General features: G+C 45.8%; 1 protein-coding gene, 1 long non-coding RNA gene and 1 other non-coding gene across 6 annotated transcripts; 2 read left to right on the forward strand and 1 right to left on the reverse strand.

Annotated features, from left to right (window-relative positions):
- Window positions 1-7,155: 7,155 nt before the first annotated feature.
- On the forward strand, window positions 7,156-7,241 carry TRNAR-UCU (transfer RNA arginine (anticodon UCU)). Its single transcript is given in 2 exon segments — window positions 7,156-7,192; window positions 7,206-7,241. It is a non-coding gene; the product is annotated as a tRNA-Arg (tRNA).
- Window positions 7,242-13,190: 5,949 nt separating this feature from the next.
- On the reverse strand, window positions 13,191-96,709 carry LOC141053675 (probable serine carboxypeptidase CPVL). Of its 4 annotated transcripts, none has more exons than XM_073550702.1 (11): window positions 96,562-96,709; window positions 61,096-61,285; window positions 60,043-60,161; window positions 57,032-57,146; window positions 49,403-49,461; window positions 48,632-48,711; window positions 47,050-47,116; window positions 20,991-21,113; window positions 20,608-20,739; window positions 18,952-19,050; window positions 13,191-13,412 (listed from the first exon to the last, which is right to left on the reverse strand). In XM_073550702.1, the coding sequence occupies exons 2-11, from the start codon at window positions 61,274-61,276 to the stop codon at window positions 13,206-13,208; spliced, it is 1,182 nt and encodes a 393-aa protein (XP_073406803.1). In that variant the 5' UTR covers window positions 61,277-61,285; window positions 96,562-96,709; the 3' UTR covers window positions 13,191-13,205. The 4 variants fall into 4 exon arrangements, with proteins under 4 accessions (XP_073406803.1, XP_073406800.1, XP_073406801.1 ...); XM_073550699.1 differs by lacking the exon at window positions 96,562-96,709 and adding an exon at window positions 96,365-96,454; XM_073550700.1 differs by lacking the exon at window positions 96,562-96,709 and adding an exon at window positions 80,533-80,565.
- A 14,119-nt stretch (window positions 96,710-110,828) lies between these two features.
- Window positions 110,829-115,555, forward strand: LOC141053671 (uncharacterized). The gene is made up of 3 exons (XR_012221251.1): window positions 110,829-111,628; window positions 111,816-111,877; window positions 114,076-115,555. It is a non-coding gene; the product is annotated as an uncharacterized lncRNA (long non-coding RNA).
- The last annotated feature ends 28,624 nt before the right edge of the window (window positions 115,556-144,179 follow it).

Here is a 144,179-nt window from a genome sequence, read left to right on the forward strand (position 1 = left end):
GAAGCAGGAAAGAAGAAGAAGAAGAAGAAGAAGAAGAAGAAGAAGCAGGAAAGAAGAAGAAGAAGAAGAAGAAGAAGAAGAAGAAGAAGAAGAAGAAGAAGAAGAAGAAGAAGAAGAAGAAGAAGAAGAAGAAGAAGAAGAAGGAAGAAGAAGCAGGAAAGAAGAAGCAGGAAAGAAGAAGAAGAAGAAGAAGAAGGAAAGAAGAAGAAGAAGAAGAAGAAGAAGAAGAAGAAGAAGAAGAAGGAGAAAGAAGAAGAAGAAGAAGAAGGAAAGAAGAAGAAGAAGAAGAAGAAGAAGAAGAAGAAGAAGAAGAAGAAGAAGAAGAGAAGAAGAAGAAGAAGCAGGAAAGAAGAAGAAGAAGAAGAAGAGAAGAAGCAGGAAAGAAGAAGAAGAACGAAGAAGAAGAAGAAGAAGAAGAAGCAGGAAAGAAGAAGAAGAAGAAGAAGAAGAAGAAGAAGAAGCAGGAAGAAGAAGAAGCAGGAAGAAGAAGAAGAAGAAGAAGAAAAGAAGAAGAAGAAGAAGAAGAAGAAGAAGAAAAGAAGAAGCAGGAAAGAAGAAGAAGAAGAAGAAGAAGAAAGAAGAAGGAAAGAAGAAGCAGGAAAGAAGAAGAAGAAGAAGCAGGAAAGAAGAAGAAGAAGAAGAAGAAGAAGAAGAAGAAGAAGAAGAAGAAGAAGAAGAAGCAGAGAAGAAGAAGAAGAAGCAGGAAAGAAGAAGAAGAAGAAGAAGAAGAAGAAGAAGAAGAAGAAGAAGAAGAAGAAGAAGAGAAGAAGAAGAAGAAGAAGAAAAGAAGAAGAAGAAGGAAAGAAGAAGAAGAAGGAAAGAAGAAGAAGAAGAAGAAGGAAAGAAGAAGAAGAAGAAGAAGAAGAAGAAGAAGAAGCAGGAAAGAAGAAGAAGAAGAAGAAGAAGAAGAAGCAGGAAAGAAGAAGAAGAAGAAGAAGAAGAAGAAGAAGAAGAAGAAGAAGAAGAAGAAGAAGAAGAAGAAAAGAAGAAGAAGAAGAAGAAGAAGAAGAAGGAAAGAAGAAGAAGAAGAAGAAGGAAAGAAGAAGAAGAAGAAGAAGAAGAAGAAGAAGAAGAAGCAGGAAAGAAGAAGAGAAGAAAAGAAGAAGAGCAGGAAAGAAGAAGAAGAAGAAGAAGAAGAAGAAGAAGAAGAAGAAGAAGAAGAAGAAGAAGAAGAAGAAGAAGAAGAAGAAGAAGAAGAAAGAAGAAGAAGAAGAAGAAGAAGCAGGAAAGAAGAAGAAGAAGAAGAAGAAGCAGGAAAGAAGAAGAAGCAGGAAAGAAGAAGAAGCAGGAAAGAAGAAGAAGAAGAAGAAGCAGGAAAGAAGAAGAAGAAGAAGAAGCAGGAAAGAAGAAGAAGAAGAAGAAGCAGGAAAGAAGAAGAAGAAGAAGAAGCAGGAAAGAAGAAGAAGAAGAAGAAGAAGCAGGAAAGAAGAAGAAGAAGAAGAAAGCAGGAAAGAAGAAGAAGAAGAAGAAGAAAGAAGAAGAAGCAGGAAAGAAGAAGAAGAAGAAGAAGAAGCAGGAAAGAAGAAGAAGAAGAAGAAGGAAAGAAGAAGAAGAAGAAGCAGGAAAGAAGAAGAAGAAGAAGCAGGAAAGAAGAAGAAGAAGAAGCAGGAAAGAAGAAGAAGAAGAAGCAGGAAAGAAGAAGAAGAAGAAGCAGGAAAGAAGAAGAAGCAAGGAAAGAAGAAGAAGAAGCAGGAAAGAAGAAGAAGAAGAAGAAGAAGCAGGAAAGAAGAAGAAGAAGCAGGAAGAAGAAGAAGAAGAAGAAGAAGCAGGAAAGAAGAAGAAGAAGCAGGAAAGAGAAGAAGAAGAAGAAGAAGAAGAAGCAGGAAAGAAGAAGAAGAAGAAGAAGAAGCAGGAAAGAAGAAGAAGAAGAAGAAAGCAGGAAAGAAGAAGAAGAAGAAGAAGAAAAGCAGGAAAAGAAGAAGAAGAAAGAAGAAGCAGGAAAGAAGAAGAAGAGAAAGAAGAGAAAGAAGAAGAGGAAGAAGAAGAAGAAGAAGGAAGCAGGAAAGAAGAAGAAGAAGAAGAAGAAGCAGGAAAGAAGAAGAAGAAGAAGAAGAAGAAGAAGAAGAAGAAGAAGCAGGAAAGAAGAAGAAGAAGAAGAAGAAGCAGGAAAGAAGAAGAAGAAGAAGAAGAAGAAGAAGAAGCAGGAAAGAAGAAGAAGAAGCAGGAAAGAAGAAGAAGAAGAAGAAGAAGCAGGAAAGAAGAAGAAGAAGCAGGAAAGAAGAAGAAGAAGAAGAAGAAGCAGGAAAGAAGAAGAAGAAGAAGCAGGAAAGAAGAAGAAGAAGAAGCAGGAAAGAAGAAGAAGAAGAAGAAGAAGAAGAAGAAGAAGAAGAAGAAGAAGCAGGAAAGAAGAAGAAGAAGAAGAAGAAGCAGGAAAGAAGAAGAAGAAGAAGAAGAAGCAGGAAAGAAGAAGAAGAAGAAGAAGAAGCAGGAAAGAAGAAGAAGAAGAAGAAGAAGCAGGAAAGAAGAAGAAGAAGAAGAAGAAGCAGGAAAGAAGAAGAAGAAGAAGAAGAAGCAGGAAAGAAGAAGAAGAAGAAGAAGAAGAAGAAGAAGAAGAAGAAGCAGAAGAAGAAGAAGAAGAAGAAGAAGCAGAAGAAGAAGAAGAAGAAGAAGAAGAAGAAGAAGAAGAAGAAGAAGAAGAAGAAGAAGCAGGAAAGAAGAAGAAGAAGAAGAAGAAGAAGAAGAAGAAGAGAAGAAGAAGAAGAAGCAGGAAAGAAGAAGAAGAAGAAGAAGAAGCAGGAAAGAAGAAGAAGAAGAAGAAGAAGCAGGAAAGAAGAAGAAGAAGAAGAAGAAGAAGAAGAAGAAGAAGAAGAAGAAGAAGCAGAAGCAGAAGAAGAAGAAGAAGAAGAAGAAGAAGAAGAAGAAGAAGAAGAAGAAGAAGAAGAAGCAGGAAAGAAGAAGAAGAAGAAGAAGGAAAGAAGAAGAAGAAGAAGAAGAAGAAGCAGGAAAGAAGAAGAAGAAGAAGCAGGAAAGAAGAAGAAGAAGAAGCAGGAAAGAAGAAGAAGAAGAAGAAGAAGAAGAAGAAGAAGAAGAAGAAGAAGAAGAAGAAGAAGAAGAAGAAGGAAAGAAGAAGAAGAAGAAGGAAAGAAGAAGAAGAAGAAGCAGGAAAGAAGAAGAAGAAGAAGCAGGAAAGAAGAAGAAGAAGAAGCAGGAAAGAAGAAGAAGAAGAAGAAGAAGCAGGAAAGAAGAAGAAGAAGAAGAAGAAGAAGAAGAAGCAGGAAAGAAGAAGAAGAAGAAGAAGAAGAAGAAGAAGAAGAAGCAGGAAAGAAGAAGCAGGAAAGAAGAAGCAGGAAAGAAGAAGCAGGAAAGAAGAAGCAGGAAAGAAGAAGAGAAAGAAGAAGCAGGAAAGAAGAAGCAGGAAAGAAGAAGAAGAAGAAGAAGAAGAAGAAGAAGAAGAAGAAGAAGAAGAAGAAGAAGCAGGAAAGAAGAAGCAGGAAAGAAGAAGCAGGAAAGAAGAAGCAGGAAAGAAGAAGCAGGAAAGAAGAAGCAGGAAAGAAGAAGCAGGAAAGAAGAAGCAGGAAAGAAGAAGCAGGAAAGAAGAAGCAGGAAAGAAGAAGCAGGAAAGAAGAAGCAGGAAAGAAGAAGCAGGAAAGAAGAAGCAGGAAAGAAGAAGCAGAAGAAGAAGAAGAAGAAGAAGAAGAAGAAGAAGAAGAAGAAGAAGAAGAAGAAGAAGAAGAAGAAGAAGAAGAAGAAGAAGAAGAAGAAGAAGAAGAAGAAGAAGCAGGAAAGAAGAAGAAGAAGAAGAAGAAGCAGGAAAGAAGAAGAAGAAGAAGAAGAAGCAGGAAAGAAGAAGAAGAAGAAGAAGAAGAAGAAGAAGCAGGAAAGAAGAAGAAGAAGAAGCAGGAAAGAAGAAGAAGAAGAAGCAGGAAAGAAGAAGAAGAAGAAGCAGGAAAGAAGAAGAAGAAGAAGCAGGAAAGAAGAAGAAGAAGAAGCAGGAAAGAAGAAGAAGAAGAAGCAGGAAAGAAGAAGAAGCAGGAAAGAAGAAGAAGAAGAAGCAGGAAAGAAGAAGAAGAAGAAGAAGAAGAAGAAGAAGAAGAAGAAGAAGAAGAAGAAAAGAAGAAGAAGAAGAAGGAAAGAAGAAGAAGAAGAAGAAGAAGAAGAAGAAGAAGAAGAAGGAAAGAAGAAGAAGGAAAGAAGAAGAAGGAAAGAAGAAGAAGGAAAGAAGAAGAAGAAGAAGAAGAAGAAGAAGAAGAAGAAGAAGAAGAAGCAGGAAAGAAGAAGAAGAAGAAGAAGAAGCAGGAAAGAAGAAGAAGAAGAAGAAGAAGAAGAAGAAGCAGGAAAGAAGAAGAAGAAGAAGCAGGAAAGAAGAAGAAGAAGAAGCAGGAAAGAAGAAGAAGAAGAAGCAGGAAAGAAGAAGAAGAAGAAGCAGGAAAGAAGAAGAAGAAGAAGCAGGAAAGAAGAAGAAGAAGAAGCAGGAAAGAAGAAGAAGCAGGAAAGAAGAAGAAGAAGAAGCAGGAAAGAAGAAGAAGAAGAAGAAGAAGAAGAAGAAGAAGAAGAAGAAGAAGAAGAAAAGAAGAAGAAGAAGAAGGAAAGAAGAAGAAGAAGAAGAAGAAGAAGAAGAAGAAGAAGAAGGAAAGAAGAAGAAGGAAAGAAGAAGAAGGAAAGAAGAAGAAGGAAAGAAGAAGAAGAAGAAGAAGAAGAAGAAGAAGAAGAAGAAGAAGAAGAAGAAGAAGAAGAAGAAGAAGAATGTAAAAAAAGGAATAAGAAGAAGAATGTAAAAAAAGGAAGTAGTAGAAGAAGAAGAAGAATGTAAAAAAAGGAAGTAGAAGAAGAAGACATACATGTCTGGCAAAATATAAATGAGGCTAACATAGTCAATATCTTTGTAACTCCTAACATCTTTAAAAAAAAAAGTTTAATTCCTGCTATTCCATTTGATTGGGCTAAACCTCTATGGCTTTAATGTCTCCTCCACCTCCCACAATACATTCTACATTATTCTTAGTTGTTTTTCTTCATGTAGAATTAACCTACAAGGAAAGAAAGGGTTTTTTTTAATTCCGATATTTTGGCCCCATTGACTTGCATTGGTTCCCGGTATCGGAATCGGCGATACCGATACTTTTTTTTTTTTTTTTTTTTTTTTTAAGATCGGCCGATCCATTCCGATCCGATATTTTCAAGTATCGGCTGGTATCGCTCAACTCTAATCGGGACATGAGAATAGGCGTCTTTAAGGTCTAAGACTATCATAAAGCACTCACTGAATAGCAGTTTAATTGCCGATTTTACCGACTCCATTTTGAAAGTGAAGTTCAATGAATTTATAGAGGCTTCTGAGATTAATAATGGTGCGGAAGGAGCCGTCCGGCTTTTTAACTAGAAAGAGGGGGGAGTAGAACCCCTTACCTCCTTGTAGCTCAGGAACCTTCACCAAGACCCCTTTCTGGAGAAGATCCTGGATCTCCGCCTCCAATGCCTTCTGTTCTGTAGATGCAGAACGGATAGGGGTTAGAAGAAACTTTTCACACGGAGTCTGCAGGAATTCAAACCTCAGTCCTGTTCTAATGATGCTCCGTATTCACGGACTATTCGAAATACGAGACCAGGCTGGGTAGAAGGACAACAACCTCCCTCCCACCTGGTCCGGCAATCATTTGGGATCGCTGCGGTCCCGAGGTGTATTAAACATATACCCCCTACCTTTCCTCCTGGGGTCATATCTGGGTCTTTCCCTTGTTGTTCTCCTACAATCAAACCACCTTCTGAAGGAGTGTCTTCTGTAAGGCGGTCTTCCTAAATAGGGAAAGCATTTCTTGCTGTCGCCAGCCTTCTCTAAGAGCTCATCCAGCACTTTAACAAGTAAATCCCTTTCGCATGGGATACCGCATAACTTTGATCTGGCCTGCACGTCACCTGGCCAGCATTTGAGCCACAAGGTCCTAAGGGCGGCATTGGAGAGGGCTGCGGATCTGGCCGCTAACTGCACCGAGCCTGCCGATGCGTCTGAGAGGAAGGCCGCCGCTCCCTGGGCTGTAGAGAGGGAGAAAAGAATGTCCTGCCTTGAGACTATCTCTAATCTGCTCTTCCAACTGGTCCAACCATACCGTTAAGGACCTGGCGGTGCATGTGGCCGCCATTGCTGGCCGTAGGGCACCAGCTGATGTTTCCCAGGTTCCTTTAAGGAACCCGTCTGCCTTTCTGTCCAACGGGTCTTTTAAGGTACCAAGATCCTCCAAGGGTAGGGACGTCTTTTTGCATGCTTTGGCGATAGCCGCATCCAATCTTGGGCTTTGTCCCATGAGGATGAAGCAGTTTCTTCAAATGGATACCTTCTTTTGAAGGCAGGAGATAGGGAGCCTTTTCTCTTGGGCTTTCCACTCCTTGTAATAAGGGCACTAATCTTGTCTACCAATGGGAAGGACCTTCGATTTTTCCAGTCCAATCCCCAGAATATTGAATCTTGTACTGACCTTTCTACCAGGGTCTCCTCAATCTCCATTGTGGTGTTTACCACCTTTACTAGATGATTGACCTGTTCTAGTGGGAAACAGGAGTGGCCCGATCTGGATTCAGATGATGAATCTGATTTTTTTTTTTTCTTCTGGACCTTGTAACTGGAGATAGGGATCTAACCGAACCCCTAACCTCCTGAGTATCTCCCCTATACTGGAGATCAAGTCAGTGGTCTCTTCCGAGACCAGGTGATGTATGCAGGGTCTACACAGCATCCCTTCCCGACCGTCCGGGAGGAAAACCCCGCATTCAGCAGACTCTGTGCTTGCTCTTCCCAGAGCACTTCTTTCCCTGGCAGAATGGAGAGGGGGAACATAAGGGGGGGCAGAGAATCAGCAAGGTGAACTCTCGTAGCTCACTTACCCTGGCTGTTAACAGCACAGTACCGGGTTCTGTGGGGGGGTCCATCGGAGCCGCTGATCCTTTACGGCTTGTGGACTTTTCAGGTTTCGCCCTCTGAGTATCCCCACGTTTCTCAGAGCGGCTGCTGCTCGATCGCTGCTGGGGCCTCTCTGAAGCTTGAGGCAGTGTCTGTAGCTCGTCCAGATGCTATGGCTGCTCATGCGACGCCATCCTGAGATAACACAGGGCCAGAAGAGCCTCTCCACTGACCTGAGGCAGTTAATTAACCAGCCATTCCCAATACCGCCCCCTCTGGGGCTAGCAGGTGTCATTCATTCGGCCTGCTGAGTACCGGCTTGTGGCTCTGTGGCGCAATGGATAGCGCATTGTATTTCTAGGGAGCTGATGTGATTCAAAGGTTGTGGGTTCGAGTCCCACCAGAGTCGTATTTGGGGTGTCGCATTGTATGTTAGAAACGTGTATATCTGCACAGAGATTGAAGCTTCAGAGACTGGGAGTTCTGTGGAAACTGTTTGGGTAAGAATACAAGGACAGAACAATGGAAAGGACACCATTGTAGGCATTTACTACAGGCCGCCTGTGCAAGCTGCAGATATGGATGAACTCTTTATGCATCAAATGGCCAAGTTCTCCAAAAAACATGACAGTTGTCATGGGAGATTTCAGCTATCCAGACATTTGTTGGGAATCTCTCTCAGGCAAAACCAACAGGTCAAGGAAATTCTTATCCTCTCTTGCTGACAACTTTATCTTCCAAAAGGTAAGGGAGAAAACAAGGGGAACTGCTACCTTGGATCTAATCCTTATAAACAGGGAGGAAATGGTTGAGGAGGTAAAAGTGGCTGGGACCCTAGGAGGTAGCGACCATGCTATTTTAGAATTTTGGATAACTAGAGGCGGAAGACCTGTGAAGACTCAGACGTCAAGGTTAGACTTCAGAAAGGCAGATTTTAAGGGATTCAGAAAGAGAATTGGAGGGATCCAATGGCTGGATATCCTTACAGACAAAAATGTCCAGGAAGGATGGGAAATCTTGAAAAATGAAATTCTCAGAGCACAGTTGTTAACAATTCCGAAAAGAGGGAAGAATAGGAAGCATTTAAGGAAACCAGGATGGATGAACACAGAACTTAGGCACATGCTAAAAAGGAAGAAAAAAATGTTTATAAAATGGAAAGAGGGAGGCATATCTAAAGAAGAATATAATGCTGTCTGCAGAACCTGCAGGGCACATATCAGATTATCTAAAGCTGAAAATGAATTGAGGCTTGCAAGAGATGTCAAAAGGAATAATAAAGGATTTTGGGGATATGTCAAAAGTAAAAGAAAAGTCAAAGATGCTATAGGATTTTTACAGGATGAAAATGATGAAATGGTAAGACAGGATGTTGAGAAGGCTGAACTTTTAAATTCCTATTTTGCATCTGTTTTCTCTCAGAAAGGAAATGTAACATCAACTGTTATTCACTGTCCTATTAAGGGAATAGAAGAATCCAGGATATCTATAAACAGAAAGATAGTGAGGAAACACTTAGCTAACCTAAATGAATTCAAGTCTCCAGGTCCAGATGAATTACACCCCAGAGTACTGAAGGAGATAGCAGAAGAAATTTTTGAACCCCTCTCCATAATCTTTGAAAATTCTTGGAGAACAGGAGAAGTCCCAGAAGACTGGAGAAGAGCAAATGTTGTTCCCATCTTCAAAAAGGGGAAGAAGGTGGACCCAGGCAACTATAGGCCGGTGAGTCTGACTTCTATACCAGGAAAGATCTTTGAACAAATTATTAAACATGTATGTCAATACCTGGATAAGAATAAAGTGATTAAACATAGTCAGCATGGGTTTGTAACTAATAAGTCATGTCAGACTAACTTAATTTCCTTCTATGACGGAATCACTGATTGGGTGGATCAAGGAAATGCTGTAGATATAGTATATCTTGACTTCAGCAAAGCATTTGACAAAGTCTCTCATACAATCCTTATTGAAAAAATGACTAAGTATGGAATGGACAAGGCAACTGTTAGGTGGATTCATAACTGGCTTAGTGATCGGACCCAAAGAGTGGTCGTAAATGGCTGCACATCCAGTTGGAAGAATGTCTCAAGTGGGGTACCACAGGGCTCTGTCCTGGGCCCTGTATTGTTCAACATCTTTATCAACGATTTAGATGAAGGAATTGAGGGTAAACTGATTAAATTTGCTGATGACACAAAGCTAGGAGGGATAGCTAATACTAAAGAGCGAGAGTATTCAAAAAGATTTAAATAAACTGGAGAAGTGGGCAGCAACTAACAGAATGGTTTTTAACAGGGAGAAATGCAAAGTACTACATCTGGGCAATAAAAATGAAAAAAGCATATACAGAATGGGAGGAATAGGGCTAAGTGACAGCACATGTGAAAAAGACTTGGGTATACTAATAGATCACAGACTGAATATGAGTCAACAGTGTGATGCAGCAGCAAAAAAGGCAAATGCAATTCTAGGATGTATTAACAGAAGCATACAGTCTAGATCACGTGAAGTCATTATTTCCCTCTACTCCTCTTTGGTCAGACCTCATCTGGAATATTGTGTCCAGTTTTGGGCACCACATTTTAAAAAAGACAACAAACTGGAGCAAGTTCAGAAAAGAGCGACCAGAATGGTGACTGGTCTGCAAACCCTGTCTTATGAGGAAAGGTTGCAGGATTTGGGAATGTTTATTTTGCAAAAGAGAAGACTGAGAGGAGACTTAATAGCTGTCTACAAATATCTAAAGGGCTGTCACATTGTAGAAGGATCAACTTTATTCTCATTTGCACAAGGAAAGACTAGAAGCAATGGGATGAAACTGAATGGGAGGAGACAGATTAGATATTAGAAAAAACTTTTTGACAGTGAGTGATCAATGAGTGGAACAGGCTGCCACAAGAAGTGGTGAGTTCTCCTTCAATGGAAGTCTTCAAACAGAGGCTGGACAGACATCTGACTGGGATGATTTAGCGAATCCTGCTTTGAGCAGGGGGTTGGACCAGATGGCCCAGGAGGTCCCTTCCAACTCTACGATTCTATGATTCTATCCTGGCGTTCATTGGTGAAATATTACTATCGCTCTGATTGGCGGTTTCACTTTTAACAGCCAATCAAAGCGATCATAGGCATGTGTGGGCTAAGCCACGCCCCCTGGGGTTAACTATGAAGGGTCCTCTGTGCGGGTCGGGTGACCTTTCAGTGACCCCAGTCACCCGACCCGCAGGGGGGCAATCAATTCATGACGCCACATAGGAGTCATGGGTCGTATTTTCATGACGTCCATGTGGCGTCAAAGGTCGGGAAGGGGTTAAAGTCGCTCTTCTAAACCATTATTGCCTTTTTTGCGAGGGGGACAAGGAGATTGCCAAAAGGAATTTATGTAGGGATATCTGGAATCAGGCTTTGTAAGTAGCAATCTAGAGTAATTGCTGAGGCTCATCCTATACTAAACTTCAAACCTGTTTTTGTCATTTCTTTCAAACATGTAACAAATGGTACCTCAATTTAACTTTTGTGAATGAAGTGTGGCTCACTTTTGTGAATGAAGTGTGGCAAACTTTTGAAGAACGCCGAAATGCACATCAGGGGATACGTGGTGGGTCCTGACACATCATTACAGGTACTCTAACATATTTTGCATATAATGGTGGCTAATTTTTTTCAATAGGACAAACTTTGTATTATTTAGTTTCTGCTCTTACAGAGATACAAGTCCATCTTTTGTTTGCACAGACACTTTATTGCTAGCAGCGGTCAGGCGCCATGATATAATTTTTGTAATGCATTACATGTAATGATTTGCTGATCAAGCTGCTTTCAAATTATTTATAAACTTGTGCAACTTCATTAGGAGTATTCATGGATACATGAGTTATGTTCCACCTAGAATTTTATATATAATTCATTTTGTGACCTGGCTGTTTGTGTTTATTCCCACCTGTTTCTGATTGATCTATGAGCACCTATATTATGTAATCTTTGAAGTTAATTTTAAAAAATATAAATTTATTAATCAACATTCAAACATTCCTGGTATCTGTTAAGGTACGTTTTGATTTTTCAGACTAGCCTATAGCCTCAACGCATTAACCTAAATATCCCTGTGTGGCTCATTCAAGATTTACCATAACCAGGTTCCTTGCATCATGTTCTCACATGCTTTATGCATTTAATAGCCCTGTGTCTGTACTGTTACATATTTAGACTGGTAACTGGTTCATGCAGCATTACAAGAACACCCGATTCTTACACTATGGCTGGTCCGAACAATAGAAGCAATTGTTACCTTCCGTGTCTCCCTTTTTCCTTATAGATTGTAAGCTTGTTTTGATCTATGTGGTAATTGCTATGCTGTAATGTCTATTGTCTGTAGAAGTCCCCTCTATAATTTAAAGTGCTGCGGAATATGTTGGCGCTATAGAAATAAGTTATATTATTAAAAAAACATCCATTTGGTAACCCAGACTAATAATGTTAAGGCCTCGTTACATGCAACGATATTGTGAATGATGTTGAAACGACATCGTTGCGTGTGACACGTAGCAACAATCAGTTGGATGATAGTTTATTGTTGCCTAATGGTCTGAGCCATAAATCTATCGTTGGTCTCCCACTGGGCAACACACATCACTGCGTGTGACAGCGAGAGAGACCAACGATCAGCGAGCTCCTAGTGCCATACAGCAGACGCTGGGAACTGGTATCCAGGGTACACAGCGGGTAACTAAGGGTAATGTTACACCTAGAGATGCACCAGCGGTCCCGACTAGCGATATGACGCGGTCAGGATCGTTGGTGCATCGCTAGGTGGTCGCTAGTGAGCTGCCACACAGGCAGATCTCACCAGCGACATTGCTGGGGACGGGGATCGCTACTTACCTGTCATACGCGGCAATCCTGCGTCCTCCCGCCCGGCTCCACGCGTCGTTCGTCGGCGCCACAGGAAGCCCAGCAGGAAGTGGCTGACGAGGAATGGTCCAGGAGCTTCTCGCGCGATCAGCAATAACCAGCGGGGGAGCCGGTCGGAGGCAAGTATCACATGCGATATCGCTAGCAATATCGCTGCAATGTCACAAAAATCGCAGTGTGTAACGGGGGCTTAAGAGCCGTGCAGCGCTTAGGTCTGTTTGTTTTTTTTCGTCAGTTAAAATCCGCAAAAATGGCAGACAACAGATGGATCCGTTCCTGTACTGACAACATTTGGGGAGAGAGGGAGAGGGAGCAGAAATGAGTTTAGGTTTAAATTTCCAACACAGGCATTTCTCCCGGGCATGCGCAATAGAAAATGCGGATCCGGCCGGGGGGAAAAAAAAACGTTTCATTGTCCGTCCTGTCTGCTCAGCGGACAGCAAAATCTTGGCGAATCAGTAAAAAAAGCAGATCGAACGGATGACCATTCATCAAGATCCACCGTTAATACAAGTCAATGGGGAAAAAAAAAAACTGATCCGCCAATAAAAATGGCAGATCCGTTTTTTTGCCAAACGGCGGATTTTGACTGATGGGGAAAAACGGAAGTGTGAAACAGGCCTTAGATACCCGCTGTTTACCCTGGATACCAGAGTGCTCGCTGGTCCTGATCGCTGGTGAGTCTGCCTATGTGACAGCTCACCAGCTATCAGCTAACTACGGCCCAGCGATCCCATCCATGTTGGATCATTGGTGGGATCCCTGGGACAGTGAAGCGTGTAACAGGGCCCTTACTCTACAAGATTACTGCAACTGAAAATTGAGCACACCTGTTCATTAACAATTTGTAGAGAAAAAAAAAAAAAAAAAAAAAAGTGTTAGAACCTAATATTACATTTGGTACCCAGGCTTTAATTGAAGGCATAAAAGCCTATATACATATTAAAAAGTAGTCTAAACTCTGATTTAGGCTGGACCAGCTATCCATTTGATGTTATTGGGGGGTCTTCGAACAAAGGATATCAGGCAAGAGAAAGATCAGGGAGTTAAGGGGGTTTTACACTAAGCGATATCGCTAGCAATATCGCTAAAACGTCACTGGTTTTGTGACGTTATAGCGATATTGCTAGCGATATCGCTATGTGTGATACTTACCAGCGACCGGCTCCCCCGCTGTCCATCGCTGATCGCGCGAGAATGTCCGGCTCCATTTCTCGTCGGGCGCTTCCTGCTGAGACTTCCTGCTGTGACGCCAGCGACGTGTGGACGCGGGCGGGAGGACGTCTGGATCGCTGTGTGTGAATGGCAAGTATCGTGCGCTGCGTCGCTGCTGCATCGCTGTGAGATCTTTCTGTATGAAAGCTCACTAGCGATCATTTAGCGATGCACCAGCGATCCTGACCGGGTGGGATCGCTGGTGCATCGCTAAATGTAAAAGGGCCTTTAGAATTTTACAAGTGGTTCAAATCAAGATTTGAAGCAGCAGGACACTTACCCTATAATTATCCATTAGCACCACCAACCATGGCTTTATGGTCTTCATCACATCAGAAAGCAAATGTTTTTCAACTTCAGATCCATCATTAAAGGTCAGGTTACCGACGTGGATTGACCGCCTCACTTCTGAGAGTGCCAAAAATGGCCCAAAATACACCTGATCTATCGGCTCCTAACAATACAATTTGAAAGAAAAAAAAACAAAAAAAAACACAAGATTAGGTAATTTCATAGTTCCATCTTGCAGCTTAACCCATTGATGTGAAAAGGACAAATTATTTTTATTTCCATTTCTATAGCACCATTGATTCCATGGTGCCGTTACATACAAATTACAGATATCACTTAAAGTAAACAAACTAACAATGACAAACAATGACAGACTGATACAGAGGGGAGATGACCCTGATCTGTCAGGCTTGCATGCTACAGGATGGTGGGGAAGGAGACAGTAGGTTAGTGGGTTGCGCAGTTGGTGTTGGTTGAGGTGATATCTCTGGTAGTGGTGAGGAGGTAGCAGGGTCATTGCAGGCTGTAGGCTTTCAGGTTCCGTCTGAAGGATCCAACTGTGGTTGATAGTCGGACATGTTGGGGCAAAGAATTCCAGAGGATAGGGGCAATTCGGGAGAAGTCTTGGAGGTGGTTGGGTGAGGAGCGAATCAGTGTGGAGGAGAGAAGGAGGTCTTGGAATAACCAGAGATTACATGAAGAAAGGTATTAGGAGATTAGTTCAGAGACATGGGGGAGACAGGCCTTGTAGGTCAGTATTAGTAATTTGAACTGGATACGCTTAGGGAATGGGAGCCAGTGAAGAGATTTGCAGAGGGGAGAAGCAGAGTAGCAGCGAGGAGAAAGATGAATTAGTCGGGCAGCAGAGTTAAGGATGGACTGGAGAGGTGCGAGGGTGTTAGCAGGGAGACCACAGAAAAGGATGTTGCAGTAGTTGAGGTGGGAGATGAGCGCGTGCACAAACATTTTAGTAGATTGAGGGTTGAGGAAAGGAAAGATTCTGGAAATATTTTTGAGCTGGAGGTGACAAGAGGTAGAAAGAGCTTGGATGTGCAGTTTGAAGGACAGGGCAGAGTCAAGGGTTACTCTGAGGCAGTGGGCTTCTGGTACTAGGGAAAGCATGATGTCATCAATTATGATAGATAGGTAAGGAAGATCTGCGAGATGGAGGAAAGATGACGAGTTCAGATTTGTTCACATTGAGCTTGAGGAAGCGAGAGAAGGAGGATATGGCTGATAGACACTCTGGGATTCTGGACAGCAGAGAGGCGACGTCTGGGCCAGAGGTAGATATGAGTGTCATCAGCATAAAGGTGGTACTGGAATCCATGGGACTTTGAGTTGACCCAGGCCAAGGGTATAAATTGAGAAGAGAAGGGGTCCTAGAACAGAGCCTTGGGGGACTCCAGAGAGGGTGGGATGAGGAGGTAGTGTGGGAGACGCTGAATATGCGGTTGGAAAGGTTGAGGAGATTCAGGATAGGGCGAGGTCTTTGATGCCAAAGGAGTCGAGGATCTGTAGTAGGAGGCAGTGGTCAACTGTGTCAAATGCAGAGGACAGGTCTAGAAGCAGGAGTATAGAGTATTGTCTGTTTGCTTTGGCTGTAAGTAGTTCGTTAGTGATTCTGGTCAAGGCTGTCTCAGTGGAGTGATGGGGTGGAAACCAGATTGTAGATTGTCAAAGAGCAAGTTAGATGAGAGATGGGAGGAAATTTCAGCTCCAAGAGTTTGGAAGCGAATGGGAGCAGTGATACTGGGCGATAGTTGGACATAGTGGTTGGGTCGAGGGTTGGCTTTAAGGATAGGCGTGATTCTGGCACATTTGAAAGCAGAAGGGAAGGTACCAGACGTTAGTGATAGAAATAAGGGGGTTTTTACACATGCGATATCGCTAGCAATATTGCTAAAACGTCACTGGTTTTGTGACGTTATAGCGATATCGCCATGTGTGATACTTACCTCCGACCGGCTCCCCCGCTGTCCATCGCTGATCGCGCGGCTCCATTTCTCGTCATCTGCTTCCTGCTGTGTGAGATGAGCGACGCTGGCGGGAGGACGTCTGGATCGCTGTGTGTGAAAGGTAAGTATTGTGCGCTGCATCGCTGTGAGATCTTTCTGTATGAAAGCTGACTAGTGATCATTTAGCAATGCACCAGCAATCCTGACTGGGTCGGATCGCTGGTGCATCGCTAAATGTAAAAGGGCCTATACTGTAGTCATTAGATGGCATCCCCACACAATCACCTCATCTTCCTGGTCTGGAGTGCAAACTTCTAGCAGAGGTCTTTTAAGATTTTTTTTTTTTTACCTCACATTCTTGTATGACACCAGGATGTCCTCCCTAACAAAAATTAGCCTCCAAGAGTTAGCAGCAAGCACCAATAAAAGGGTCTGTCAAGTCGTAATATATTGATGTCTGATCCTTGTATAGAAAATTATCAGATTGAAGCAGAAAGCAGATAGAAGCAGTAGCCATTACAAAGGGAAGTTGCCTTTTGTAGTTTTGTTGAAATTTTACATCATAACCCCAAAAAGGATGAATGCCTAGCAGCAGCTTCAAAAATTAAGCATAAATCAAAGGAAAAGAGAAGCTATGTGCCATAAAGGTATAAAAAGACAATTTTATTGGAACAATACAATTACATCAGCTGGAACAAAAATGGCTGATTGTGGGAGGGCCAGAGATGGTGTCCAGGTTTCAGATCCAAGTCTGATATGGACGTCGCCTATGGCGAAGTCATGTCCAGATAACCCTCAATTCCTCCTTGGCACCTTTGTGTAGAAATGCAATGCTCTTAAACCCTCTAATTTAACAGGTGTTGATTCAGATTTTCACCCTTCTTAACCAGGTGATTTTGCAGGCTTGTCCGGTGCCTTCATTGCAGTTTTGATAGAAAATTGTACCATTCAATAGAAAAAAAATAAATAAATATTAAAAAAACAGCAAGTTTTTTTTAGTGGTGGAAAAAAATGTTGGGAAATTCATCTAAGACAAATTTTAGTCATGCTGTGCTTTAATGTATTAGGTTGACTGATTTTTTTTATTGCTGCTTTTTGGATCACTTATTGCATTTTTTTGCAGAGAGTCTGCTCCCAAAAATTTCAGTTTTAGCTTTTTTTATTGTTACGTCATACCAAACATTTTTGATAGCGTGGACCTTTATGCATATTTTTGTAACCATTTAATAAGGTAAATAAGGGTGGGAGAGCTAAAAATAAAAGCTGAAGTTGTGGTTTAGGTTTTTACTCTCCCAACATGAGCCCGAGACAGTTGCTTGTACTCCATATACTAATTGTATTGCAGTGTGTATATTGAGTTATAATCTAGGCACAGATTGGTCTTCAAAGGAGCACAGAAGTGGCATAGACAGTGGCCTTCAGCAGAGCCAGCTGATATAGCAATGCATTGGCACCCCACAATCAAGTGGTGAGGGATGAGTGGCTCGATGGGTGCATGTAACTGCATGTCACCAGGCCCTACACGGTAAAGGCTGCTGTTAAGAGACTGACTGCAACACGTGGTTAGCATCAGGCAGAGCCGAGTCTGCAACCACTGTTGGAGGCAGATCATGGATGTAAATCATAGCTATTTTCTGCAGATAATGGATGCACAGCTCCTCAGCTTGCATCAAGAACAGGGACCAGACATTATGTTCTAGTAGGCCACATCAGGAAGGGGATAACTGTTCCACTAAGACGATTTGATTACCAAGCTTAGAAAAAAAAAAAAAAAAGTCTGCACAGAATCATTGTTCAAGCCAAGTCCTGCCACTTCATGGGGCGGCCAATTACACCTTCCCACCTGCTTGTTCAAATGAAGTCAAAGCTTTGGTCCAACTGAAGCGCCAAGTACCTGTGCTTGTTCTGTGCCCAGCATCCCTTTAAAATGAGTAATAAACATCAGATTGGTTGGGCCTAGCGCCCCCACAAAACTCAGCTGTTCTCAATGGCCAGATGCAAATAACGGCTCACGTGAACAGCACAGCTCCAAATGTTCATCAGCCGCAGCCAGCACAAAGGAGGGGGATTTGCAGTACTCAGCAGCAGCAACTAAGCAGGTCAGTTCAGCAACTACTTGTTTTCAACTGCTGCTTGCACTGAAAACTGATGGGTGGAAGTACTCACCCCCTCTGACTACAACTGTTCTGTCCAGCTATACAATTGCTGTCTAGAAGGTCTAGTCATTTTTTATGTCTTCGATTATTACAGACATTGTATTTTTGTGTGTATTAATCCTTCATACTGGAAGGTAACAGCACTGCCTGCTGGCCGTTTAATGCTTAGATTCTAGTTTAATTTGCAATGTATTGTGGGATTGTTCCTGTTACATCATAGTCTTGTTTATGACACTAAGGGTACCGTTACACCTAGCGACTCACCAGCGATCCCGACCAGCGATATGACGCTGTCAGGATCGCTGGTGAATCGCTGGGTGGTCGCTAGTGAGCTGCCACTCAGGCAGATCTCACCAGCGACATCGCTGGGGACGGGGATCGCTACTTACCTGTCAGACGCGGCGATCCTGCGTCCTCCCGCCCAGCTCCACGCGTCGCTCGTCGTCACAGCAGGAAGCGCCGCAGGAAGTGGCCGACGAGGAATGGTCCAGCAGCTTCTCGCGCGATCAGCGATAATCAGCGGGGGAGCCGGTCGGAGGTAAGTATCACATGCAGCAATATCGCTAGTAATATCGCTGCAACGTCACAAAATCGGTGACTTTACAGCGATATTGCTAGCGATATCGCAGTGTGTAACGGGGGCTTTAGGGGAACAGCAGCCATTACTCCTCCATGTGTCTTAGGAGAAACTACACCATTCGTGGTCTTCATGCTTCTTAAACAGCCTGCTCTAAGCATAGTTGGTAAGCACTATCTAGGTGTTATAATCTTGTGTTTATAACGTTTGTTGTATTAAATAGGTAATCAGCTATGTATTACCTCATGGTACTCTATTGCAGACTGTTTTATGCTCTGTGCAGTTATATATTCTAAAGTGCTCCTGTTATTGCATCCTATAGTTTCACCCCTTCCTGTCACATCTGCAGTCAATAAAAGGTTACAATTTTACAGCCTCTTTTCTTAAAGAAGACAGGGGGTTTAGCTAAATGTCTCATTGCGCACCCTGCTAACGTGTATGAGGACAGTATAACAACTATTTTTACGGAGAATGATTGATAGGTCTTCTCACAAGCTCCTCCAACAGTCATGTTATGTACAGGAGAGGTGTGCAGTGAGAATGTGTAACCTTTATAGGGCACAGTTATCTATATTGCTGAAATGTGACTCCTACATTGGACTTCAAGATGTATGAAGTGTCACTGCTCATGTCTAGACACCTTAAGCAAAAGTGTATGCTACTCAACGATGCTGTAGAACTATCCTTCCTGGATACATGTCAGAATGTTAAAGGGACGTCAGCACAGAATTACCTCAACCCAAGTCACGCTTGCTCTGTGCATCATGGTGGGGCCAGTCGTTTATATACACCTTCCCACCTGCTTGTTCTCCCATCTCCACACCCCTGACAGCTCTGGCTTCATAGAGCCAGAGAAGGGAGGAGATGGATGAAAAATATGCAGGTGGGAAGGTGTATATAAGTGACTGGTCCCACCATGAAGCACCAAGCAGCAGGACTCCGTTGTAAGTCCGTCTGCGCTGACCGTCCCTTTAAGCTCATTACAAACCCCTCTAGATCAGTGACACTTACCTGACATTGCAGAAAGTTGAAGTAATTACTGCAGCCTGTAACATTTTGATAGAAGGATGGATATGAAGTCCGGTCACCATTCAATAATGTGTCAAATACCTACAAGAAAAAAAAAAAAATAAATTAGAAAAAAAAACCAGAGTCCAGTGACTGACAAGTATCTCAGCCTTTCCTTTAATTGCAGAGGGGCAACTACTTGGCACATGGGGGTTTAAAGAGAACCTGTCAGTTTTAAAATGGGCAGGATTTGCTCTCATTTTAATCCTGCTGCTCCATAGTGTTTTTATTTTTTAAAGGAGTTAGAAATGTTTTATTTTGGGCCCTTTAGCAAGAGGGGTATAGCCAACAAGATTCTTTGGGGGCATCTTTAGCATGCTCTGTGAGCAATGTACCTTTGGTAAAGTCCATACAAATTTAAAAAAAAAAAAAAAAAAATTGGGGGTGAGAAGTAATATAGCATTTCTCGAACAGTAGAGAATAAAAACGAGCCAGACATGTGGAAAGCTCCTTCATCTACCTCTACGTGAATCATGTGAAGCAGATGTTGCAGTTGATGTATGAAGCAGTCGGCTCTAGCGTTCAGCTCATCCCATACACAGCATGGCTAGAAGCTGCCAAAACTCGATCGCCTCTGCTACATTGAGGTGATACTCAGATCACCTGTATGTAGCAGAATTACTGCATTCCTATGAGCAAGTGACATTTGGTACTGTTCATACATACAGTCCTCTTCCTCTGAAGAGACAATTTGCATATTCCCCAGAGGAGCATTGCAGCTTAAGGCGGTGTTTGCCCACGTTGCTTTTTTAAGTGTTTCTGCAGCGCTTTTAGATGCACGTTTCTGCCGTGGAAACGCTTAAGAAAAGAATCCCATGTAATCATAATTGAATCCGCACATGTTGTGCTAACGGTGCGTTCTTTTCCGCTGTGGAAATGCTTAGCTGAAAAAATGCAGCATGTTCATTAATTTTGCGGAAACGCATGTGTTTCCGCATACATACAATTGTAATGCAAAAACGCTTAGGAAAACGCATGCTAAAACTCTTACAAAAGCGCGTCATGAAACGCATGCGTTTTCCCAGGAACAGGGCGTGAGTTTATGCTCAGGAATATTCTGCATCAAAAAAGCACCGTGGGCACAGCCTAAAAGTCTGAGACAGATTATATATGGCTGTTGCCACCACGAACAGCTCATCAGTGGGGGTGCTGGGTGTCATCCCCCCACACAGGTCTGATACTGATGACCTAACTTAAATTGTTGTCTAATCCCACCAATATTGAATGATCAATACAATCACGTGTAGAATTAAGGCCCCAATACATTATACTGAGCTACCGCTTTTCCACTGCTTGGGTCAAATCCAAAGCAACATCTGTAAGGTATTTACATCCTCAGGTTGTTTTATCTGTAACCACTGAAATCAATTTACTTTCAACTAAATTGTCCCGAGTTAATGTGAGACATTAGAAGTAGAGCAATTTAAATGCATAATGAAGAAATCCAACCTCAAATCTAGAACACAACACAAATCAGGCTCCATCCAATCTATTTCTACATTTACCTTGAAATTGCAGGCAAGGCTGAACCTCCAATCAAAAAGCAATTTTTTTTAATTTTTTTTAAAGATGCTTTTTTTGTATATAGACAATACATACATCAAAAGAATCAATCCACTTCTGCTGCTGGATATACAGTATCGCCAGGTCGCACTGCTGCCGGACATAGGCCTTCTGGTTTTCGTCCACGATGCCAGTTTGGAACATGAATTCAGCGTAGCCAGCCAACATCTGGTAAACACACAATAGTCATTAGAATAATAGATCGCCCTCACCCTGTGGTTCGTGTTTAATCCTTATCAGCTAAAGCAATAAACATTAATCCTTTTTGACCGAAACGTAATACAGCAACTTAGTAATGCATGGTTAACAAAGGTTTCAGATCAGTCTTAAGCGGACGTGCATACTTTATGAAAACAGTGCAAAGAAAGAAATTCCACCCCTTTTGTAGATCAAAAGAAAATGGAATTAAAATGTCCTACCACTTCAGGATCACAGAGCCCGTCTCCAATGGCTATCCCCTTGAAGTTGATTTTAACCTTAGCGGTTGGGTTGAGAGTGTGGATATAATAGCCAATAGCAGGAACATACTTCCCAGCGTAGGACTGGAAAAACAAACAAATAAGCCATGAGAATATAGGCCAACGACTGCCTACAACACTGAGGATGGTGCCCACATGTTCACAATACCAGCAATGTAGAGACAGCATTATGGTATGTGCAGTGTGTCTGATGCAGATTCTGCATGTAAGGGTACATTCACACCTATGCTTTTTGATGCATTTTTATGCCAATTTTAGCGGTGCTTTGCAGTACCAGCTATGTCAGATTTCAGAAATCTCAGGCAGTTTGCTTTTTGTACTCAGTATTTTGTGCCAAACCTTAGGTTTTTCTGAATAATCATCTTTTTCACCCATTGAAAGTAATGGGTGGTGGTTAAAAGCCACAAAAAAAAAAAAAAAAAAAAAAAAAAAAAAAAAAAAAAAAAAGCACGTGTGACCAAAGCCTTAGAGTGCAGTATAAGACAATGCACCTGCACCATCTAATGTCTTTTCACCTCTTCAAGGTGTAGAAACACAGAAACAGTCAAAGTAACATTCATTCTTAGGGTGGTTCACGAGCAGAAGCCACACGCTCTATACTACAGAGTATAGAGTAAGAGATGCAGTCTGAAGAGCCATCACAAATAAACCTGGTGTTTACCGAAGAGGCTTGCTTAAAAAAGAAAAATCTGGGGGGTGCATCAGCATTTAAGATACATTGTCCCCATAGACTCGTTTCACAAGATCAGGATTTGGGAGTTTCACTGTCTGATTCAGTAGAAGAGTGGGAAGTTCAGGTGTAAGCCCCTATAATACAGATTTACAGTCATGGCCAAAAGTATTGACACCCCTGCAATTCTGTCAGACAATACTCAGTTTCTTCCTGAAAATGATTGCAAACACAAATTCTTTGGTATTATCTTCATTTAATTTGTCTTAAATGAAAAAACACAAAGAATTGTCCTAAAGCCAAATTGGATATAATTCCACACCAAACATAAAAAAAGAGGGTGGACAAAAGTATTGGCACTGTTTGAAAAATCATGTGATGCTTCTCTAATTTGTGTAATTAACAACACCTGTAACTTACCTGTGGCACCTAACAGGTGTTGGCAATAACTAAATCACACTTGCAGCCAGTTGACATGGATTAAAGTTGACTCAACCTCTGTCTTGTGTCCTTGTGTGTACCACATTGAGCATGGAGAAAAGAAAGAAGACCAAAGAACTGTCTGAGGACTTGAGAAACCAAATTGTGAGGAAGCATGAGCAATCTCAAGGCTACAAGTCCATCTCCAAAGACCTGAATGTTCCTGTGTCTACCGTGCGCAGTGTCATCAAGAAGTTTAAAGCCCATGGCACTGTGGCTAACCTCCCTAGATGTGGCCGGAAAAGAAAAATTGACAAGAGATTTCAACGCAAGATTGTGCGAATGTTGGATAAAGAACCTCCACTAACATCCAAACAAGTTCAAGCTGCCCTGCAGTCCAAGGGTACAACGGTGTCAACCCGTACTATCCGTCGGCATCTGAATGAAAAGGGACTGTATGGTAGGAGACCCAGGAAGACTCCACTTCTTACCCCGAGACATAAAAAAGCCAGGCTGGAGTTTGCCAAAACTTACCTGAAAAAGCCTAAAACATTTTGGAAGAATGTTCTCTGGTCAGATGAGACAAAAGTAGAGCTTTTAGGGCAAAAGCATCAACAGAGTTTACGGGAGAAAAAAAAGAGGCATTCAAAGAAAAGTACATGGTCCCTACAGTCAAACATGGTGGAGGTTCCCTGATGTTTTGGGGTTGCTTTGCTGCCTCTGGCACTGGACTGCTTGACCTTGTGCATGGCATTATGAAGTCAGAAGACTACCAACAAATTTTGCAGCATAATTTATGGCCCAGTGTGAGAAAGCTGGGTCTACCTCAGAGGTCATGGGTCTTCCAGCAGGACAATAACCCAAAACACACTTCAAAAAGCACTAGAAAATGGTTTGAGAGAAAGCACTGGAGACTTCTAAGGTGGCCAGCAATGAGTCCAGACCTGAATCCCATAGAACACCTGTGGAGAGATCTAAAAATGGCAGTTTGGAGAAGGCACCCTTCAAATATCAGGGACCTGGAGTAGTTTGCCAAAGAAGAATGGTCTAAAATTCCAGCAGAGCATTGTAAGAAACTCATTGATGGTTACCGGAAGCGGTTGGTCGCAGTTATTTTGGCTCAAGGTTGTGCAACCAAGTATTAGGCTGAGGGTGCCAATACTTTTGTCCGGCCCATTTTTGGAGTTGTGTGTGAAATGATCAATGTTTTGCTTTTTGCTTCATTCTCTTTTGTGTTTTTTCATTTAAGACAAATTAAATGAAGATAATAATACCAAAGAATTTGTGTTTGCAATCATTTTCAGGAAGAAACTGAATATTATCTGACAGAATTGCAGGGGTGTCAATACTTTTGGCCATGACTGTAGATCTGATCTTACAGTAAACTAATTTCAGTTCATTGAAGCTGCAGTTGTAAAGGTCCCCATACACAAAAGTACCTTCAACTGTATCTTTGTAGTGATTGAAGTGATATGTTTCATGGAGCGTTTTCTTTTAAAAATTAGCTTGAAAATATAAAGACTGTTTTGAAAATATTTTTTAAATTCCTTTTTTAGGACTGACACTGATGGATTATATGCCAAGGTGTGACTTTCCATGGATAAAGTTACAAAGCTTCTCCTATACTTTGCAGTGTTAATTTCTTCCAGTACACAGATTCCATATCTGTGCTGTACGTGTTTTTCCATTGCCTTTGTCAGACATTTGAATTACAACATGTAATCATAATTTCACCATTTCCTTGAGCGCATTCCCTTCATCACTACTGCAGATTACAAAAGCTGACCATAAACCAGTTACCCCATTGGCTCGGGAGCACCACATCCCAAAGGGTTCCTTTACACACCTAAGCTTCCATGGACCTGATTTTTCAGTGCCGCAAAAAAAAAAAAAAAAAAAAAAAAAACACCAAAAACCTTTCTAATTCAGGGATCTATACACTAAGGAATCACACCGCTCTATTTACCTTTATGTGAGCCTTATTAACTTTCTCAACTGAACGAGCACACCCAAGTATTGAGGGACGATTTAAGACCATACTGTAACCAACCCAGGAGGTATAACGAGTCATGTTTTACATTCTTAATTCTTTAAAAGTGCAAATGCCAATGTAGTTGCACCGTAGAGCTCTGGACATTTTAGTGCTATATGTGAGGGGCACTTCTTGAAAAAACCCCTGTTCCAACCAATACTGTAAAACCAAGCCACCCGCTGCGCTTCTGGGAAGTCCAGCCTTCTACCCTCTTTTCTTACATCCACCTGAAGAGCACCCCTGTAAACAGCTCCATATCCATTTCAGAGGATCCAACCCTGTAATAAAACAAGCGAACCAGTGTCAAACATTAAGGACAATCACAAATGGATACCACCCCCATAAATTAAGGAAGCAACCCTTCAACTAAATCCTGAGGTCTGATGTAAGTCCAGTAATACTTGGTTCACTGTTCAGCACATTAGTCCCTGGGAGTCCAAGCCCACAAACTACTTCCTGTCGCAACCAGATATGAAAAGAGTGGCGCAAAACTGGTGTGATCTAAACCCAATGCACTCAAACACCTCAAGTAGTGGTAAATTAGTGCTTCAACAAAAAGGAACCATCTTTGAGACAAAAGGTCCTTCCTGACTAGGCTTAAAAGCATTAAAACCCTCCAGACAACATGAAGGAACCATCAGCCCCTATGAAAACCCTTCAATGCTAGTTTTATCAAAAAACTGTCAAATCCTCAGGCTATGTAGCTTGAAGCTCAAGGATAAACCCGCAATCAACCAGGTAACCTTTGCTGACTAACAGCTCTCCAATGCTCCCTGACTTGTACGGACTGAAAGAGCCAAACCAATCCTCAAATGCCATGGTGACTGATAAGTTGCCCATGTGACACCAAATCTGATTAGATCTCTGGGAAGAGGCTCTGAAATAATGTTCCCTAGTCCTGGAGGACATTCCATCCCCTTTCCTCCATGAGAGAATGAATCAGCAATCGAATTCTGCACGCAAGATGCCATAATATATGCATTTATGGAGAGACAATCCAACAACTGATGGAGAACATGAATCACAGGAAGTCAAGATTTGGTGATACTATTGATCACATACACCACTCCCATGTTTTCACAATTGAAGTGCACTCGTGTTCTGAAGCCCATGTTTCCATGGAGTCATTGCCACCAGGATGAGATAAATGTCAAGCAAAGGAATACTTTTAGCCAGCCCAACCTAAAGAATTCAGGCCACCTGGCTGCACACCACTGCTTTCTGAAGTAGGCCCCAAAATCAGCCTCCAGCTGCATACAGACTGAGCTCCGTTATCCAACACCTCATCAGCAACGATCAACTGTTCTTAAGAAAACAACCACACCCTCTTACACTGTCAAATCCACCTTGTACTCAGCTGACTATGATGGGGAGCTCACCCCAACAGAAGAACTAGCCAACCTCCAAGACAAGACTCTACCCATAGAAATATGGCATGCAAAATTGAGCCTACCAAGCAGCGATTGCACTTCCCTCAATTTTATACCTTGCAGCATCCTAGCCACCTGGGCCTTCAATGCCACTTTCCTCAGGAAGCTGAAATTCCCAAGAAACAGATACTTGTAGTTTGATGTTTGCTTTTACTGGGCACCAAGGTGCCACCCACTCAATGGCCCCAAGGATGGTCTTGAAAGAATTACTAGGGCCCATACATTAAAAAAAAAAAAAAAAAAAATAGATTTTTGTGTACTCACCGTAAAATCTCTTAGCCTTTAATTGGGGGACACAGAACCGTGGGTGTTATGCTGCTGTCCACTAAGAGGCGACACTATGCATAATCTGAAAAAGATTAACTTTGGCTCCTCCTCTGCAGTATACACCCCTGGACGGCGTCAGCCTTCTCCAGTTTTGTGCAAAAGCATTAGGAGGAATATACCAGAAACATAACCATGCCTGTAAAAAAAGGCTACTATAAACAGGCTCAAACAATAATATGAGAACCCAACCGTAACAACGACCCGCAAGGGCTACAGGGTGGGAGCTGTGTCCCCCAATTAAAGGCTAAGATTTTACGGTGAGTACACAAAAATCTCCTTTACTCTGTCGCCTTATTGGGGGACACAGAATCGTGGGACGTCCTAAAGCAGTCCCTGGGTGGGAAGCAGTGGACGAATATTGTGCTGACAGTCCCCTAGACTTGGGGTACTGCCGCCTGCAGGACCCGTCTACCCAGGCTCGCATCCGCTGAGGACTGGGTATGCACTCTGTAGTGTTTTGTAAATGTGTGCAGGCTAGTCCAGGTGGCTGCCTTACACACTTGATGTGCTGAGGCTTGATGCCGAATGGCCCAAGAGGCCCCTACCGCCTGCGTAGAGTGTGCCGTGATACCGGCCAGAAGGGGAGAATTGTTGAGGCAGTAAGCCTCTTGAATGGTGGACTTGATCCACCTAGCAAGGGTGGCTTTGGAAGCCGGTAGGCCCTTGCGAACGCCTTCTGGAAGAAGGAAAAGTGAATCAGATATCCGGAAGGGAGCAGTCCTAGACACGTAAATACGCAATGCCCTGACAAGGTCAAGCGTATGCAAAGCCTTCTCTACCCTATGAACGGGAGCCGGGCAAAGAGACGGTAGTGATATTTCCTCATTGAGGTGGAAGCTGGACACGACCTTTGGAAGGAAGGATGGTACTGTACGGAGAACCACCTTGTCCTGATGAAAAACCAGGAAGGGTTGTCTGCAGGAAAGAGCTGAAAGTTCAGACACCCTGCGTAGTGAGGTGATTGCCACCAGGAAAACCACTTTCTGTGATAGAAAGCGGAGTGAGACCACCCTAAGGGGTTCAAAAGGAGGTGACTGTAGTGCTGTCAAGACCAGGTTGAGGTCCCACGTCTCCAACGGACGTTTGTAGGGGGGAACCAATCGGGAAACCCCTTGGAGAAAAGTCTTCACTTGCAGCTTGTTAGCAATACGCCTCTGAAAGAGCACTGAAAGCGCTGACACCTGACTCTTCAGCGAGCCCAGGGATAGCCTGGCATCCAGGCCTGACTGAAGGAACCCGAGGACCTTTGGAAGAGAATAGGGAAGTGGAATCTGCCCACGAGAGTCGCACCATGTGAAGAAAACCTTCCAGGTACGATAGTAAATCCTGGCTGAAGTTGGCTTTCGAGCCCTGATCATGGTTTTAACAACGTCCGGTGAAAAAAACCTGCTTGGGTCAAAACCCAGGTCTCAATGGCCACGCCGTCAAATTGAGAGCCCCTGAGTTCTGGTGGAAGAACGGGCCTTGTGACAGGAGGTCGGGACGTGTGGGGAGACGCCAGGGAGCGTCTGCTGTGAGCTGCACGACGTCGGCGTACCATGTACGCCTAGGCCAGTCTGGAGCGATCAGAATGGTGGGAACACCCTCTTGTTTGATCTTCCTCAGGACTCTGGAGATCAGGGGGAGGGGTGGAAAAATGTACAGAAGCTGGAACTGGGTCCAGTCCTGAACCAGGGCATCTGCTCCGAGCGATCGCGAATCGCACGTCCTGGCCATGAAATTGGGAACCTTGGCATTGAGATGGGATGCCATCAGATCCACGTCCGGGGTCCCCCCAACGATGACAGATCTGACCGAAGACTTCGGGTTGGAGAGACCATTTCCCCCCCCCCCCCCCCCCCCCCCGAGTCCATTCCTTGTCGGCTGAGATAGTCGGCTTCCCAGTTGTCCACACCCGGAATGTGGACCGCGGAGAGTACCAACCTTGCATCCTCCGCCCATTGTAGGATATGCGTTACTTCGGTCATCGCTTGGATGCTGCTGACGCCGCCTTGATGGTTCACGTATGCCACTGCCGTGGCATTGTCCGACTGTACTCTGATATGAGAGTGCCAGCAAGTGATGGAAGGCTTGCAACGCCAGGAAGATGGCCCGAATTTCCAGGATGTTGATGGGCATGGTCGATTCCCTTGGTGACCACCTGCCTTGCGCTCTGATGTAGGTGCACAGCGCCCCAACCCATAAGGCTTGCGTCTGTGGTCAAAACCTTCCATTGACCGGAGAGAAAGGATTTTCCCCTTGCAAGAGAGGTTGGCTTGAGCCACCAGTGCAGGGACCTCCTGGTGTTTGCTGATAACCGGAACTCCCTGTCGAGGGAGAACGGATTCCTGTCCCAGGACTTGAGGATGGCCAGTTGAAGGGGTCTGAGGTGAAACTGGGCAAATGGTACTGCCTCCATTGCTGCTGCCATCCTGCCAAGTATTCTCATGGCATACCGGAGAGATCTGGGGGACTTGGAGGAGTGTGTGAACTCCCAGACGGAGAGCCAGTGCCTTGTCCCTGGGGAGGATCACCAGACCCTTGGAGGTGTCGAATAGCATCCCCAGGAAGGTCAGAGACTGACTCGGGGTAGTCGAGGACTTCCGTAAATTGACTAACCATCCCAGGCGCGTCAGAGTGTCGATCGTGATCGAGACGTTGACCTCGCAGTCCTTGAGGGTGGGGGCCTTGATGAGAAGGTCGTCCAGGTATGGAACGACTACTATGCCTCTGGAGTGCAGAACCTCCATGGTAGCTGCCATGACCTTTGTAAATGTTCTGGGGGCCGTGGCCAGACCGAACGGGAGGGCCACAAACTGGTAATGGTATTGGTTGATTGCGAATCTGAGAAACCTCTGATGGGCGGGAGCAATCGGTATATGCAGGTATGCGTCCTGTATGTCTATGGAGGCAAGATATTCTCCTTTTTCCATAGACGCAACGATTGACCGGAGGGATTCCATGCGGAAGTGACGAACTCGAACGTACTTGTTGAGTTGCTTGAGGTCTAGTATGGGTCGGACGCTGCCTCCCTTCTTGGGCACCACGAACAGGTTGGAATAGAACCCTCGGAAGCGCTCTTCTGCTGGGACTGGCACTATGACTCCTGCTCGCAGGAGGGAGGAAACCACTTGACGGAAGGCCTGAGCTTTGAGCGGGGATTTTGGAGGGACAGGAGGGAAAAAACCTGTGCGGTGGGCTGGTAGTAAACTCGATTTTATATCCTGAAGACACTATTTCCTTGACCCACTTGTCTTCTGTAATAGGCAGCCAGACCTGCTGAAAGAGTAACAGTTGTCCGCCTACAAGTGGGATGTCTTCCAGAGGGCATGAGTCAGGACGAGGGAAAAGTGAGGTTTTCCTCCTTTAGGTTTTGCCTGGCTTGCCTTTGATTGCCAGTTCCTGTCCGGCCTCTGTGCCGCACGTGTGTTGTCCCTGCGGGGGGGGAACGATTACGGTTTTGTGCTGGGCGTGAGACGGACCAGCCCGAAGAATTCGGAAAGGATCGGAAACGAGATTGATTACGCCTTTTAAACGTGCGTTTTGGTCTTAGTTGAGGGAGGGAAGTACTTTTGCCCCCCGGTAGCATTGGATATCATTGTATCCAGCTTTTCACCGAAAAGACAGCCACTGAAGTACGGGAGATTTGTTAGGGACTTTTTTGAGGCCGCATCCGCTTTCCATTCTCTTAGCCAGAGAATACGCCGGATTGTAATGGCGTTTGATGCTATTCCCGCTATTCCTCTTGCAGAGTCCAACGCTGCAAGGACCAAGTAATCTGCCACCACTGCAATTTGCACCGCCTGGTCCGCCAGCTGAGGATTTGATGCTTGAAGGCCCTTTTGCAATAGAGCAGCCCAAGCCATGATGGCCTTGGCTGCCCAAACTGAAGCAAATGCGGGAGCCAAAGAGGCACCTGCCGCTTCAAAGATTGAGCGAGCCATGCGTTCGACTTGTCTGTCTGCTGTGTCCTTGAGGGTTGAACTGTCCGGCAGCGAGAGAAGCGTTTGTGCTGCCAGCCTAGAGACTGGAGGGTCCACTTCAGGCGGATCTGTCCAATCCTTGGTGTCTTTCTGTGGAAAGGGATATTTTGCTTCCAAATACTTGCAATTGGCAAATTTTTTTCTCAGGCTGCGAAAAATGCTTAGAAAGGATTTTTTGAAATTCCGGGTGATTAGGGAAGACCTTCGATGGTTTCTGAACACTTTCAAAGGAAATCTTGTGTTCTGGTGCTTCCAGGGTTGGATCTGAAATGTCCAGCACCCGAAGGATGGAAGAGACGATATCCTCAACTATCGCAGTATTGCTAGGGGGACAAGGGAGCAAAGCGTTCTCTGTTTCGTTATCTGAATTGGAGTCACATATGCCCTCTGAGTCCTGCGCATCTCTAAGGAGCTCCCTAGCGGGCGAACTAGAGCGGAGGTTTCCCGTGGTCTGGGATCGTTGTGGAGATCCGCATTGTCCTTCTCTATCATGGGACGGCCTCGGTGACCTGAGGCCACTGTGTCTTTCCCTGGAGGGGGAAGACCTATTGCTATGTGAGGACGCAGCTGAACGCGACCTGTGGGTCCGCTTACGCCTCGAACTGTCGGAAGCGCCCTGATCATGAGACCGGACGTCCCTTTGCTGGGTAACGTTCATAGCAGAGACATGACCCTGCAGTAATGTGGAGGTCAGGTTATCTATAGACTGTCATAGACTGCAACATCCGAGTTGCCCATTCCGGCGCAGTAGCGGTCGCAGAAGCGTTGGTAGGGACTTCTTGGGGTTCTGCTCCGGTTTTTTGGGTACAGTCCCGGCAGTGCGGATACGTGCTGCCGCTGGGGAGAGTGACCTTGCAGGCTGTGCAGACTACATAAAAGCAGTCTTGCCTGGTTCTTTTCTTTGAGCCCAACATAGTACCTAGGCTGATTAATAGAGGCCCTACAGGGGTATCTACGCAGAGGAAAAAGGAGTAGGAGAGCACTATATGGTATAGGAATTCACAGCTGAGTACCAAGGACCCAGCTGTGATCTTACCCCACCGATGCTCCCCTTAGGTCCAGCGCTGATAAGCCCCACGTCCTGTGCCCCCCGGAGACCCTGTGCTGCCTTCCTCCAGGTGCAGCAAGATGGCCACCGGATTCTGAGGTGGAGAGGGAAGGGGGCAGAGAGCTGGAAAAGGGCGCGCTGGGCCATGTAAAAGCGCACCCTTCCTGCCTCGATCCGCCCCTTCTATGACACTGCAGTGTCATTTTCGTCATCCGGGGGGGGGGGGCGGGCCGGGGAAAAGGCGGCGGCTTCGGCTAGGCCGAAGCCGCGGTCTAAATTAGAGGCCTGATGCCCAGGAGGGCTCCAGAGCGGCGCGGTAGTCTGGGAGGGGGTCGGATTTGCACTGACCCCCCCGGAATGGGCGACTGGCTAGCGGTGGGGCAGCAGGGCTAGCGGTTCCTGTGTGGGGGTCCCTGGAGCGCCATGGAGCCACTGCTGCTGCAGAGGCAGGGGCACAGAAAGCCCCGTCTCTGCTGTGCCACGTCTGCCTGCACCCTCCCCCGGCCCCAGCAGGATCCCACTGCTGGTCTGGGGTCCCTGGTGCAGAATGCTGTCTGTACTCCGACCCTACCTGCGGCTTCTCAACCTAATGCCCCCTGCGGGGGATTAGGGAGGGTGCGTCTGTCACAGTCAGGGGGTCTTCATCCTTGCCTCAACCTCAACCCAGACCCTGAAGGGGGTTGGGGAAGGAGGGGGGGGGGGGGGGGGGTCTCAACTTCGGACCAGTACTCGAGGGACTGGGGAAGGAGCGACATGGGGAACCGCCATCTCCACCTCAACTGGGCACCCCTAAAAAGGGGGCCAAGGAAGGAGCCATGCCGGGAGTATCGCTGGAGACCCACTTTTCTTCATCTGTTCCGACGAAAGGAAAAGAAAAAAAAAAGGTGTGCCTCCTTGCGACACTAAGCAAAAACTGGAGAAGGCTGACGCCGTCCAGGGGTGTATACTGCAGAGGAGGAGCCAAAGTTAATCTTTTTCAGATTATGCATAGTGTCGCCTCCTAGTGGACAGCAGCATAACACCCACGGTTCTGTGTCCCCCAATAAGGCGACAGAGTAAAACGAATATAAGTAGTGGATGAGGTAGTCTAAATTTGATGCCTTGTAGACAACCCACTCCAAGAACGAATTAAAGCCTCAAATAGTGCACAATAGATATTTGACCATGGGCTGTTCCCCACGTTAAAAAAAAAAAAAAATTCCCCTTCCCAATAACCAGACACTTAAGATGAATGGGTAACCAACTAAAAGCAAATTCAACATCTGCCTTTGCCATCAATGCTCCCTTCCCACACCTAAACCAATGCATTGCCTTGCCAAACAAAATTTAGACCAAGGAGCAAGGCTCCAGATTGCTGTTTGTTTCACAGGCATCATTCCCATGGGTATTATTGGTAGCTGATTTTGCCTTCTGGAAATATTTGGTGGCACCATGGGAGGAACCACTACATTCCAAGCAAAGATGCTTGCATTTGCAGTTGGCTCCAAATTTACACTGGCTTTCATTGAATTGCCAGCATAAGCCAGCTTTTGAGGTCCCAGTTGTCCTAATTGACTTCGTTATTCAAGTCCTGGACTGACTTGCTGAATGGCCAACAAAACTATTCCCACCTTAAAAGAAATGTCCATATCTGGTAGGAGCCATCACCCATAACCAAAGAGATGTCCTTTTGATCCCATTGTATGGCAGAACAAATAGCTTTTTGCTGCCAGAACGGTTAGGCTGGAGTCACACACAACGATTAAAAAAACGGTCCGAAATCGCACAAAAGTATCTTAACCATTGATCCATTTTTGATGCGATTTTAATCGCATGTAAGGATCATTTTGACATCCTTCTTGCGAGATTTTCTCTTAGGATAGCTAAATGGACATATAATGAGCCCAATGACAGGTTTCCGCACACAAACAAATTAATAGATCTAGACACATTAAATATATATCTCTATGACATGTATAAAATATATATCTTTTTTCTAATTCATACAGTTCTTAATTTCAGAATAGCTGCTGAAACATTAGCCGGCTTTTGTATAATTCTCCTGCCCGACATGAAATGACACATGGTTTACATATAGTTAACTATTTCATTTCAGGTTTTTTTATTTAGGTCTATCATAGGGATGGGCGAATCTACTCGTTAGGACTCGTTACTCTGCGAGTAGTAGGGGACTCGCAGGAGTCGGTACTCTGCGCGCTTCCAAGCGATTACTCGCACAGTAACGAGTCCAATGCAAATAAGGCTAAGTGCACACATACCGGAACTCTCGCGGAAATTACAGCGAGAATTCCGGAATTCCATTCCGCGGGAAAATCGCATTTTAAATTCCCGCGATTTTCCCGTGGAAAAACTAGCATTTTGCAAGCGTAATTAGCTTGCAAAATGCTAGCGTTTTCCAAGCGATCTGTAGCATCGCTTGGGGAACTGATTGACAGGTTGGTCACACTCGTCAAACAGTGTTTGACAAGTGTGACCAACTTTTTACTACTGAGGCCGCCTATGCGGCATCAGTAGTTAAAGATAAAATGTAAAGTGTTATTCTTACCCTCCGACGTCCTGCGCAGCCTTCCCGCCGCTCCACGCATCCGTTCCCAGTAATCCTTTGCGAAAATGCCCGCGATGACGTCAGTTCTCGCGGGATCGCGATATCTCGTGGTAATTTGCGATGACGTCGCGCGAATGACCGCGAGAACGGACGCCATCGTGGGCATTTTCGCAAAGGACTACTGGGAACGGATGCGTGGAGAGGCGGGAAGGCTGCGCAGGACGTCGGAGGGTGAGAATAACAATATTTTTTATTTTTAAATTCTATTTTTTACAGGGATATGGTACCCAAAGCCCGGAGGACAGTCTCCTCCGGACCGTGGGTACCATCCGCAATTGTTCTGCTTACTTTCCACATGCGGGAAGTAAGCGGAACAAAAAAAAAAAAAAAAAAAATGGCAGCACAGGAATCGCTGCAATACTCGCATCCATTCATTAACATTGGACTCGCTAGACTCGCAACGAATAGCGAGTTTCCGAGTCGGACTCGTTAGAGTCTAGCGATTCCGAGTATTTCAGGATTTGCCCATCCCTAGTCTATCACTATTAATTATATGAGGGCTTGTGGGTAAGATTTTGGAGTTGTAGGGGTTCATTTAAGGGGTTAATTTGTTGTATTAAATTGCGGGGACTCCCTGCAGCCTCAGTGACGTCAGCGGGAGTCCCCGCAATTTAATACGAATTAACCCCTTAAATGAACCCCTACAACTCCAAAATCTTACCCACAAGCCCTCACATAATAGTGATAGACCTAAAAAAAAAAACAAAAAAAAAAAAAAAAAACATGAAATGAAATAGTTAACTATATGTAAACCATGTGTCATTTCATGTCGGGCAGGAGAATTATACAAAAGCCGGCTAATGTTTCAGCGGCTATTCTGAAATTAAGAACTGTAAGAATTAGAACATTAATATATTTTTATTAATTCGTTTCTTTATTTAACCAGACACTGATGTTACTGTAATTTTGGAAAAAAAAATTGCCGGCTTTTGGTGCAATTTTATCGCAACTCACACATCGGGTCCGTTTGCAATCCAATTTTTTCACGCCCCCATAGACTTGCATTGTCGAATCCGATCTGAAAATTGGTGACAATCGCAGCATGCTGCGATTGTCTCGGTCCAAGGATCGGATCCGATCAAAAATTGCATGATGTGAGCTGCCCCATAGAATAACATTGGGACAAATGCAATGCGATTTTTTTTTTATCGCATTCATCCCTTTTAATCGCCAGTGTGACCCCGGCCTTAGTGATCTTGCAGCAGAGCTTGTCCCACAAATCCTATAGACCTCACCAATAGTGTCCATATAGCAAAACAAGGTTGACCAATTCTCTCCCATAACAATGGATAGAGTCGCAAAAGCCTGAAGCAAGTTAGTAAAATTCTGAGGAATCAAGTGCCATCTCTGCTTCCTCTTTGTTGCCATCCTCTTACATCTAGGTTGAATTTTTCCAACAGTAAGAAAAATGTTGATGCACTTGCCCTCCCAAATAGTAGTGTTTTTTTTTTTATGGGATCCCAGGGGACCTCAAAGCAAACATCCCTGTGCAACCTATTTTCAAAATAGACAGGGTCGGACACAAACGGAGCCCCCTATCACACCAAGACAAACTTTACCTGCTAACTTGAGGACTAACCCACGCAGAAGTTGACCTACCCCCCCCAACTGAATTAATAAGTCCCTAATCCCATCACCAATGCTGTCTCATCAACCCTCAAATGCCCATCCTAAGCCTGTTGAGCCTACCCACTACCCTTGAAGACAAAGAGGGGGAAATGGACACAAATATTCATGAGCCGTGATCACTGGCCGAGAACCCAATATCCAGGATCCCATCTGACACCAGTTCTTCCAGCTGAACCATCATTCGACTGGAATGCTAAGATTGTGGTAACGAAACCACACCACGCTGGAGGGAACCAACAAAAAAAAATAAAGGGATGAGGAGGATGGACCAGTAAGCTGCAGCTGGGTCAGTGACCCCTCAGGGAACAGCCCATTGTGCATTTCTTGTACTGGCTGGGACATCTGAGCTATGCTAACAGGGACCAGAAGGATGGATGGGGGAACTGAACCAAATTTCCCATATGGGCCAGTGGGTGTGGCTTAATACAGTTTTATATATAGATTGGATCATTATCACTATTCCTTTTGCTCTGGGTGCATGACTGCAATCATGTCACATTGTTACATGGTTGATATTGTATACTTTGCAATTATTTGATGGAGGGGAACTCATGGGATCATTTCTCATCACTCCAGCTCTTAAATACTTTGTTTTTAATGCAGTTTGTTTCTGTAATTTGTGCTGTTTTGAATAAAATTGCCATTTGTTTAAATAATGGATGTGCACACTTTCCTCCTCTTTCAGGCAATGATTATGTGGCCACCATCCCAGCTCCCCCACTGACGGTGCCAGACACTTGGGCCGCAGACCGCAAGAGCTCCAGCAGTTGACCTATGGAGGCTATCCTGAGGCAAGATCTAGGACAGGGGTCTCAAACACTGCTTGGTATATGGGCCATAATTTTATATATACAAGTTATAATTTGGAGGGGGCCACATTCTTTGAATGACTGACATTTCCAGTGACACCTTTTGAACATTTTTGCTTTTTTTTTTTAACTTTCCTTCCCTGCACTAAGTCGCAGCATCTTGTCCTGATGCCAGCAGCTGATTTATGCTAGTCATCCATGCACTGCAGCGACATCATGCGCTGCTTAGAAGCAGAGGATATCTGCTAGAATACTCACTGCTCCCCACACCAACACTACAGGTGTGGAGAGCAGTGACTAATCATTGATCTTTAATAGTGGCAGAGTCGCCCAGCCGCAGGAAGCTGGTCATCATGTGTGCCCGTTACTTAAGGGAAGGAATATGCATGTCTTTCAGCACCCATGGAGAGCAGTGACCATTTACCTTTGCAGCAAGCACACATGATCGCCTGGCCACTGCAGGAAGCTGGCGGCTCCGCTTACTGTGCCCGCTATTAAAGAAAAATGAATATTCAATGCTCTGCTCCCATAGCAAGTCACAAATATTCATTTCTCTTTAGCAGCGGGCACAGGGGTTAATCACGACAGCCAGCTCCTGCACCCTGTGACCCGCAGCTCTGCTGCTCCCCATCACAGCAGGTACATCATTTCAATTGAATGTGCGTGTTTAGACACATTAAACTAAAATAAACCCTGAACTGGGCAGGGATGCCAAGGGGTCTACAGTGCCAGAGAGCCACATGTGGCCCAGGGATTGTGTGTTTGAGACCCCTGATCTAGGAGGTCATAAGGAGTACTGTCACTTGTTTTGAGTGTGGGATAATAGTAAACCCCTCCCTGTCAAATCACCTGATTCCTGAGCCACCCACTTAGGTCCTGTAACAAATACAAGAATTAGGCCAGATCCTGAACATTTCGGTTTGGCTGTGCATTAAAAGCAGTTTAAACTTGTAGGGATAATGGTAGCAGGTTTTCTATGGAAACAGGTACTCAAGCTGCAATTACAAAGGCTAAAAAGACCTGGTCCTACATCCATTCTGCATCCCCAAGGCGATATTGAGCCTTTCCTCACCAGGGCACAGAGACTGGACCAGGCACTGGAACAGAGGGAGTCAGGATGTGCTTGCATGCAGGATGCAATTTCTGCAATGGAGCCCAGGACAAGTCTTCAGACTACCAGGTAACAGAGGAGGGTTCCCGGCGAGATCCTGCGTGCAGCAGGGAGGTCCTGGCAGTCCCCGCTGAGCAGAGCCTTGAGGACACGGTGCCATTGCAAGATGGCTGCCGCAGCAGCATTACAGGGTGTCACACAGCATGCAGGAGAGATGCTGGTGGGTCAGAGCTGCTTGCTGTGCAGAGAGCAAAATAGGATGCAGGGTGAGCAGAGGACTGATTCCCTTAATCATAACTCTGGGCAGTCAATATCAGGGAAAGAGTTGTAGGGGACCCCCACTTCTATGCTGGGTGAAACAATAGCTGTGCCCAAAACACCCTACACCAGGAGTCTCATGCTCCCATCCCCACAGCTTCACCTTATATTTCCACTGAGTGACATCAACCTTCTGCAAGCCTGATCTCTAACTCCACAACACAAAATTAATCTCACACAGAAAGGTCACTACCATTCAAATACACCTATGGGTAATGACAGGCCTGCATCCTTAGATGTACGGGCTCTTCTACAGACAATCCCAACTAAAGTGACATTTTAGCCCTGACCTCAGTTGGAGGAGTGTAAACAGCAGTTTGCACAGTTTAGGTCAGATCATATCAATTCTAGAGTTGATGTAGGCTTGAGAGTCCTCAGTAGTTGATACCTTTTAATGGCTAACTGAAAAGATGGTAATACATTGCAAGCTTTCGAGACTACTCAAGTCTCTTCATCAGGCTAGACTAATACAAAATCTGAAGTCACATATTTATGCACAATACAGCCTAGAAAAAATGCAATAGATAAGACAATATTTTTCTATCTACTGGCTAACACGGTACAAAGATATACATCTTTCCTGTATCAGAGTTGATGTAATAACCCAAACTCAGGAGAACAATGTGTCAGCTATACAGGTCTTACAGGACACTGTCCCTGCAAATATACTCACTTTAACAAAACCTTGATTTGGAAGACAGGAGAAATAAGCTCCGCATAAGAGGATTACCAGAAATCAATACCAAAGATATCCCATTTGTACTTATCTATTTTCTACAACAGACGTCCCCCGGGGGCCCCAATAGAAATTGATAGAGTGCACAGAGCCCTGCGCCCCCAAACCCAGATGCATCTCACCCCAGGGACATAATTTGTCAAGTTCCCTCTAATGCCATTAAAGAATCCATTCTTCAAGCTGCAATGAGGAAGGCCAATCTTACATACCAAAACAAATCAGAATTATGCCTGCTCTCACGCCATAGCCTGGTACAACACTCAGCGCTTAATCTTTTTCCACAGAACATCCAGCAAGGGTTTCCTTTTTCTCCAGAGGGTCAAAGTCATTTTTTGTGCTCACCTGAAGATCTACCGACATTTCTATCAAGCTTGGACTTTCTTTCCTAAGGCTAGGTTCATACTGCGTTCTACCAGCCATCTGCGCTAGCGGTGACAAACCCTCGGACGCTGCAGCCCACGTCTGATGGTCAGTCACTGAATGACGGCACATCGCTAGCGCATGCCGATAATGGCATGCGCTGGCAATGCGCCCAATAATGGGGGTTAATGGCAGCGTTAACAGATTGCTTTACACTGTGGCATAATGCGGTGTAATGCAATCCGTTTAACGAACTGCCTTAACGCAGTATGAACCCAGCCTAATGTTGCTATAACCCATTGGCCTACTTTAACATTTAACTCTGCTGGCCTTGGAGGCAAGGAATGAACACCTAGTGGTCTTTCCACACATTCATCTGATTCTTGATTTTGTCCGGGCCTACCTCCTGGAGCGGGACGCTGGGGTGGTGGTCATCCTCCTGGGTATCGGGATTCAAGAAACGTTACTTGACTTTGAATTGTCCATGCCAACATGTACAAGACCCCCTTTTCTTTCAACTTCCAGGGAACCTTTGGACTCTGAAGGTCAATTGGACGTATGGTGCCCATACCACGTTTAACCGTTCGGTTTAAATCGCCGATTGCCATTATCACTTTTTGTAGCAACTGACTTGAGTAACAAAGAAAAAAAGCATGGCACTCACTGTTACCAAAAGTAGAAGTCTTTATTTCATGGATAAAAATGCATGGACTCGGGAGCAATGCAGAGTGCGGACAACGGCCGTTTCGCGCTACTGCGCTTCAACAGGTCCTGTTGTTCGAGTCCATGCATTTTTATCCATGAAATAAAGACTTCTACTTTTGGTAACTGAGTGCCATTCTTTTTTCTTTCATTGTGCCATCGGATTTTGTTATATTTCTTCAGGATTGAGCACTTGTTCCTTGGGGTATGTGGCATTCATATAGTGTGTGAAGCGTCTTTAGATTTGTTTAAGAGACCACGGTGGTGCAGAATCGGTTTCTCTTTTTTGGACTTTATTCTGACTTAAGGAGTAAGCTATACATGATGTTTAGCTTCTGTAACCCTCATATAGGGTGGGAGCCTGTGATGTGCCCAATGCGGGCTCACCCACTCCCGATTTGGACTGTTTCCCCATGTAGTCTTTTTTGCAGAGGCTTTTCTCTGCTCATGTTTATTTCTTTGGTCAAGATTTTTTTCTTCCCAAACCTTTCCGGCACTGGAAGAATCCGAGAAGTAGGAATAAAGTTAATGCCTTCAGAGACATTTGCCATGGATCACCTTCCTCCATTTCTATTCACAGGTAAAGCCTTATTCACGCACTTAATGTCAGGCCATAAACATTGCAGGCAAACGTGGACATTAAAATTGAACTTAAATAACACTGATTCGCTCATAGTACCATGTCAGTCATTCTTTTAATTGTTTGCTGCCACTAAACAAAGATCTCCTCCTGCTGTGCAGTTAAAGCTTCCTTTTCAATGCAATGAACTACAAAAAATGGCCTCTGGCTACAAAGACAGAAGAATGACAGGAATATTAAATGCCTCTACAGTACCTCACAGCCATAAATGGCTGGTAACATTGGGACATTTCTCCCAGTTCTTTTTACAATCCAAGTTCCCTAGCCGTATGTCTTAGGAGTGTGGGAGGAAAAAGGAGAATCTGGCAGAAATGAATGCAAACATGGAGAGAACAGACTCCTTGCAGATATTGTCCTATGTGGGATTTGAACCCAGGACCCCAGTGCAGCAAAACTGCAAACCACTGAGGCGCCATGATGCCCTGTATTAAGAGAATATCTTAATACAATGTAGGGACACCTATTCACAGGATGAGGGAGCCCCACTGATCATTTGAATAGGGGTCCTGAACCTCAATCACTACACATATTGAATGACATTAGTGTGGATTGATGTCCTAGTTAATTCTGTGCCATGCAAATCCATTCATTTCTATGAGACCCTTAACAGTACAGCACTGGCAGTGTCTGGTCAGGCTCATTAGGTGGGAATACCGCTTTAAATGAACATTTTGGGAGTGACTAACCCCAAGTTAAGCCCAGGGGAAGATCTGAGAAAGGGATACAGATTTAGGAAAGGAGGCACCACCCATTGAAAGAGGTTTAACATTCAAGCCCCAGACGGGGAAAACCCTCCTAAGGCAGCTTATGGAAAGGAGGTTCACCAATTTTAATGCTCTTATGAAGTGTGAAAAAAATAGAACTACACTTACCAGTAGTTGGGTTTCTAAGACCCTCCACGACAGCACATAGGAGGTTGCCTCCCAATCCTGATTAGGGACAGGAAACAAAAGGTTAAATAGCCCTCCCCTTCCTCTAATCCCCAGTGTTTTCCAAGGACCACAGAGTGAATGCTTGAAATTTTATTTATTCACATAAGTCACATGAACAAAATTTTGTTAGGGGGTGAAATTACCCGTGCTGTCGTGCAGGGTCTTAGAAACCCAACTACCGGTAAGTGTAGTTCTATTTTCTCTAATCCCCTCCACGACAGCACATGGGAGGTATACCAAAGAATAATGGTTTAGGGAGAAACCACGGCTTGCAGGACTTTCCTGCCAAAGGCTAGATCTTGTACTGACATAAGATCTAATCTATAATGCCTAGTGAAGGTATGGACTGCAGATCTGCTCAATGGATGCATCAGCTTTTTCTGCCCAGGAGAGAGACAGATCTAGTGGAGTGGGCTTTCAGGGATACTGGAGGCGGTAGATCCTTGTTTTTATAAGCGGCAGTGATGGCTTTTTTGATCCAGTTAGCTAGGGAGGTTTTGGACGCTTTTTCCCTTGTTTGGCCCACCATACTGAACAAAGATTCTTATCTTTCCTCCAGAGCTTTGTCTCTTCCAAATAGGTCAGAACTGCTCACCGGACGTCCAGTGAATGGAATCCCATTTCTCTCGTCCCTCTGGCTATCACAGAAGGAGGGCAGTATTATTTCCTGGGATCTGTGGAAATTCGAAGACACTTTTGGCACAAAGGAAGGGTCTAGCTGGAAAATTAGTCTATCGTCCAGAATTTTTAGATAGGGTTCTCTGATGGACAGAGCCTGAATTTCTCCCACTCTTCTTGCTGTTGTAAGGGCTATGAGTAGTGCTGTTTTCCAGGATAGTATCTGGGCCTGGTCGATAGGTTCAAATTGAGGGTGTTATGAATGGGTCACCGAGGAGAAAAAAACAAAACAAAACAAGTTAAGCCACAGAAAACCAGAGAAGTTGGTAACTATGCAGATTCCTGATCTTACCACACAACTAGCAGTAGCCGTGGAGCGTGCCTACAATGTTCCTAGACACCTCGTCACAGCCAGAGGACTACATAAGCCTAAAGCAAGAAAAGGGAAAACTGCCCCAGAGCAGACCCCAAAGAAATAGATAGCCCCCACACATGTATAGACGGTGAAATAAGATGAAGGCACAAACACAGGCAGGAAAATAGGCTGTGCAAATGATGGGGCCCAAACTAACTAGACCGGAAAGGAAAGGCAAGTCACTGTCTGCAACCTGCAAAAAACCCTACAAAAATAATGTCCAACACTTCTGATAGCAAAATTAACCCTGAAGTCACTAGACTTCTCCCACTATATCAGCACTCTGGAATATTCTGAGACAGAGCAAAAAGACCAAACTAGTAAGGGACAAAAAGCCAATTGGCAAAATACTGATAAATAAGAGTGGAAATTCAGCTCAGCCCCCAGCCGAGGCTGGCAAACAAAAAAACTAAATAGACCAACAAAATCAAGTGTGAACATTAGCTTTAGATGACTGGAACAGAGCTGAAAACCAAGAGCTGACAAGCCAGAAGGAATCACCAGCAACTGAATAGGGCGTCGGCTGTCTCAAATCCAATCATCCTCCTCAGGTGGCAGATCTCCACCGATCAAACCAGCCGCACCACCTCCTGAACCAGCGAATGAACTCACAACAGGAGGGTTTGTTAGACCCTTTAGTACTATATTCAGGTCCCATGCTGGGACCATGTTGGATTTATTTGGATGGATTCTGGAAGCTGCTGACAAACCTCTTGATCCATAGATGCTCTGCTAGGTTTTGATCGAAGAAAGAACTTAGGGCTGATATTTGTACCCTCAAGGTGCTTGGTTTCAGACCCTTGGATAAACAGTCCTGTAGGAAGTCTAGGATCTTTGTCACGTTGGGGTGGAAGAGATCTATGGGAGTGGATCTGTACCATGCTGAAAAGGTCTTCCATATTTTGGAATATATGGCATTTGTGATTGGTTTCCTACCAATGTCAGTCCGAAGTTCCATGGGAGAGCGAAGGCGTCCACCCTTGAGTGTTTCTCGTTTGGACCTATGGAGAAGTAATGCTTTGTTTTGGCATTCTCCCGGCTCGCAAATAAGTCTACCTCTGGGAGACCCCATTTTTTGGTTAAGGTATTGAATACTCTGACCTTGAGGCTCCATCCCCCTGGATCTAAGTCTGTCCTGCCTCGGTGTTGTCGGATCCTTTTAGGCAGAGAGCTGAAAGGGACTGGAGATGGTGTTCTGCCCAGCTGAATATCCGTGCTGAAACGTTTTGCAGACTTCCGTATTTGGTGCTGCCCTGATGATGTAGATGGGCCACGGTGGTCATATTGTCGGAGTAAATCTGGACATGGGTTCCCTGGACTGATGTTTCTGCTGCCTTTAGGGCTTCTTCTACCAACAGAACTGAGAGCGGAAGATTGTTTATCCATGTCTCTGGGCCAGAGTCCCTGGAAGATTCCCTGAGACGATACTGCTCCCCAGCCACGTTTGTTGGCGTCTGTTGTGATCGCCGTCATGGGGTATTGTATCCAGGGTGTCCCTTTTGCTAGATTTCCCTGGTTGAGCCACCAGTTGAGAGACAGCTTTACGTGCTGGGGTAGGGAGATTCTCGTATTGAGGGTCTTTGGGTCTTTGTTCCAGCAGGATAGGATATATCTCTGGAGTATCCTTGAGTGGGCCTGGATCCAGGGGACTGCTTGGATGCAAGAAGTCATTGACCCCAATGTTGACATGGCAAACCTTATGGTCACTGTTTTCTGACTTTTTAGAGTCCGAACTTTTGATCTCACGCCTACCTGCTTGGTGGACGGAAGAAAGGATATTTGGTTGTGGGAATCTAGGAGGATCCCTAGAAAGACCTTCCTGGTTGAGGGATTCAGGTCTGATTTTTCTAGGTTTACCATCCAGCCCAGGGACACCAGGGTCTGCAGGACTGTTTGTAGGTGTTGTCTTAGAATGGTGTTGGAGGGAGCCAAGACCAGGAGGTCGTCTAAGTAAGGGACGACACATATATCCTTCCCTCTGAGGAATGCTACCACTTCTGCCATTATCTTTGTAATGTTCGGGGTGCCGAAGAGATGCCGAAGGGTAGAACTCTGAATTGGAAGTGGTGTACTTCCGTGTCTAGAGTGACTGCGAACCTTAGATATTGCCAATGGGATGGATGGATACGTGGTAATAGGCCTCTTAAAGATCTATGGTGGCCATGGCATAGTCTTTATCGATTCCATCTTGAAGCGTTGGTACCGGACATGTTGGTTTAGCTTCTTCAGGTTGATGACTGGGTATTTCCCACTTGGCTTTTTTTTACCAAGAACAGCCAGGAGTAGTGGCCCTGGCCCTGTTCCAGTTCTGGGACTGGAGAGATTACCGCTGATAGCATTTTTTTTGGAGCTCGCAGTGTAGAACTTTTTGAAGTCTTGCTGATGGAAGATATGCAACTTCCAAGTTTTGTGGGGGGCTGGAGGAGAATTCTGTTTTTTCTCCCCATCTGACCGAGTCCAGGATTCTTTTATTCGTTATCTCCTGCCTGCTCGGGAAGTAATCTGCGATTCTGCCCCCTACTTGCTTGGCGTCATTTTTTATCTGTCTGAACGGGAATAGTGAAAGATTCCTGCCTCTCGGGTAGCTCCAACGTCCCGTTTTCCCTTTACCCCTGTATTGCAGGGTTTGAGCCTGGGGTGGATGATAGGGTTTTTTTCTTTGGTGGTTTCAGCTTGGGAAGCTTTTTCTTCTTGCCGGTCACCTTCTCTAATAGTTCGTCCAATGCCAGGCCAAATACATATTCGCCCTTGAATGGGATAGAGCATAATTGATAGGATAGCTCCACTCCACATTTTTAGCCATAGGGCCCTTCGAGTTGTGTTGGAAAGCACGGACGTTCTTGCCGCAATACGGACCGACTCCGCCGAGGAGTCTGCTAAAAGGCGGCTGTCTTCTGTAGAAGTGGGAGTTGCCATTCTTCCAGGATTAGACTCTGGATATCATGGATAGGGAAAACCATTTTCTTCCTGGATTTCAGGCTGCCAAATAGACCACCCCGCTCAGTGCAGGATGACCCATCTGCTTCTACTCCCATTGTGTTCCTGACTGCTGAGAGTAGTTCCTCCATATCAACTGAGGAAAAGAACCACTTCTCCTCTGACTGGGCTGGGGTTGGTTCACCCTCTTCCCTCCAGTCCACCAAAACCGATGATTTGGGTTTTGACTCCGAGATGTCCTCAGGGGTGTATTTCCTCTTCCTTGAGGTTGAGGGCCCCCCACTCGGATGACTGGGAGAAGGAAGTCAGGGACGACTGGATTTCCTGTCGCATCATCCCTCTTAATTCCTCAGGGATGGTTGTTCCTCCTGTACGATTTTTGCCGTGCATTGCTGGCACAATGTCTTTATAATCGGAGGAGAGTTTTTTTCCTACAGATGGCGCATTTTCAGCTTGTAGGTTTGTCTTCCTTTTTTGGTGTAGGATCCTTGTCTCCCTGAAAGAGAAGGAGGGGGGCCCCTAAGGATGGGTCCTAAACCAAAAAGGTATATACCCTTTTCTGAGTGTATCCACTGGGCCAGGTTTTGAGCTGGGCTCTGCAGAAGCAGCTTTCAGGGAAGACGCATCCATCCTGCAGACGTTAGTCCTACTTTATGGAGTCTTCCATCAGGGTCCTTAAATAGGAACCGAGATCTAGCTTCCTTCACCTCATCCAATCGGATGAGATTGCGCTCTCCCCCCCCCCCCCCCCCCCACCCCAAGTTCCTGGTGCCACCAGTTGCTTCAACCCCACCCCCCATTTCAAATTTTCCACCAAGATGGTGGTGCATTCCACTGTGGAACGCAGGGAGGAAGTGACGTCGCGTCTTCGGGCCGGTGGTGCGCGTCACTTCCGATGCATGCCGCTCAGGCGGGACAGGCATGCAGCGCGCGGGGGTAGCGAATCCCAGGCTGGGGAGCTATGGGAGGCCCACAGCCCCACTCACCTACCAGCGTTGCCGAAGCGCCGGAGGATGGTGCGGGACAATAGACCCCGGCTGCCCGGCTCATGGTAAGGGGAAAAAGACTCCAGGATCTCACCGGCCCCATCCACGGAGCACATAGCACCTCTTCATTCCTGTTAGGGACAGGAAAACACTGGGGATTAGAGGAAGAGGAAGGCTATTTAACCTCTTGTTTCCTGTCCCTAATCAGGATGGGGAGGCAACCTCCTATGTGCTGTCGTGGAGGGGATTACAGAAATAAGCATTTGTCAGAAGAGAACAATGACCACCTCAAATAAAAGCTGTAAGATTAGCCAGCTTAGTGCCTCTTACTTGAGAGCTAAATATTCAGTGAGGTATTTTTTGCCCCACCCCAACCTACTGTGTGTGGCCCTGCCAAGTGTGTGGTAAAGGAGAGACAATAAGGCCGGGATCACACATGCGAGGAATACGGCCGAGTCTCGCATGGTAATACCCAGCACTGCTGTCAGCACACGGGAGCAGAGCGTGCGGCTCCATTTATTTATATGTAGCCGCACGCTCCGGAATGCCGGCGCCAGAGCTTGGTTTTAACCTACGAGACTCGGCCGTATCTCGCTGTGTGATCCCGGCCTAACTCTGCAAATTCTTCAGCGAGGAAGAGTAAATGAACTCTAGTACAAGTCCTGTTCCTCTCTGGGAAATTAAATATTTCAGAGGAGCATGCAAGGTGATTAAGTCTCCTCATACTGGCATGCCAAACCTGGCATGTCACTCTCCACAAGAAACCTTAAACCATAGATCCAAGGGGAGGAGAGAGTAATTGCCAGACATCTGGCAGAGGCTCATCTCCCCAAAAATAAAAGAATCTGCTTTTAAGATGTATTTGTGCATATAGAGGAATTTTGGTCAAGGAACCTTCCCTGATTAACTTTGTGAAACTTTTTTGGGGGTAGATTTTGCTTAATTTTTATTTTTTTTTTAAATATAAACAAACCAGGTCAGTATGAACAATCTGTCCTGATTAAATGGAACAATATGATGTCCTAGTCTGTAGGGCTACTAGTATATATTTCAAGCAATTGGTTTATTAAATTTGCATATATTTAAAGGGGAAGTTGCTACTAGAATATTGTGTAACATTACTTGCTACTGCACCAGTTCTCGCTTCAAAGGCCTGCAGCAAGATACAGATTTGAACCATCAGCAATAATGGTGTATACCCTTACTGTACAGGGTAGACCACTGCAGTTTCTCATGTGTTAGAGCACCACCTATTGGTAAGGCAAGTTTACAAACTGGATGGGTTACTTACTATATGCCTCAAAATACTCACTTCTCCTGTGGCATAAAATTCATTTTTCTGATATTCTGGGAAGATCTGGAAAAATTGAGTGAGTGCACTAAAAGACAAAAAAAAAAATAAAAAATAAAAAAAATAAATAATGAAGTAGGAAAGATAGGAGTTTGACGACATTATGACCCATCCCTTAGTTCAACTAGAATAAAACGTGCCACAAACAGTCCAAGATAAGAGATGAAATTAGAAAATGGAGCTTTAGGCTATGTGCATACGTAGTTTTTGGTGGTACAGATTTTTGCGCGTGGATTTTAGAAAAAAAATTAAGGCTGCGGTTTAGCTCTGCAGTTTCACACCTCTACAATGGAGGAAATGTGAAACCGCAGCGGATTCCGCACAAACAATTGAGATGCTGCGGATAAATCAGCAGCATGTGCACAGCGTTTGTTTATACCATTGGAAACAATGGTACTGTACAACACAGCAGAAACTGCTGTGGACCCACAGGGCCAGAAACGCTGCGGATCCGCACCGTGTGCACATAGTTTCAAGCAGAGGCTTAATGCTATGGGTAGCGCTCCCGCAAGAATCAGTGCTGGGCTGTACTCAGGCAGGACTTTTTTCCTGAAACACTTTTAATGATAGTTTTCAGATCATTGTTTGTTAAAAATGGAGCATTAACAAAGCGACCAAGCCAGGCACAGGAGCTTTATGTACCCTTGTCGTGGCCAAACTGCTTAGTATTCCCATCTGTAAGATCCTATCCCAATATCTAGTAATATTAGCAAATACCTCCAATTAGAAATGTAGTATAGTTTTTCCGATTTGCCATGTCTTTCTTCGTGTGCTGGCATTGCAAGAGCTTAGGTACCCATGGTTACCACCACTAGCAACTAGCTATCACTTCATGGGTAGACGGATATGGATATTTAAGGTCCTGCAATGCCTGCACATGAGAAAAGTTATCACATCAGAAGAACTATACTGCAATTCTAACTGCAGTAATTTCACAATATACCCACTACATATTGGGATAGGATCTTTGAGATGGGAATTCCCATTTACTTTAAGGATAAAATTGACAGTCATCTCTGCAGCAAGGTGAACAAAAACTGCAAGGAGCATCGGGTTCTTTTATTGAAGGCCTTTGCCTCCAGTTAGGAAATCATGTTTAGATCTTAGAAAACCTGTGAGAGAAAAAAAAAAAAAAAGTTTTCATGCCAGATGTTAGAGCCTTTAGGCTGTGTGCCCATGTAGCGTTTAAGAGTTTCCACGGCGGCTTTTAAATGCGCGATTCTGCCGCGGAAACGCTTAAAAATAGCATACGCACATGTTGTGCCAATGGTGCGTTTACTGCTGCGGAATCGCTTAGCGGTAAAAAACGCAGCATGTTCATTAATTTTGCGGAATCGCCCGTGATTCCGCATACTAATTATATGGGCAGAAACACATGGGAAAACATGTCAAAAAACACATGCATTTTCCCTGGTAAGGGCATGCGTTTCTGCTCAGGAAAAAAACAAAACAAAAAAAAAAAAAAAAAACACTTGAAAAACGCAACGTGGGCACATAGCCTTAAGTAGTTTTTTATCCAATCCTGGAGTTGGTACTTTATTACCTGTACAAATCTCTGCCGACATCATCCTGATTTACCGCATACCCCCGGACATCTTTTGTGAAGCTAAAACCAGTTCCAACCTAAAGACAAAAAACACAATACAAACTATTAGTGGCAGAACGCTTTACAACGATACAATACAGACTGACTAGTTAGGTTTGTTTTCAAGATGTAGGCCCACCAGCTTATAGGAAAGTAGTCTGATCCATGCACAGAGCTACAGTGGCTGTCAGCTAGGTAAAAAGTAAAAGACCCTGCTAAACAATCACTGTGCACCCCACACCCATTCTTACCGTCAGTGGGCTACCCAGTGGTCAGACAGCTCCCACAGTAATGGGAATGCAGATCCATGCAAAACCTCACTATAAGTTGGGAAACCCCCTATTGAAATTGATGGGCCTGTAAGACCACCAGCAATACCGGCATCTGCAGGTCAATACTGCATGCCATCATTCTGCATGGTTTTAACCTTTTATACAGAACTTCCACTTCATCAAGCCCTGCACCATTTACAATGCAGACCGACATCAAAAAAGCAGTAACTATAGTATTTCTACCTAATGCCCATAAGGTGATGGAAAGAGTCCATAGTTCTCCCATAAAGTGATTCATCTATATCTAGCAACCACTGCTGACAACCTTTTATAAGCCATGATCCCGAGTATATTTATATCATTATTGCATCTGTAGTTTTAAAAATCTGAGCGCTCCTTTAAGAGCAGACATTCATTAACTATCGATTTATGCCCTTAAATAGAATAAGTTACTTACAGGGTTATCAATATACAACATGGAATATTTGTTTGTCCAGGAAAACTCCCGATGAACCACTGTAAAGGACAGAAGAGCAGGAACGTGTGGTCATTACCAAATATCATGATTATCCCCAAAGCAGATGTTTCACCACAAATCCCCCTCTGTTTAGATGAAGCAGTGACCTCCCATAACCACTTAGATGAAAAATTATTTGGCTATTTACACAAGGATGCCTGACCCCCCCCCCGCATAGTCTGTATTGGGAGATTTTTTTGCTCTTGGTTTCATAAAAGTTCATTACTGGATTCTATGAATTTAACCATTCCAGTGTAACCAGCAGTAAGCTTTCCAAAATTAAAGGAATCCCGTCAGCAGGATGTCACCCATTAAACTATATGTACTTTTAGTTCTTTCAAAGACCAGTCCAACAATACTTTACATGGCCGGTCCTTACCTCCATTACTGAGAAATCAGCCTCATTTGCATATGTCAGTTCATATACCAATTGAAATACTGAAGTACTATGGTAGATCCAAAGCCTCTGTCACTCCAGCTCTATTCCCCACAGAGTGCTGCCTGCTCTTTGATGGCCTCTATGCTGTGTGACTTCAGGCAAAGTCACTATTCCCCGATCAGAGGATTCAGATCACTCAGGCCTCCAGTCTCATTTGCATATTAGTTCAAAACACTGGGTTGCTCTTTAACGGAGGAACAGACTGGTCGTCATGTAATGATCTTGCTGGTCGCAACTTTGAAAGAACTGCAGATTCATATAAATAGTTTTGGGTGTGAAATCCCAATGTCCAATTCCCTTTAAGGTTTAAGAAAAACAAAACGACTACTACTAAGGAGTTACTTGGCCTTGCGCTACAAGTCTGCAATCACTGACTGCAGACTTGTGAACCCTCATATGTTCACTTTGCTTTGAGGATTCTCTGGCGTCAGCAGGTCGTTATGTGCCCGCAAGTATGCAATCTACATACTTCCAGCCACATTCTTACTAGACCATGTCTAGCCTCACTCATTACACTTGCATTGAGCAATACTGCATACGTCTAGTGGGCACATGACTAAACGTATGCAAATTACATACTTCAGGTCAAACTCCTGTCACCAAAGTCTGCAGACAACCCCTTTAAGGCAACTTCAATGTGTCTCATGCATTTGAGGTAAAGTGAAAACAAAAATTGCAGTGTTTTACAGTAGCAGTAAAGTTAATGCACTTTTTAAAACCCCATTCCTTTCTCACATGGTGCTTTATCCCCGACATTGGGCGTAGTAGTACGCTTAAGTCGGACAACCTCCCTTTGAGGGAGCACACATCTTCTCCAGCACGTCAGATGTTATGGACAGCTGACATGTGCCTCCAACAATATAATTATAAAAACTTGGCACTCAAAAAGTAACGAATGATGTGAAAAAAGTCTTAGTTACTCACCGGTTAACGGTATTTTTTGGAGTCCATGACAGCACCACCTGAGAGAGGGGATCCACCCTTCAGGAACAGGAAATCCTACAGATACATAAGGGCGGCACCTCTCCCACGCATCAATTGGTTCAGAGCACAAGAGGACCACCAAGGTTAATAGTTACATAAAGTATTGTACATCATGCTATTACCAGTGTACATATAAGAAGTGCACACCCAAACTAAACAAAAGGGAGGGAATCTACGGGTGTTGTCATGGACTACGAAAAATACCGTTAACCGGTGAGTAAGACTTTATTCGGTCGTCCATGACAGCACCACCTTTGAGAATTACAGACAGTAATAATTACTTTAGGGAGGGACTACAGCCAGCAGAACCCTGACACCAAAGGAGAGGTCTGAGGAAGCACCCAGGGCTAGTCTATAATGGTTGTAAAAAGGTGCTCGGAGGGGGACCAGGTAGCTGCCTTACATATTTGGTCGATTGAGACTTCTGATCTCTCCACCTACGAGGTTGCCATGGCTCTGGTGGAATGCGCCCTCAACTTGCCAGGAGCTGACCTCCCCTTTGAGGTGTATGCTAACGAAATGGCCTCCCTAATCCATCTAGCTAGCGAGCTTTTTGACACCCTAAGGCCCTTCCTAGTGCCCCGATAGGAGACAAATAAGGCATTATCTTTCTTTGAGATTGGTAACTGCCAGGTATTCCAGGAGACATCCCCTGATGTCTAGAGCGTGTAGTTTTCTTTCCTTTTCGTTCACTGGATTAGGGAGGAAGGATGGAAGGACTATTTCCTGAGTTCTATGGAAGCTGGAGGCTACCTTAGGCAAGTATGCTGGATCAGGTGTAATTATTACCCTGTCGTCTCTAAATTGAATATAAGGAGGAAGCCTAGATAACCCCTGTTGTCACTTCTCTACGGGCTGACGTCAGTGCTACCAGAAAGGCCACTTTAAGAGACAGATTTTTCGGAGAGGCTGATGAAATAGGTTCAAACGAGGCCTCTATCATGGCTGTGAGGACTAGGTTTAGATTCCATGGCATAAACTTATCTTTTACTATTGGTCTGGATCTGCCGTCGCTTTAATAAGTCTACTGATCCAATAGTTACTGGCGATGTTGCAATTAAAGAGGGCCCCTAAGGCTGACACTTGTACCTTGAGGGTACTGGTGGAGAGTCCCATGTCCAGCTCTTTGTAAGAACTCTAGGATCTGTGCCATCAGTGTGGACTGCCCAGCTACTACCCCTGAATTCTGAAGAAACCCTTTCCAGATCCCAACGTAGATCTTGGTTGTGATCGGCTTTCTGCTCTTAAGCAGGGTATCAATCAAGGCTGGGGAGAACCCTCTCTCTTTTAGCAGTGACCGTTCAAAAGCCACGCTGTCAGATGTAGGCCAGCCACATGAGGATGGTAAACTGGGCCCTGGGACAGGAGATCCGGTATGTCTGGTAGGACCCATGGGTCGGACACCGACATGGTCCTGAGGCATGAGAACCATGCCCTCCTGGACCAAAACGGGGAAATCACTATAAATTTTTGCCTTGTCCTTCCTGACTTTCCTCATCACCAGGGGTAATAGAGACAGGGGAGGGAAGGTGTATGCTAGCCTGAAGTCCCACTTTATCAGAAGAGCATCTACTGCCAGAGGGCTTTGTCTGGGATTTAGAGAGCAAAACTGAGACACTTTCCTGTTCTCCCTTGTGGCGAAAAGGTCCACTTCTGGCTGCCCCCATTTTTGTGCGATCAGGTCGAAGATGGGAGATCTTTAAGGACCATTCCCCTTGTCTTAGAAGGTTGCGGCTTAGGAAGTCCGCCGTGGTGTTTTCAATTCCTTTTATGTGCAGAGCTGTTAAAGACAGAAGATGTTGCTCTGCCAGTTGGAAAAGCCACTCTGCTGCATTCATTAGGGGTCTGGAACGAGTCCCACCTTGGTGATTGATGCAAGCCACGGTGACCTAATTGTCAGAGAATATTCTAACATGGTGACCCTGTAGATACATAAGGAGGCTTTTAACCGCTTGCTCTATGGCTGTTAGCTCTTTCAGGTTGGAGGACATTTCCACTTGGTGATCCATAGGTCCTAGACCAAGACCTCCCCCATGTGGGCCCCCCAACCAGTAGGGCTTGCGTCCATGGTGACTACATGGGTTATGTTATATTCCCAGGGCACCCCTCTGGCTGGAGTAGCGGAATAAAGTGACTTAGGGCCTTGCTCACTGCCCACAGTTCTCTCAGGTTGGAGGATGCTTCCTTTTCTTGACGCGTCCAGGAACCTTGACCTATGATGCCCCTTAGGTGTGCCCCCCACCCCGAGGAGCTTGCATCTGTTAAGATCATATCTGACGTCTGTCTGTCCGTCCCACGGTATTCCCAAGGTCAGATTTGTCTCGTCCAGCCACCAGTTGAGAGAGTCTCTGGTTTTTAAGGAAAGCGCCAGCTTTCCTTCTAAACGCCCTCTTAGCGATCTTTGTGCTGTTAGTATCTCCCCCTGGAGTTGCCGGGTGTGAAACGGAGCCCACCTGACTGCCGGAATACAGGATGTTAGGGTACCTAGCAGGGACATTGCTCTTCTTAATGTCATACGTGGTTGGTTTTGGCCCATCAATGCCAGATTTTGCACCTTTTCTATTTTGGACTCTGGGAGCAGACACTCTTGCCTTTCTGAGTCTAGTATAAATCCTAGGAAGGTCTGTTCTTTTAGGGGTTGCAATTTTGATTTTTTGAAATTGACCATCCACCCTAATTCCTGCAAGGTGTTGATCACCCGGGTCAACTGCGTTGTACAGTGGTCCTCTGAGCTGCCCACTATAAGAAAATCGTCCAGGTATGGTATGACCGTGTCGTGAATCCGGAGAAAGGCTGTCACTTCCGCTATGACCTTGGTGAAAACTCTCGGGGCTATAGATATGCCAAACGGAAGAGCCCTGAACTGAAAGTGCCTTAGTATGCCTTGAATATAAAGTGCTACCCTCAAGTATTTCTGGTAATCTGGGTGGATAGGGATGTGATAATACGCATCCTTTAAATAGACTACGGCCATGAAGCAATCTTGGTGTAGCAGCTTCACCGCCGTAGTTACTGATTCCATCTTGAAGGTAGAGTTCCTTATCCATAGATTGAGCCGTTTGAGATTTATGATTGTCCTGAATGTTTGTTGTTTTTTTTTTTGATTTTTTTATCAGAAAAAGGGGAGAATAGAACCCCTTTCCTTCCTGTATGCGTGGTACCTCGGAGAGTACGCGCTTGTCTATCAGGCTCAGGATCTCTGTTTCTAAGGCCACCTGCTCTTCTGTCACCTTCCTGATGGGTGTGATGACAACCACGGGTTTTGGCTGACGAATAAAGGGAATTTTCAGGCCTTCTGTTAGGATGGTTATGATCCAGGCATTGGAGGAGATCTTTTCCCAAGCTTGGAAAAAAAGAGTGCCAATCTCCCCCCCCACTGGAATACTGGCGTCACTGTGGCAACTTTAGGTGGAGGTGCCTCCACCAAACAAACCCTGATTCTTTTTTTCTCTTATCCTCCCATCTTCTCCTGTCAGCGGGAGGACGCCCCCTATTGAATCTCCCCCTCCGAAAGGGCTCTCTCCTCTGATCCATAGGGAATCTGGGGAAGCCTTTTTTCTTATCGCCTGCTTTCTCCAGAATATCGTCCAAGTTCTTGCCGAACAAGAATCGACCATCGCAGGGGAAAGAGCATAATTTGGCCTTGGACTGAAGGTCACCCGGACAGCCCTCAAGCCATAACGCGCGTCTAGCAGCATTTGATAGTGACGCTGCCCTGGCTGTCATCCGCATAGAGTCCGCCGAGGTATCGGCCAAAAAAAGCTGCTGCCCCGTGCAAGAGATACATCTCCGATAAGATTTTCTCTTGGGACCCTTGAAGCCAGCTTTTCTTCTAATTGCTGCAGCCAGATCATGAGGGAGCGTGCCGTGCAAGTGCCCGCTATCGCCGGTTTTAGTCCTCCTGCTGTCGCTTCCCATGCGTGCCTCAAATATGAGTCCGCTTTCTTGTCTAGCGGGTCTCTAAGAACCCCTGCGTCTTCCAGGGGCAGGGCCGACCTTGGAGGACCTGGACACTGCTGCATCTATTTTGGGGATTTTGTCCCATATCTCCGCATCCTTATGATCAAAGGGATATCGTCTCTTAGGCCCTTCCATCTACCTCCTCGATTTTTCGGGCTTTTTCCACTCTCTCTCAATAAGTGCCTGGATTTTCTTGTTTACTGGAAAGGTTCGTTTTTTCCTCTCCTGAAGCGCCCCAAACATAATGTCCTTTAGGGTTTTAGCCGCCTTTTCTTCCTGTAGGCTCATTGTAGTTCTAATGGCCTTTAGGAGGGAGTCTGTCTTCTACGGGGAAACATTGTTTACCCCCCATATCGCTGTCTGAGGAGGATGATTTTTCCGCCTGAGATGACATTGATGTGGAATCCGAGGGGGAACCTTCCTGGTTTTTTTCCCCTTTTTCAATAGGGACTTAATTGAGCCTTCCATTTCCGACCTTAGGGCAGATGTCAGATTGGCTGCGAAACTAGGCGCTTCCTCCGCCATAGTCCGCTGAATGCACGCAGCACAGATCTTTTTACCAATCTCTTGCTAGGGGAGATTTACATATAGCACAATCCCTATTGTTCTTCTCGCTTCCCGCTTTTCTGGGCCTTTCCTACAGGGTGAAGCATACAACAGAAGCCCCTATTAGCATAATGCTAACATTCACGAAGATCACTCACCCCCCCCCCCCCCCCCCCCGAAATCAAGGGTACTGGACTCTGAGGCTGCGTCAGAGCACGTGACCTGCGTTCTTTGGATCTTGAGGAGTCCCCCGACCTGCAGCTGGGGCGACTGCTGCTGGAATGGCTTCCATGCTTTCTGCCAGAGGGCTGAGAGGGAGGCTGAACGTTCCTGCTCTGACTCCATGTTGCACCGCCCGTTTGCTGCTGCCTCCTCTTTTTAAATGACGCGCCTCCGCTCAGGTGAGCGTGTCTCTCCCCTCCCCCCTGCGACCGCTTCAGAAAGCCAGCCGGCGTCGCACTCGGCGCCATTATAACGTCGCCCTTCTGACGTCAGCCGGCGCACCCAGCATGCAACGTGCCGCTGACGTCAGCGTCTCTCCCCTGCTATGGGGATCGAGATGCGGCGTGCGCGAGGGGAGGGCGGCGCGGTGGGGGCTTCCCACAGACCCTGGGGATCCCACTGGCGCCTGCACGAACCCGGAACCCCGGAGGGCCCGGGGACTGCGCATCCAGCACCCGACGCTACAGGTGAGACCTGTTCTTCCCGCGCCGGGACGGGGCTGGGTTCATTTTCTTTTCTTCGCCCATGACCGGCACCGCCGACCGTGGGGTTCCTTCCAGGACAGGAACCCAACTGAAGCGGGGGAGAGTTGCCACCCCTTATGTCTCAGTAGGTTCCTGTCCTGGCGGGGCAGATCCCTCTCAGGTGGTGGTGTCATGGGTGAAGGGAAAACATACAACATGTGTGCACAATAAAATGGAACTTCTCACATCATTCATTACCTTTGAGTGCAAAGACTTTTTTGATTATATCATGATTGGGCTGGATACCCTACTTGATCACCTTTCTCCTTATTTTTATAAGTACCGCATATAACTTGTAGCATTTACCTTTAACAGCCACGGTTGGAATTGTGATCCACCCGTGGCTGTTAACTAGTTAAATGCCGCTGTCAGACAGCAGCATTTAACACACTTCTGGCAAGCACACCATAAATCCCCAACTGTATCACATTACTGCTGGTCGCCGATGGGTTGGCATGACAGAGGTCTTCAGCAGACCTTTATAGTTGTCACTGTTGGATTGCTATGGGCACCACCTGGCATTTAGCGCTAACAGCAAGTCAGCAATTCTGCTACATACAGGCAATCTGATCACTGACTGTATGTAGCAGAGGCAATCAGGTTATGGCAGCTTCTAGTCTCTCTTGGAGACTATTGAAGTATGCCCCAAGTAAAAAGTTTTTAAAGTTAAATATAGATTAAAAAAACCTGGGATTGCACTTTTACTGCACTGAATATGGAATATGATGGCACTATAAAAGAGTAAAATACATTATTTATTTTCCAATTTTTAGGTCTGGGGGAAATGGTTTCACCCCATGCCAATATTTTGGTATGAAACTTCACTGACCCCTCTTCTGGCCATCATATATACATAGCTTACATGTAGTCACATGGAATTGAGAGGGCACTTACATGTAAGGTTCTCATTCACTACATAAGGTCCATGTTCCACAAATAAGCCAAACATGGATGTGCCTCCTGGTCCTCCCTGTAGCCAAAGCAAAACTGGGGCAGACTCCGGACTGAGCTATAGGAGGAGGGAGACAAGCAGAAAGTTAGACAATTAGTAATGTATGGCAGTGTGTTCTTGGCATATGGTGTAACAGAAAGATCACACACACAAACGTCATAGGAGCACAAGACGAGAGAGAGGCTGACACCTGAGGAGACTGATGTAGTCAGGAGAGTGAAACGTGTTCTCTGAAGGATCAGGCAAACAGATATACAGATCCTATCACTGGTCATGAGTGAAGAGTAAGCCAATGCAGGGATGAGGGCTTGGGATGCCAATATGAAGGAAGCAGTCTTGTGGGCCTAACTGAAGAGGTCCAGCCCAAGAACTGCCTTGATGAAGGTGCATGAAGACTAAATAGGGCAACGCTCAAATGTTTATTTAGACTGGGTCTTAAAAGCCATAGTAAAGTGGTCACTGTCAAGAGGCTCCAAGATGGGAATATCTGTTGGAATAGGTTTGGAGCAACAACTCCATTCCTGTCTATCAGTGTTTAGTTGCTAGGTTTGTATGCCATTTATAAAAAGGTTAGAAAAAAAAAAAAAAAAAAAAAAAAAAAAAAAAAAAAAAGACCTCCCAGAGGCTCACACAGGAAGAGCATGTGACTATTTCCAGTGTCCATATGAGAGAAGCAGCCTGCTGTAGTTGCTACACAGAGGGACACAAATCATTTATTCCTGATCTGTTAAGCTTATATATTGTTCCTGAATAAAGATCAGTTGTCACACTGAGTGCATCCTGAATAATCTCCTGTGGCCAGACTGCTGTTTCTTTAAAGGGCAATGCACTATTTGTGCCCTTTAATCATAGTTAGTCCTTCATGTAAATTTTTGACCAAGCTCCTTGTTTTGGCTCAAATACCTGCATGTGTGATTCCAACCAAGAATTTATCTTTAATTGTGGTATATAAAAGCAGGTGTTGGTTATACAAGCAAGAATAAGACTATGCACCCACTAACAAAGCAACTGGGTCTTCAGAATTGAGAGCTGACAGCCAGTAGCTTCAATAGCAAGACTTACCATAGTATCACGTCACTATAAAGTATTAAGACAGCGCCATCTGCTGCTCAAACTCTGTATTAGAGAAATATCAATTTCACTTATTCCTAGATCTGACATTCCTACAGGGACATCTCTAGAGGAGCAGGCGGGGCATCTGTCTTTGTAGTGGGAATCGGCCAGCATCAGCTGTCAAGCTGACAGCCAGCTTCGAAGAGGCGCAGCACACCAGCTCTGATCAATTGAAGCCCCGACAGCTGGCACTTCTGGGTGAGGAGGATCAGCAGCAGCATGATCAGGTCACGTGATCACACTCCTCCTTGGTGCCGCATAGGTGGAAGTTGTGCAGAAAGTGCTCCAATAGAGCTGAAGACAGTTAAGATTTATTGTAGTTAGGGTAAAGGAAAAGAAATGCGAGTACACTGTATGGAGAGAGGGCGGGGGAATGTGCAGACAGTATGGAAAGGCACGCTAACTGAAAAGTGTTATGGTGAGCCGACTCTTGTTTCCTCTCCCTTTTATGACTATATGGAGAGGGTAGTGGGGAATAGGTGCAGACAATATGGAGGGGAGGGAGGGGGGGGGGGGGAAGGATGTGTGAGAAGACTATTGAGGGAAGTAGTGCGAGGAGACCATATGGGCAGGGATGGTTTTAGACAAAGTGGGGCCCCGGACGAAAGTTTAAAGTGGGGCCCTAAATGCTCACAAAACAAAGTCTGTTGTATTTATAAGCGATTGACAATATTGAAGTCGCTTGACGCTTGTTTACCTCTTTAGGAATGTGCACACGTTCAGTAATTGGCAATGCTTTGAACACAGCACATGTCTGCTGCATCCAAAGCGCTGCCGGCTATTGAAAGCAAGTGAATCCGCATGTGTTCATTGAACTGTGAGGATTCATCGCGTCCAATACATTGTACAGGTGATATTGAGCCTGTGGAGGATCACGTCTCCACAAGATAAATTAAGGGTGTGCACACGCTGCAGATTGACCTGCAGAATTTTCAGCGGGGATTTGTGTAAATCTGCAGGTAAAACGACCTGCGGTTTATCTGCAGATTTCCTGTGGTTAGGTCTGTGGGTTTCCCCCTGCTGTTTGACACCTGTCATGGAGCAGGTGCCAAACCGCAGCGGAATCCGCACAAAGAATTGACATGCTGCGGTTTTGAAATCACAGCAAACCCGCACGGAAAATTCCACACTGTGTGCACTGTGGATTTCTATTTCCATTGATTATAATGGTACTGTACACCGCAGGACCAAAACCGCTGCAGATCCGCAGCAGAATACACAGCATTTGCACACACCCTAACCTGTTGCAGTCTGGAGAGATGCATCACATGTCCGTCTCCATGGGTGAGCTGCGGGCATCTGTGCATGCATAGCGGGCACAGGATTTCTTGAAATCCCATCCACTATGCTGCAACATCTGGACGCTGCACAATTACACAGCATCTAACCTACATCATTCACTGACCGTGTGAACCTACCCTTACTCCGGCTGAGGAAGAATGATGGTACAGATAGTCCTCGATACAGTATAATGCAAGTCCCATATAGTACAATGCAGCCCCCATCAGTATAGTGCAGCACACAGACATACTTACCTCTCCTAGTTCTCCAGCTGTTCTGGCTTTTATAGAGCGTCTCATCAGCTTCACTGCTGGCACATGCCGAGCAGAGGGGGACTGATTGAGGGAGTGACACATGATGCTCTCCTCCATCACCATCTTCAGCTAGTTAAGTGTGTGATGTGGGGGGGCCGAGTTAACAGCATTGGGCCCCCATAGCAGCTGTGTGGTGTGCCACATACACCATAACATTTTGTGGCATTTTGTAGCTGGCGTTTCACTGGCAAGAAAACAGAAGTGGAAGAAATGCAGGAGTCAAAGGCGGCAGATTGCATTCATACCTGTGCAGGGATAAACCAGAAGAAGAGGTTGCTGTCATAGGTCTTGTTCACGGTGAGGTATCCCGAATAACTTTTCACATTTGCTCCCGGTAGTTCTCCTACAAGGCTTAGCTCACGAGCTGAAATAGAAGTAAAGACTTGGCAGGCATATACAAGGAAAATCATAATGGGGGGGGGGGGGGGGGGGTGGCGGCTCATTACATGGAGGCTGCCTTGAAAGATTTGAAGGCATGCCTCTTATGAGATCTTGCTTTTGGGGTCCAGCTACTTTATTTTGGACTCCTGGCCTTCATGACAACAGTTATCCACCCAGAAAATTTATTGCATCTTTGTTTAGTTTTTTGGCGTTTTTTCCATTTGCACCTTTAAATCTCATTGTTGGCATTTTGGGCTTTTCGGATTTCTAGTTTTCAGTTAATGCCTCAGTTGTGACTTGTTAAATTTATTTACTGCAGACCACTGCCTGGAGTGTACACTTGGGTTCTTGCACCATTTTAGCTTATTAAAAAACAAACAAAGATTAGACTAAAAATGAACTTGCTACAAGACCAACGATCTGCCCATATATCCATGTGACCTCTGCAGGCAATCACTTGCCACAGCAGATTATGGCACAATACCACTGCAGCCATCACATGACAGACATCACTGCTGCACAGCAACCACCACAAGGAAGCAACAGAGCAGCAGTGGGGAATTTATCAGGTAGTATATAGTTATTTTGCCATTTTATGGCTTTTCCTCCCTTTAGCTAATTTTTCTAATCTAAAACCTCCTTTATCTGTTTCCTCAAGTATGTTTTGTCATTTGCCACCTTCGATCTTATGTGCTGTGTTTCTAGATGGTTGGCATCAAACTGATGGCACTGCATGCTGGGAGTTGTAGTGTCACAGGATGGCAACTGCTGGGGATAAAGTCAAGAAATTCAGAGTTCTCCCATTCTGCAGCACTGATGCCTCCAAAAACACAGCTACTAAACACAGGAACCACAAGCTTCTACTTGGAGTGGTGATCATAACTAAACAATACTCACAAGTGACAATTGTTCCTCACCTTCATCAATCTTCCCACTGTCCAGATAAGGAGTGAGGAATAGAGGATCCCCTGGATCTCCTTTAGTTGTTGGAGGAACCTTCACGCCATTAAACCAGTGACTTAAGGAGCTCCTAGCATGTCCTTGTCCCAGGTTACCCGTCAGCACCAACACGAGCGTCAGAAGTCTGAGACTGCCCATTCTGGTTATCTGGAGAGGGACAAAGATTTACCATCAATGTTCTCAATCTGAACCTCAATCGGGACCAAGTGGTTTCAACACAGAATGTTAGGCCTCACACTGTGCATTCTGAAAATAAAGAAAATTAAGATTAGTTGCGTTAAACATGTCATAAGTACATCAGAAAGCTGGACGTACCATACTGGGTGTGGATAAAGATTATCAATTGCATATATTGCCTGCTAACGTGACAGCCAGGAAACCATTTATAAAACTGCATGAAACAGAAAGCAGCACCATCTCAGGGGAGCAAAGCCCCTTCCATTTAGAGCAAAAGCAGAGGAAGCACTTCAAAAGCTAGAGGTGAAAAGAATCTGCATTTAATCACCCTAAAGAAAAAAAATCCCAATTCTACCAAGTAATTTTCATGAGTATGGAATAAAATCAGGAACACCACTTCAATGTGAGCAGTAAATGCAGCCAGACATGGATGGGTGAGCTAGGAGCACTGAGCCGACACAAGTTAGTGTGCAGCAGCCGCTCCGTCAATCTACTGCCTGCAGGGCGGCACACAGTGGTGTGGGTTTGGATGACGGCTTCCTCATCCCCACATCACACTGTACATTCCTACACTCCTATGAGAGTGCTTACCGAAGAGAGCGCCTCCTGCTACACTGGTGAGGGGGTGGCAGAGTAGCTCTCCTTCAACTGCCACCCCACAGGTGCCAAAAAGTGCACTAGTGTAAACAGGTGTAATGCTCCCCCTCCAATAGCCAAAATGTGTTCCTTACCATGTCATGTGGTCATCCAGCCACATGATGGCAGTCTGTTAGGTTTCCATGTCATTTGTAACTAACACAGCCTGACTGATGTGCCTAGTTCTTGTAAATCAGTTCACTAGCCAGACATCTTCATCTACACAACTCCTTACAAGAGCTGGGCACAGCAGCCTCAGGCTATAGCTGTAATAAACCATGGATGGAGGCGAAGTGTGCAGCCGAGTGTCATACTTTCCTATAGCCATTGTTTTGCCTGACCCTTTTTATTTTGATTTAAGTTAGGTATTTATGTACTGTGCATGGTAAGTTAGATGGTCTTGTTAAAGTAAAAAAAAAAAAAAAAATAATAATTTGCTGTGTTGGTTTCCCCATTGTCTCCATTGTGCATGCGTCAAATATTGTACACATTCTTTAATGTCTTTTTTTTCTCTTTTAACATGTACTAAAATACTTAAAAGCAGTTTTACCGCTAAGGCTGGTTTCACATTAGCGCTTTTTAAGCGCACGCACGGCCGGGGGTAGCTCCGCCCCCGAGCCGGCTCTCTGCCCGGCGTGCCCGCCCCTTGCTTGTAGCGCCGCCTCCTAGCGCACAGCGGCGCCTGCGATCGGCGCACCCTATCTTTAGTATAGGGTGCGCCGATCGTGCGCTAGTTGCGCTTTGACCTGCGCTGCGCACTTTTGACGGTGCGCCGTGCGCGCCAAAATCAAACTTTTTGGATTTTGGCGCGCACGGCGCACCGTCAAAAAAAGTGCGCAGCGCAGGTCAAAGCGCAACTAGCGCACGGCCTGCGCACGATCGGCGCACCCTATGCTAAAGATAGGGTGCGCCGATCGCAGGCGCCGCTGTGCGCTAGGAGGCGGCGCTACAAGCAAGGGGCGGGCACGCCGGGCAGAGAGCCGGCTCGGGGGCGGAGCTACCCCCGGCCATGCGTGCGCTTAAAAAGCACTAATGTGAAACCAGCCTAATAAAGGTTCCTTTTAATAACTACATCTTGGAATAATGATAGTTTCCACAGTTGGATGTGATTAATAAAATGTTCCTATTGAGATAATCTTATAAACGTCCACTGCTGTGTAATGTCTGTCTGACTACAGGAACACGGTCTGATCATACCACAGCTCCTGGGCATTGGAGGACACAGTATACAGACAGGACCGCATGGGATCTTGAGAATGAGCCATATTAAGTCTTGTTTTTTTTCCAGGACAGCTTGGAGTTTAAATTTATACAGTTTTTTACATATGACTTAATCACTTTATTCACTTTGAGAGTCAGTATGATGAAAGAGTGCCATTTTTGCCTTTTTAAAAAATAGTTTCATTACAATGTTTGTAGGACAGAAGAAGTGTGCCAGTTTTATAGAGTGGGCTGTTTTGGAGATGTCAATACCGATTGTACAAAAAAGCGCACAAACACTCACTGCGTTGCCAATGTCTGGTTTGTGTGCGCTTTATTTGCATTTTATTCTACTTATTTCACTTCGTCCCACGGTGTATATTTTTTGCCATGATTGCTGGTCTCACACTGTACTCTAGTACTGCAGTGCATGAGAGCAGTCAGCGAGTCACTGGCTCAGCCTGTGAGACCCAGCTTATAGGGTCTATGAGGAAACCCACACAAGGAGAACACACTCCTTGCAGATGTCCTTGGTAGGATTTAAACCCAGGACTCAAAATACTGAAAAGTAACAGTGTTAACCGCTGAGTCACTGTGCACTTGGGGCAGTATATAAGTGCATGCTGCTGTCATATCTATATCTAATATCCAGTTGGCCACTGTCCCCAAATCCCATAAGGCACCGCAGCAGTCAGTTGCATAGGTGTAGTTTGTGGCCACGAAACACGCCTGTGCAAGTGATATACACGTCACCGCTATTCCCACACAGGCGCAGTAACAGCAGTGTCGTTACTACGCATGCGCGGGAATAGCGGTGGCATGTACGTCACTTGCACAGGTGCAAGTCACATTCATGTCACCGCTATGCCTGCACATGCGCAGTAACAGCCACAACTGTGCATTCTACCTGCACATGCACTAACGACGCGGCTATTGCTGCACCTGCGTGGGGAACACCGCACTACTGATGCGATAGCATCAGGCCTATTTCTAGTGTGTTAGTAAGTTAGAAGTCCATTGAGGATAGACAACCGTGCAGACCGCCTCCACTGGTACTTGTAGAGGGGGATGCACCTCAGGCTTCACCCAAGTCTAAAGGCCCCGTCACACCAAGCAACTTACCAGCGATCCCGACACCGATATCAGGGTGTCAGAATCGCTGGTAAGTCGCTATGTGATTGCTGGTGAGCCGTCACACAGACAGCTTCACCAGCGATCAGTACAGCGATGCAGAGCACCCGGCATCGCTGTAAAAAATAGAATCAAAATAAAAAATAGTTACTCACCTTCCGACGTCCCGTTCAGCCATCCTGCCTCTCTCCACGCTCTGGTGCCAGTGATCCTTTGTTATCCCTCGAGACAGTGACCTCTCAGTCATTCGTGCAAAGTCTCGGTCATTTGTGCAAAGAATCACTGGGACCAGAGCGTGGAGAGAGGCCGGAAGACTGCGCGGGACATCGGAAGGTGAGAACTATATTTTTTATTTTTTTTATTATTTTTTTTTTTTACACCTGATTGCTGGTCTCTCGCCTGTCACACGCAGCGATGCGTGCTGGCCAGCGGGAGACCAGCGACCAAAGAAATGTCCAGAGGTTTCTTCCAGCGATCAGCGATACCGGCAGGGGGGCCGCTCGTTGATCGCTGTCACACACAGCGATCTCGCTGGTGAGATCGCTGTTACGTCACAAAAGTTGTGACTCAGCAGCGATCTCGCTACCGAGATCACTTAGTGAGACGGGGCCTTAAGCAAGGCCTTACAGGAATCTGTTAAGGCATGAAGGTATAGGCCAATGATCATTGATGTGGTGAAATACTGGGGCATCTGTATTTGGATATTTGTCATAGGCTTTTCTTCCTTAGTGTTCAGTCTCCAGACCTTTGAAGCCCAAAGTGTTAGATTTTAGGTGAGGAGTGGAAAATTTCAAGCAACACAATTAGTTGGGTAGAGTGGTCATTTCAATGTGTACAATGAAGTCAGCCATGCTCAAGTATTCTGAAAGATGTCATCTATGATCTTTCCATAAAATACACAGAAAAACCTTTTTTTCAGTGTCACTGACCACATGCAACCTGGTAGAACTACTGGTAACAGCCAATAAGGACAGAAAGGTGTATGGACAATTGAGTAGCAATCATTCACCAGATGATGATTGGGTCAAAAGGGAATATTCAAACTAGGTTTATGGCCACACTTAGGAACAAAGATCTCATTAATGAGATGACTGAGCAAGAGACTGCAGAACTGATCAATACCATTACAGTGTAGCATTCACAGACTACACCCACACAGGGGTGAAAAAAAAAAAAAAAGACTTCAGTAACTTACAACAGTTTTCCTGTGATCTTGACTTCCCCTTGTTATCAGATCTGATCTCTTCACACCTCTGTATATTACCTTGCACTTTTTTTTTAAAGCACATGAAAAGGGAAGAGAATCTCATTGAGCAAGATGCAAGATATTTCCTGTTAAGAAAAAATATTTTATGCCATAGACATTGCCAACTCCTATTTACATTTCTAGATGAAGAGCAAAAGGGTTCAGCGACACGCATTGAACAGTCCACCAAACCTAATGTCTGAATTCAGAATGAGCCTAGCCTTACTATGGCGGCGTGAGGATCCTCCCTCATCTTGAGATACACAGATGACACCCATCAGGGAATATAGCAGCCCCACCAGCTAAGGAACAGGTTCCAGCCTCAAGGTCAGATCTGAAGTCCACAACAACCCACCTTGCTATTCTGCATTAAGACTCCACTTGAGAAGCTGCTGGTCAGCGGAGTGTTGTAATCGTTCTGTTAGCACACATTAACCACACTACCAGGACTGCACACATAAGCAAGATCTACAGTAGCAGAAGGCAGAGATTTCCGTTAGCAATCCCCTCTTAGACTGTACAGTAATGCAGTATATAGGAAAGCTCACAGCATTGCCTAGAATGTGGGAATAACTTGCAGCTGTGTCTGAACAGGACAAGTCCAATCTAGAAAATAATGAACAAAGTATACAAAACAGGTAAAAAAAAAAAAAAAATTATAAAGCTTTTGATAGACAGTGGATTTGCAGCAGAACAGTTCTACACCGAGAGTAGACTTGGTGATAAAGTTAGATGTCAACTTGTTCATGTAACACATGAAGTTTTAGAGCAGCTTTTTAGCACCTGCAGCAACACATTTTGTACATACCAATGTCATGGCTCAAATAGCATCACCTGTTCTTCTCCAGGCTGAGAGACCTGTGTAAGCAACTCCTTTCTTAAAGGGGCTGTTCACTTCTAGTACAACCTCAAACTAAATGTTCAGTCCCTGATAATTTGATGAAGTCTATACAGTCTTCCTGTGTTGGCATTTGCTCTCCCTGAGGATCTCATGTGGTGTAAGGAGACAGACCGGACCATGGGTACCTGCGGGTTCAGAATTAGGAAGGAAGGATGCATCCTTTGTTCCAGGGGAGGCAGCCTTAGCCTAAGTGGGGCAGATGTTCCCTTGCAGCCTGAGGGAAGCCTGAGTGGGAGGCACCTTCCTGCAGAGGGGCAGGGAGAGCCAGAAAAGGGCACACAGCAGCACAGACAAAAGGAGAAAGTGCGTGAAGCAGGGCAGTCTGGCACCAGCGGGGAGCAGCATGCTCTGCTTCCCCCACCAGAGTACCAGCGTGGCGAGGGGCCATATAGAAGGAGCCCCAGTTGCCTGCAGAGCAGAGTTGTGCCAGCAGAGCAGGGCCACGTCAGCAGAGCAGAGCTGGGTGTTGCAGCAGTGAGAGAAGTGCTCCGTCCGGAGAGCACCAATCCCCGGATGGGGACCAGAGAGAGATGGGCAGTGTGTGCTCAGTGGCAGTCAAAGCCAGGAGCCAGACACTTCAGGATCATGAGTTCCATGAGTGTGCTGCCTGAAAGAGGCTGGTAGCGTGACTGTAACCTACACCCTGACTGCTAGTAAATCTTGGCCCCAGACACTTGTGACTTGACTTTCATATAATATACTTGCAGATCCACTCTGGGCTCATACAGGACTGTGGCCCTCACGGTTGTTTAGCCACTACAGTATATGGACTAGGGACAGTGGAAGGTACCAGAGACTGACCACTCACCAGAAGACAGGGTAGTCATTTTCTTGGCCCCACTGGAAAGGGCATTGCACTGCTGTTGTCAGTGCCACCATTGGATCCCCACCTGTTACAGACCTCATGTCACCTGCTGCTGTTGTCGGTGCCACTGTTGGAACCTTGAGGAGCTGCACCCAAGAAGACTACAGACTGATAGCTTCACCTCTTAATTACTGAACTTTCGTTTGCCCCAGACCTACCCTGTCACTCTCCCCGATCTGCCCCATTCCTTGTCACCCCACAAGCCCTCATTCCCTGTAAATAAACCTGGTAATCCTTGCTCTGCCTGCATCCCATCACTGCATCCTGCTTGTTACCTTACATTGGGCACTGGCGATATGTGTCACAATCAGCGCTGGCGTCACCACCTTTGTATGAACTGATCATCAAGAGTAACCTAGGGCTGCAGCTCATCCCTGGCTTCCTCTTGTTCAGTGGTGTCCATAGGTGGAGACTGACGCCAGCGCCAATTGTGCATCATGTGTCATTCCACTGCATCACTATCCCTGGGACTGCAAGTGCAGACTTTGCTGGAACAGCACTGATAAGTGAGGCGAGTGTAGGCTTTATTTTATTGGGCTGAAAACATTTAGTTTGAGAAGGGGTTGTCCTAGTAGTGGACAACCCCTTTAAAGAAGTCTTCCCATCTTGACACCAATGAGGCTTAGAAGATCCACAAAAATGAACTGGCCTAAGGCTATGTTCACACGTTGCGCTTTGCAAGGTTTTTCTGCAGGCAAAACCTGCTCTTGGCAGTAAAGGCCATGTGCCCACAATCCAGAATAGCAGTTTGGAAACAGCTCACCTGCAATACATCCAAAATGCTGCATTCTACGTTACAAGCACAGTGGATTGGATTTATAGAATTCCCATGCCCACTATGCTTCCATTTGATGCTGTGTAAAATGTTGCTATATCTGGATCGTGGGCACTTAGCCTAAAGAAACTGAGCTGTGCTCTGTTCTTGCTGGGGGTGGGGGGGGGGGGGTTGGTGGGTGCAGAATATGTAATTTGTCTATAGTACACGTTTAATAAAAGGTATTCATCAAAAACTCACTCATTGCTTTTCATTGGTGGAAAAAAAAAAAAAAAAAAAAAAAAAAAAAAAAAAAAAAAAAAGTAGAAACACAGATGTATCTGCAGCATGCCAATTCTAAGAACGCTGCAATTTTCCAATTCAGTTGGGGGAAGAAAATAGGCATTAGATCTACCGGTAATTATGTTTCCAGGAGTCCATCTTGACAGCACCAGGGAGGACGTCCCTCGCCACCTTGCAGAGACAGGAAGAGCACACAAGGAGGTTAAAAACAGTCTCCACCCCATTCCCTCAGTGTCCCGTTCCCCCCCCCCCCAAAGTACCACACTGTAGATGATGCAACTGAACACTTACAGAATCATTATGCCATATATGACAATTATTTCAGGAAGGGAACTATCCGTGCTGTCCGGATGGACTCCTGGAAACATAATTACCGGTAGGTCTAAGGCCTATTTTCCAGGATGTCCCTCCTGCCAGCACCAGGGAGAATACCAAAGTATCCCCTTAGGGTGGGATGACTGCCTGGAGAACCAGTCTCCTGAAAGCAGTCTGTTGGTTAGATACTACAAATTAGATGTATTATTTACAGAATGTGTCCAACCTGGACCAAGGTGCAGCCCTACAGATTTGGTTTACTGAAGCCCCTGCCCTTTCGGCCCAGGAAACTGAATGCTCGTGTTGAGTGAGCTTTTAACCCTTCTGGGGGAGGAATCCCCTGAGAGATGTAGGCTAAACTGATTAGCGATGTTATCCATCTCACGATGGAGGCTTTCCTCCCTTTGTTTTTTCCCCCCCAAAGAGTAGAAATATGTTATGGTCCCGTCTCCAACCCTGCGTGGCCTTGATGTAATCAATAACTGCCTGGTGTACGTCTAATTCGTGCAGGGCCCTTTCTTTGTCATTTGAGGGGTTCTTGCAAAAGGAAGGCAAAATTTCCTGGTTTAAGTTCTGGACTGACAACTTTGGGCAAAAAGGTGGGGTCTAGTCTCATGATTATACGATCCTCCGAGATTTGGAGATATGGGTCTCGGATAGATAGCGCCTGTATCTCACTCATTCGTTTCGTGGTGGTGATCGCCACTAAGAATGCTACCTTCATGGTTCGACGTGAAATGGGCATCTCCTGGCTCTGGATAAAGGGATCCAAGCAGGACAAGACTAAGGGACTGCAGGACAAGACTAAGATCCCATGAGGGGGGGGGGGGGACTGACCTCCTGATTGTGGGACGTAACCTCTGAATTGCCCTGATAAATCTTATTACCCAGGCATGGGAGGCCAAGGGGTAATCAAGATACTTAATGTCAAGATCTGGACCTTCAGCGTGCTAGGCCTAAGTCCTTTATTAAAGCCTGCCTGAAGGAAATCTAGTATCTTTGGGATGTCTGGTTTTCCTTCCGCTGAGTCAGGCCTGCCACAATCTAGACAGAATCTTTTCCAAATTTTGTAGTATATCGCAGAAGTTACGGGCTTTCTGCTGGCCTGAATAGTCAATATGACCTGGTCTGACAGGCCTCGAGCCCTCAGGATCTGCCTTCAGGATCCAGGCTGACAGGTGAAGTCTTCCTGGATCTTAGTGAAGAACCAGCCCCTGGTGAATGATGTCTTCCCTCTGTGGAAGCAGAAGCAGTTGATCTTCTGCCATAATCGCCAGGAGTGGAAACCATCTCCTTTTCAGCTAATAAGGTGCTATCAGTAGCACTCTTGCCTGATCCTCCTGAATCTTCCCGAGGATGGCTGGAATGAGGGCTATCGGGGGAAATGCATATGAGAGAGTGCCCCCACTTCTGGCTTAGGGCATCTACCCCTTCTGGATTGTCCAGCAGATTCAGAGAGAAAAACCTGTACATCTTGGTATTCTTTCTGGTTGCGAAGAGGTCTATGTGCAGACTTCCCAGCGCTGGCATAGGTTTTGGAAAATCTGTTCAGCTCCCACTCCATGGGACAGATCTTCTGTCTGCTAAAATAATCTGCCACTGTATTTTGTGATCCTTCGAGATGGATGGCTGTTACTGACAGAACTGTATTTTCTGCCCAGGGGGGAAAAAAAAACAAAACGACACACACACACGTCGAGATTCTTAGTCGGTCCTGATTTCTTCTTAGGGCCTCCCATGTGGCGTAAAGTTCCTTGTAGTTGGAGGATGTGGACTGCATGTTTGTGGGCACTCTGAAGAATTCTGCCTTCTAGATGAGCCCCCCCCAGCCCCATTTGCTGGCGTCCGTAGTGATTATGACGCATGGGGAGGTGATCCAGGGGACACCTTTCCTTAGGTTTTGTCGTTGCATCCACCACACCAGGGATCTTTTTACTGCTGGAGACATGGCCATTTTCTTGTCAAGGGAGGTCTGACGATTCCAGGCGGCAAGTACTTCTTTTGAAGGGTTCTCGAATGGAACTGTGCCCATCGGACACAAGGGATGCAGGATGTCACGAGGCCCAAAGCACACATTGCTGCTCTGATGGAAATGTGGCCTTTTTGAAGTTCCTTCATGCTGTCTCGTATGTCCGTTTTTCTGGTGGTAAGAAGGAAGTTCTGCTTCTCGAGTCCAGTAGTACCCCCCCCCCCATCCCCCCCAACAAAAAAAAAAAAAAAAAAACCCACTCTGTCTGGTACTAGGTCCGATTTTTCTTTGTTTATGATCCAGCCCAGGAACTCTAGAACCTCTATTGTCTTCTCCTTGTGCCGCCACAGTTCCTCTGTTGATCTCGCCACCAGGAGGAAGTAGTCTATGTATAGAATGATGATTATTCCCCGATTTCTTAGGAACGCCACCACTTCCGTGATTAGCTTCGTAAAGACTCGAGGCCAGACCAAACGGAAGACCCTGAAATTGAAAGTGGCATGTCCGATTCTGAAGTTTTACTGCAAACCTCAGGAATCTGACATTGGGTGAATTGGTACCTGATAGTAGGCACTGTCCAGGGTACACATCAGGGCATTCTTATCTATCAGATGACTGTGGATCTGATTGACTCCATTCGGAATTTTTTTTTGTAAGTTACCCAGGCATTTAAGGGTTTCAGGTTTATAATGGTACGTGATTCTCCGGATGGCAAATAGGGACGAATAGTGGCCCGCACCAATTTCTGCCCGGGGAACTGGAATCATCACCCCAGAGTTTGCTAGTTCTGTCACGTCGACCCACATCTGGGAGTCGTCTTTTATTCTGCGGGGAGAAATGGACCTTTCAGGGGGAGGGCGATGAAAATAGGTATTAGACCTACCGGTAAGGATGTTTCCAGGAGTCCGTCCTGACAGCACCATGGAGGACGTCCTCCTCCTCCTTACAGGGACAGGAAAGCACACGAGAGGTTAAAAGGCCCCGTCCCACCCCTTTCCCTCAGTGACTTAAGAACCACAGCGTGGATAATGCTATAACTCTTTTAATGGTATCATATTACATCATATGACATAACTTAACAAAACATAACATAACAGGGAGGGAACTACCCGTGCTGTCAGGATGGACTCCTGGAAACATCATTACCGGTAGGTCTAATACCCATTTTCCAGGACGTCCACCTGATAGCACCATGGAGAGTACCAAAGCACCTCCTCAGGGTGGGTTCACCGCCTGGAGAACTTTTCTCCCAAATGCGGTATGTTGGCCTGATAGCACGTCAAGTTTGTAGTGCGTGCAAAATGTATTCAGGCTGGCCCAGGTTGCTGCTCTACAAATCTGCTCGACTGAGGCACCTGCGCGCTCGGCCCAGGAGGCTGAAACTGCCCTAGTAGAGTGGGCCCTTAAGGTATCTGGTGGGTTGGCGCCTTCCGACTGGTAGGCGTCTGAAATTACTGATGTGATCCATCTTGCGATGGATGCCTTAGAGGCTTTTCTCCCCCTATTTTTACCCCCGAAGAGGATGAACAGGTTTGAGTCAATACGCCAGTCATTGGTGGCCTCTAGATAGCCTTTAACTGCCCGTCTTACGTCTAGGGAGTGGAGACGCTGTTCTTTCTCATTGCGGGGATTGCTGCAGAAAGATGGTAGCACTATCTCCTGATTTATATTCTGGTAAGAGGCTACCTTGGGGATAAAAGCCGGATCTAATCTTAAGGTTATACGAGTCTCTGATCTGGAGATATGGATCCTTGGTGGACAGGGCCTGGATCTCCCCTATTCTTTTGGCCGTGGTGATGGCTATGAGGAAAGCATTCTTTCGAGAGAGAGTCAAAATGGACATTCTATCACTAGGCATGTAGGGGTCCCTACATAAAGATCTGAGTACCAGGCCTGGGCCTGGGAGCTGCCTAATTGTGGGGTGAAGACGCTGCGTGGCCTTAATGAATCTTACCACCCAAGGATGGGAGGCTAAAGGGTAGTCAAAGGAGGCGCTCAAAGCAGAGATCTGGACCTTTAACGTGCTGGGTTTAAGCCCCTTATTATATCCCGACCGCAGAAAGTCTAGGACACTAGGGAGGTCAGGGGTACCTGCCGAGAGGTCGGACCTGTCACCTTCCAGGCAGAATCTCTTCCATATTTTTCTGTAGATTGCGGATGTTACCAGTTTCCTGCTGGCCAGTAGAGTGGAATTGACCTGCTCAGATAAGCCCTTTGCTCTCAGGATGTCCCTTTCAGGATCCATGCCGAGAGGCGTAGCCTTGCTGGGTCTGGATGGCGAATCGGCCCCTGGTGGATAACATCTCCCTTCAGGGGTAGCTCGACTGGGTTTCCTACTGCCATGGCCCCTAGCAGCGGAAACCAGCTTCTCTTTGGCCAGTATGGCACTATTAATATCACTGACGCGCGGTCCTCGCAGATCTTCCTGAGTACCGCCGGTATCAGCGCCAGTGGCGGGAATGCATACAAGAGGGGTTCCGTCCAGGCCTGGCTTAGGGCATCTACTCAGTCCGGGTGATCTGCTGGGTTCAAGGAGTAGAATCTGGCGACCTTTGAGTTCTTCCGGTTTGCAAACAGGTCTATACTGGGGGTCCCCCAACGCTGACAAAGCTGATGGAAGATTTCTTCGTTTAGTTCCCATTCTGTCGGGCTGACCCGCCGTCTGCAACTACGTTCTGAGAACCCTCTAGGTGGATTGCCGTTATGGAGAGGACCACCTCTTCTGCCCAGGCGAATATTCGACCTGCGAGTGCCTGGAGTGGTCGAGGTCTCGGACCTCCCTGGTGCTTCAGGAATGAGACTGCTGTTGTGTTGTCGGACAATATCCAGACATGTCGATTTCTCACTACCGACCGGTTCTGAGGCAGGGCTTCCCAGACCGCATAGAGCTCCCTGAAGTTGGAGGATCTGCTTCTGATGCTGACCGGCCATCTTCCTTGAAAGATTCTCCCTTCTACGTGGGCTCCCCATCCCCATGTACTGGCGTCTGTGGTGATTACCACGTACGGCGAGGTTGTCCATAGCACGCCCACCTGTAAGTTCTGGGGCTGTATCCACCACCGCAGGGATCTTCTTACCGTGTCTGGTAAGGATATGGGCCCGTTGAGAGAATCCTGACGCCTGTTCCATCCTGCGAGGATTTCCTTTTGCAGGGGCCTCGAATGGGACTGGGCCCATCTGACGCATGGAATGCAAGCCGTCATCAGACCCAGAACTTCCATTGCACCTCTTATGGAGGAGCGGTGTCTCAGTAGTCCCCTGACTCTGTCCTGAATTGTCTGCTGCTTTTTTCTCGGTAGCCGGGATATTCTGTCTCTTGAATCCAGAAGGACTCCCAGGAAGATCTTCCTGCTTTCTGGTTTTAGGTCTGACTTCTGGTCGTTGATCAGCCAGCCGAGATACTCCAGTGTTCTGATCGTTCGGCTTCTGTCCTGGATGAGTCTTTCTTCTGATCCTGCAACTAGGAGAAAGTAGTCTAGATACGGTATTATAATGACTCCCTGCTTTCTCAGGTAGGTTACCACCTCTGCTACCAGCTTTGTAAATATTCGAGGGGCCGAAGCCAGCCCGAACAGAAGGCACTGGAACTGGCAGGTCCTGGATGGTAGACTGATTGCGACTCTTAATAGGCTTTGAGATGCGGGATGGATGGGGACCTGATAGTATGCACTCTTCAGGTCCAGAGTACACATGACAGCATCCCTGTCTATAAGTTGACTCACTGAGCGTATTGATTCCATTTGAAACCTTTTGTATACAACCCAGGCATTTAGGGGTTTTAAGTTTATAATTGTTCTGGCCTCGCCAGATGGTTTTGTAATGGAGAATAGGGAAGAGTAATGACCTTTTCCCCTCTCCTGCTGCGGAACTGGCACTATGACCTCTGATCGGAGCAGGTCCTGTAGGTTTGCCCACATGGTAGAGTCTTCCGGGACTACGGTGGGGGCGATGTATCTGTCGGGGGGAGGGGAATAACATTCTATGCTGTACCCTTCTGTGATGGTTCTGAGGACCCACCGGTTCTGGGTTACCTGGCGCCACCTTGCTGCGAATCGTCGCAGTCTTTCCCTGACACCTATGGCGTCATTGCCTTCTAGACCTGGAGGATGACGCGAAAAGAGGGGCCTTGCTTCTCCCCCTTGGCTCTGAGTGTTTCTAAAGGAGCCCCTGTTGGATCTACCCTGGCTCCTAAAATCAGTCTGTCTCCTGAAAAAGGACCCTCTACGAAAGGACTGGGGACGCTTGGGTTTTTCTTCTGGAAACCCCTTGTTTTTGTCAGACACCTGCTCTAGGATGCTATCTAGAGCTGTCCCGAACACCCTTGAGCCTGAAAAGGGGATGGAGCAAAGCTTTGCCTTTGAAGCGTTATCCCCAGACCAAGACTTCAGCCAAACCGTTCGCCTAGCTGCGTTGGAAAGGGAGCCGTTTCTGGCTGCGAATCTTACTGATTCGGCCGATGTATCTGAAAGGAACGCAGAGGCTGATTTCATCAGAGGGAGGGAAGCTAGGATCTCAGATCTAGGGGTCTTGTTGGATAAATGCTCTTCCAACTGTCCCACCCATAGGAACATGGACCTGGCCACTGAGGTGGCTGCTATGTTAACCTTAGTAAGGGCAGCTGCCGATTCCCATGTTCTCTTTAACAGAATATCTGCCTTCCGGTCCATCGGGTCTGAGACTTGATGAGTCCTCGAAGGGGATGGCGGTTTTTTTGGTCACCCTAGCTACCGGAACATCGATTTTAGGAATTTCCTCCCACAATCGTGTTTCCTCTGGGTCAAAGGGCAGTCGGCTCTTAAAGTCCCGAGACAGTACAAGTCGCCGTTCTGCCTCTTTCCATTCTTCTAGGACTATTGTCTTAATGTGTTCGCTTACGGGGAACAGTTTCCGAGCGACCAGTCCCCCAAACATCAGGTCCTATCGAGACTGCGGTTTTGGAACGTCCTCTATCTGCATGGTGTTCCTTACCGCCTGCACCAAGTCCTCGGTGTCCTCTAACTTAAACAGGTATTTCCTGCCTTGGTCCCTCCTGTCAGTCGGGATCCCCCCCTCCTCAGGATCCGAGTCCCGGGGGTCTGACCCTTCAGGCGAACTTGTCTCCGAGGCTAGCTCCATCTCCCACCTCGGCTGCGTCCGGCTTGGCCCCGGACTAGGGGACTGCTGCCGTGAGAGACTGGATCTGGAGGCCTGTACTTCCTCCCGAATCAAGGATCGCATCTCGGCCAGGAGGGACGGCTGCTCGTCTCTTACGACCCTTGAAGTGCAGGGTCCGCAGAGAGTCTTGGTATAGTTGTCTGGCAGCTTTACCCTGCAAACCGGGCATCTGACAGACTTAGATGTGGCCTTTACCAAGTCCTTAACCTCTGTTGGGGGGGCTGGGGTACCCTTCTCCTGTATGATACAGAACAGGGATAGTCGGGTCAGTTGTCATGGGCTGCGGCGAAGGCCGTTTTGGGGTTGGATTGCGCCAGGCGCACTTACCCCTCTGTCGGCTGGCGCCTCTGGGTCCATACCACTGAAGCAGCTGTTGCCTGCGGTGAGCTGCTAGCGTGCGGTGAACTCCTGGTCTGCGGTGAACTCCTGGCGTGCGGTGAGAGCTGCTGGCGCGCTGTTTTCAAGTCGGCGCGTGACGTCATCGCCGCGCGCTGGCCACTTCCGCTTCCTGTTCTGAAGCCCCGCCCACCGAGCATCTTGCAATGGCGGCGCCCATTGCGGGGACCCGGCTCCAGCTGCCCCGGGTTCTCTCGCCGGCGCCCACACCGCCGGCTGCGTGCGGGGCAAGCGCTTCCAGCCGCAACCGCCGCGCGGTCTGTATGTCGCGCCGGCATCGCTCGCTGCCTGCGGGGACCCGGGCAACTGCCGTGCGGCCTGGAGCAGAGAGCCTCCCACCGGGAGGAGCGGCTTCCTCCAGGAGCGACGTCCTGCTCCTGGCTTTGGGGCAGAGGGACTCCCCACCGGGAAGTGTCGGCCCTGGGCATCCTGACAGGGGGAAGGATTGGACCGGCCGCCCGATCCCCCTGCGCCCTCAGGTAATCTTCCTGCTCCTCTCGTATGTCCCTCCATGCAGGGACAGGAAAGACACTGAGGGAAAGGGGTGGGACGGGGCCTTTTAACCTCTCGTGTGCTTTCCTGTCCCTGTGAGGAGGACGTCCTCCATGGTGCTGTCAGGTGGACGTCCTGGAAAATGCTATTTGGTAATCCTCTGCTATTGTTCTCAGTACCCACTGATTTGTGATCTGAGACCACTGGGAACTGAGTTCTCTGAGTCGACCCCCTATGTTGGTATAGTCATGTTCTTCTGGATCTAGTACGAGATCCATAAGGGGGGGGCTCTAGATCTTCCAGGTCTAGAGTGGGTGCTACCATAGGAACCCCTTTGAGAGCTCCCCTGATATCTATAGTACTGCTGTCTTCTATCCTCCGGGTCTACGAAAGGGCTGGTCCCTAGGTTTTTTCCTCTGGGAACCCTTTCTTTACATCAGATGCTTTTTCTAATATATCGTCTAATGCTGGGCCAAAGACTTAACCCAGAGAAGGCAAGGGCACAGAGCTTGTTTTTAGAGGCTCCGTCACCCGTCCAGGTCTTTAATCAGATGGCTCTGCATGCCGAATTTGACAAAGCCATTCCGGGCAGAAATTCTAATGGATTCTGCCGATGCATCGGCTAGGAAGGCTGTGGCTGACTTCGTGATCGGAAGTGAATCTATAATTTCCTCCCTTGGGGTTTTATTAGCCAAGTGTTCCTCTAACTTCCCCAACCATAAACACATAGACCTTGCTACCAAAGTAGCTGCTACATTTGTTTTAATTAAGGCTGCTGATATTTCCTAGGCCCGCCTTAGTAGGTTATCCGCCTTCCTATCCATGGGGTCCCTCAGACTAGACGCATCCTCAAAGGGGATAGTTGTTTTCTTGGCCACTTTTGCCACAGGGACATCAATTTTGGGAACTACCTCCCATTCTTTCATGTCCTCGGGGGTCGAAGGGGAGACGTCTTTTAAAGTCCCGAAATATCACGAGACGCTTTTCCACCTCCTCCCATTCCTCCAGGACCATGGCTCTTACATGGTTGTTCACTGAGAATACTACTTACCTCTGTGCCCTAAGGCCCCCGATCATCATGTCCTGTCTGGACTGAGGCTTCTGGACCTCCTCAATCTGCATTGTGTCTGACCGCCTGTACCAGATTGTCTGTATCATCTGAGGAAAAGAGGCATCTTTTCCCATACTCTGGTTCGCTAGTGCCCAGCTCGCCTTCTTCCTGATCCGACTCTGAGTAGGAACCTTCCTCTGAACTAGGCTTCATCTCCTGTCTGGTTCGCTTAGCACTGGGGCCTGGACTGGCTGTGGCAGGGTGGCCATGGAAGCCTGGACCACCTCTCGAATCAGCGCTCTCATCTCCGATAGGAGGGACGGCTGTTCGCCCTTCATTACTTTGGCCATACAGGTTTCACACAGCAACTTCTTGTGCTTGCTGGGGAGCTTAACCCTGCATACAGGACACTTATTAGGCTTCCCTGGGTCTCTCCGCCTGCTTGGTCGTGGGAGTGGGCGCTGTCGGTTGTGCCTTTTCCTGCATAGTGCAAGAGAGGGACAGTCAGGCTCTGATCTGGGCAGTCCGGGTCTTGGTCAGTCTGCGCTATGCGCACTCACCCCGTCCGGGTCGATTCTGCCCTGGTTCTCCATCCTTGCTGTGAGCCTCTGCGAGGTTAGGACAGGCAGGTGCTGCCTGTCTTGCTGATGCCGCGCTCTGCTCCTTCAGAGCGCCTGCTGGCAGCCTGTATTTCCGGTGCTCTGATGTCACTGGAAGTGCGCCACGGTCTCTCTGCATGCAACTTCCGGTCCTCGCGCTGCTGGCGTCGGAGCCGAGAGCCTCAGCTGCGGGAGGAAGCAGCTCTACCCAGGGGGCTAGTCCCTCCCCTGGCAGGGCCGTAACTACAACTGGGGCACTGCCCCGGGGCCCCAAACTGATGGTAAAAAAAAAAAATAAATAAATTATATTTTAACCCCTTAAGCCCCAAGGGTGGTTTGCACGTTAATGACCGGGCCATTTTTTACAATTCTGACCACTGTCCCTTTATGAGGTCATAACTCTGGAACGCTTAAACGGATCTAGGCGATTCTGAGACTGTTTTCTCAGACATATTGTACTTCATGTTAGTGGTAAAATTTAATTCATAACTTGCATTTAATTGTGAAATAAAACAAATATGGAAAAAATTTTGAAAATATTGCAATTTTCAAACTCTGAATTTTTATGCCCTTAAAATAGAGAAATATGTGACAAAGTAGTTATTAAACATTTCCCACATGTCTACTTTAAATCAGCATTTTGGAAACAATTTTTTTTATTAGGAAGTTAAGGGTTAAAAGTTGACCAGCGATTTCTCATTTTCACAACAAAGTTTACAAAACCATTTTTTTTTTTTTTTTTGGGACCACCTCACATTCAAAGTCAGATTGAGGGGTCTATATGGCAGAAAATACCCAAAAGTGACACCATTCTAAAAACTGCACCCCTCAAGCTACTCAAAACTACATTCAAGAAGGTTAACCCTTCAGGTGTTTCACAGGAGCAGAAGCAACGTGGAAGGAAAAAATGAACATTTAACTTTTTAGTCACAAAAATGATCTTTTAGCAACTTTTTTATTTTCCCAAGGATAACAGGAGAAATTGGACTCCAAAAGTTGTTGTCCAATTTGTCCCGAGTATGCAGATACCCCATATGTGGGGAGGAACCACTGTTTTAGTGCATGGCAGGGCTCAGAAGGGAAGGAGCGCCGTTTGACTTTTTCAACCTAAAATTGGCTGAAATTGAAATCGGACGCCATGTTCCGTTTGGAGAGCCCATGATATGCCTAAACAGTGGAAACCCCCCACAAGTGAACCCATTTTGGAAACTGGACCCCCTAAGGAACTCCTCTAGATGTGTGGTGAGCACTTTGAACTCCCAAAAGCTTCACAGAAGTTTATAATGCCCGGGCATAAAAATAAAAAATCATTTTTTCCCACAAACATGATAGTTTAGTCACCAATTTGTTATTTTCCCAAGGGTAACAGGAGAAATTGGACCCCAAAAGTTGTTGTCCAGTTTGTCCTGAGTGCGCTGATACCCCATATGTGGGAGAGAAACACTGTTTGGGCACACGGCAGGGCTCGGAAGGGAAAGAGCGCCGTTTCACATTTTCAACCTAAAATTAGCTGAAATTGAAATCTGACGCCATGTTCCATTTGGAAAGCCCATGATATGCCTAAACAGTGGAAACCCCCCACAAGTGACCCCATTTTGGAAACTAGAGCCCCTAAGGAACTCATCTACATGTGTGGTGAGCACTTTGAACCCCCAAGTGTTTCGCTAAAGCTTATAATGCCCGGTTGTGAAAATATAAAACCCTATTTTGTTTCCACAAATTTTTAGTCCCCAATTTTTAATTTTCCCAAGAGTAACAGGAGAAATTGAACCCCCAAAGACGTTGTCCAATTTGACCTGAGTACACTGGTACCCCACATGTGGGAAAAAACTGTTTAGGCACATGTCGGGGCTCGAAAGGGAAGTAGTGACGTTTTGGAATGCAGACTTTGATGGTCTGCTGGCGTCATGTTCCGTTTGCAGAGCCCCTGATGTGCCTAAACAGGAAAAAACCCACATGAGACATCATTTTGTATACTAGACCCCCAAAGAACAAATCTAGATCTGCCCCCAACTACACTAATGTAAGTTAGTAGTGCATGGAGGTGTGGTACAATTTGAAGCAATCCTTCATACACAGGCCAGGTGTCGCACTGATAAATGGTATAAATGGTGTCCTTGCGTATTCCTTTTTGTAACACTCTGCACCTTTTTTGCGGCTTACCTTTTGTACCAGTTGGCAGGACCACCCCCAGAAAATACTGACCTGGTACGATACGAGCATCTTCAGTTCCGAAAGTACTGGGACCTGCTCCTTCCTGAGCGCCAAACATCAGGGCCTTCACCACTACCTCCTGGAAATGAAGGTATGACATATCGGTGGGGTGTGCACATTGTGACAGCAGGAATGCATTGAGCATTGCCATTTGTACAACGTGCATGGCCAGCTTTTTGTACCACGCCCTTGCCTTTGAGAGCATTGTATGGTTGGAGGTATTGATCTGAGAGATCAACGCCCCCCATGTTTTTGTTGTACCCCACTACACAGGTCAGTTTTCTGACCTGTGTGGAGGTACCCCGTACAGTGCAGAGGGTGCTGCCATCACCGTGTATGGTGGTCAAGAGATGGACATCCCTCTTGTCCTTGACCACCAGCAGGTGGTCGCTACATTGCGCTCTGCTCTCACCTTTTCTGAGCATCTGACCAAGTAGTGTCTTCGGAAGGCCCCTCTGATTTTTGCGGACAGTACCGCAGGCTGCAGTACCTCGCGCAGAGAGGTATTTGTAGAGTGGGATGCTGGTATAAAAGTTATCAGTGTAGAGGTGATAACCTTTATCCAGCAGTGGGTGAATCAAATCCCACACAATTTTCCCACTCACTCCCAGGACAGGGGGACACTCAGGGGGTTCAATCCTGGTGTCCTTTCCTTCGTAGACTCTAAACCTATGAGTGTACCCTGAGGTACTCACAAAGTTTGTAGAGTTTGATTCCGTACCTGGCCCTCTTACTGGGCAGGTATTGACGGAATCCAAGCCTTCCCTTGAAATGGACCAAGGACTCATCCATGCTGATGTTCCTTTGGGGCATGTACACTTCAAACTTTGTTGAAGTGTTCGATGACCAGCCGAACTTTGAACAGACGGTCAAAGTTAGGGTCATCTCGTGCGGGACACAGTGCATTATCAGTATAATGCAGAAACTTGTGGATGGCCTCAAAACGTGTCTGGACCATGACCATTCGGAACACTGGAGTGTTGTATAAAATATCAACACTCCATTATTGCCGAATTTCCGGCTGCTTCAGTATCCCCATGTGGAGGACCAGGCCCCAAAACTGCATCATTTCAACTGCGTCCACAGGAGACCAGTTGGAATATGTTGAAATCGGGTTTTCCGCCAAAAATTGACGAGCGTACAAATTAGTTTGCTCCACCATGAGGTTAACAAAATCCTCAGAGAAAAAGACTTTGAAAAAGTATTTCTGTGAGGCCGGTGGTGTCAAACTTGATTCCTGATTCTGCCACAAAATCAGGATTCAGTGGCTTGTAACTTTTGGGGGCGAAGTCCATACAGGGTCTACTGAATCAGCTTCGGGCATGGTGGGCGCTGCCTCATCTTCTGTCTTGGAGCGTCTGCGTGGCGGTTCTACAGGACCCGAGGAGGAAGAATCTGAAAAATAAAGAGAAGTCGGATCGTCATCCTCGCTATCAGTGTCGGAGGCAAGGTAAGAATATGCCTCCATTGAATAGCGCTGTTGGGACAAACGCGATGGGCGGGACATTTTTTGTGAAAGTGGTGCTTGGGTGTACTTTATTTACAACTATGTGCATGTGTGGGGGGCTAGTGATTGGTGCACACTATCCTGTAAAGAAAAAGCTAAGAGAAAAAAGGAAAGGGGGAGAAAAATACCTGTGAAAAGAAAAGTCTAAAACAGCAGGCCCTAGCTCTGATAAGTGAATGGCGTCACTTATCAAAGTTCAGTGGTGGCTGCTGGGTGTGCATACAGGTGTGGTGCAAGGGGGGGGGGGTGAAAAAAAAGGAAATCAGCAGGCACAAGCTCTGATAAGTGAACTATGTCACTTATCACAGTTTGGCGGCTGTGGGATGCGAATAAGGAATTAGCGCTAAGGGGGCTGCTAAATGTGCGCACAGAGGCGGCGCAAAGGGGGATGGAGGGGTAAAAAGTAGGGGGGATGAAGAGAGATCGGACAGGGATTAGCACTTACACTTGTAGTTAGGTGGCGCAAAGGGGGTGGTGGAAAAAGGAAGTCAGCAGACACAAGCTATGATAAGTGAACTATGTCACTTATCAGTTTGGCAGCTGTGGGATGCAAATACGGAGTGGCGCAAAGGGGGCTGCTAAATGTGTGCACAGAGGCGGCGCAAAGGGGGATTGAGGGGGTAAAAAGAGGAGGGTGGGGATGCAGAGAGATTGGACAGGGATTAGCACTTACGCTTGTAGTCAGGTGGTGCAGAGAGGGGGTGAAAAAAAAAAAGGAAATCAGCAAGCACAAGCTATGATAAGTGAACTATGTCAACTTATCAAAGTTTGGCGGCTGTAGGATGCGAATATGGAGCTGGCGCAAAGGGGGCCTAGGGAAATAAAGCAAGCACGAGTGTTGATTGGTGAACTACACCACCAATCAACACTCGGCGGCTGCTAAATGTGCGCACGGAGGTGGCGCAAAGGGGGGGGGGGGGGGGAATCAGGCAATACTTACAGTTGTAGGGTTTTCTCTTCTTTCTTTAGCAGGTATTGTGATGCTACAAGCTGCTGTGGAACCACAATACCCAGCACACCAGGAGATCCAGATGTATGACTGCTCTCTAGGGAATCCTCAGCTAGTGTGAGGACCCCCTGCAGAGCTGTCATTCTGGTCACATCGCTGCTGTGACCTGCCAATGGTGGGATCGAATGATAATATCGATCCACCAATCCCTGCACTGCCTGGTGACCATGGCAACTGCCTAGGATCAGAGCTCACAGCTCCAATTCAAAGACAGGTCATCAGGAGGGCACAGAGCGGTCACAGTGACAGCTGCTGTGCCCTGTGGTTGGCATGATCGCCGATCTAATCGATCGCACCAACCAGCTCCTGCAGGCCCTACTGGGCCTGTATCAGGTTCCTGCCTAGGATCGGTGCTAATACAGCACCAATCCGGACCGATACTGGCGGTCAACAGACCCCTGGATGCCGAGGCCATCTACCATAAGGTAGGATGGCGTCGGAATTTTAATGCGATCATGTCGCATTAAATGCCATGACGTACTATCCCGTCCCTGGGAATTAAGTCCCAGGGCACATGGACGGGATAGTACGTCTCATGGCAGAAAGGGGTTAATACTTTAATTTCTCATAAAATACCCAGCTCCTATATTATTTTAGTCTAAAGTTAATAAAAATAACGAAAAGATGCATGAAAGTGCAAGCGTAAATGTTTTTTGTTCATTTATACTTTAAACGGGGAAACGCTATTTTGCTTAGTAACAGGAGCTCTATGGCAGACAGTAGACTGTTAGCTGATCGTGTGGTGTCGTGCCAGGCGGTGACTCAGCCAATAGTTCAGGCAGCAGCCGCGATGTGCACTGACACTGAGGTCTTGTTTACCCCAACTGCTGAACTGCTCATCGGTCAGCAGCCAGTGTCAGATCGTCAGTGCAGTCTGTCGCATATAGTAGTTGTGTGTGTGTAGGTAGATAGTATTACTGTATTTTCCGGCGCATAAGACGACCCCCAACTTTTCCAGTTAAAATATAGAGTGTGGAATATACTCGCCATATAAGACTACCCCTCTTCTACGGTATGATTCCCATTGTGAACCCCACACAGCCCTTCATACAGTATAATGGCCCCTACATCTCTTCACACTGTATTATGGCCCCCACACAGCCTTAAAGGGACACTGTTACCAGGATTTTGCCATCCCATCTAATAGCAGCATAATTTAGAGATAGAGACCCGTATTCCAGCGATGTGTCGCTTACTGAGCTGCTTGCTGTAATTTTAATATAATTACTGTTTTCCCTGCTTCATATTTAGCAGTAAATGAATGTGCTGACTATTTGATTAGCCCTACAATGTTAATCTCAAACTGATTGAACAGTGATTTTATGAAAACTGCACTGAGCAGCCCAGTAGTGACACTGGTGACAGCGTCCCTTTAAATCACCCTCCATAAAAGTATAAAGGCTTCCTCATAGTCCTTCAAGTATCATGCCCCCCACAGAGCCCTCCCAGTATTATAATGGATTCCACATCGTATAATTGGCTCCGTTTATTATAGTGCATCATCCATAGTCACCCATTATAATGCACCATCATAGTGCTCCATAAACAGGAGCTCTGCCAGCTGTCAATGAATGGAAACCTGCACTGCCCTGGAGAGTCTCATAGCACAAGATTTGTAACAATATGTTAGTCTGGAGATCACAGAGTTGGCAAGGCAGGCACTGTGCACACTGTAACAAGCTCTCAGCATTGAGAGGAGACAGTCTCAGCAGACACAAATATCTCTGACAAACTGTGAGAAGCCCTGCCCCTCTCCAATCTGCAGGTCTATACTGCTGCGAGGGGGGAGGTCAGGAGGAAGTCTCCATAAACACACACATTCCACCCAGCTCCGGGTCATGCAGTATCTATCTTCTCAGTGAGTCATCTGCCTCTTGTTTTCAATAATCAGAGCTGTGTACAACCCCCACTCAGTCTCTCCTCACAACCGGGAGGGAGCAATAGTGACTGCTGTACCTGTGGTCGGGGGTTGTAGTATTTGATGTCTGGCACCTGCTGGGGGAGGCAGAAATGTCAGCTCCAGTCTCCTGGAGAGAGCAGCTGGACACAGTGCACATATCCTGGGCAGCCGCACTCTCGACTCTTTGCCAGTAAGTGGCGCCCTGCACCTGGCGTATAAGACGACCCCTGACTTCTGAGAAGATTTTCAGGGGTTAAAAAGTAGTCTTATATGCCGGAAAAGGAAGATACGGTACTGTGATTGTGTGTTAATAAAACCGTTTATTATGAAACGAATTCGGCACCAGCCAAGTGTAAATAAAAGAAGACAGACTGCAAAAAGAAGAAACTTGGAGGCTGAAAAAAGTTTGAAAAACTTAGCAGCATGGCTGGATGTTGTAAACCACTCGACAGGGAATGATATTTAAATCTCACAAAAATTAAATTCAGATACGTCAGAACCAGACAACCTTAATAATGATAATGACTCGAAAAACCAAAAATTTACAGGCAAAGAAGATATAACAGACCCAACCAATGATACACCAAATTTTTGGAAGATGAAGATTCTGCCTACTACAACGCCTTTCCTACTGTGATTGAAAATCAAGATAAGAAACGTAGGCTGATAGCATCTGGTCCAATACAGCCTGACGGACCATTTCCCAAGGATATCAGCCAACAAGGTCGATCTTTTTCAAGTAACTACTATTTATCAACACAAAGTCAGGATTGAAGCGTAAAAGTTGGTTATGTTACTCAACAAAACTAGATTGTGTTTACTGCTTGCCATGTTGGCTATTCCCTCAGTCACAGTCGGAAGCGCTTGAATACAGAAATCGTGTATTACCGTTTTCAACAACCGGAGTTCGAGACTGGAAGCATATTTCAGTTCATGAAGCATCCAAAAGCCATACACATGCTTGTGTAGTTTATGAGCAATAGCAGAAACGTGGTACTTTAGAAGACGATTTCGACAAAAATTTGGAGAGTGAAAGCAGCTTTTGGTGTAAAGTTCTTGAAAGAATCCTGAATGTGACATTAACACTTGCAACATGTATAATCTTGCGTTTCGTGGATCTATTGAAAAGTTAGAATATAGTAACAAAGGAAACTTTCTCTCGATAGTTGAGCTTTTGTCAAAATATGACCCAGTACTACAAGAATTGCTTCAGCGTCCGCAAGGGACTGTGAAATACCTCAGTCCTAAAATTCAGAATGAGCTTATTAATCTATTAGCCTTACAAATCAAAGATGAAATTGTAGTTGAGCTTCAAAATTCCTTGTTTTTTTAATCGATCCTAGATACCACCCAGGACATAGCTAAAATTGATCTGATGAGTGAAGTTTACCAGGATGTCAAAATTGTTAATGATGAAGAGGGGAAACCTATTGAAATCAAAATATGTGAAACTTTTGTATCCTTTAGAGAGATAAAAGATCAGTCTGCGCAAGGTCTTGCAGAAGAAATAATAACTTCATTGAAAGAGAAAAACTTGGATTTGACCAAATGTCAGGGACAAGGCTATGATGGTGCTGCAGTCATGAGTGGGGTATACAATGGAGTGCAGCAGCGTATTAAAGAAAAAGCCCCACACGCATACTTCATGCACTGCGCTGCTCAACCTTAATTTAGTGTTGAAGGATGCTGTGGAAGAGAACCGAGTGGTGAGCCAGTTTTTTGAAACAATTCAAAGTGTATATTGCTTTTTTGGTAATTGTATTGTTCGCTGGCAAGATTTGAAATCCGTGTACTGCATCGAAGCTCAGTCCGATTCACTGAAATCAAAAGCAACACTGAAAACTCTTAATAAAACTCGTTGGTCTGGCAGACATGATGCAGTGTATGCACTGAAACACAGGTTTTGTGACACGATGAAGAGTCTTACTCACAACTTTGACTTCCAAAAAAAACAAGGAAAGAAATGAAGCACAGCAGCTAAAGAACAAACTTGAAAGTCTTGATTTTGTATTACTTTTGGTTGTGCAGTGTGAAGTCTTAAGGGCATGTCACACTAAGATATCGCTAGCAATATCGCTATAACTAGTGACGTTATAGTGATATTGCTAGCGATATCTGTCTGATACTTACCTCCGACCGGCTCCCCCGCTGATTATCGCTGATCGCGCGAGAACGTCCAGGACTGTTTCTCGTCGTCAGCTTCCTGTGGCGCTTCCTGCTGTGAGGACGAGCGACGCGTGGAGCCGGGCGGGAGGACGCAGGATCGCCTGGTGTGACAGGTAAGTAGCGATCCCCATCCCCAGCGATGTCGCTAGTGAGATCTGCCTATGTGGCAGCTCACTAGCGACCACTTAGCGATGTACCAGCGATCCTGACCGCGTCATATCGCTGGTACATCGCTAAGTGTGACAGTACCTTAAGAGACTCAACCTCGTATTGAAATCCTTACAATCTGAAACCATGGACCTCTTGTCTGCATATGAGTTATTGGGTAATGCATTGCTAAAGATAACCGAAATGCGTGAAAGGTTCGAAGCACTTGTTTCTGAAGCATCAGATGTGTGTAGTCGATGGGGAATAAAAAAAAAAAAAAAAAAAATGAATTTCACCAGAACAGAGTAAGGAAAGTGAAGAAACACTTTGATGAGTTGTGTGAAGACGAGAGATTAGCAGACCCAAAAACTTGTTTCCGAGTTACTGTGTTCTATCCAATGGTAGACACACTGTGTACTCAACTTCATCGCCGCTTTGAAGGGATGAAAGCTGTTCTTGACTCTTAGGCCGGGGTCACACTGGTGAGGAATATGGCCGAGTGAGAGGCGCTAAAAGCACGCATTGGACACGGACCAATGATTCTCTATGGGGTCCCTCGCACCAGCTGTATATTTCTCATCCGTATTCTACGCTCCGTGCCAATCGCAGCATGCTGCGATTGTCAGCATACTATAGCCGTAGTACACCAATGCAAGTCTATGGGTGCGCAAAAAATACGGATTACACACGGACCACACGTGTGACCTGCGAGAAATACGCACCCGGTGTTTTTTAGCAAAGCTGGCAATTCAGTGCGCTATACAGTAAACTCACACTGACAGATTTAATAAAGAAAGAATAGACAGACACAGAATACTAATAAAATATATATAATAATAATATTTATTTTTATATAGCGCTAACATATTCCGCAGCGCTTTACAGTTTGCACACATTTTTTTCATCACTGTCCCCGATGGGGCTCACAATCTAAATTCCCTATCAGTATATGTCTTTGGAGTGTGGGAGGAAACCGGAGTGCCCGGAGGAAACCCACGCAAACACGGGGAGAACATACAAACTCCTTGCTATATATATATATATATATATATATATATATATATATATATATATATATATATATATATATATATATATATATATATACACACACTCGCATTCTATGTGTCTATATCTATTCTTTCATTTCTTCATTAAAACTGTCATAGGGCTCCATTATATGTCCATTTTGCAAGCCTGCAAGAAAATCTCACCATAGGGATGCTGACATGCGCAAAATACGCGACCACACCTTGCTTACGGATGACATACGGAGCACTATTTAGGGGTCTGTCATCCATATTACACATGTAAAATACTGACCGTATTTTGCCTCGGTTAGTATGACCACGGCCTTATGAAGTAATACAACCTGATTTTTTGGCCAGTGCAAGTGAAAGATATTCACAAAAAAAGCTGTTGATTTTGTTAACAAGTTTGCAGATGATGTAACTCCAGCCTTTCCTTCACAGTTATGTTCAGTAAAAAATTTGTTTCAAAAGCAACTGGAAAAAATGAAAAGTGTTAAGGAATTTGCTGATTTCCTAATAGTCGAGCATTCTTCACTTTCATCAAGCTATCCAGACGTTTGCACAGCGTGCATCATGTTTTTGACTGTTCGGCCAGGGTCACACTAACCAACGCAAAATACGGTCAGTATTTTACATGCGTAATACGGATGAATGGCCCCTAAACAGTGCTCCGTATGTCATCTGTAATCAAGGTGTGGTCGCATATTTTGCACATGCAAGCATCCGTATGTAATCTGTATGGCGAGATTCTCGCAGGCTTGCAAAATGGACATATAATGGAGCCCTATGACAGGGTTTCTAACAGAAACAAAAGAATAGATAGACACATAGAATGCATATATATATATATATATATATATATTCATTCATTCTATGTCTACATCTATTCATTCTAGGTGTCTATATCTATTCTTTCTTTATTAAACCTGTCAGTGTGAGTTTACTGTATAGTGCACTGAATTGCCGGCTTTGCTAAAAGACACCTGGTGCGTATTTCTCGCAGGTCACATGTGTGGTCCGTGTGTAATCCGTATTTTTTGCGCACCCATAGACTTGCATTGGCGTACTACAGCCGTAGTACGCTGACAATCGCAGCATGCTGCGATTGGCACGGAGCCTAGAATACGGATGAGAAATATACGGCTGGTGCGAGGGACCCCATAGAGAATCATTGGTCTGTGTCTAATGCGTGCTTTTAGCGCCTCTCACTCGGCCGTATTCCTCACCAGTGTGACCCCGGCCTTCCTGTGACTAAAGCTGGAGTCACACATAGCGACTTACCAGCAATCCCGACAATATCAACGTGTCAGGATCGCTGGTAAGTAGCTATGTGATTGCTGGTGAGCTGTCAAACAGACCGCTTCACCAGCGATCAGCATAGCGATGCTGAGCGAGCGGCATCGCTGTGTTCGTTAGCGCAGATGCCATGGATCCATGTAAAAAATAGATTTAAAAAAAAAAAAAAAAAAATATTATTTCACCTTCCGACGTCCCGCGCAGCATTCCCGCCTCTCCACGCTCCGGTCCCAGTAATCCTTTGCGAGAATGACGTCCGTTCTCGCGGGATCTCGAAGTCTCGCCGTCATTCTTGCAAAGGATCACTGGGACCGGAGCGTGGAGAGAGGCGGGAATGCTGCGCAGGACGTCAGAAGATGAGAATAACAGTATTTTTTATTTTTATTATTTTACAGCTGATCGCTGGTCTCCCGCCTATCACACGCAGCGATGCGTGCTGGCCAGCGGGAGATCAGCGACGAAAATAATGTCCAGAGGTTTCTTGCAGCGATCAGCGATACCGGCAGGGGGGCCGGTTGCTGATCGCTGTCACACAGCAATCTCGCTGGTGAGATTGCTGTTGTGTCACAAAAGATGTGACTCAGCAGCAATCTCGCTAGCAAGATCACTATGTGACTGGGCCTTAAGGCTGAACGATCCTTCTATAAGCTTGAACGCAAAAAACTACTTGAGAAGTACTATGGCTCAAGAAAGACTCAGCAGCTTAGCTTTCCTTTCAGTTGAGAATGATCGAGCTCAACAGATCAACTGTGACAAAGTAATTGATGAATTCGCTTCTCTGAAAGTTAGGAAACAAATGTTTAAGTAGCTGTTTAAAACTGAACAAATTGCTAAGGTTTAAGTAATGTTATGTTTAAGTGAACAAAGTTTAAGGTTAAGTGCACACGTGGATTTTCCTCCTGCGGATTATTCCGCGCAGATTTGAAGAAATCCGCAGGTCAAATGACCTGCATTTTTCCAGCGGATTTCTTCCTGTTTTTGTGCGGTTTTCCCCCTGCGGATTTGGAGAATGGAGCAGGTGGAAAACTGCACAAAAGTAGTGACATGCTGCATTTTTGTACTGCACAAAAAACACGTGTAAAAAAACTGCAGCATCTGCACAGCGTTTTTTTTAAATGGATTTACATTGTACTGTAAATCACTTTGAGGATCCGCAGCGTTTGTGCTGTAAAATCCGCTGCGGATACGCAGGAAAAATGCATTGTGTGCACATGGCCTCAATATCTACTGTTTAAAACTACTTAATATTTAATAAACATAGTTATTTGAAAATTGTGCAATACTTGGAATTATTATTCACCTTATTAATTTTCCAAACATTCACTGAATATTTAACTTCTAAAACTTGCATCATAAACAAAATCTATTAACGGTCTTGTGGAACGTGGTGAAGCCTGTGTGTTGTATATAGCAATGCGCATCAGGCTTCACCACGTTCCGCACAACCTCTAGTAATTGAAATGCTGAGGGGCCCCACTATGAAGTTTTGCCCCGGGGCCCCAAAGTTTATAGTCACAGCACTGCTGTCCCCTGGTCTCTGTGGCTGTGGGACCCCCACCCAGGAGGGTTTCAGCGCCAGGGCCGCTTCACAGAAGGAAGGATTGGCAGGGCCGCCCGATCCCCCTGGACCCCTCCAGTAAGGCCTCTTTCACACATCCGGTGTCAGGGGTCCGGCCTGCAGCGGTGACACCGGATGTACATGTGGCTTGGAGGACATTTAAAGGAGCTGAGACAGCGGGGGACGAGAGCCAGCCAGAGAGACGGTGGGGGACGAGAGCGAGATGCACACCGGGCACTTGTAGTGTTCAAACTCAGTGCCTGGGCATGCGCTGTTGAAAAAGCCAGTCCGGCGCTGCAAAAAAAAAAAAACCATTGCAGCTAACGTTTTTTGCAGACGCCCGACGGCCATGTTTGCCGTATCCGGCAAAACCCAGAGGCACCGCATGTCCATCCGGCACGATGCGGCGATCATTACATTCTATTAAAAAAAAAAAAAAAAACAGATCCAATTCCATATCTGGTTTTCACACTTTTTGCCGCATCGTGCCGGATTTTAAAAAACGGATGTGTGAAAGTAGCCTAAGCCTATTCCTCTTGTGTCCCTCTGTGCAGGGATAGGAAGAAACACTGAGGGAATGGGGGTGGAGACTGTTTTTAACCTCTTGTGTGCTCTTCCTGTCCCTGCAAGAAGGTGAGGGACGTCTTCCCTGGTGCTGTCAGGAGGGACGTCCTGGAAAAACAAACTAGGGTGTGCACGAGATTCCAGTAATCTTTGCTGGTACTGTAAAAAAAGCAGCTTTTAATCTGTATAAAAACAAAGTTACATATGGATAGAAAGATAGAATTACAAATCTTGCAAGAACAGAAGGAAAACTAGATCACAAAGGGCTCACTCACAAGAGTGTATAACATGGCGGAGTGCGCGCCGATGTTTTATCAGATAGCCCTCAGCCCTATATTATACTATGGGGGAAGCACAGATCTAGTTATTTTCTCATGCAGTTTCAGAATGAGAAGAAAATCTCAGCACGCTGGGGGCGCATCCGAGAATCAAAGTGCACTCACTCATACAAGTCTATGGGTGCGTGTGAAACATCGGACTGCCCTCAGCCATCACCCGAGTCTGATGGTGTTCTAAAATGACAGACTACAGCCCATTAGCAGAGATTTCCAGCAGACAAGGTGCAGACACAACACCCACACAATGCAAATGAAGACACGGAAGTATAAGCAGTTAATGTTGTGGGAAGTGTAGTGGGAGAGGAGACAGCAGAACAAGCTGCATTTACAGAAACCCGGACAACTTGTCACTTGCTATTCCAATAGAAAATGGTCACAAAAAATTCCAGAAAACTTAGTTGAATCATGAAAATGCTGTATGCAAATGTCAGTCATTCTCAGTTTTCCCTGTATGACACAATCTGACATCAGCCCAGGACCTGCTGAAGGTCAGCAAGTGCAAAACAGCCGTCACCTTCAATCTTTCCTCCACACTTCTCATCTCAAAGCTTTTAAACGACATTACATTTTTATTTTTTCCCCCACACAAGTACATTGAGTGCCACCCTTCTTTCTCCAGACTAGGAGTTTTTATATTTTTCCAGTGAGCACCCAGTCTTTGCCACATAACCGTTTGGATCCACTGAGCTTACACAGACCATTATAACAATAAGGCTGTGTTCACACACAGCGTTTAGCGGTTTTTACCGCAAAACCGCCAAAAATAAGCTGCACAGTCATTTCTATGCATTTTGCACTTTTTGTGCACATTGATGCGTTTTTTTACTGCGAAAAACCGCATCGTGGTAAAAACGCAGCATGCACATTAATTTTGCGGATTTTTCCACGGTTTTGGCTTCTTCCATGCGTTTAGAAACCGCTGCGGAAAAAAACGCATCAAAACCACACAAAAAAACGCTGCAGAAAAATAGGTGTGGTTTCTGGGAAGGGATTCAGGTTTTTAAGCAGAAATTTTCTGCAACGTGTGCACTTAGCCTAAGTGATTTTGGTGCCGAGCTTCTCTGTTACCACTTGACATATCGGTATCCAACCTAGTGTAGCTACAAACTGAAATGCCACAAATCTGGCATATGGGTACATGGCAAGTTGGGGGGACAGGACTTATGTTTTGAAGTATTCTGTTCCAACATGTCTTAAGAAGATCGAAATAAAGTGTTATGTTTACTTTAAGCCAAAGTGCTGGATTGCTTTTTTTTTTTTTTTTTAAAAATACAGCATGTATACTGAAAACGAGCCTAAGGCCGGGGTCACACTGGCGAGGAATACGGCCGAGTGAGGCGCTAAAAGCACACATTACACATGGACAAATGATTCTCTATGGGGTCCCTCACACCAGCCGTATATTTCTCATCGGTATTCTACGGTCCGTGCCAATCGCAGCATGCTGCGATTGTCAGCGTACTACGGCCGTAGTACGCCAATGCAAGTCTATGGGTGCGCAAAAAATACGGATTACACACGGACCAGATGTATATGCATTCTATGAGTCTATATCTATTCTTTCATTTCTTTATTAAAACTGTCATAGGGCTCCATTATATGTCCATTTTGCAAGGTGACGAGAAAATCTCGCCATACGGATGCTGACATGCACAAAATACGCGACCACACCTTGATTACGGATGACATACGGAGCACTGTTTAGGGGCCATTGATCCGTATTACGCATGTAAAATACTGACCATATTTTGCGTTGGTTAGTGTGACCCCGGCCTTAGATGTGCATGCACCCACCGACAGCCATACTTGTGTAAAACAGGAGTCCGAATGATGACTTGTACCCCTTTGCATCAGTGTCCTTTAGTTGTAAGTGAACCATGCATTTCTGTGCCACCCCCATTATGACAGGTCACAAATTATAATATATTCTGACTAGCTTGGCCTGTGTGAAATTTTCGCACATTGCGCCCCCGACGACCAATTTCAGAAATAGCAAGCTGGTCAAGTGTAAATGTATTTCATGAGCTGATGAACACAGACAGGTATTTATATATGTAGCTTGGTAATACTATAAATTGGTTTGATAAGTAGAGGCCAAAAAATGTCTTCTGGTTGAGGTGCCACCTGCAGGTCATTGTGTATCTGTAGGTTTATGAAAATGGATGTTTAAACTGTATTTTGTGATAAAATTGTGAATGTGTGGTTTGTTTGGCTCTTGTCTTGCTGAAGGAAGCAAGTTTACCTTTGAAATGGTGTATCGTGTGTGGGGCGAAGTAATCACCAAAAAAGCAGTGCACGTTTATAAGCGTGTTTGCATATGTGACTCACCTGCATTGAAGTGTGCAATCCTCCAATGTGCCTGAAATAGGCTGGGGAAGCACAGGAGCAAGCTGGAAAGACCCCAAGGCAAATGTTTGGATTTGTTTGTGATTTCTGTAAGCAGCCTTGTGGTAGGGTGCTGCCATCTGCAGGTAATTTGACCTTTCAAATGTTGTATCATTTTTGTGGGTGGAGCATGAATGGAGCAAGTGTGCAATTCAATGGGCAGTGCATGCTTACAAATGTGTTTGCATATGTGCCTCACCTGCAGAGAAGTGTGTAATCCTCCAATTTGGCTAAAATAGCCTGGGCAAGCAGTTCTGCAAGCTGGAAAGCCCCCCCAAGGCAAAATGTTTGTATTTGATTGTGATGTCTAAGCAGCTTTGTGGTAGTGTGCTTAGGGGTACTGTGTGGAGAGAAGCTGGAGGTTGAGCTGGGGAAAGAGCTCCCTCACAGTGCGAGCGCATGAACTGGAGCCTGGTCTCCACGGTTGTATGGATACTAATGGTCCGGCAACAGACACCAGAGGAGTATGAGGCTGTAAATGCCCTACCCCCATCTAAGACTCAGAGGCACAACAGCACGGAGTGAGCCAAGAGAGGATTAGCGGCTACAGCTGTCTGCCATACGAGGAGTGCTAGTAGAAGAGAATTAGGAGGACCTTCTGTGTAAATCAGTACTAGGACTACACTCAAATAAGCGCTAGGGAAGGAGACTGCACAGCCCATCTGCTGAGAGAGAATCCTGAGCTGCTTCCAGGCTAGCCTGCTCCAGGACCATCTGTAAAGCCTCTTTAACACTTCAGTTTTTTGTGTCGGGGGAGAGGATTTTTTTTCGTCCGCCAGAAAGGATTTCAGGGTTAATGGCGGATCTGTTTTTTTCAAAACCTGGCGGATTTTGACTGATTGTGAAAAACAGAAGTGTGAAAGAGGCCTAATCAGGCCCCTGGACTGCATTTATAAAGTAAAGGTACAGAAATTGCACCCTGCTGTGTCTTGTTTGCTTCCTACCCTTCCGGCACTGCTACATCCCCGTGCCAACCACATCTACACTGTCCTGGGACTACAGCTTCACCTGTGGGGAGCTTTTACATCTTTGCTGCACCATACCATCAGTCCCAGAGGATCTGTCTGCAGCGTCGGCTTAACACCTCACTTGCCGAACACCACAGGTGGCGTCACGAGCTATTCATTTAATACATTCCACCATTCAAACTTCCCCTATTAATTGGGCGCCCAGGGCCACAGACCGGGTCACCGCTGCTGTGACACATCCCACTGATACCAGCCCGGTACCGAGTACCCCACAGCCCTGGGAGGGCGCCCCACTACCTCTTGTGGTCTGCAGGGTTGTGGGGTCAGGAGTAGGGAAATGGAGGAGACGCTGTTGGTGGTTTGGCTCACTGACTCCACAGCCCTGGTGGTAGGGCATTTATGTGTATGGTTTATTCATTGCTGGATGCTTCTACACCCTTATATACAGCGTGGTCCCTTATATACAGCACCCGCCAATACTACATGAAGCATCGTTCATTCCTATATACAGCATCCATTACTACAGGAAGCATCATCCCTCATTATATACAGTGTCCTCCATTACTACAGGAAGCATCATCCCTCATTATATACAGTGTCCTCCTTTACTATACAAGCATCATCCCTCTTACACAGCACCCTCCATTACTACAGGAAACATCTCTCCTACTTATGTAATGTCCTCCCTTACAACATAAAGCATTGTCCCTTATAAATAGCATTGTCCCCCTACTATACACAGCACCCTCCATATCCTTTTGGGGTATGATAAAGGAAATCATAAATAAACGGGGGCTGCAGAGACAGTTATCGCCCCTGGGTCTATAATATCCCAGATTTCCCCCACAGCATCTCCTGACAGCCTGCAGGTGGTCAGTGACTGCCCTCATGGCACCAGCCAGCCTCATGCATCACATGTCAGTCTCGGGACCATCCCCCCAATCCATAGCTCACCCCTGTGCCCTCTGTAGGAAATAACACGAGTGGGCCGTCTGCTAGCGCTAAACAGGAAGCTGCGTGCCCACACATACACTGCCACAGGGAGCGGCGCAGTGCCACGCACTACAGGACCCACCACTGCGTCACTTACATGACCTCCTCACACATACACTACCGGCCATAGCCGGTAGCAGAGCACAGCCCGGTCTCACCTCCCTAGTTCCTGGCGGCAGCAGGGAGGCAGTGACCGGCGGGCTGTCTTATCACTGCTCACACGCCGTGCACAGCTGGGTGCTACTAGGTCAATTAGGTGCAGTCCCGCACTTGCCCAGTAGATGGGGCTGGAGATCACAGGGATTCTGGAGCTGTGCAATCATTAGACTTCACAGGTGTAACTAGAATCATCGGGGTCCAGAGCAGAATGAGGGGGGCTGCCATCCTCTAGCAGAAGTAGCAAGAAATACAGGTATGGATGATGGAGTCATATATGTGACGGTGTGTGTAAAGTGCTAAGGAACATACTGGCTCTATATATGTGAGGAACTTAAAAATAAACGAATAACAGAATTCACATAATATTGTCAGAAAGCAGAAAAGTCCCAACTAGAGATGAGCGACTTTGCCTTTTTTCGGGTCGAGTCGGGTTTCATGAAACCCGACTTTCGCAAGTGAGTGGAGGACAGGAAACACACCTACAGTGCCCATTTTAATGCCAAAAACATCAATTCTTATTACTTAAGCTTGTCAACCTTAATTTACTTTATAATAATAGTTAGGCATTGAAAACTGGGGGTTATTTGGCTAAAGTTGTGGGGGGGTAGGGCTGGCTCCAGATTTTCGTGGGCCCAGGGCCAAAGAGTGTCACTGGGCTCTTTGAACACATGCCACAATTCATGATCCTCTGATACGGCAGAGAAATAGCGGTACAGTACAATGAAAAATACTTCACTTCTTACATCTCATGATTGATATCCATTCGTTGGCGACGGCACTGGCACAGGGCCCCTCATAGTACCGCGGTGTGTCTGACGGCGGGTGGGCCGGTGGGCTCTCCCACCGGCAGAGACACTTTTGCGTACTATGAGGGGCCCTATGCCAGTGCCGTCGCCCATGAGTATGCCCCCCACCTGCTCAAGGAACCTACACTTTCATCTGCACCTTCCTCTGTGTCACCGTGTAAGGTGGTATAGTATGCGGGAAGGGGAACCTGAGTTTCATCAGGGTCAGAATCTGGCTGTGTAGAGTGCGAGGGGAATGTAGTGGTCTGGGTCAATGTACCAGCAGCATCATCTAGCAGTGGTTGGGCATCAGTGTACTTGTGGCTCCCCCAGGAGTATGGTCGCGACAGTGGCATTACCTTCCTCCTAGGGAGTGTGATGTCATGCTTGGGAGCAACGGAGGATCTTTATAGCATGTAAAACCAGCACACAACACAGTTCCCACTCCAGGCCAGCAGGGAGAGCTCTGAACCTGACTGCTGAGGAGCTGCTCTCTGTGGTTGGGAGGAGGGAAGTTAGGGCAGTCTGTGAAGGGAAGGGGAAGTGTGTGGACACGAGAAGGGGAGCTGGAGGATGAGCAGAGCTAAGGCTCACTCCTAGCTGGAGCGCATGGTCCGGATTCCGGTCTCCAAGTTTGTAGGGACACTGACGTCCTGCAGCAGAAACCGGAGGAAGTAGCAGCTGTAAATGCTCTGTTCCCAACTAAGGCTCGGAGGCCCCAGCAGTGACTTGTGTGAGCCAGAAGGAAAAGACTACGGCTGCCAGCCATATGAGAAAGTTTCAAAAGAGAGTCAACAGGGGGAACTTCAGTGAACTCAGTACTGCGAGTACCTCAGATAAGCGCTAGAACGGAGGCCACACTACGCTTCCAGGCTGACCAACTCCTTCTCCATCTGTACTCTGGGTCCTGGACGGCACTTACCAAGTACAGGTAAAGGAACTGTACGACTGTGTCTGTCATCTTTCTCCTGTGCCTGGCGCACGGCTCTGCTACATCCTGCACTGCACACCATCTACCAACTCTTTCATCTGCCCTGCGACTACGGCCCTACCTGTGCAGGGCTTCTACATCTTAGCTGCACCACAACATCTGTCCCAGAGAAGCGACACTGCACCGCTGGTCAATCTGATCAGAAACCACAGGTGGCGTCACGTATCATTCACCTATAAACGTTATTCACCTCTTTGCATGGACGCCCAGGGCCACGAACCAGGTCACCACCACGGTGACACATCCCTCTGAGACACCGGCCCGTTACCGATTAACCCCACTGCCCTGGCTGGCCACTCACACTCCGTGTCAGATTCATCTTGGGACTGGGGAATTCACGATTTGACTTGATAACCCAGGCATGGTATGTGAGAAAGAGCTACATGGACTAATGTGAAGTGTGGCCTGCTGCATCATTCACTTTTGTTGGGGGTGAAGGACACAAGGAAAGGGGTTCTTCCTGACCAGGAGCCAGCACTTCACGACTCAATGCTTGCATTTTTTGAAACTTCAGAAGAGGAGGGCATTTTAGCTGGAGTCTGTTTCAGCAATGTAAGCCAAAACCAGTTCCTGATGCTCCGGCTTTAAAAGCGGTTAACCTACTCCTAGAAAAGGTAGCCTTCCAGGCGTTCTGGAGCCAGACCATGACGCAGGCTCAACACCTCCTGCCTTAGCTGCTATTGTGCTTTTGCCACTACCAGCAGATGCACCATCAGTACCAGCTGGCCCCCCCACACCCACGTCCGCGGCCACTTCCACCATACTTACAAATTTTGGAGAAAATGTACCCAAAATAACATCAGATATATGGTACTGTATCAGAAGCGTACAGCTCTATACAGTCAAAGGATAATTGTCAATCTCCCTATATATTTCATGAGTCACACAGAGATGCTCACAGGCTCGGGATGGATTAGACAAGAATATAAAAAGTAGAAAAAGGGTACAGTATCATCAGATAGCAGGTATATATAGTATAGTTTAAACATTCTAAATCTCCGTATATATTTCAGGAGGCAGACACAGACGCTCTCAGGCTCAGTATGGATTACAACACAATATAAAAAGCCGTAAAACGGTAATGGATCTGAAGCGTACAGCTGTATACAGTGTAGGGGTCATTGTCAATCTCAGTATTTATTTCCACAGTCAGAAACAGACTCTCACTTGGTCAGTTTGGATTAGACCAGAAAATAAAAAGCAGTAAATGGGTAATGTATCACAAGCGTAGAGCTGTATACAGTGTTGGAGTAATTTTTAAATCTACATATAAATTGCAGGAGTAACCCACAGACTCTCACACGCTCAGGATGGATCACACCACAATATAAAAAGAAGATCCGCAAGAAATAATCACACATGTGGGCCAATGTTCCAGGTGTCAATGATACACTTAGAGTTGTGGGTGGAGGAGGACTTCCTGGCAGAAAGGGTACAGTATCAGCAGATACCAGGTATATATAGCATATTTAAACATTAAAAATGTACGTCTATATATCAGGAGTAGTGTTGAGCCACCCCGCTAGTGTTCGAGTTCGGTTCGGTTCGTCGAACAGGAGGCAAGTTCGTCGAATGTTCGTCGAACGTTCGACGAACACCGTCGAACCCCATTGAAAACAATGGCAGGCAAACACAAACACATACTAACACATAGAAAACAATTACAAAACACCTTAAAAGGTGTCCCAAAGCAGACAAAATGCTCAGAAGACACAAATAACATATGGAAAAGGGCAACTACATATAGAAAAGAGGTGGAGGAGTAAAAGGAGGAGGAGGAGACACAGATATAGGCAGGTCATGCCCTTATAAGGTCAAGAAAGGCTGGAATAAAAATCTAAAATAAAAAAAATCTAAAATTCTGAAATCGAAAACGATCATATACCGTCGGACTTCCCACCATAAATTATGCCAACTGCCGGTTGGGCGGTGTTATTAGCACGACCCTCCGAACAGCGTCCATGAAGGCAAAGTGTTTGGTTTCCGGGGGCAGTATGGTTGCCAAGCTGAACCTTAAAGGAATGTCCAGAAGGGCACCACCAGGAGTGGAGCCTGCGGCTTAATTGGACTCCACACGGGCAACCTCAACCATGCCAGCCACGGAAAGGATGGACAGATTGCAAGCTTTGTCGATTCTGTGGGTGGTGGTGCATGGCCGTTTTTAGTTGTGCTAGCGATTTGTCAGCTTAATTCCATTAGCGAACAAGACTCCGGCATGCCCCCGCGGTCCGCGTCCAGCTTACTAGAGGGACACGCGAGGTTCTGGCACGCGAGATCGAGCAATAACAGGTCTGTCATGCCCTTACATGTCCGGGGATGCATGCGCGCTACACTGAAAGGACCAGCGTGTGTCGCTTACAGGTGCGGATAACCCGCTGAACCCCGTTAGTGATGGGGATCTGGGATTCCAATTCTTACCCGCAAACGAGGATTTCCCAGTAAGTGCAGGTCAACAGGAATTTCAGAATTAGGCCGAACCGTCATTCTAGAAAGAATGTGAAAAATTAAGTGTCCAAACCACAGGTGCTGTAGCTTGCTTAACAGCTGGGCTCCTCTGCTGAGTAGCACGCAGTTCTTACATAAGCAGGCGGCATAGCTTGGTTCACGGGTGGGCAACTCTGCTATGTAGCAGACAGTGCTTACATACTTTAAACAGGCGGCATAGCTAGGTTCACGGGTGGGCTCCTCTGCTGAGCAGTAGACACAGGTACTAGGCCCAAAGTATTCACAGGGCTAAATGGAGTTAAAAAATGGTTCTTACATAAACAGGCGGCACAGCTTGGTTCACGGGTGGGCTCCTCTGCTGAGTAGCAGACACAGTTACTAGGCCCAAAGTATTAACTGGGCTAAATGCAGTCAAAAACTGGTTCTTTCATAAACAGGCGGCATAGCTAGGTTCACGGGTGGGCTCCTCTGCTGAGTAGTAGACAGTGCTACAAGGCCCAAAAGGATTTTCTGGGCAAGATGCGGTAAAAAATTATTAGAAACACACTCGGTGTAGCTCCTTGACAGGTGTACTACACCGCTGACTACCAGACACCGCTGCTATGCCATGAAACTGTCTATTAACATTGAAAACCATTATTAATGTGAAAATAAAGTTATGCTTTTGGTGAACGAACCGTTCTCGAACGGAACCTCGAACAGCTGAATTTTAAGCAAAGTGTTCGAGTTCGACGAACGGCTCGAACACCGCCCAAAATAAGCTCGAATTTGTACTTGGCGAACAGGTCGACTCGAACACCGCTCATCTCTAATCAGGAGGCAGACTCAGATGGTCTCAGGCCCAGTATGGATTCGACAAGATTGTAGAAAGTTGAGAAAGGGTACAGTATCACCGGATAACAGGTATATATGTAGCATAGTTTACACATTAAAAATCTATGTCTATATATCAGGAGGCAGACTCAGACGGTCTCAGGCCCAGTATGGATTTGACAAGATTGTAGAAAGTTGAGAAAGGGTACAGTATCACCGGATAACAGGTATATATGTAGCATAGTTTACACATTAAAAATCTATGTCTATATATCAGGAGGCAGACTCAGGCCCAGTATGGATTCGACAAGATTGTAGAAAGTTGAGAAAGGGTACAGTATCACCGGATAACAGGTATATATAGCATAGTTTACACAATAAAGATCTATGTCTATATATCATGAGGCAGACTCAGACGGTCTCAGGCCCAGTATGGATTTGACAAGATTGTAGAAAGTTGAGAAAGGGTACAGTATCACTTTGATACCAGGTATATATAGCATAATTTAAACATTAAAAATCTCTGTATATATTTCCGGAGTCCGACAAAGACACTCAAAGCCTCAGTATGGATTAGACAAGAATCTAAAAAGTAGAAAAAGGGAATTGTATTCGAAGCGTACACCAGTATACACTGTTGGGGTATTTTTCAATCTTCATATATATTTCAGTCTCAGTAAGACAGTTCAGACTCTCCGCAAGAGGAAACGAGATGGATACCAGTACAGACGGAAAGTCGATTGATTGCAGAAATTTTGGAATTACTAATCACGGGAAAAGCTCCCGGGAGAATTCTCAGAGGTGATGCTGACCCTCAATTACTTTGTCTGTGGAGACAGCGAAAACAGTTCTTTGTGAAGAAAGGTTTACTGTATCGCAGTACCATGGATCCCATCACTGTTACTCATCTCCATCAAATTGTGATCACAGGGAGAGATGTAGACATTGTCCTCACTGCCTATCATGATCTGTCAGGTAACTTTGGAGTGCAAAAGACAGAAGCCACAGGCCGTAGGCGATTCTATTGGATCGGCATGAGAGGACATATTTAAAAATGTGGGCAGGAATGTCACACGTCTGTGAGTAGGAAAACCGTGAAAGCTGATGATAAACCACCACTGTATCTCATTGTGAGTCGACGTCCATAACAAATGGAAGCCATTGATCATCTGAAGATAGAGCCCAGCAGGACAGGACATAGCTACGTCAACCATCATCTATCAGTTCACCAAATTTGTAATGGCAGTCCCAGTGAAGGATTTAACAGCCCAGACTACACAGCGGTGGAGCAGGGAGAGGTAAGTATTGCAAGTGCTGGGGCCCTGAGCAAGCAGGGGGGGCCCACTCGTGGGTGGCGGTACTGGCACAGGGCCCCTCATAGTACGCCAGTGTGTCTGGCGGCAGGTGTGCCCCCCCGCCGTCAGAGACACTTGATTGTACAATGAGGGACCCTGTGCCAGTGCCGTCGCCCAAGAGTGGGCCCACCCACCTGTCCAGGGCAACGGCACTCGCACGAGTGCGTGCACCAAGTGGTGACCCCAGCCCTGGGGGGGGAGGCAGCCTAGTTAGGGAGGTTGAAAAAATGGCATTTGTTGATGTTGGACATTCAGCAGCTGCAAATGGAGGAATTGGAGAAGTCCGAGGAAGAGGAGGACAAAAGCGAGCCATTTTTCTGGCAACCAACGTGTCAGCGGGGGAAGGTGGGACAAAATCCTTTGAAACCCATGCATGGTTCATTTTAATGAAGGTTAGATCATCAACATTTTGGGTCGACAGACGGGTCCTTTTTTCTGTCAGGATTGATCCAGCAGCACTGAAGACTCTTTCAGATAGCACACTAGCAGCAGGGCAAGCGAGCTCCTGTAAGGCATATTGAGCCAATTCAGGCCAGGTGTCCAGTTTACAGGCCCAATAGTCAAAGGGGAATGACCGGTGAGGGAGAACATCGATATGGGAGAAGTAGTTTGTAACCATAGTTGACAACTGCTGTCTCCTGTCACTTTCAATCGATGCAGTATTACCAGTCGTGTGAGCGGTACTTGAGAAATTAGTCCACAAAATGGTCATGAAACCCCTGTGTCCAACGCCACTTCGGCTGTGTGCACCATGAACACCTTTTGTTCAAAAAAGTGCCACACTGCACTCTTCCTACTATGGAAGACATTTTGAGGCCTTGCACGCTGTGCTAATTTGACCGTCTGGCCAAGCTGTCCTGCAACTCTTTTGGTTTTTGTAAACCATTTTTGGACTGCTACGGGCCTGCCAGATAACAGCTGTTGCGATGTCGATGCCTGCTGCGGATCCTCCTCCTCCTCTTCTGAGCTATTGGCAGCGGCACCCTCTTCCCCCAATGGATGCCAATCTGGGTCAACAACTGGGTCATCCATCACCTCCTCTTCAATTTCATGTGCACCTTCCTCTGTGTCACCGTGTAAGGTGGTATAGTATGTGGGAAGGGGCACCTGAGTTTCATCAGGGTCAGATTCTGGCTCAGTACACTGCGAGGACAATGTAGTGCTCTGAGTGAATGTACCAGCAGAAAAATCTAGCAGTGGCTGTGCATCAGTGCACTCCATGTCAGATTCATCTTGGACTGGGGAATTCACGATTTAACTTGATAACCCAGGCATGGTATGTGAAAAGAGCTCCATGGAGTAATCTGTAGTGTGGCCTGCCGCATCCTTCACTTTTGGTAGGGGTGAAGGACACAAGGAAAGGTTTTGTTCCTGACCTGGAGCCTCCACTGATGACTCAGTGCTTTTATTTTTTGAAACTTCAGAAGAGGAAGCGATAGAGCTGGAGGCTGTGTCAGCAATGTAAGCCAAAACTTGTTCCTGAAGCTCCGGCTTTAAAAGCGGTTTACCTACTCCCAGAAAAGGGAGCCTTCGAGGCCTTGTGGAGCCAGACGATGACACAGGCTCAACACCTCCTGCCTTAGGTGCTATTGTGCTTTTGCCACTACCAGCAGATGCACCACCACCACCATCAGTACCAGCTGGCAACCCCAGCCCACTTCCACGGCCTCTTCCACCATACTTCCTCATTTTTGGAAAAATGTACCCAAAATACCACAAGCTATATGGTACTTTAAAACAAGGTACAAGGTGTATATACTATTGGGGAGAATTGGAAGCTCCCTAGAGATTTTAGGAGGCTGAACTATTATCTCAGGCCCACTGTAGATTACACCTCAATTTAACAGGTTGAAATAGGCAGGTGTATGACCAGGCACAAGGTGTGTATATAGTATTGGGGAGAATTGGAAGCTCCGTAGAGATTTTAGGAGGCTGAACTATTATCTCAGGCCCACTATAGATTACACTTCAATTTAACAGGCTGAAATAGGCAGGTGTATGACCAGGCACAAGGTGTGTATATAATATTGGGGAGAATTGAAAGCTCCCTAGAGATTTTAGGAGGCTGAACTATTATCTCAGGCCCACTATAGATTACACCTCAATTTAACAGGCTGAAATAGGCAGGTGTGTGACCAGGCACAAGGTGTGTATATAGCATTGAGGAGAATTGGAAGCTCCCTAGAGATTTTAGGAGGCTGACAATGATGCTCTCAGTCCCAAGTATGGCAGCAGGCAGCCTAATAAGCAGGACTGCTGCACACAAAAGTGTGGAAAAATGAACGCTTGGTAACTGTGCAGAAAAGAGGAAGAAAAGTTTTTTTGCTTTAAAAAAAGCAGTTTGCACAGCAGTGTGCAAACAGCAATGCAGCTATCAGGGAGCCTTATAAGGCAGCCAAATAACCAACAGAGCTGATGCACAAAAATATAGCCACCCCTGTCACTGCACACAAAGTGTTGTGTTGTACAGTGGAAATCGATAACAGCAGAAGCAGTTTTTTTGTTCTTCTTCCCTGCCTAACGCTCTCCCTTATTCAGAATCAGCAGCTGCAACCTCTCCCTAATGCTAAGATCGGCAGAAGTAAGATGGCGGTCGGCGTGCACGCCCTTTTATAGCCCCTGTGACGCCACACAAAGCAAACCAATCACTTGCATGCCCTTCTCAAAGATGGTGGTGACCGATGCCCATGTCATCGCGTTGCCCACAGTGTGCGTCCTCCATCATTGGCTTTAAAAGGACGCTGGAAGCATCATTTGAAACGCGACTTTGGCCCTCTGGTCGCCGACCTCGTGGCCGACCTCACGCTATGGTCGGGTTTCGCTTCATGAAACCCGACTTCAGCGAAAGTCGGCGACTTATGAATTTGACCGACCCGTTTCGCTCAACTCTAGTCCCAACTTGCTATGCCTTGCATAAAGAAATATTATTTTGCACCTGAGTGCACCCCTACCTGAGCTCCACATACCCTGTTTTGGCTGCTACACTACAATAATGACAGGGTATGGGGAGCAATAGTCCCTGATATTGGACTCTGTCCTACCTGATAGTGGGCACCACCATCCGAATACAGCCACCATGTTTGTATAAGGCCGTATTCACACGGTCAGTATTTGGTCAGTATTTTACCTCAGTATTTGTAAGCCAAAACCAGGAGTGGGTGATAAATACAGAAGTGGTGAGAATAATGAAAGAAGAAGCGATCCAGCTGAGTGCTCTGGTGATTTATTGAATGCTGTTCAGACAACAGAACGTTGTTTACGCGTTTCTGGCTAGACGCCCTTAATCATAACAACTAGTGAATGTTGCCAGTTCCACTATATACCCCCTCTTTGATAGGGGAAATTGAGTGCAAGTGGAAACATATGTGTCAGCAAATAATGCTGTGTTATACAAAAGTGAATAAGTGAAAAAACAAAACCATGAAAAAGAAAAATTATAAAAATGTCTTACTGAAACCACATATAATGCTCTTTCAGATCGTATATAACAAAAAAACTCAATTGAGTTTTATTCTGAGTGAATTTGTATATATATATGTGTATAATGACCAATGCAATTTGTAAGTCATTAGATGTATGATTTTTATGGTTCATATTATTAATCATTTTTAGTCATTGATAAACAATGAAATAAATAAATGTAGAGCAATTATAAGGGTTTTCACAAAAATAATATCGACATGATATATGATACATGATGGTGGAAAATATACACTTATAGACAATCATTATATATGAATAAAATCCTAAGAACTGGAAACAAAAAGCGAAGACAAAAATGGATGAGTTATTTTCAGGATCAGTATGAACAAAGTTCCATAATGGTCAGTTCCGATATTGAAGACATGTTCCTTTCTCAAAATTTTTATTTTTTTTTTTTTTTTTTTTTTCAAATCGATCACTGTGGGAATGACCAAACCAACACAAGTAAGTGTGAACAATGTATTGCAACAAATCATTCCCGACATCGAGGACAAAAATCTCCATAAAAATCTTCCAAGCCAAATATGGTCACAATTTCAAATAATCATGGATAGACATAAATAAATCCTATAACACTCAATTTAAGGATTGTTTCCATGATTATAAAAACCAATGATATTTTCAGATGTATATCTGTAAAATGCAAGAATTATTGGTTATCGACAAAGTCATGTTAGTGAACACTGTCATAAGATAAGGTGCCAAAGTTGATCATGAAAAAATTTTTTTTTTTTTTTTTCTTACAATCACTGCACAACCACATGTATTGTCGCAGTGATTAAAACTTTAGCACCTGGAAGTATCAAAGCATGTGCAAGTTCACTAAATAAAGTGCACAATGAACCCAGTTAAATTGTCACAGAATCTAAATATGTTTGTATTAAAATCAAATAATGACAGTGTAAGGCTTTAACTAAAGACATTATACCAAACAGATTGTTATTGCGGTAACTAATAATGCAACATGATATCTTGTCTAAGATTCAAGCCTTGTGGGACTCTAGTGTCCAATTGAAAAATCCACCAAGCCTCTCTATTTCTCAGATCATTTAGATTAAAGCCATGTCTGGATTTTTTGTGAAGTTTTTCAATCGCATATGCAGAAAAAAATTCAATTGTTTTGTCATGTTTTTGAATAAAGTGTTTAGAAGCCTGTGATGTATTTTTTGCTGGGTTATATTTAACAATATCATGAAGATGCTCCTTAATTCGGGTGCGAACTGAACGTTTTGTGCTACCAACATATTTGAGATTGCATTTTGTGCACTCTATAATATAGGTGACCCACCGAGTATTACAATTCAAAAAGGAACTGATCTGATATTTATTATTATTAGTTGTGTTGGTAAAAAACTTACATTTCTTAGCCACTGTGCACATTTTGCAGTTATGCAAACCACACTTGTAAAAACCCCTCAATGATAACCAATTGCCTTTAGATTGAGAAGATCTGATAGCACTGGGTGAAAGAATATTGGCTAGTGTGGTAGCCTTTTTCTATACTACTTTGTAGTTGTGATGTAAAATATTATTTAGGATATTATCTTCTCTTAAGATGGAAATATTTTTATGAAACATACGTTTGATGATATCAAATTGATTACTATATTTCAAAACAAGTGTAAGTGAGCTATTTTGTGACATATAGTTCTTCTTCCACTTTTTAGATTTTTGATTTGGTTCTAATCCTAGTGGATTTTTTGAATTTCTTAATTTATTTGATTTTTTATTAGAATCTACTATTTTTTTGGCTCTATTGATCATCCAATTTTTATATCCTCTAGCTTGTAAGCGATTTTCAATGCTATTTATTTCTGCGATATAAGAATCAGGGGTGTTACAATTACGTATCCCAAACAGAAATTATCACGGAAGGTGCCGTGAGGATCCAAGAAGTGAAAAGCAATAATATTGATAAAAAATGTAAATTTTTATTGATTATAGATTAAAAATAACATAAATTATATTAAAAAGACAGGACTAATGGTCTCCAACATGGGGGATAGGAAAAAACCAGCAAAAGGTTTATGGTATCTTCCACAGTGTGCAAACAGCTATTTCAATTATATACCAAAATTCACAAAGAATCAGAAGGAATCCCTCCAAGGCCAGAAAAGAGCAAAGTATTAAGGCCTATGTTCCAACAGCAGTTACAAAGAACTTGCCAAAATTGGGTGCTGTGAGCACTACAAAAAGGAAAAAAAAAAAAAAAATGGCCTGATGTGAAGAATGGCTAGGGAGGGAAATAAAGGGCCGGAGTTATATCCTGGCAAGGGGCACAGCATGAATTATGACATGGATGAAGACAGTGCAATAATAGTGATAGAATTTTACCTGTCGCTGACCACTGTGAAAAGAGGCCGAAGAAATGGCTGAAAGCTGGTGAACCTAGTTCCCCCACCGCCGCCCGACAGCACTGTTTCGCATGAGTTGCTTCTTCCCGGGGCATTCTGACAGGTAAGGGTGTTCCTGAAACCTATATAGCTACCGTGGGTCAGTGTAAGCGATCACGTGACCGGAGTTGTATGCACAGGACCTGCCATTAGGTATTTTGCTTCCGGTAAAATACCGGAAAGGGAATAGGACCTGTGGGTAGCGCACGCGACCAGTTCCACCCTCTTAAGCAAAAGGGACTTTCCAGGACAGCGCTCTGTGCTCCACAGTGAAACACACTGCGGTCACATGTGTGAGCGCTCCCGGAAGTCAGAGCAGGCCGCCAAACCGGGCGCGGGCGCATAGGTCATCCAAAAAATACACATGAGGTCATTATCACAGTATATGTGTATATAACGATCGTGACATGGAAAAAAAAAAAGAAAAAGAAAGAGAAAAAGAAAGAGAAAAAGAAAACTCTGCGTGATTTAGATGTGTGAGAATAAGAGGATCATATAATAAGGAAGTGATTATCCACTTTAAGCAATATGCTCAAAAAATAATAATAATAAAGTGAAAAAATTATGATGATGTATTATCCCTTCCCTTCCCCCCCTTCTCCCCCCCTTTCTTCCCCCCCCACATTAGAATCATCCCATTTCTCACCTTCATGTTTTTGAGCACCATCCTCACTTATCCATACACATCCCTTGCACATTTTCACAGAGACTTTGCTCATCACCATTATATTTATCACTTTGTCTCCTCCCCATATATAAACAGCATCATCCTTTCTTCCCCCTACCCCTCTTGCCCTTGACCTTATTCCCTTAATACATCATCATAATTTTTTCACTTTATTATTATTATTTTTTGAGCATATTGCTTAAAGTGGATAATCACTTCCTTATTATATGATCCTCTTATTCTCACACATCTAAATCACGCAGAGTTTTCTTTTTCTCTTTCTTTTTCCTTTTTTTTTTTTTTTTCCATGTCACGATCGTTATATACACATATACTGTGATAATGACCTCATGTGTATTTTTTGGATGACCTATGCGCACGCGCCCGGTTTGGCGGCCTGCTCTGACTTCCGGGAGCGCTCACACATGTGACCGCAGTGTGTTTCACTGTGGAGCACAGAGCGCTGTCCTGTAAAGTCCCTTTTGCTTAAGAGGGCGGAACTGGTCTCGTGCGCTACCCACAGGTCCTATTCCCTTTCCGGTATTTTACCGGAAGCAAAATACCTAATGGCAGGTCCTGTGCATACAACTCCGGTCACGTGATCGTTTACACTGACCCACGGTAGCTATATAGGTTTCAGGAACACCCTTACCTGTCAGAACGCCCCGGGAAGAAGCAACTCATGCGAAACAGTGCTGTCGTGCGGCGGTGGGGGAACTAGGTTCACCAGCTTTCAGCCATTTCTTCTGCCTCATTTCACAGTGGTCAGCGACAGGTAAAATTCTATCACTATTATTGCACTGTCTTCATCCATGTCATAATTCATGCTGTGCCCCTTGCCAGGATATAACTCCGGCCCTTTATTTCCCTCCCTAGCCATTCTTCACATCAGGCCATTTTTTTTTTTTTTTTCCTTTTTGTAGTGCTCACAGCACCCAATTTTGGCAAGTTCTTTGTAACTGCTGTTGGAACGTAGGCCTTAATACTTTGCTCTTTTCTGGCCTTGGAGGGATTCCTTCTGATTCTTTGTGAATTTTGGTATATAATTGAAATAGCTGTTTGCACACTGTGGAAGATACCATAAACCTTTTGCTGGTTTTTTCCTACCCCCCATGTTGGAGACCATTAGTCCTGTCTTTTTAATATAATTTATGTTATTTTTAATCTATAATCAATAAAAATTTACATTTTTTATCAATATTATTGCTTTTCACTTCTTGGATCCTCACGGCACCTTCCGTGATAATTTCTGTTTGGGATATGTTTATCGAAGTGACTGTTGCCTTTTTGATTTAGGATCATGGGTATAACTACTTTTTCTGTGTTTCACAGACAGATCATTCGTTTTTTCCATAGGATGGACTTTAAAGCCAGGGAAAAGTCCTGGCAGGCTAAGGCATCTGATGTATTTAGACAGGGGTCCTCCAACATTACTCAGGATACAGTTCATGCCAACCAAGATTTGATCAAACAATATAGGAATGCTCTATACAAAAAAACATGAATATGGTGGAATAGATCGGCCTTGGAGAAGTATATGGACAAACAAATAATCCCTAGGGGTCTTAGGGTACAGTTGTATCCTTCATTTGACCTGGATGATGAGATCTTATTAAAAAGATGGGTCTCAGCTGCAACATCTTACTCCTTGGAGTTTATTCAGATCATCATCGATAAAAACACTATGTCATTAAAAGTTATTGATTCTGATATTGAAGAACTGGAGAAGTTACTCCTGAAGGATGTACCAATGGAAAATTTTGACAAGATTTTGACGGATATTAACAAAGACGTGGATAAATGGGAGAGTGAGGTGTGTCAGAATAAGATAAAAAAAATTCAAAGGGATCTAAATGACTATGACACAAATAAAATATATCGGTGGCAAATCAAGAAATCAGGCCCTACAAACAAAAATAAAGCAACTAACAAAAGATCAACAAAACCTTCCCAACATAGAACTTCATCTGAAAGCTCTGTACCATCTACATCTGACAATAACACCTCCATGAGTGATGGAGAAAATCATAATGGAGAAACCACGAACAGTGGAATGACCCTCAGAGCCGGCACCAGAGTACCAGATATCTTCACGAGATCTAGGAATCTACGGGTCCAGGGTGACCAGCTGAAGGTAATCAATTTATCCACCCATCAATTGTCCTCTGTTGAGGTAAGACTCCTGGAGCGAGGTCTAACCTTCTCGCCCACTTGTCCATTGGACACCTTTAGTGTGGTGAGGGATTTACACCTTTTCTCCAGGAAACTCATTTTAAAGAGATTTCACCACAAAGACCGTCTCAATAACAACTTCTCCACAGTGGAAGAGAGGGAGGCGTTAAGAAATTTAGAGGAACTCCTAGAGGAAAACAACAGTCCTCAGGTAAGTAATTTTCCTCATAATCTATTTAACAAGTCCCGGAAATTTCCACCTATTAGTCTCTGTCCCGCTGTGGAGATTTTTACACAAGTCCTCACGGCTGAAATAGAGGCATTACCAACAAAACCTCCTTGGGTCTCTAATTTAAGTAGGGATGAAAAAGAAGCCTTAATTCATCTACAGTCGCTCAAAGATGTAGTATTCAAACCTGCGAACAAAGGGGGAAATTTGGTAATTTGGCCAAAAAAATTATATGAACAACAAGCATATAAGTTGCTGAATACCCCTCTTTGTTACCGAAAATTACCATTTAATCCACTACCAAAATTCCAAGCTGAATTGCTCCAAATAATTGAACAAGCCTTTGAACAAGGAATAGTCCCTAAAAACATGGTGGAAACAATTCGTAAGCATCATCCAAAATTATCTACTTTGTATCTAATCCCTAAATTGCATAAGGACCCCAGTGATCCTTTAGGTAGACCTATCATCTCAAGTAATGGAGGCCTATGTGAAGTTATTTCAAATTTCGTTGACTTCTTCTTAAAACCACTAGTGTTCACTTTGCCTTCTTACATTCAGGATACCACGGCAGCTCTCCAAAAATTGAATAATCTCTATCTGGATGAACATATGATAATGGTAACAGCGGATATTGAATCCCTTTACACCTCGATAAGGCATGAGGATGGACTTAGAGCCACTGCCTGGTATCTCCAGACGAGCAATTTGGATCCAGCCTTATCCGGTTTAATACTCACCCTTTTGGAATTTTTATTAACACATAACATCTTTACCTTTAATAATAACACATATTTACAAACCCAAGGCACCGCTATGGGGGCCTCCTGTGCCCCCTCCTTTGCTAATCTTTTTTTGGGGGCATGGGAAAGGGAAATGTTCCTGGGTGATACCATGGCGGACATCAACTTGGTTCAGGGTTGGATGAAATACATCGATGATGTATGGTTTATTTGGGAAGGCTTAGTGGCTGATTTACATAACCTAATGGCCAAATTAAATGAAAATGAGGTTAACATTAAATTAACATACCAATTTGGAAGAGAATTGGATTTCTTAGATCTTAAAATTTCAGCATCTAGAGAGGGAATTATCAGTACTAATCTACATAGAAAATCTACGGCTACGAATTCATTATTACATGCCACATCATCCCATCCTCCTGCAACTATTAAGGGGATACCCACCGGTCAATTTCTCAGGGCGAGACGTATCTGCTCCAATGATGCTGATTTCGAGTGGCAAGCGGCGGATTTGACTAAAAGATTTTTCAATCGGGGATATAGTAAACGGAGCATAAAAAATGGTTATAGGAGGGCTAAAAACACGTCCAGAGAAAAACTTTTGTATTCGGCTCCTAAAAAACGGCAGGAAACGCCTGATCAAATCAGATTTATTTCAACTTTCAATAACCAATGGGAAGATTTGAAATTTCTTTTTAAGAAACATTGACACATCTTAAAAACAGATCCCATTTTACAAAAAATTCTTCCCTCCACTCCATCCTTAGTGGCTAGGAGGAGTCGCAATTTGAAGGATCTATTGGTCCATAGCCACTATGATTCTATTACTAAACCTGGATGCAACCCCTTAAAACGTGTTTTTTTCCCCTGCGGCCTTTGCAAAGCATGCATCAATACAAAAAAAGCACAGTTATTTACTAATCATGACGGATCTCGGATCTTTGAAATTCGTAAACATTTAACTTGTTCCTCTCAGGGCATTATATACCACGCAACATGTCCGTGTAACCTTGTTTATATAGGGCTAACCACTCGGGAATTCAAAATCCGCATACGAGAACATGTCCGGGATATTCAAAAAGCCCAAACCATTGAGGATAATTCCCTTTTAAAAACACTTCCACGCCACTTTAAATCTCATCACAATTGTAATTCTAAGGGTCTTCTATTCAAGGCTATTGATGAAATTGAATTAGGCATACGAGGAGGAGATTTGAGTAAAATCCTAGCACAACTTGAAAGTAAATGGATTTACCGTTTAGGGACCATTACCCCTTACGGTCTCAATGAAAATTTTGGTTTCAATTCTTTCCTCTAATTGTATATCCTGAGTCAGGTTGTTTTAGGTGTTCGTTAAATTATATCTGGTCTTTTTTAATGTTTTTTATTTTTCTTATTTCGGCTCCAACTTTTTAAAAAATATTCTTTTTTTTTCAGACAAACTTAATGCTATCTGAAGTTACCTGTGGCTCACAATCAGCACATGGAGATTTCGTATTTTTGGATCATATGACTGCCTGATCATCTCTCTCTTCGGTTGGATAAAACATGCAGAGAAGAAGAAATGGATCAAGAACTCTCCTTAATCACGTTTCTGGGACTCTTGAATATTTATATTTATATGAATGTTCATTCACATAATATGATCCTTGTTTTATGGGTCTCATATTCAATATCCCATTTTACCTTGGTTATCCCTTCTCCCCTCCCTTCACTTCCCCCCCTTCCCCCCCCTTTCTCCCCCCACATTAGAATCATCCCATTTCTCACCTTCATGTTTTTGAGCACCATCCTCACTTATCCATACACATCCCTTGCACATTTTCACAGAGACTTTGCTCATCACCATTATATTTTTCACTTTGTCTCCTCCCCATATATAAACAGCATCATCCTTTCTTCCCCCTACCCCTCTTGCCCTTGACCTTATTCCCTTAATACATCATCATAATTTTTTCACTTTATTATTATTATTTTTTGAGCATATTGCTTAAAGTGGATAATCACTTCCTTATTATATGATCCTCTTATTCTCACACATCTAAATCACGCAGAGTTTTCTTTTTCTCTTTCTTTTTCCTTTTTTTTTTTTTTTCCATGTCACGATCGTTATATACACATATACTGTGATAATGACCTCATGTGTATTTTTTGGATGACCTATGCGCCCGCGCCCGGTTTGGCGGCCTGCTCTGACTTCCGGGAGCGCTCACACATGTGACCGCAGTGTGTTTCACTGTGGAGCACAGAGCGCTGTCCTGGAAAGTCCCTTTTGCTTAAGAGGGTGGAACTGGTCGCGTGCGCTACCCACAGGTCCTATTCCCTTTCCGGTATTTTACCGGAAGCAAAATACCTAATGGCAGGTCCTGTGCATACAACTCCGGTCACGTGATCGTTTACACTGACCCACGGTAGCTATATAGGTTTCAGGAACACCCTTACCTGTCAGAATGCCCCGGGAAGAAGCAACTCATGCGAAACAGTGCTGTCGGGCGGCGGTGGGGGAACTAGGTTCACCAGCTTTCAGCCATATCTTCGGCCTCATTTCACAGTGGTCAGCGACAGGTAAAATTCTATCACTATTATTGCACTGTCTTCATCCATGTCATAATTCATGCTGTGCCCCTTGCCAGGATATAACTCCGGCCCTTTATTTCCCTCCCTAGCCATTCTTCACATCAGGCCATTTTTTTTTTTTTCTTTCCTTTTTGTAGTGCTCACAGCACCCAATTTTGGCAAGTTCTTTGTAACTGCTGTTGGAACATAGGCCTTAATACTTTGCTCTTTTCTGGCCTTGGAGGGATTCCTTCTGATTCTTTGTGAATTTTGGTATATAATTGAAATAGCTGTTTGCACACTGTGGAAGATACCATAAACCTTTTGCTGTTTTTTTCCTACCCCCCATGTTGGAGACCATTAGTCCTGTCCTTTTAATATAATTTATGTTATTTTTAATCTATAATCAATAAAAATTTACATTTTTTATCATTATTAATGCTTTTCACTTCTTGGATCCTCACGGCACCTTCCGTGATAATTTCTGTTTGGGATATGTTTATCGAAGTGACTGTTGCCTTTTTGATTTAGGATCATGGGTGTTACAATTACGGTCTGCTCTGATAATCTCACCCAACGGAATCGCTTTAATTGTATGTGCTGGATGGTGGCTAGTAGCATGCAAAATAGTGTTGCCAGCTATCTGCTTTCTATAAGTTTTAGTGAAAATCCTAGAAAACATCCTCCCCTCCAAGGTCAAATCCAAAAATTGGGTGACATTGTGATTATGTTGAACGTTAAATTCAAGATTGAAAATATTATTATTTAAATAAAAAATGAAATTCTGTACGGCAGCTTCACAGCCCATCCATATGATTAGCATATCATCTATGAATCTGCTGTACCAAATTACATCCTTCAAAAAGGGATTCGATGGATTATAAATGTACAATCCCTCCCACCAGCTCATGGTCAAATTTGCTACAGAGGGTGAATACTTTGCTCCCATTGAAACTCCTGCACTCTGAATAAAATATTTGCCATTAAAATAGAAATAATTATTAAGCATAAGAAATTGGACAACATCTACGATGTAATTTATGATGTCCATAGTCATATCAGAATAGGAAATGAAATGGTGTTTGAGTGCAGATAGTGCCACAGCCACGGGTATGGATTGATATAAAGACACCACATCTATAGTTAGCCATGAATATCGTGGAGACCACCTTATTTGTTTCATATTTTGGATGACAGAAGAAGTGTCTTTAAGATAACCAGGAACCCTGCGGACGAAAGGTTGTAATATTCTATCAAGCCTTTCCCCTAGTTGTTCACTAATGGAACCAATCCCTGATATAATTGGACGCATTGGAGGAGGTAAAATTCCTTTGTGTGTTTTTGGTAATGCGTGCATGATGGGGGGTAATGGCCTCTGTTTGTTTTAGAAATCTAGCTTCTCTGTTATCAAAACAACCCAAAGAAAAACCTTCATCTATAAGTTTATCAAGATGTATTTTTAATTTATTTGTTGGGTCCGATGGTAGAGGTGAATAAGTGCTGGTGTCACTCAACATATTCATTATCCATTGGATATAATCCACAGTGTTCATCACAACCACCGAACCCCCCTTGTCTGAACATTTGATCGTTATGTCCAAATTATCCTTTAGTTGTTTTAGTGCAGTTCTTGCCTCAACAGACAGATTAATATTTGATACAATTTTTTGACATTCACTATTACGGAGTGATAAATTTCTAAGATCCCGCTCCATGGTGGTTTGAAATTTATCCATGGCAGGGCAACGGTCCTGCGCTGGATAAAATCTTTTATTCTTAACCTTAGGATGATTTTTTTCTATGATATTACTAATTTCTACACTTGATTCTCTCGCTAGATCTTTAAGACAAGAGAGGGCAACCTGATCAGAAGTGGTGAGGTGTTTCTATTATACTTTTCCTCTGATTGTTCCGCTTCTGGTTTTGGCTTACAAATACTGAGGTAAAATACTGACCAAATACTGACAGTGTGAACGTGGCCTAAGAGCTTGTTCAGACCACTATAGAATATAGAATCCGTACTGTCTGTACGCAAAATTGATAACACACAGACGGAACACTGACCAATGAAAATCAATGTAGTAGTAGCTGATATGAACGATTTTCTCGATTGTCTGAGTGTAAAAAGTCGCAGTATGCACCACTTTTCATCCACAGTTTGGATCACACTCTCCCATTAGAAGTCAATGAGTGCAAAAATAATGGGTCATGTATAGGGTTAACATTGTGTGGTATCCGTGCCTCCATTGCAATTCTTAAGAAAACTGTATTTCACCTTTTATTATTAATGACATTTTTGATGTGAAAAAAAACAGATGCCATATGTGTCTATGGGTCGCCCTCCCAGGGCTGTGGGTTACTCGGTACCGGGCCGGTCTCTCAGAGGGGAATGTCACAGCAGCGGTGACACGGTCCGTGGCCCTGGGCGCCCATGTAAAAGGGATGAAGTGATGGAATAAAGTTTATGAGTGAATGATTCGTGACACCACCTGTGGTGTTCGGCAATGAAGATGTTAAGCCGACGCTGAGGACAGATCCCCTGGGACAGATGGTGTGATGCAGCTATGATGTTGTGGCCCTCCACAGATAGGGCAGTAATCCCAGGGCAGTGAGGATAGGTGTTGAGGAAGAGGGTGCAGTGCTGACGGGGTTGCAGGAAGAAGGCAAGGACACAACAGGGTGCAGTTTCTTTACCTTTACTTTGCTTGGCAAATGCAGTCCAGGGTCCAGATTACAGATGACACAGGAGCTGGCTAGCCTGGAAGCAACTTAGGAATCTCTCTATGCAGATGGGTTGTGTAGTCTCCTTCCTAGCGCTTATTTTTAGGTACTTGCAGTACTCTGTTACACTGAAGTTCCACTTGCTTATTCTCTTTAGAACTCCCTCGTATGGCAGACAGCTGTAGCCTTCCTCTTCTGGCTCACACGTCGCTGTTGTGCCTCCGATTCTTATGTGGGAATAGAGCATTTACAGCTTCCTATTCCTCCGGTTTCTGTTGCAGGACCATCAGTGTCCATACAGCCTTGGAGACCGGGCTCCAGATCATGAGATCATGCGCTATAGCTGGGAATGAGCCTGAACTCTCTGCTCAATCTCCCAGCTCTTCTCCTCCACATCCACACACGTTGCCCACCTCACACGAACTGCCTAATTTTCCCTTCCTGGCCCCCAGAGAGCAGCTCTTCCCCCAGTTTTGGATCAGAGCTCCCTCTGCTGTCCTGGAGTGGGAACTGTGCTGTGTGTTGTGATTAACTGACAGAGAGAACCTTCATTGCTTCCAAGCATGACATCACACTCCCTAGGAGGAAGGTAATGCCACTGTGGTGACCATACTCCTGGGGGTGCCACATTCCCCCCTAGTGCAATTCAGTACTCCCGGACTGAAGAAAACATGCAAAAACATATTAACAAATGAACAATTGTAACTGTAACAAAATTTCAAAAAATGAAAAAGTACAAAAACCAAAGCTCAAAAATAGTCCTGATGACGATTAGTCCATGCGTCAATGTCCATGGTCCATTTCCTGAGCAAGTTGTCAAACTATTTACAAGTAGAGTTTTGACCACACATAGTCCTGTGGTCCAACTGTCCATTGAAACAAAAGAAAATATCCAAAAAGTCTTACAGAGTCTCTGTAGGCACAAAACTTGAAATGTTGCATATTTACAGATTAACATTTACAAAACTTATCTATATGCGGAACCTTAGGGGTGGAATACCTTGGGTACTACGGACAGACCTACGTAGCATTGGTGTTGGTAAACTGGGTAGTAACCATCTGCAAACTCTTAGACTCACCATGGGCATGACAGATTCACCACTGGCAGGGCAAAGGTTCTCTGGCTCCACTGCTGGTGTAACATCCGCTGCCTGAACTTCCTGATTTTCAGAGTTCTCTTGAGTCTCTGCTACTTCAGTTGCCAGTTGCAGTAGGCTGGGGAAAGATTAGGACAGGAACTACGATGGCTTGATCCATTCTTGTCCAATTTGCAGGAAATTCTCCAAGTACAGTGTTGACCTTTTCTTCTTCTTTTTCTATGGTTTGAAGGTTGTTTTGTTCTTCCATCCTTTCCTTTAGTTGGTCAGGGAACAGTTTCAGATGATCTCTCGATACTGCTGATGAGGTTTCTCCTCCATCCTTACTGATAAGGCACACTTTGGTGTTGTCAAAGTTTGATGGTAGGACGGTGTAGGGTTCAGCTTCCCATTGGTCATCCAATTTATGCATCCTTCTTTTCCTCTTTAGGACTGGTTCTCCTGGTGATAAGGGAACTGCAGGTGCATGTTGATTGTAGTTCTTTTCTTGTTTTTGTCTCGCCTGAGCTAGACTCTTTTCAACACACTCTTGTACTCTACGGTACTGTTGCTGCCGTTCTGTATCCCAGTCAGCATCTGGTGATGTCACCTCAGGTGTAAGGACTCCCATATCCATATCAATAGGCAGCTTGCCAGGCCTCGCTCTCATTAGGTAGGCTGGAGTGCAGTTGGTGGAATTCACAGGAATGTGATTGTAGAGGTCGACCAGATCTGGCAACTTCTCTGGCCACAGATTCCTCTCTTCCAAAGGCAAGGTTTTCAGTAGGTCGATCACCACTTGATTCATCTTTTCACACATGCCATTGGTCTGTGAATGGTACGGTGTTGTCCTGATCTTCTTGCAACCGTACAAGTTACAGAATTCCTGGAACACTTCTGCCTCAAAAGCTAGACCTTGATCTGTAAGCACTTGCTCGGGATATCCGTGTGGTCGACAAAAGTGCTGTTGGAATGCTCTGGCTGCTGTCCTGGCTGTTTGATCCTTGACAGGCATGACTACCAGGAATCTCGAGTAGTGGTCAACAATGGTAAGAGCATAAATGTAGCCTGAACGGCATGGAACCAGCTTCACATGGTCCAGGGCGACCAACTCAAGTGGTTGTTTGGTTATTATTGGCTGCAAAGGAGTTCGCTGGCTGTTACGTTCCTTCCTGCGCAGGTTGCATTGTCCACACTCCCGGCACCAATTTTCAATGGCCTTCCTCATACCAGCCCAGTAGAATCTTTCCCAGAGCAAGGCCTCCAACTTCTTCCATCCGAAGTGTCCAGCTCCATTGTGGTATGCTTTCAAGACCATTGACGCCTCTCTCTTTGGGACTACCACTTGCCAGACCAACTCATGAGTGCGGGCATTGATACTCCTCTGGCACAGCTTTACCTCATAGAGGAACAGCCGGCCTCTTTCCTTATACAACTGCTGGGTTTCTTCAGGAGCAACTGGATCTGAGCGTGAGTCAGCTTGTGACAGTAGCTCCTTTACCAGGCAGACTGCAGGGTCGCTATCCTGGGATTCTGCCCAGTCATGATGAGGCAATGGATTTAGGGTGGCCTGTTTCATGAGAGACCGTCGGTTTCTCACTCCTTGAGCATGCTGGGCCGCAATTGGCCGGTGGAAGGCAGGTAACTCTATTTCTTCGAGCGCCTCAGGGTCTTCTCCTGCATCTGGCAGATTGGGCATTCTGGACAGCGCATCAGCATTGACATTCTTGTGCCCCGCTCGGTACTTGATGGTAAATTCATATTTAGACAGCCGGACCATCCATCGCTGCTCCAGTGAACCCAGTTTGGCAGTTTCCAAGTGAGTCAACGGGTTGTTGTCCGTGAAGATGATAAATTTGGCTGAAGCTAGGTAATGCTTGAATCGTTCAGTCACAGCCCAGACTATGACGAGGAACTCCAGTTTGAAGGAACTGGAGTTGTCAGGGTTCCTTTCAGTGGGACAAAGCTTCCTGCTGGCGTAGGAGATCACTCTTTCTTTGCCATTCTGTACCTGTGACAGTACTGCTCCCAGTCCCACGTTGCTGGCATCGGTATACAAAACAAATGGTTGGTCATAATCTGGGTAGGCCAGAACTTCATCTCCTGTGAGAGCCATCTTCAGTGGAGTGAAGGACCTCTCCAGTTCCTCATTCCATTCAAATGTAGGACTCTTCTTCCTGGCTTTCTTGGGCTGGCCCACCAGAAGATTTTGCATAGGCGTGGCTATCTCAGTGAAGCCTTTGATGAACCTTCGGTAGTAGCCTATCAACCCAAGGAATTGACGTACCTCATGGAGGTTGCTGGGTTTTTGCCAGTCCCGGATGACGGTGACTTTGTCAGGATCTGGTGCCCCACCTTCTGCACTCACTACATGACCGAGGTACTGTACCTTGGGCTTCAGGAGGTGGCATTTGGATGGCTTCACTTTCAGGCCAAAGTTGGACAGGGCTTCAAACACCTCAGCCAGGTGCTTCAGATGGTCTTCATGAGTCTTGGAGAAAACAATGACATCATCAAGGTATAACAGAACTGTCTCGAAGTTCTTGTGTCCAAGATAGCACTCCATTAGCCGCTGAAATGTCCTTGGGGCAGTGCGGAGCCCGAACGGCATGTAGTTGAACTCGCAGAGACCCATTGGTGTGGTAAACGCTGTTTTCTCCTTGTCTGCCTCTGCCACGGGAACCTGCCAATACCCACTAGTGAGATCTAAGGTGGAAAAATAGTTAGCAGTTTTAAGTGCAGCTAATGACTCCTCAATTCTGGGTAATGGGTAGGCATCCTTATGTGTAATGCTGTTAATTTTTCTGTGATCAACACACATTCTCATGGTTCCAAAGACTATTGGAGCTGCCCAGGGGCTGCAACTGTCTCTGAAAAAAAAATGAAATTCTCAAAGCACAGTTGTTAACAATTCCGAAAAGAGGGAAGAATAGGAAGCATTTAAGGAAACCAGGATGGATGAACACAGAACTTAAGCACATGCTAAAAAGGAAGAAAAAAATGTTTATAAAATGGAAAGAGGGAGGCATATCTAAAGAAGAATATAATGCTGTCTGCAGAACCTGCAGGGCACAAATCAGATTAGCTAAAGCTGAAAATGAATTGAGGCTTGCAAGAGATGTCAAAAACAATAATAAAGGATTTTGGGGATATGTCAAAAGTAAAAGAAAAGTCAAAGATGCTATAGGATTTTTACAGGATGAAAATGATGAAATGGTAAGACAGGATGTTGAGAAGGCTGAACTTTTAAATTCCTATTTTGCATCTGTTTTCTCTCAGAAAGGAAATGTAACATCAACTGTTATTCACTGTCCTATTAAGGGAATAGAAGAATCCAGGATATCTATAAACAGAAAGATAGTGAGGAAACACTTAGCTAACCTAAATGAATTCAAGTCTCCAGGTCCAGATGAATTACACCCCAGAGTACTGAAGGAGATAGCAGAAGAAATTTTTGAACCCCTCTCCATAATCTTTGAAAATTCTTGGAGAACAGGAGAAGTGCCAGAAGACTGGAGAAGAGCAAATGTTGTTCCTATCTTCAAAAAGGGGAAGAAGGTGGACCCAGGGAACTATAGGCCGGTGAGTCTGACTTCTATACCAGGAAAGATCTTTGAACAAATTATTAAACAACATGTATGTCAATACCTGGATAAGAATGAAGTGATTAAACAGAGTCAGCATGGGTTTGTAACTAATAAGTCATGTCAGACTAACTTAATTTCCTTCTATGACGGTATCACTGATTGGGTGGATCAAGGAAATGCTGTAGATATAGTATATCTTGACTTCAGCAAAGCATTTGACAAAGTCTCTCATACAATCCTTATTGAAAAAATGACTAAGTATGGAATGGACAAGGCAACTGTTAGGTGGATTCATAACTGGCTTAGTGATCGGACCCAAAGAGTGGTCGTAAATGGCTGCACATCCAGTTGGAAGAATGTCTCAAGTGGGGTACCACAGGGCTCTGTCCTGGGCCCTGTATTGTTCAACATCTTTATCAACGATTTAGATGAAGGAATTGAGGGTAAACTGATTAAATTTGCTGATGACACAAAGCTAGGAGGGATAGCTAATACTAGAGAAGAGAGAGAGAGGATTCAAAAATATTTAATTAAACTGGAGAAGTGGGCAGCAACTAACAGAATGGTTTTTAACAGGGAGAAATGCAAAGTGCTACATCTGGGCAATAAAAATGAAAAAAGCATATATAGAATGGGAGGAATAGGGCTAAGTGACAGCACATGTGAAAAAGACTTGGGTATACTAATAGATCACAGACTGCATATGAGTCAACAGTGTGATGCAGCAGCAAAAAAGGCAAATGCAATTCTAGGATGTATTAACAGAAGCATACAGTCTAGATCACGTGAAGTCATTATTTCCCTCTACTCCTCTTTGGTCAGACCTCATCTGGAATATTGTGTCCAGTTTTGGGCACCACATTTTAAAAAAGACATCAACAAACTGGAGCAAGTTCAGAAAAGAGCGACCAGAATGGTGACCGGTCTGCAAACCCTGTCTTATGAGGAAAGGTTGCAGGATTTGGGAATGTTTAGTTTGCAAAAGAGAAGACTGAGAGGAGACTTAATAGCTGTCTACAAATATCTAAAGGGCTTTCACATTGTAGAAGGATCAACTTTATTCTCATTTGCACAAGGAAAGACTAGAAGCAATGGGATGAAACTGAATGGGAGGAGACACAGATTAGATATTAGAAAAAACTTTTTGACAGTTAGAGTGATCAATGAGTGGAACAGGCTGCCACGAGAAGTGGTGAGTTCTCCTTCAATGGAAGTCTTCAAACAGAGGCTGGACAGACATCTGACTGGGAGGATTTAGCGAATCCTGCTTTGAGCAGGGGGTTGGACCAGATGGCCCAGGAGGTCCCTTCCAACTCTATGATTCTATGATTCTATGATTCTATGATTCTTGATCACCCCAGCCTCCTTCGTTTCCTGCAACTTACTTTTGGCACATTGATATTGTGTTGGGGGTATAAGCCGGTACCTTTCTTTAATGAGTGATCTCCAGTGGGGATATGGTGTTGAACCCCTTTTGCCTTCCCAAAGTCTAGAGGGTGTTTACTGAATACCCGCTCATACTCCTGAGTCACTTGGTAAACCCCACTCTTTTGGTATGAAGGGGTGGAGTCAGTTCCCACCTGCAACTGCTGACACCACTCCTCCAGCTCCTTTCAGAGCCATTGTCCTCCACCTGGTCAGATGAGACCAAGAGCTCTGCTGCCCGTATTGCGTTGTTACTGAGAGTAAGCAGCTTAGCAATTGTGGCATACCGAGGTATTGTGGCCTCCTCCTCCCCACAATTCAAGAGGCGTACAGGTACTCTCCCTTTGCGGACATCAACTACCCCTCTGGCTGTCAGGACAGGGGGCTGGCTATCAGAGTACACTGGCTCTACCAAATTAACCAAATTAACATTTCACATCTGGGGGGTATCGCAACGGGGAAAGACTCACTCACTCTGACGCTGCCAATTTCTCCGCCAGACAATTCTACCTGCTGTCTTTGCATCAGGGCCTTGATCTCCTTCTGCAGGACTCATTGTTCACTGGAACCAGCAGTCTCGGCTACCTGTTGCAACAAAAACCTCGGCAAGACAATTTTCAATCAAATTAGTACCAAAGGTCATTATTGGGTTACATTCTCGTCGATCAATGTCTACAACTATCAGACCTTGAGATGTTAACTCTACTCGCCCCACTTTAATAGTAATCTCTTTACATCCTACTTGCGGCAAAGACTGACCATTGCTGGCAACTGTGACGAACAGCCCACCGCCGTTCGTCCACTTACGGGCGACACTAACGGGAGTCCCGCTGCCACCAAAACGCGACGGACAGCGGACCCTGTGTCACCACTATGTCACAGTCCCACCACTGACACGGGTGTATCAGCGGACGGAGGGGCGTGACACAATGCCGGCACACGGCTATCACAGGCGCAGTGGGGCTTATCTTAGTTATCCCAACACTGGCACCATGTGACCAAAAATATCCAGCAAGCTAATCTCGCTCTACAATTTGCCGCAGGGGGAGTTTAATTTGGATGCCCCACCACTGCTATCAATCTTCCAAGTACTGCGGGGATTTATGTATATCCCACTTTCTCAGTTCCACTTTGGAACTCGCAGCTCTCCGGCGCCCCCCTTACCCTCAGGTCAGTCAGGGAACTGCACCTAGGATAATTAGTCGCCGGACGGGCTGCCTGTTGTGAACCGGCAATTAGGCTTCTGCAGTAAGGGAATTATCAATGCTGTGGCTGAAGCCCCTTACTCAGCAATATAAGACCCTTCTAGACTGCCAGCAAGCCGTAATAGCCGTACACAACGCGCTGCCACCAGTCACGGTTACTTAATTCACAGTGTTAAATTAAGGGGGTCCGTGGCAAACCCCTTGAATTAGTAGCGATTATCTATCAAAGGCGTATAGTTCGATTCTTAGAGCATGGAGACAGATCTAAATAATTTCATTTATTTTCCGAAAGAGGACAGTGATTACAGATAAAAGTTGCTATAAAATTGAGACATAAAATATGTACAGTACAGGTATAAAATAAAAGTGGAGAAAACAAAGAGATTACACTCACAGTTCCATATTGTTCCTTAGGCAGACCATGCGGCTAAGGTGGGTGGAGGCGGAGCTGCACTTCTCCGCTCATTGGGGTCCTTCTAGCACGACGACTTGAGCTGTTCTGAGCTGGTTTGCCCAGGAAATGCCTTATAGACTTTCCTATGTGACATCACAGAGAGGTGCATTCTGGGTTGATCCCACCTCTCTTATCCAAGTTATGTTTTGGCTACAAAACTTAGATTAGCTATAACTTTATGGGAGAAGCTGGTATGGACTCATCAGTGGTATCATGTTTCCCAGCGTAATGAACCCATCAAGAAAACATCAAACATCTATGCGATATGACCGTCCATTTGGGCGCAAATCCTATCTCATGTTCTGGACAGGGTAGAACTTCGAAACATACGCGGTCTCGAAGCTGGGACCGCTCAGGTTACAAAAATATGATTTTCATATCTCTAGGGTATTTGGTTCTTATGGTATAGTCTCTCATAGTTTTATTCGTTTCAAACAAAGAAGTTTTTCCCGCTCTGAAGAGGAGAGAAGGCAAATGGTGTGAGGAAGATGGTCTAGCTAATTAACATTCCTGCTCTTCCAGAGGAAGTGGCAGGGTTGATAAAACCTGGGGGGAAGGAATTCCTACTACTGAGAGTTTACAATGTCCTAGGATGGAGGATTTGTTAGCACATTGCAACAGAAAACATATCTTGCAGACATGGTACATCACACCTCCCCCCTTAAGAGGGCGCTAAGGAGGCATTACCTCTCGGTAATCGGCCATGCGCACCTCAGCGGGTTCGCCCCGGCGGGACAACCCATCGGCATTGCCGTTTTCACTGCCCTTCCTGTGTTTTACAGTAAAATCGTACTGTTGAAGGGCAAGGCTCCAGCGGAGCAATCTTCCATTGGTTCCCGACACGGTGTGCAACCAGCTCAGTGGGTTGTGGTCGGTTACCACCGTGAAGGCGCGCCCATACAGGTAGGGCTGCAAACGCTGCAGTGCCCACACCATGGCCAGACACTCCTTCTCGATGGTCGAGTATGCCACTTCCCTCGGCAAAAGTTTCCGGCTCAGGTACAACACGGGGTGCTCTTGGTCCCCCGAGTCGACCTGGCTAAGCACAGCACCGAGGCCAAACTCGCTGGCATCGGTCTGTACCAGAAACGGGCGACTGCTGTCGACTGCTCTCAACACTGGAGAGTTGCACAGGGCTGCTTTCAAAGCTTGGAAAGCCGCCTCACAGTCATCTGTCCAGTTGACTGTTTGGGGTAGCCTCTGCTTGGTGAGGTCAGTCAAGGGTTTGGCAAGGGCGCTATAGTCCTGTACGAACCGCCTATAGTACCCTGCAGTGCCCAAGAAGGACTTCACCTGTTTCTTGGTCCTGGGGGTGGGCCAGGACACGATTGCGTCCACTTTTTCTGGCTCCGGACTCATGGAACCCCCGCCTACCCGGTGCCCCAGGTAGTGGACCTCGCGCATGCCTATCTGGCACTTCCCCGGCTTGATGGTCAGGCCTGCCTGGTGAAGACGCTTGAGCACCTCCTGGAGGTGCTGAAGGTGTTCCTCCCAGGTGGAACTGAAGACGGCAATATCGTCTAAGTACGCCACTGCGTACTCCTCCAGTCCCCGAAGCAGGTGGTTGACCATCCGCTGGAAAGTGGCAGGGGCATTCTTCATGCCGAAGGGCATGACCGTGGACTCGTACAGTCCAAAGGGGGTGATAAAGGCGGATTTCTCCTGCGCCTCAGGGCTCAGGGGAATCTGCCAGTATCCCCGACTCAAATCCATGATGGATATGTAGTTGGCATTTGTCAACCGCTCGAGCAGATCCTCGATGCGCGGCATCGGGTGGGCATCAGAGGTTGTGATGGCGTTGAGCCCCCTGTAGTCCACGCAGAACCGGGTGGTTCGATCCTTTTTAGGCACGAGGACTACAGGTGAAGCCCACGCACCTTTTGACCGTCGAATCACTCCCAGCCTTAACATCTCATCGACCTCTTGGCGCATGACTTGTTGCACCGTTTCAGAGATCCGATAAGGTGTTCGCCGTAATGGGGCATGATTCCCGGTGTCCACCTCATGAACCGCTAACTCCGTCCTCCCAGGACGGTTGGTGAACACGGGCCGGAAGAGTTCCAGGGTGGCCATCAACTGCAACCGCTGGGACACGGTGAGCGAACCACTTATCTCCATGTCCTCAATGGACCCATTGGTCTTGGCCTGGGCCAGCATGTCCAGGAGGGAATCTTCCTCCCCATCCTCTGGCAGATTGCAGACCGGTAGGATGCAAGCTTCACGTTCGTAGTGCGCATTCAGCATGTTGACGTGAAAGGCCTTGCGCCTACCCCGAGCATGGTCAAGCGTGACCACGTAGGTGACCGGGTTGAGCTGTTGGTGGACGACGTACGGGCCTTCCCAGGCTGCCTGAAGCTTATCCGTTGGTACCGGGACCAACACCCACACCTTTTGACCCACCTGGTAGGTCCGCTCCCGGGCGTTCTGGTCGTACCAGCGCTTCTGGTCAGCCTGAGCCTGCGTCATGTTGTCATGCACCAACTGCGTCAAGGTCTGCATCTTGTCACGGAAGCGCATGACATAATCCACGATGGACACTTCTGTGGGGTTTGGCTCATCTTCCCAGGATTCTCTTATCAACCCAAGGGGTCCCCGGACTCGCCTGCCATACAGGAGCTCGAAGGGGGAGAACCCGGTCGAAGCCTGCGGAACTTCTCTGTAAGCGAACAGCAGGTGTGGGAGGTACCGCTCCCAGTCGCGCCCTTGGGTCTCAACCAGTATGCGGAGCATCTGTTTGAGGGTACCGTTGAAACGTTCACACAAACCGTTAGTCTGTGGGTGATACGGACTCGATACCAGCTGCGTCACCTGCATTTTCTCACAGAGAGCCTCCATTAGGCGAGACATGAATTGGGGCCCTTGATCGGTAAGCATCTCCCTGGGAAATCCTACTCTCGAAAAGATGGTCACCAGTGCGTCAGCCACCTTATCTGCCCTGGTTGAAGACAGAGCTACTGCCTCTGGGTACCGGGTAGCGTAGTCTACCACGGTGAGAATGTATCGCTTTCCGGAGCTGCTGGGGACGGACAGCGGTCCTACAATGTCCACCGCGATTCTCTGGAAAGGCTCCTCTATCACCGGCAAAGGAATAAGGGGAGCCTTAAGAGCAGGCCCCGCCTTACCCACTTTTTGACAGGTGGCACAGGAGCGGCAGTAGTGTGTTACATCTGTCCCCATCTTGGGCCAATAGAAGTGTTGAGACAGCCGTGCCTTTGTTTTGCTGATCCCCAAGTGTCCAGCGAGTGGAATCTCATGGGCAATCCGCAACAACTCAGTTCTGAACTGATAGGGGACGACCAGCTGTCTTTCCCTCAACCACTCCTTTTTAGGATCTCCGGGTACTGTCTCCCGGTACAACCTTCCTCGTTCCCAGAACACCCTCTCCTTATCAGACTTGGAGGTGGGCGTCTCGGCGAGACCTCTCAATTTCTCCAGGCTGGCATCTGAGTGCAGAGCAGCCTGGAACTCCATGCTGGAGGCTGCCAGAAGTGACGTCAGGGTCCCCTCTTTACTGGGACCCTCTGGAACCGGCTCTGGGTTCACCTCTGGTTCAGTCTCTCCTGTAGCAGCAGAGGGTCCAGAAGACAGTGCGTTACCTGCGATCTGGGCACTCTGACTGCGTGTGACAGCTGCTATGTATGCTGTCTCCCTGGGGATTTCTGCAGACCCACCAGCTGGTGCTGCCCTGGGCTCTACCTCCCCATCCACCCCCAACACTTCAGGAGCAGTGCTACTTATGGGCCAGTTACCTTCCTCGGTGGCACTGGTCAGCTGCATGGCATTACCTTCCTCATGGTCCCCATGCACCTCCCCATTTCCTTGAGCACCGTTGCTTACTCCTGCCAGGGGTTCCTCAGCCGTCTCACTCCGCAGAGTGACGGGGCTGAGCACTTCGGTACCTGTGGACACATCTACCGCTTCAAAGAAAGGGTTAACGGGTTCAGTCGGCACAGATACATCAACATCATCATCATCCTTCCTAGGAGAAGAATGGTTATCAGTTTGCTTTGGTACATTCACATCAGCATCAGCATCGTACCTGGGGAAAGAATGGTTGTTAGTTGCATCATTACTCATCAAGGCATTAGCAGGTAACACATTCAGTTTCCCATCATCAACATCATCAGGGTTAACGTTACCCTTATTATCAGTTTGGGGAAGGGTGTCAGGGACATAGTATGCAACCATCCTCCCCAATTCAGTCCCCAATAAAACATCAGTGGGCAAATTTTCAGACACTCCCACCTCCCTCAACCCGCTCCCGGCACCCCAGTCAAGAAAAACTCGTGCCACTGGCAAGGGACAACGGGTGCCTCCAATCCCGGTGACAGTCAGGGTTTTCCCCTCAACAAACTCTTCAGGGGCCGCCAGTCCAGGACGGATGAGGGTTCGTTCAGCCCCGGTGTCCTTGAGGCCTGTAGCAAGACGGGCCCCCACCTGAACAGGTTGAACGTTGTCGTCAGCCCTCCCAACCACACCTCCCACCAAAAGAACAGAGGCATTGGGCCCGGGGGCCTTGGCTGGGGGGTTCTTCGGCCTGTTCGGACAGGTGTAAAAGAAGTGACCAGGCCGCTGGCAGTGGTGACACAGGCGACTGTCAGTAGCCGGCCTGTTGTTGGCAACAGGGACAGGGCCTCCGGAGGGACGGCTAGCTGGGGCATTGGGGTTGGTTGCTGGCTTACCCCCTTTCCAGCTGGTGGCGACTGGCCTCCGCGTCTCGGGCTTCCGGTTGGCCTCGTGGTTGTCGGCGATCTGCGCCGCTTTGTCCGCGTTCGTTGGTTCGCGGTCCAGGATGAACTGTCGGACCTCAGCTGGGCAGAGATGCAGGAACTGGTCTTTGATCATCAGGTCCCGTAGCTGCTCAAAGGTTTCAACGGACAGTCCATGGATCCACTGGTCAAAGTGGGTCCTGAGTCCTTGCACCACATCACTGTAGCTATCGTGTGGGCCACGTTGGAGGTGTCGGAACTTCTTTCGGTATACCTCAGGTGTCAGCCGGTATTTGGCGATCAGCGCCTGCTTTATGGCGTCATAGTCATCATCGGCTTCTGGCGGAAGAGAAGCAAATGCCTCCAGGGCTTTGCCCTTTAGCCCTGGGGTCAAGTACCTTGCCCATTGGTCTCTAGGCAGCTGGTACTGTCTGCAGGCTTTCTCAAAGGCTCGCAGAAATGTGTCCAAGTCCCCGTCCTTTTCCATCACGGGAAAATGCTCTGGCCGGGGTTTAGGAGTCTGGACGCTGCTGGGCTCACGGCTTCGGGCTGTGAGGGCATTCCCACCCCGCTGGAGTACCTCCAGTTCATGGGCCCTCTGCGCCTGGCGCTCGGCTCTCTCAGCCTCAGCTTGGCGCTCAGCTCTCTCCGCCTGGCGCTCGGCTCGCTGCTCTGCTCTCTCTCGAGCTTGCTGGATCAGCCTCACCCGCCCATCACTGTCTTCGGCGGGGAGTTCGTCCAAGGCCATTTGCAGATAGGGGTCCACCCCGTTCTGGTTGAATGTGGGGCCAGCGCTCAGGAGTGGAGCCTCTGCTGCAGCCCCATTGCAACTTGGGCCAACTTCTGCGCTCGCTGGATTCTGGTCGTTGTCCAGCTGCACTAGAGCCGCGATCATTTGAGCTCTGTTTTTGTTCGTGGCGTCAAGGTCTTGGTACGTGCATAACGCAGCAAGAACTTCCTTTGTCTGCCGGGTGTACCAAGGTTCTCCTTTTGCCGCCATGGTTGCCAAATAAAAGATAGAAAAAGAAAAACGAAGAAACGGGAGGGGGATACTTGCAAGTACACACTAATGTCTCAGGACTAGTAACCACTGAGTCTGTTCTCCAAAACCTATGATGCAGGATTCCCGCAGGAACCGTGCAGGTTTTTAGTGAGAGGAATGATTGCTCAAACCAAATCACTAATGCTCTAGGATTATCCCACCGCGCTGCCACCAATATGTGACGAACAGCCCACCGCCGTTCGTCCACTTACGGGCGACACTAACGGGAGTCCCGCTGCCACCAAAACGCGACGGACAGCGGACCCTGTGTCACCACTATGTCACAGTCCCACCACTGACACGGGTGTATCAGCGGACGGAGGGGCGTGACACAATGCCGGCACACGGCTATCACAGGCGCAGTGGGGCTTATCTTAGTTATCCCAACACTGGCACCATGTGACCAAAAATATCCAGCAAGCTAATCTCGCTCTACAATTTGCCGCAGGGGGAGTTTAATTTGGATGCCCCACCACTGCTATCAATCTTCCAAGTACTGCGGGGATTTATGTATATCCCACTTTCTCAGTTCCACTTTGGAACTCGCAGCTCTCCGGCGCCCCCCTTACCCTCAGGTCAGTCAGGGAACTGCACCTAGGATAATTAGTCGCCGGACGGGCTGCCTGTTGTGAACCGGCAATTAGGCTTCTGCAGTAAGGGAATTATCAATGCTGTGGCTGAAGCCCCTTACTCAGCAATATAAGACCCTTCTAGACTGCCAGCAAGCCGTAATAGCCGTACACAACGCGCTGCCACCAGTCACGGTTACTTAATTCACAGTGTTAAATTAAGGGGGTCCGTGGCAAACCCCTTGAATTAGTAGCGATTATCTATCAAAGGCGTATAGTTCGATTCTTAGAGCATGGAGACAGATCTAAATAATTTCATTTATTTTCCGAAAGAGGACAGTGATTACAGATAAAAGTTGCTATAAAATTGAGACATAAAATATGTACAGTACAGGTATAAAATAAAAGTGGAGAAAACAAAGAGATTACACTCACAGTTCCATATTGTTCCTTAGGCAGACCATGCGGCTAAGGTGGGTGGAGGCGGAGCTGCACTTCTCCGCTCATTGGGGTCCTTCTAGCACGACGACTTGAGCTGTTCTGAGCTGGTTTGCCCAGGAAATGCCTTATAGACTTTCCTATGTGACATCACAGAGAGGTGCATTCTGGGTTGATCCCACCTCTCTTATCCAAGTTATGTTTTGGCTACAAAACTTAGATTAGCTATAACTTTATGGGAGAAGCTGGTATGGACTCATCAGTGGTATCATGTTTCCCAGCGTAATGAGCCCATCAAGAAAACATCAAACATCTATGCGATATGACCGTCCATTTGGGCGCAAATCCTATCTCATGTTCTGGACAGGGTAGAACTTCGAAACATACGCGGTCTCGAAGCTGGGACCGCTCAGGTTACAAAAATATGATTTTCATATCTCTAGGGTATTTGGTTCTTATGGTATAGTCTCTCATAGTTTTATTCGTTTCAAACAAAGAAGTTTTTCCCGCTCTGAAGAGGAGAGAAGGCAAATGGTGTGAGGAAGATGGTCTAGCTAATTAACATTCCTGCTCTTCCAGAGGAAGTGGCAGGGTTGATAAAACCTGGGGGGAAGGAATTCCTACTACTGAGAGTTTACAATGTCCTAGGATGGAGGATTTGTTAGCACATTGCAACAGAAAACATATCTTGCAGACATGGTACATCACAGCAACTACTGTCAGTTCATCACTTGGGCCGCGAGTAAGTTCAGAGTCAGTCCAATACTGCTTGTAAAGGATGTATGGCATAGTTGTCACCTGAGAGCCAGTGTCCAGCAAAGCGTTCATGGGGATGCCGTCAATCACCACTGGGAGGACCGGTCGCCCTCCAACATACTTGGCTCGCCAGTTCTTTGGGCCTTGTGGTCCTACTCCTGGGGGTTGGCCCTCTGCCCCAGGGTGGCAGAATCTTGCGATGTGGCCTGCCTTGCAGCAGCGACGACAGATTAGACGTCTGTCCTGGTCATAGCGATCGTTGTCTCTCCCTCTGCGTGGTGGGATCCTCTTCTTCCGTAGCCACGGGACATCCTCTGGACTGGAGGCCAGCTGGATCTTCTCCTTTGAGGACACCTGCATGGACTGTACAGTTTTGGCAAGTGCAGCCATACTTTTGGCCAGCTCTTGGACCTGAAGGCGCAGTTCTGCAGATGGATCATTATCCAGAGTCTGTGCATCAGCCCCCACAGGGCTGGGAGGGAAAGATGCTGCTTCTTGGTGGTATGTGATCGCTGGGCGCCTAGGGGGCACTGGACGGCTGACATTTTGTTCATGCAGCACCCGGATAGCCCTGTCATTGAAGTCTGCAAAGTCTAGGTCAGGGTTCTGTAGGGCTATGATGCGCAGCTGTGCTCTGTGGGTACTGGATAAGAGGCCCTCAATAAATTGCTCCTTTAACAGTCTGTCTCCATCTTTCACAGTGTCTGGATCAATCTGCTTGATGGCTCGCAGCGCCTCCTGCAGGTTAAGAGCATAGTCCCGTATACTGTCCTACACTCTTTGCTTACACCCAAAGAATCTCATCTTTATTTCAGCTGCAGGCGGGTGTCAAAGGTGCTTCTTAGCTTAGCCAGGATCTTTTTAAGTCTCTTTATCAGTGTCCTGCCAGGCTTTTACTTCCCTTTGCGCTGCACCAGTTAGCTGCCCAATAAAGATGTTCACTTTCTGGCTTTCAGACAGAGGATACACCTCAAACAAACTGCACAGTCTCTCTTTAAATTCACTCAGGGTATGTGACTCCCCTGAGTACTGCGGTAGCCAGGCCGCTCCCGGCCAAGCAACGGGATAATGGCGGCGATGGCGCCGACAGTCTGTGGCACACAACACAGTCTCTGACACACAGGACCCGGGGACACCGGGCTCCGTTATCCTGTTCGTGACGCCAAAATGGGTCGCCCTCCCCGGGCTGTGGGGTACTTGGTACCGGGCCGGTCTCTCAGAGGGGAATGTCACAGCAGCGGTGACCCGGTCTGTGGCCCTGGGCGCCCATGTAAAAGGGATGAAGTGATGGAATAAAGTTTATGAGTGAATGATTCGTGTTCGGCAATGAAGATGTTAAGCCGACGCTGTGGACAGATCCCCTGGGACAGATGGTGTGGTGCAGCTATGATGTTGTGGCCCTCCACATGTAGGGCAGTAATCCCAGGGCAGTGAGGATAGGTGTTGAGGAAGAGGGTGCAGTGCCTGGCACAGGGATGAAGCAGTGCTGACGGGGTTGCAGGAAGAAGGCAAGGGCACAACAGGGTGCAGTTTCTTTACCTTTACTTTGCTTGGCAAATGCAGTCCAGTGTCCAGATTACAGATGACACAGGAGCTGGCTAGCCTGGAAGCAACTTAGGAATCTCTCTATGCAGATGGGTTGTGTAGTCTCCTTCCTAGCGCTTATTTTTAGGTACTTGCAGTACTGTGTTACACTGAAGTTCCACTTGCTTATTCTCTTTAGAACTCTCTCGTATGGCAGACAGCTGTAGCCTTCCTCTTCTGGCTCACACATCGCTGTTGTGCGTGCGAGTCTTATGTGGGAATAGAGCATTTATAGCTTCCTATTCCTCCGGTTTTTGTTGCAGGACCATCAGTGTCCGTACAGCCTTGGAGACCGGGCTCCAGATCATGCGCTATAGCTGGGAATGAGCCTGAACTCTCTGCTCAATCTCCCAGCTCATCTCCTCCACATCCACACACGTTGCCCACCTCACACGAACTGCCTAATTTTCCCTTCTTGGCCCCCAGAGAGCAGCTCTTCCCCCAGTTTTGGTTCAGAGCTCCCTCTGCTGTCCTGGAGTGGGAACTGAGCTGTGTGTTGTGATTAACTGACAGAGAGACCCTTCATTGCTTCCAAGCATGACATCACACTCCCTAGGAGGAAGGTAATGCCACTGTGGCGACCATACTCCTGGGGGCGCCACATGTATAAAAGAAAACACGGACATACACATGGCAGAAGGATTGCTTACGGATGACAATACGGATTAAAAATAGTCTTCTTTTTCTGGATGACATTCTGACTGTTTTCCACTCGATGGTCTGGCCCCGGGTTCACACATTGGTTAAATTCCCATATGGCGTATACTGCATGCAGCACATTGCCGGTAAATAGGGTTATCCAACCCGCACCCACAAACCGTGGAAAATAGCAGATGGATTTTAGGACGTACAGTACTGTGGATTATCAACTCAACAAGAAGAGTTTGCCATGGATTTGCCGCAGATTAGGATCATTTCACACTTCTCAGTCACATGCGAAGATTTTCACATAGTCATTAACAAATGTCAAAATGCCAAAAAAAATATGATCACAAGATATTAACAGTCCTGTAAGGGTGTATCACACATTAGCAGATTTGTTCTAGATTTCTCATCAGTAATGTGCATTTCATAAAATCTCATTTACTACATCTGCTGTAAATACGCAACATGTGTGTATTTTGCTATAATAGCAATGAAAAAATATATTTTCTAAGATACAGTTGGAACCAGATGTTTACATACAGTATATAAAAAGACTCATATGCATGTTATTCTCAGTATCTGACATGAAATCAGAATAAACCTTTCCAGTTTTAGGTCCATTAGTATTACCATAATTATTAATATTTGCCAAATGCCAGAATAATGAGAGAGAATGTTTTTTTAAGAATTTTTATTACTTACTGCAAAGTCAAAAGTTTCCATACATTTGGTATCATTGCCTTTAACCCCTTAACGACCGCCGATACGCTTTTTAACGGCGGTAATTAAGGGTACATAATTAAATAGCGCCCCCCAGTGAAGGATTTTCTCCGGGGTCTCGGCTGCAGGGGGTAGCCGAGACCCCAGAGAACATGAGTCGGGTCGGTTTTTGCCGACCCCGCTTTTACGATCGCCGCTATTAACCCTATAACGACGACCGCAAAAAAAAAGCCACGATTTTGCATTTAATTTCTCTTTCCTCTGATGTGATCGCATATCAGAGGAGAGAGAAATAGGGTCCCCGATCCCCCCGGTACGTCTCCGTGGTCCAGGGTCCCCTCCCGGTGGTCCTGCGTCCTGCCGGCGTCCTCCGGTGGGCATCGCCATCTTGGATCTGGAGAAAATGGCGGGCGTATGCGTATTGTGCCCGACAGGAATCTGCAGGCTCCAGCTGGCAGATTCCATTCATTCATTTTGATCACTATGATAAACTATCATAATGATCAAAATAAAAAAATAGTAAATAACCCCCCGTTTATCACCCCCTTAGTTAGGCAAGCATAATGAAATAAAGAAAATATTTTTTTTTTCATTTTTCCATTAGGGTTAGGGTTAGGGCTAGGGTTAGAATTAGGGTTAGGGCGAATTAAGATTAGGGTGTCATGATCCAGGCTGGATCTGACAAGTTAAATGCACAACTGAACTTTTTTCCTTTGGCTGTGTGCCAAAGTGTGGTGTGATTGCCCCCGGTGGCCATTAGGATTATTGCACTGTGGTGTCGTTTGTTCTAAGTTGCCCCGGTGGTGGTGAGCGGTAGTGCACTTTAGTTTCTTTGGTTAAGTGCACGTAATTATAAAACAGGTGTTATGCTCTATAAAAGAGTGTCAGGTGTGTTTGATCACTGTTGGTGATAGTTATTCACAAGTAAGCCTGGGTGAAAGATGGAGCTGAACGTGAGTCCTGGGCAGCTCAGCCAGAGGGGACGAGTGGCAGCTATGGAGTCTGCAGGTAGTGCTGGCATGGATTGGTGGAGTCCAACGATGGGGTCTGCAAGAAGGGCTGGCATGGCGTGGTGGAGTCACAGTTTATGGTGTCAGCAGGAAGTGCTTGCATGGCTTGGTGGAGTGGCGACTATGGTCAGAGTTGCACTCAGCATGCTGGACTTGGTTGCTGAAAGCTGGACTCAAGCATGCTGGACTTATTGGCAGAAAAGTTGGACTCAAGCATGCTGGACTTTTTGGCAGAAGCTGCACTCATCTTTGGGACTCTGTTTACTGGGCAGCTGCAACTGGTGGTGGACTCTGCTCCAAGTCTGCACTATGGTGATGGATCCGGTTATGGTGATGGATCCGGTTGAAGGAGAAGATGCACGCAGGTGGTGGGCTCTGTTGCAGGGAACATAAGCAATAGAACAAAGCTAAGTGGTGTCCCACTGTATTGCCATTTTTCCTTATGTGTGTTTAGTGCAGTGGTGGGATTAGTTTCCGCACCGACCAATTCCCTAGTGAAGGTTTAGGTGCAGGGCGAGTCAGGGTTTTGAGGTTCCTGTGCGTCGCCCGGTGCGGAACCGGCATAGGGAACGATAGGAGTGTAGAGACACTGACTCAGGGGAGTTCAGGAGATCTCCACTTCCCTGTTTCCCTATTGCAGGGCCCTCCATTGTTATTGTTACCCAGGTTTCCCCTTTATTGTTTAAATTCGCCTTACTGGAGGCGGGGTTTCCAGACTTACGTGTATTACCTAAATTCGCCTGTTGGAGGCGGCGTATCCAGCTGCACGTGTTATTATTTAAATTCGCCCAACTGGAGGCGGTGTATCCAGGGTCACGTGTGTCATATGGGTTCGCCTTGCGGTACTCGCTGCGTCCAGACACACGTGACCGTGACATAGGGATTAGGGTTGGGATTAGGGTTAGGGTTCGGATTAGGGTTAGGGGTGTGTTGGGGTTAGGGTTGGAGCAAGAATTGAGGGGTTTCCACTATTTACCAACTTTGGGGGTCTAAAAATTGGGGGCTAAAAAAAATTACTTTTGTGGAAATAAAAAATACTTTTTATTTTCACAGCTCTGCGTTATAAACTTCTGTGAAGAACTTGGGGGTTCAAAGTGCTCACCACACATCTAGATAAGCTCCTTGGGGGGTCTAGTTTCCAAAATGGGGTCACTTGTGGGGGGTTTCCACTGTTTATGTACATCAGGGGCTCTGCAAACGCAACATGACTCCTGCAGACCATTCCATCAAAGTCTGCTTTCCAAAATGGCACTCCTTCACTTCCGAGCTCTCCCATGTGCCCAAACAGTGGTTCTCCCCCCACACATGGGGTATCAGCATACTCAGGACAAATTGCACAACAGCTTTTGTGGTCCAATTTCTCCTGTTACCCTTAGGAAAATAAAAAATAGCGGGCTAAAAAATCATTTTTGAGGGAAAAAATTATTTTTTATTTTCACGGCTCTGCGTTTATAAACTTCTGTGAAGCAGTTGGGGGTTCAAAGTGCTCACCACACATCTAGATAAGCTCCTTCAGGGGTCTAGTTTCCAAGATGGGGTCACTTGTGGGGGGTTTATACTGTTTAGTCACATCAGGGGATCTGCAAACGCAACATGACGCCCGCAGACCATTCCATCAAAGTCTGCATTCCAAAATGGCACTCCTTCCCTTCCAAGCTCTCCCATGCACCCAAACAGTGGTTCCCCCCCACATATGGGGTATCAGCGTATTCAGGACAAATTGCACAAAAACTTTTGTGGTCCAATTTCTCCTGTTACCCTTAGGAAATAAAAAATAGGTGGCTAAAAAATCCTTTTTGAGGAAAAAAAACGATTTTTAATTTTCATGGCTCTACTTTATAAACTTCTGTGAAGCACTTGAAGGTTCAAAGTGCTCACCACACATCTAAATAAGTTCCCTAAGGGGTCTAGTTTCCAAAATGGGGTCACTTGTTGGGGGTTTACGCTGTTTAGGAACATCAGGGCTCTCCAAACGCAACATGGCATCTGATCTCAATTCCAGCCAATTCTGCGTTGAAAAAGTCAAACGGCGCTCCATCCCTTGCGAGCTCTGCCGTGCACTGAAAAAGTGGTTTACCCCACATATGGGGTATCGGCGTATTCAGGAGAAATTGCACGACAAATTTTGTGGTTCATTTTCCTTTTTAACACTTGTGAAAATGAAAAAAATTGGTTCTGAAGAAAATTTTTTGCAAAAAAAAGTTAAATCTTAATTTTTTCCTTCCACATTGCTTTAGTTCCTGTGAAGCACGTAAAGGGTTAATAAACTTCTTGAATGTGGTTTTGAGCACTTTGAGGGGTCTAGTTTTTAGAACGGTGTCACTTTTGGGTATTTTCTGTCATGTACTCCCCTCAAAATGACTTTAACCCCTTAAGCCCCAAGGGTGGTTTGCACGCTCATGACTGGGTCAAGTTTTACAATTCTTACCACTGTCCCTTTATGAGGTAATAACTCTGAAACATTTCCATGGATCCCGGTGATTCTGACATTGTTTTCTCGTGACATATTGTACTTCATGTTAGTGGTAAAATTTCATTCAAATAACTTGTGTTTATTTGTGAAAAAATGGAAATTTGGCGAAAATGTTGAAAATTTCGCAATTTTCCAACTTTGAATTTTAATGCCCTTAAATCACAGAGATACAGCACACAAAAAACTTGATAAGTAACATTTCCCACATGTTTTCTTTACATCAGCACAATTTTGGAACCAAAAAGTGTTAAAAATTGACCAGCGATTTCTCATTTTTGCAACACCATTTTATTTTTACGGACCACATCACATTTGAAGCCACTTTGCGGGGTCTATATGATAGAAAATTCCCAAAAGTGACACCATTCTAAAAACTGCACCCCTTAAGGTGCTCAAAACCATATTCAAAAAGTTTATTAACCCTTTAGGTGTGTCCCAGGAATTTTTTGAATATTTAAAAAAAATTAACATTTAACTTTTTTTCACAAAAAAAATACTTCAGGTTCAATTTTTTTTATTTTACCAAGGGTAACAGGAGAAATTGGACTGCAAAAGTTATTGTGCTATTTGTCCTGAGTACGCTGATACCTGATATGTGGGGGGAACCACTGTTTCGGCGCATGGCAGAGCTCAGAAGGGAAGGAGCACCGTTTGACTTTTTCAATGCAAAATTGGCTGGAAATCAGATCGGACGCCATGTCGCGTTTGGAGAGCCCCTGATATACCTAAACAGTGGAAACCCCCCACAAGTGACCCCATTTTGGAAACTAGACCCCCCAAGGAACGTATATAGATATGTGGTGAGAACTTTGAACCCACAAGGGCTTCACAGAAGTTTATAACGTACAGCAGTACAATTAAAAAATCATATTTTTTCCACAAAAATGATCTTTTCACCCTCAATTTTTATTTTCCCAAAAGTAACAGGACCCTAAAAGTTATTGTGCAATTTGTCCTGAGTACGCTGATACCCCATATGTGGGGGTAATCCACTATTTGGGCGCATGGCAGAGCTCGGAAGGGAAGCAGCGCCATTTGACGTTTTTGGCTGGAATTGAGATCGGACACCATGTCGCGATTGGAAAACCCCTGATGTACCAAAACAGTGGAAACCCCCCCATAAAAGACACCATTTTGGAAACTAGACCCCCCAAGGAACTTATCTAGATGTGTGGTGAGAACTTTGAACCCCCCAGTGCTTCACAGAAGTTTATAATGCCTGGGCGTGAAAATAAAAAAATTGTATTTTTTCCACAAACATGATCTTTTAGTCACCAATTTTTTTTATTTTCCCAAGGGTACTGGGAGAAATTGGACCCCAAAAGTTGTTGTCCAATTTGTCCTGAGTACGCTGATACCTCATATGTGGGAGAAAACTACTGTATGGGCACACGTCGGGGCTCGGAAGGGAAGTAGTGACGTTTTGGAATGCAGACTTTGATGGAGTGGTCTGCGGGTGTCATGTTGCTTTTGGAGAGCCCCTGATGTACCTAAACAGTGGAAACCCCCCACAAGTGACCCCATTTTGGAAACTAGACCCCCTAAGGAACTTATCTAGATGTGTGGTGAGCACTTTGAACCCCCAAGGGCTTCACAGAAGTTTATAATGCCCGGGCATGAAAATAAAAAAATCGTATTTTTTCCACAAACATGATCAATTAGTCCCCAATTTTTTTATTTTCCCAAGGGTAACTGGAGAAATTGGACCCCAAAAGTTGTTGTCCAATTTGTCCTGAGTATGCTGATACCTCATATGTGGGAGAAAACTACTGTATGGGCACACGTCGGGGCTCGGAAGGGAAGTAGTGATGTTTTGGAATGCAGACTTTGATGGAATGGTCTGCGGGTGTCATGTGCGTTTGGAGAGCCCCTGATGTACCTAAACTATTGAAACTCCCCACAAGTGACCCCATTTTGGAAACTAGACCCCCACGGAACTTATCTAGATGTGTGGTGAGCACTTTGAACCCCCAAGTGATTCACAGAAGTTTATAACGCCCGGGCGTGAAAATATAAAAAATCACTTTTTTCCACAAAAATTATATTTTTGCCCCCAATTTTTTATTTTCCTAAGGGAAGGGTAACAGGAGAAATTGGACCCCAAAAGTTGTTTTGCAATTTGTCCTGAGTAGGCTGATACCCTATATGTGGGGGTAAAACACTGTTTGGGCGCATGGCAGAGCGTGGAAGGGAAGGAGCACCATTTGACTTTTTCAACGCAGAATTGGCTGGAATTGAGATCCGACGCCATGTTGCATTTGGAGAGCACCTGATGTGCCCAAACAGTGGAAACCCCCAATTCTAACTTCAACCCTAACCCCAACACACCCCTAACCCTATTCTCAGCCCTAACCCTAGCCCTAACCCTAGCCCTAGCCCTAACCCTAGCCCTAACCCTAATGGGAAAATGGAAATAAATACATTTTTTTTAAATTTTATTATTTTTCCCTAACTAAGGGGGTGATAACGGGGGGTTTGATTTACTATTTATAGCGGGTTTTTATGTTTGGCAGCTGTCATAGGCTAAAAGACACTTTTTATTGTAAAAAATAGTTTTTGCATCACCACATATTGAGAGCTATAATTTTTCCATATTTTGACCCACCGAGTCATGTTGTTGAGGTAGGGCTAAATTAACCCTTCACGGTTGATCCAGTGATTTCCAAATTAATTCACAGGGCGTTGCTAGCAACTGAGAATGACCACACGGAGACGGGGTCTCTGTACGGGAGGATCCAGGCAGATCACTGAGCCCCTTTACTGAATCTCACATTACATAGCATTCTGCTTAATTATGCAAAGTATACAGCTACCAATAGAATCGTAATACATGTAAGCCAATAGTATTGCAAGAAAATCAGAATATGTCCCTAGCTGCGTGACGTAGAATATCGAACAATAGCACATTCTTTTAGGGTCTCATCTCATATCTCATATCTTGTACAAGCTGGAACAGTCTGGTTTCACAACAGCCGTGAACTTTCATCTAGTTAAGTTACAAAATTTAACTCGTAAACAGCAAAATGGCGTCGCAAGCACAAAAATTGATCCCGGAGAACAAGATGTCCTGTACATCTGAATACTGTACTTCACAATTCCCCCCTAGATAAATTTTGATAACACATATGCAGCATCAGAGGTGCTATCCCAAGCTAACAGCTTGAGGGGTACTGGTCTTCACATGACTGATGCCGTGTTACCAGTCATGGCTGTTGCGGCGCACCCGTCCCCCCTGTATACTGCAGTTCACGAATAACAATTTTTGATGACGGTGGTGGAGATCTTTTGTAAGTAGCCATGTGCTTGGCTTCAACATCTTCATCAAGTAGCCTTTTAAGATCGGTGCAGAGAAGAGCAGGGGCAACGACACCTTTGGTATCATCATTAGCTGGCTTAGTGCAAAATTTCCTAATACATACAGAAATACACCAAAAACAAGTTTTAGTATCACATACACAACAAGGATACAGGCAGCCGTGTGTAACAAGCTTTGTAAGATCCCAGCTATCCAGCCCCCAATTCCCTTAAATCAATTGGCTGGATTGAGAAAGGAGAAGGTGTCTGACCACCAACTGTCCTTATGACGATCATTGTGTTTATCGTATTGATCTCTGAGTCTTTGAATATCTTCTAACTTCAACTTCATAGTACTTTTAGGATCTATATAATGACAGCAAGGGGGTCCAATGACCTGACACATACTACCTTGCGCTGCTGTTAAGTAGTCCAGCACTGTAGTATGTTGATTAGTGACTAGAATAAGTTGATTTTGGACAGCAACAGTGGTGTTAAGTATGTCCAATATATCCCAAATTTGATCATCTAGATCAGGGGTCCTCAAACTACGGCCCGCGGGCCACATGCGGCCCGCCAAGGACTTTTATCCGGCCCCCCGCCAAGCCGACATTGAACTCATGAACTGCACTGCAGTTCAATGCCGGCGGGCCCTGTAATCGCGGGAGGGACGAGGCTCCGAGGAAAGGCGTTACGCAGCCCTCCGTATGCAGCAGAGCACAGTGCACACAGACGGCGTGATGAATCACGCCGCCTGCGCGGCCTGATGACGTCACGCCGCCTGTGTGCCTGTGCAGGAAGAAGACTGAGATGAGCGGGCGCCTCTTCAGAGCAGCGGGGGACATAGGTGAGTACTTTTTTTTTTTTTTTAACGCCGGGTCCTATTGGGGTCATTTACCTGCCTAATGGGGACATTTACCTGCCTAATGGGGACATTTACCTGCCTATTGGGGACCTTTGCTGCCTAATGGGGACCTGTGCTGCCTAATGGGGACATTTACCTGCCTAATGGGGACCTGTGCTGCCTATTGGGGACATTTACCTGCCTAATGGGGACATTTACCTGCCTATTGGGGACTTGTGCTGCCTAATGGGGACCTGTGCTGCCTAATGGGGACATTTACCTGCCTATTGGGGATCTGTGCTGCCTATTGGGGACATTTACCTGCCTAATGGGGACAGTTACCTGCCTATTGGGGACCTGTGCTGCCTATTGGGGACATTTATCTGCCTAATGGGGACATCTACCTGCCTATTGGGGACTTGTGCTGCCTAAT

The sequence above is a fragment of the Dendrobates tinctorius genome, unplaced genomic scaffold (genome assembly GCF_039654945.1).
Source record: "Dendrobates tinctorius isolate UK_male_01 unplaced genomic scaffold, ASM3965494v1 ptg000167l, whole genome shotgun sequence".
Classification (NCBI taxonomy): domain Eukaryota; kingdom Metazoa; phylum Chordata; class Amphibia; order Anura; family Dendrobatidae; genus Dendrobates; species Dendrobates tinctorius.

Excerpts from the sequence above, each read along its gene's own strand:
- LOC141053675 (XM_073550699.1), bottom strand. The coding sequence starts at position 96,439 with ATGTGTGGGCACGCAGCTTCCTGTTTAGCGCTAGCAGACGGCCCACTC. Across the intron at positions 57,147-60,042 it reads TCTGGTTTATCCCTGCACAG|CTCAGTCCGGAGTCTGCCCC; the intron begins GTATGAATGCAA and ends CTCCTCCTATAG. Across the intron at positions 13,413-18,951 it reads TCAACTTTCTGCAATGTCAG|GAGCCGATAGATCAGGTGTA; the intron begins GTAAGTGTCACT and ends TTGTATTGTTAG.